Here is a 144,179-nt window from a genome sequence, read left to right on the forward strand (position 1 = left end):
TTACTAGTTGAAAAAGTTATAATATATGTTTAAATTCCTCGTATCTAATAATTTTGTGCCAAATACTATTCGGAGAATTGTGAACAATGCAACTTGTTTGTTATGCGACTGCGCGTAGTTCACACAATTGGTGCAGTTGGGCTTAAGCGAATTGAAACGTTGGAATACGACACAAAACGCAAACTAGTATGAAAATACACAATTCTTTCATTTATAGTAATTTTCATAACACCGTTTATTTCAGCTGTGGATCATGTATAATTATTATATTAATAACGGTCGCCAAAATAGCGAACTGACCTGATAGACAAGGTTTGGATGGATTGATGTTTGTTTGAAGGTATCTCGACAACGGCTAAACGGATTTCGATGAATTTTGGCATACATATAGAACATAGTCTTGAAGAATACATGGGATTCTAATAAGATTTTTTTTTTAATTTAGCGTGGACGGAGTCGAGAGCGATAGTTAGTTCAAAATGAAACATTAAATTATGGGGTCAACTCTTAGCAACTGGTTAAATAAAGTGCAGTAAGCAAATGAGGTGCCCGGGCTTAAAGAAAGTGGGGTGAAAAAATAATGTTTTACCGAGAAAAAATATTTCAAAGGCTTTTTAAGTGAACTAACTCGCATCGAAGCAACTTCTAATGAAAGCCTGCGCTCAACATTGACGCTAACTTTAATTTATTTAAAAAAAACGTTTTAAGCACAATTTAATACCACCGACCACAATAAGACTTGCCGTACAGTAGGAATAACATCGTACTTAGTAAAATTATAACACGCACAAGTACAGTCCCTCGTAGTTCAGACACGATTCATGACGATAAAGGTCATCTTGGAGTCTTCCAAACCCTTAGTTATAAGACTCCAAGTTAGGGTTAACTATAGTTCGCCTTAATTAACAATGCTGACTCAGTACGTCATTGATTTCATAGACATCTTTGCAGATATGTTCAGGTTACATTACGTTGTTCAGCTTAAAAAAAAAATGGATTAATTTACATATAAATTCTAAAATCATAAAACCAATTATTGGAGTTCGAATCCGAAGTTAACAAGACCACTTCTTAATTACCGAGCCACCATCGTTCTATACAATAATACCACTTCTATATATTTTGTAACAAGCAACTGTAGTATACAAGCTGGACGCTGAGTGGAAAATCAAATTATGAAATTTCATGCCCGCACTCGCTAAAATGTATCTTGCAAAATACCAAAATACTAGTCGAATTCTGGTACTTGATAACAAAATGGACAAATTAAATTGAAATAATATTGAGGCCAAGATAGAACTGAAAATAGAAAATAATTACTTTCAATTTTATCGTAATTGGGTTAACCTGTTAATTATATATCTGTTACAAATATTTAGAGTAACAAATGACTATCAAAGTGATGGTCTCTGACATGACTATAGTCTACCCAAGTATTTAATTTTTCTTATTTAAAAATAGAATGTATTATATATAAAATATAAAAAAGTCACATATCGCCAACATGAGTATGTATTTGCGATTTTACAAACAAAATGATTTTATTTCATCTTCATTTTTGTCTGTATGTGTAAAATTTCATGTTAACTCATTTACGGAAAATAACAGTATTTAAAGAGGGAACAGGTAAGTTTCCCTTTGTTCTAAATTACGAAAGTTTTGTACAAAATCAGTGTTTAATTTAAAGTGCTTAAATTTGCAAAGAAGTATTTGCATTTGTAACGAGTCGAGTAAACTTGTTAAAAGTGTGTTTAGCGAGGTGAATTAAAAACATGGAAACAAAAGAATTTCTAATTAAAAATGTTGTCATAAAATTAATTATTTTTTAGCCAATATATTACTTGTAATAAACATTTATATCCAAATTGAAAGAATATATGTTTAAAATTTCTAACCGTAGAATTTGACTAACGCGACATTTGCATGAGAGCTTCAGTGGCTCAGGGATTAAGCGCTTGACCTTATCTTGACTTATAAGGCCTTGGTTTGATCTTCGCCATAAACCAATGTGTTTTTCGATAATTCAATGCACATTTATTCGACGTTCTTATAGTTAAGGATAACATCGTGATGCAAACTGCACATATCGATAAAGAACTTGGGACTCCAAACTCCTTGGTGAATTGGCTACGACACTTGCTTGGATATGGTTTTCTTTGTTTTATCAAAGAGAATGAAAGACAATATGTTTCGATTAATGTGTCACGGCAGTGGAATTCTACGGTAAATCTTCGACTTTCTGGAAGTTAACAGTGGTAGAGCCCGCTTTAACACGATAATATTTTCTTTCTGAGCATCCTCTCCTCCGTCGATTAAAGGTAGGCAATGCATATGCAATTGCGTATGTCAATGGGTAACGGTCACTTTGCTATTTCAGCGATTTCAGGTGGCCGCTCGCTCGCTTGCCACCATATTATATAAAAAAACACAATCAATTTACGTTAAGAATATATTTTAAACAGTTTTATTTATTGAATAATGTATTTAGTAGAGCGATGGGAGTGCGCCGAGCCATTATCTTTATTAAGTCGGGATGAGCTCCTCTAAAACAATTTCCGTCAGCTGACGCCGATTTAAACCACTCGCAGCTAAGCTCATTCCACTTATCTTACAAAAACGAAACTAATTAAAAATAAAACAAGCCCTTAAAGTGATTTAACATTGAATTTGTATAAATACTCTTTGATTAGCGTATTTTTTTTATCTGACAACTTTAATGGTTTTCTATTTTAGACAATAATATTAAAATGGTTGGAGTGAATGACGCTTTTTATACAAAAATCAGGTGTCAAATGTAGTTTGGGGACTTAGCATCGATATGTTAGTAGGTCTAGTGTTGCCCGATACACCGGCCCGTGTCAGTTTTCTTCTTAACACTATAAAAAACCAATTTGCTAAAAACAAAGAAGATTTCTAATAATATTTTATAGAAATAAGTATATAATGCTTGTATGATTAACCTTTAAAATTATACGAACGCTTGTTATATTTTTAATTTTCAAAGGGCAAAGTTTATATCAAAATGATATTTAGCGCGTGAACAAGTTTCGTAGTAATGTGCGATATAAAGTGAGAATAACGGACACACGTTAGATTAGAATGGGAGCGCCAATTAAACTTTACAGAATTGCTTGCCCAAAAGTTTTAACAATACAAATTTCAGATATCACGTTGCTGAATCTACGTGACTAGTCGAAAGCAATCACTTTAATTACAAATGTTATTCAATTGCTACGAATATTACTATCTACTGAAAACTATTTAATTTAAACTAACAGTAAGTTCAATGTATGAATCTAGAAGAAGCGAAAGAGGTGTGTCGGGACCGCGCCAAATGGAGGTCCGCGGTATCTGTCTACCTCTTTGGGTTACTGGCGTGAGTTATGTTGTTGATGCAGTTAATTCACGACCTTCCCATGAAGTTTAAATATTACAATAATACATTTTTGCATAATATGTATATTGTTAAATGTTATAAAACTTTGAAGCATATTTATTTTTGTATTAAGAGTAGTTAGAAATTAAATAAGAAAGGGAACAATTTTAAGCAGAATATTTTCGCTATGTATGGAGTAGAGTTTTAATAAGAAACAAAATAGTGCGTTGAACTTCAAAGGTCTCACCTAAATTTTGTATATTATTAATGATACGATCGTATCAATTTTCAAACAGATTAATCCTCATCAAAAGTGAAACATTCTAAGACGATAGAGAGGATTTATTTGTTATCTTTCTTAATAAATACGTAAGAAAGTTGACGTCAAATATGACGCGGTAACAAATCCCAATCGTAACAAAACTGACATTTAATTGATGTAAGCAAGTTTAAAATGTCTGAAAATTTATCCCAGCAAAGTTCAAAGTTTGCAACGATATCAAATTAGACGTTGAATAAAGTTTTTGAAGCTTTTAGTTCGCGAACGTTCGAAACATAAATTTTAAGGTATTCCATGACAGCACAAGTTTAAAACGTAGATACAACATTCAAACTTTTTGTAGCAAGCATTAATTTATAGCTTGTACTAGCTATCGTACGCGGCTCTGTCCGCGCGGAATTAAAATAAAATTTAACACGTCTACGCCTTCCAGATTGCGTTCTACAATCTCTGCCAAAATACATCGAGATGCATGCAGCCGGTCTGGAGATACCTTTTAACAAACATCCAATTCAAATCCAAACATTACCATATAAGTAAGATTTATACTAATAAAAATGGGAAAATTATTTATATTATAATCATATTATAAAAAATCATAGTTTTCGCTAATCAGTTTAATTAACTTCTACTTATCAGAATTTCGGCAAAATTATTTTTTTAACGGAAAAAATCAAACGTATTTTATTACCTTTTCATCTTTAATTCATATGAGTGTAGTGCTTTATTCTTCTGTTATTTTCTGCAAATAATCTGAAACAAGATAATAAATATTAATTACTCAAATCATAAAATATTTACATAACATGACATGAAGTATGGCAATTACTCTAAACGGGTTGAGTCATCTATTGCAGTTTTATTGAGATAGGTTCGCAACTGGGGCCATTTGGATTATAACAAATAGCTCTATTCATCAACGAGCGGCGTAGAACTGGCATGTGGATATAAGCTGTTCAAATTGCAATTTAACTATATCTGATCCGATCGTACAAATTAATAGATAACTACCACACTTGTAATAATCGCCTCCATATGTATACAAGATTGACTCAATGCAACTTTACAGTATAAATTGGAACAATGACAAATGCTCTATAACCGTGGCACAAGCCACCTGAATACAACTTCTGCGTGCAGTTTGTGAAACTAACTCTGTGCAAAATACCTACAACCTACAACTTGTAAAACAAGGCAGCTTCATAGTAGAATAACGTCTAAAAGTTTTTGAGGTTAGGATGCATTATTTATATATAGGATTATTTAATGCATATATAAAGATAGTTATTGTGCACGGCAGTGTCCTTTTTATTATCTTCATATGACTTACCTTTCGTTTCTGAGAATAAAATCTTTGTTAAAACAGTTCGTCATCCCGGTCATTATCTTTGACAAAATAGATATAGCAATATGTTTTAAACGAGGATTTTGGTCTTAGAAACCCACGGTTAATGGTTCATAGTGATCTAACAAGTCAATCTAACAAGAACTAACAAGCAATATGTTAATATTGGATGCTACATGTTTTTCCCGACTAAAATTACTTTATGCTTTCTTGAATTGTGACTAAATGAATAACCATAATTACGATTTTTTACCCGAATGACGCAGGCTTTGTTATTCGTGTAAGTTTTTTTTTGTGAATTTTTACGTATGTAAATTCCAATTAGGCTTTAGCTCAGATTTAGGCTCTAGCCTAACAACAGAATCGATTTTGACTAAAGAAAAGTCATTCGATTCTTATGCTCACAGCGTCTCAGTCGGGTTTATTGATTTTTTTAATTTTGGACCAGTTTTTTGTTCATGTTCTGTCTCATCATCATCAGCTCACTATACGTCCCCACTGAGGGGCTCGGAGCCTACCGTAAGTTAAAGGTGATTAGGCCATAGTCAACCACGCTGGCGAACTGCGGGTTGGTTGACTTCACACATATCTTTTAATTTCTTCTCAAATATGTGCAGGTTGCATCACTATGTTTTCCTTCACTGTAAGAACGTCGGATAAATATACATATGTAAATCGGAAATCGAAAAACACATTGGTGCATGGAGGGATTCGAACCCAGGACCTGCATATTGCAAGTCAAGTGCTTGACCCCTGAGCCACCGACGCTCTCATGTTTTGCCTAAGTTTGTAATTATTCTAGATAAATTGCATTATAGTTGTAAACGTTTTATGCAGCGTAGTGCTTTAGGGAGCGCGGGAGTGTAGGCTGTGACAATACTAATTCAGTTGCCACTCCGCTGGGAAATTTAACATTTTTGTATTTAAAGTTCACTTCCACTGTCTTAAAAATAATTTAACATTCTATGTCACGTTTCTTATCGTTGGTGGTTTGCGGTGATGCTGACTTTTTTTAAAATATAATATAATGTTCATTGTTCCTACTGTTGATTTAATTAAGAACTATAAATATACTAACCAACATAGAAAATATATTAAAAAGAAACTCCACCGAAAAGGTTTAACAAAGACACTTAAGGCACCATACTGGAAACCTAGAAAATATATTAAAAAAAAAATCCACCGAAAAGGTTTAACAAAGACACTTAAGGCACCATACTGGAAACCTTATATACGTAGTTTTAACAACGATAAAACTTCTAGCAAACGTAAGTTGAGTCGCTTTTTAACCGCACTCTCAACTTAAAACACTCAAGGAAAGCAAACAAATGTATTATTATTATATTTGTATTGACAGGTCATAAAATATTAACTGTTTTTTGTCAATAAATCTTATTCTGATATCGTAAATTCTAACAATAAAAAAACTGAAGGTTGAAAAGAAAAATTTAACGTAGACAATATAAAAACCAAGATTAAAAAGATAATATTGTCTATTGATTTAGAAAAACATATTGTTCTTGTATCAAAGACATTTGAAAGCAAACAGTACTTGTATCATAACATCTTGTTTGTATAATGTAAACATGTACTACTACCAGCATATTAACTTAGTGCTAAGTGTGACGGTTCACTGAGAATTAGACAAAGGCTTTGTACTAAGGTGATAAGTTTGTTTTGATTAAATCTATTACATTGAATTGTTGTCATTTACCTCTTGATGAAATAAATCGATTTCGCATCGCAGCGATTTTTAAATAAATAAAAAAATGATTATTCTGAAAACATTAATAAATCGACGACACCCGAGTAATATTAAAATATATTAATTTTTATTTTACTTGTCACAAGTCTGATTTTTTTTTTATTTAAAAAAACTATGTTGTAAAAACAAGTGCAGGTATATTGTACTAGTTTGCATATTAAAACTAAACTTTTGTAATATACGCGCCTTGTGTTACACGTATAAATAATGCTGGATGTAGGTTAAAACTAACGTAAAGTTTTTGTTATTGTTATATTTTTTTTATAAATTTTTTTAAAATATGAGTAAAGTTAGATAAATAAACTAAACCCTCAAAAATTTCCATCAACTACTACACCGTAGCAAAATCTCGTAGCACCTCGTAGTACCTCGTCGACAAATAGTTTTGAGTTTTACGTTAATTCATTGTTTTAAAATTTATTCACCTCCAATTGAGCACTTGTATTTTACTGTTTTGATTGACGACAACTTTAAGAAACTATTTCTTTGTAATACGCTAGTAGTAACGCTAAATACCAAAAGTAAATTAAAAAAAGTTTAATCTTGAATTTATGAATACAGATTGAATATTAATTGAGCATTATCTTCTCTTAAAACGTGTAATACATTTAAAAGACGTAAAATTTATGACGGGATTTTATCTAATAAAAGTGAAATTACGTCCCTCTTCATTGCTTATCAGATACTGAAACTGAAATTGGAAACCTATCGTTAAATTAATTTACATACAAATTAGAAATAGCAATTAATTTTCTTATTAAGATTGTGAGAGTAGATTAAAAGTATGATTACAAGATAGCTAATTTATTAACTCTAAAATTCATCTTAAAAGTACGCAAGACAAAGAAGGTTGTTTTATTCTTCATGGATGTGTGATGTTTTTAGCTGTTATGTATACTTCTTACTTCTTACTAATATTATAAACAGGAATGTTGGAGAATTGGAAGTGGACTTTCCGGATGAAAGGATGCATGGAAAGGGAAAATATTTTCTTTCTACGCATCCTCTCCTCCATCGATTAAAGGTAGGCAACGCATATGCAATTGCGTATGTCTATGGGCAACGGTCACTTTTAGCAAAGTGACCGTGCGTACGATGACGCGTGACGGCAAAAGACCGAGCGGCCACCTGAAATAGCTTTCACTGATTTCAGGTGGCTGATCGGTCGTTTGTCACCTTATGATATAAAAAATGAATGAATGAAAGGAGATCGTGCTGAAATTTGGCATAGATATAGAAAATAGTCTGAAAGAAAACATTAGACTACTTATTATTTTTTTTAGTTCCGCGCGGACGAAGGCCCGGGTAATAGCTAGTATATAAATAAGGTAACTACGCATACTACAACTGGCAACAAACATAATTAAATTGCCTCATTAAAGTTAACGAAATGGCAATTAGTTTTCAACGATATCAACCGTAAAACTAATAGTTAATTTATAATTTTAACATGATAATAAACTGTGCAGTTATTTCAAATGAAAGCTATTTAGTGAATTTAATGTTTTATATTAATTTCGCGACAAATTAAGCGAGGAAATAGTAAAAAAGAAAAGACTTTATTAATCTCTATTGTTATTATACATATTTTGTAATAACTTAATAATTAGTTCTATAATCCTGAGATTTATATTTTACTTACATTGATTTGAAATTCATCAAAAAATTCATATTATTTAATACTATTTTGAATTTTTAAGAATGTTCTTAAAATTTATAAAATGTAAGATTTCCCAAAGGAGTTGCGACCGGATTAGCATTGTCAGAGTCTACGAATTTGTGGCTTTGCTTCTCCCTAAAGCTTAGTTGAATATAAAATTCGAGTAACTTAAATATATGAGTGAAATTTTAATACATAAACTGCTACACTTAAAGTCTCTTAGTGGTTATTATAAAAGTGTCTTTGTATGGATTTTATATGAGAAATCTACACTAGTTATATTTTATCACTCCGACTCTATGACGACTCTGAGACCGGAAGAATATTTACTTTAATAACTGAAAAAATTACATTTCATAGTATCATTGATAAGATAAACATATACTGATATTACCTTAAATTTTTTTTTTTATCTTTTAATAAATAATCCTACTAATATTATAATTTTTTTTTATAACAGAAGGGGGCAAACGAGCAGCGGGAACACCGAGGTGTTCAACGACGCCCATGGACATCAGCAATACCAGAGGAACCGCAGATGCGTTGCCGGCCTTTGAGGTAGTGATAAGCTCACTTCTTGAAGGACCCCAAGTCGGAGCGGTTTGGAAATACCGCCGATAAATGCGAATTTTTAGATGGATGGTGGTTGTATGAAGCTCGAAGGTATATTTTTTTATTTTTTTATATATCGGGCGGACGGAGTCGCGGTCGACAGCTAGTAATTTTATAATATTGAATTTACTAAACAAAAATAAAAATGTTTTACATACGGTTAAAAATTAGGAATTGTAGAGTAATATCTTTTATACGATCCATTTAACTTTACGCTTCTTTATTTTATGAGTTCCATTTTCTCTGGTTGTTAGAAATTTAGGTTGGAGTTGAAAATTATTTTATATTTTGCCTTATTTATTTTATTTTACATAAAATATGTAATTATAAATTATTACTGTATAAATTTTTCGAAATAAAAAGTGCTGATAATTTTCGATAATAAATAATTAAATGTTTGTGATTTTATAGTCTTTTATATTATAATATTATCTGTACAAACTAATGTCATTTTAACTTTCAAATTATAATTTTTGATATATATGTCAATAGCATAGACGTTTGTTTGACGTTTCTATTAGAAATGAAATCGGAAACGTATTCACAAAACACGGAGGGAAAATTTAAATTCAAATGCTTCGACCTGTCGTCATTGTGTGGTCGACACCCTCGCAGAAGTGTGATGTTTGTCGGAATTACAGGGATGGTAAAATATGGTTCATAATAATCTTACCAATCATGCTAATATTATAAATGCAAATGTTTGTATGGATGGATATTTGTTTGAAGGTATCTCCAGAACGTCTGAACGGATCTCACTGAAATTTGGCATATTTATAAAACATAGTCTGGAAGAACACATAGGGTACTAATTATGTTTTTTTAACACGCGGGCGATAACTAGTACGTCATATATCTAAAGGTAGCCAAGGAAAAAGTAATTATTTTGTTCGAAGCGAGATAAACATATATACATGAAAGCTATAAGTTAGCAACAGACTGCCTCAAACTGTATAATTAAGCTCGTGAAGTTAAATCTTCTACAATTAAAATATAGCGCATAATTTCTTCCAGTCAATAGCAAGTTTCTTGCGTAAATATAGTCTAGATTTTTCCTTTTAATTGCAGGTAGTATCTTTAGTAATACTGCTATGTTCAGTGACGTATCTTCTCAACACGACGTACTTGGATGGCTTTAGCAAAAAGCCAATATCAGCTGTCAATTTAATATTCTCCCTGGTCTCCACAAGTTTATCAATCTATCAGATTGTTATATCTTTCTTGCTCTTTCTTCAAACTTTTTGGGTAAGCCGATTTTTTGGATATATTATTATATAATTTAGAAAGTATTCTTCTAAGATCGAAATATTACAAAAAGATCACACTTTTGGTACAAAAAAAAATCGAGGATCGCAGGATTTCGTAAGGCTTGTACAGATTAGAACTATGACAGTTTTGTGGGTTTTACAATCGAACCTAGGTACGCGAGAAACGTCTTTAAGTGAGAGACATTTCTTGGTCCCTACAGACGACCTATATAAGTGATAATTTGGGTTAGATAAAAATCTTTATAAGCGAAGAAAATATCGAGTTGCCTTGGACTCTTGTTTATCCTGGTTGACTGTAATTGTAATACATCATCATCAGCTCACTATACGTCCCCACCGAGGGGCTCGGTGCCTACCCTGAGTTAGGGGTGTTAGGCCATAGACAACCTCGCTGGCCCAGTGCGGGTTGGTTGACTTCACACATATCTTTTAAATTTCTACTCAGATATGTGCAGGTTGCATCACGATCTTTTCCTTCACCATAAGAACGTCGGATAAATGTACATATGTGGGATATGGGATTCGAACCCAGGACCTGTAGTATATTGTAATACATAGAGGCCAAATATAAACCTTCTATCGTTAGATCTTGTCAAGTAATCGTTTACGGAGACTCTAATTGCATGTATATCATAGTTTTTATATTTTGTAGGTTAACAACAGTATATTTTTATGTTCATTGTGGTACGTATCGCATCTCTCAATCCTGATAGTATATGGAATACTCTATATCGCAAGATCTGTTGTATGTTTCTTACAAAATATGTATGCTCCAGCAGTTGTTACCATTTTTGTTGGATTCGTTTATGAAGGTATGTATTGGATTATAGATTTAACATTTTTTTTTCAATTAATTTCATGACCTTTATATTATAATTTTTCAGCCGTGTTCATTTACTTTTGCGTTGTTGTGAACAATTACATGAATTCTTTAAACCAAGTCAGATATTTTTGAAAGTTTGTTATCAACATAATATTAGTATTAATTGTAAAATGACAATAAAAGAAAATATTTAGTATAGATAATAGTTTTTAATTTGTTACTTAAAAAAACAATAAACGTGTTTCGCGAACAAATTTAACTTTTTTTCCAATTGGTCGGAAGCTAGGTTTTACAAAGTTATGTGTCGTAGGTGTCGAAAAGGACCAATTGTTTTAATTCTACTAGTTTTGAATTAGTGAATTAATAAAAGCTTAGCTAAACAAATGACGGAGAGTAGAGACGAGTAACCTTACAATTAGACAGAGGCAACGTCCAAACTACGAGAAGTTAGTGCAACAGTAACTCCTGAGGCGTTCGTCTTTAAATAAACTTAATGTAACAATAGCCATTAAGTGGTGGAAGCCTTAATGGACTTCGTCTTGTGAAAACATTTACTCTCTTGTGTTAGAAGTAAATTAATTAGTTTAGTAGATATCGAATTATAATTGTGAGGATATTGAACATTGCAATATTATTTGTTTGTAAACAAATTACAAAAATAGTGTCTTACTGTGAGATAATTCTATTGAAGTAGTGAGAAACTGTTAAAATTAATTGTTAATTTTGCAAAAATATTAGGACTTTCTTTTGTAACTTCATAATCCTTTGTTTGAAATGAATATCTATTTGCCAATAAAAAACTCATTGTATCAATTATTGTATAATATTAATTATTGATTTGATATTAGAGGTTATTTGAAAGACTAACCCTGGGTTTCTGACATCAAAATCAATTTATAACATATTGTTTTGTTAAAGATAATGACAGGGATGACGATAAGTTTTTTTTTTTACAGAGATTTTGATCTCAAAAACTTTTGGTTAGTAAATTAAGTGAGTTACCTGTATCTGAAATAAGTAGAACCAGTAGTTTTCGCTTAAACAAGTTTCAAATCCAACAATGACAAATGTTCATTCTGAAAGCGAACACTGTAGCGTTACTATAACACGCCCAAACTTCACCAAACTAACCAACGGCCAACAACTGGCGGGTAGTTGTGAAACATGGCGCCTCTATTCCATTATTGTTTCTATTTCCATTCTAAAACTAAACAAAAAACTGTACGATAAAATTTGTGTTACTTATTTACGCATTTCGTAAATAAAAAATAATTGTGCCGTCTATGGACGCCTAAAGGAGATAAGGTATTTAGTACAAAGCGCAGAAACTTATCGTCAAATTAGTACAGATATCAAAACACCCTTTATATATTCATATTAAATAAATAACCTGATTTTTCGACATAGAAGAGACAAAATATATCAGATTTAAATCTGTTGCTTTTGAACTAGGAACGGAAAATATTTTCAATACAAGGCAAAAGACACGTTTAGTCAATAACGATTTTTTTCCCTGCGACGCTATTTTCCTCAATGACGAAGACAAACAAGGGAGAGTGCGAAATTTCCCTTGTTTATTTTTTGCTTCTTTGTGTCATAATCCTGAGTATTTTTTTCTGATTGCACAATACGTTAAATTTATAATGCAGTAACTGTAATAAAGTGGGATGGAATATGTAATTAAACATGAAATAAATTATAATTTTTTTTATCAAAAACAGTACTAAGCAAAAAAGAAATAGTGTGCATATGCGTATGTATTTATACATTTTAAAATCTTTGTACCATTTCAATTCAATAATATAAAAACCTACACACTACCTTTGGACACACCTCACCTACACTACACTACTCCTCACTACTCCTCCTACACCTCAAAATTTGGACGGAAGCAAATTGTTTCCCGAACCCGTCTGAACAGGTAGTTCACACGAGCGCAGTTGGGATTGCCCAAATTGGAACATCAGTACATGACAAAGATTTGAAGGGTCACGAATGATAATGATCGCTTAAACTATTAGGTTATTTTTAAAGCTGTTACAGTTACGATTATACTGACAAATGGATTGATGATTACGAAAGTACTTGTATATAAAATTATCGTGTTATAATATTACCGTACTCCTCCTAAACGCGGATTGACGATTTTTTTTCATTATTGATTTCAAAAAGCAGATTCCGGACACACCACTTATTTTAGGACATGTGGAGATAAAGTAATAAATGAACATCATGTTGAATTTTTCTGTAATTTCCCAACCTTAAGATGTATAGTAAAAAATTCAATAGGGTCGTACCGCTTGGCGTAAAATGGCACATCAGTCGCTTATTGAGTTCCTCTTATAGCTTAGCTAGGTTTATTAAATACGTGACAAATTCCAACTGTGGTGTAGCCATAAAATATCTTCCCGCCACTCATACAAAGAGCTGCTAACACCAAACTTGCATAGTAACGACATTCTGTCTTCAATATCATGCAAATGCTGTTGAAGTCGACGCAAAGCTCACGGGCCGTTCTCTTACTAAAATATTAAAGGTAATCTTCTTACCTTTGAACGTACTAATATTTTAAATCCACATCTAACACGGAAGCTGCTCACGAGATACGATATTAAATAGAATTTGTAATTTTAAGTCAAAACTGTGTACTTTACTGTTCCTTCCTAGGTATTGATTGGTCTGCAGTATATATTTATTGTGGTTAAAAAATTAAATAAAATCCTATTTACTTACCTGTGACGAGCCCTCGGTTTTATTCATAAATATTTATGTCAAATTGCGAGATCTAGCCTATCTTTTAAAATGAAGTATTTATGTGTAAGCAGTTACGTATCACCAAAATCGCTTTGGTAGTTTAGTAATTTGCCACGGATTTGTTTTATGTAGAAAGAGATTGTAGTACCAATTATTTTTTTTAGTACATCTATAAGCCGATGCAATCCATTAACAAATTGAGTGAGCACTCGGCACGCAGATTTAATTTCATGGCAATAATGGAAACAAATGTTTCATTCTCCCCCTTCGTATATCTATAGTTACTGGGGCCAGCCAGAAAGCTAAACTAATGATTAATTCCATCTTTAAAATTTATTATTCTTAAATAGTATTTTTGTCAGAAGTATAAAAATTATCAAACAATTAAGCATAACGTGCAATAATCGGATGCGATTCTAATGTGTTGGCAAGATTGGTCTGTTGTAGTGTACTTAATTAATAATTCATTTTTATGCTGGCTGTACCAAAATGTTCCGGTGTTCGTAAATGCAATATGGACTCTTCAATACTAGACTTTTAAGTATTTCTTTATTCACATTATTCGTGTTATTTCCAGGTAACGTGTAATCCAATTTATAATTTACATAGGGCCACGAAATAACCGGTCTTGGTAGCGTTACGTAAAAATGTAACTATTAATTTCGCCCCTACTTATACGTTAAGCTCGGGAGGTGTTAATCCCTACGGAAGAGTTTCACCGCTCATAAAATATGCATTGGATAAACATTGTAGCTGTGGCGGATTCGTGTTCACTTCGAATCGATTTAGTGTCGATAGAGCAGGGGTATAATGCACACATCCACATAATCTAATTCGTTTGCTGTTAAACTTTTCAATTCTATAGCGACTAAAATTACTTACGAAAAATAAAATTACAATTGGATTGTAATAATTAATTAATTAGCAAATAAATTGTATGGCCTTTATAGGTGCAAAAATTTGAATCCTAATTTTTGTCATATTTATCAACTGCAATAAATAAAAATAGACATATTTGTATTAATTTTACTGTAAAGCGCCTGTAATAAAATAATAGTCTTAAATTTATTTATTAAATTTGCTATTAAAAACTAACTGAAATTTTTATGAATTTTGGTAGGTCTGTCTTGCTAAATTTATGCTCTATTCTACGATACGGAAATCCATATTCCATTTTTGTCTTAAACAGGTCAATTCTTGACCCACATTCTTGCTAAACACAAGCATCGCAGGAATGTAGGCAAGTATTCTTATCGGTCCTTGAAGTTGACTTCATACTGGGAAAATGAGAAAACCAATTAGGGACGTGAGATCTTTCTACAAAGAAAAATTAAACAATTTTTCTATCTCCGCATTCCTATGGTCATATTTTAATAAAAAAATATTTAACATTGTAGTTATGGCTTTACTATACGTAAAGTATAATAAGTAATTAAATATAAGTAAATGCAACTAAGCTAAGAGAATCTTAAAGTACATGCAAGTAGCAAAGGGACGTCTCTTGCATTAAGTAACACAGACTAAGCTTTCTGAACCAATGCTCAGTGTACATACTGTAGCCTGAATAGAAATGCGCTAATTTTACATTTGATATGATAGGAGTAGGATATTTATTTAATTAACTTGTTAATTGCTCTATTGACTGACTTGATTGGAATTTGTTTTAACATGTATATTTGTATTTTCAATCAACTACAACCTCCGAATCCACAGATTTTGATAAGTTAAATATATCCGATTTATATTAAATTATTTCGTTAATAAGTCACTTCTTATCACACAAATCATAAATTAAACTGCAATTAACGTGTAATATAAGCACATAAACAGTGCTAGCATTAATAATTCCTGTCTTGACATTTATAACGAGAGTTTTAAACTAATTTGTCGAGTAGGAAGATATCGGCGCAGCGAAGGCAACTCCAACCGACTCTAGCTCATGAATATTCAGTGACAGACGAACTGGACTTGTGAGCTACGTAAACTTATATCGAATGCACAAACAGACACACGATGCATGCTAACAAATAACATCAAATCGAACTTACGAACTAGTAATGTCATTGCATCGTTACTAAAATTGTTACTCGTGTCTTGGTTGTTAACTAAATGGTATAAAAAGGCACTTAAAGTAAATCTTCCAGGACAATTTACATAGTTAAACATATATAATTTATTTACATTTTAGCATGGAGTAATATAATTAAACTTTATTCTCATGACTTTCTATAAATTAAAAGAAAAATAATAATCAATATATTAATTACTTTGTATTTGAAAAATAGTTTTTAATTCCAATAAATAATTGAAACCGCAAACAAGTAATTGATTTCCTATTAATTATCCTTCTAAAAATATCCTTATAAATAATAATTAAATTTGAAAAAAAAAAAAGCTGCAACGAATTTCCAGTTAAAACGCAAAACGAATCAAGAGGAGTGACACTAACGAGTATTCAACAATATTTCAATATTTCACGCTACAGTAAAACTTGATGCGATTAATTTTTATTTTTTACGCCATCGGATATTTCGCCCTAATAGCGACAGATACAGGGTGTGCCAAGGGCTGTCAACTTTTTATAAACCTAGACGCGAAAACTGACGTCAAATATACAAACGACAATCAATGTCTTGACGACGACACCTCTACTAATGAATTAAAAAACAATAGGCTAGTTACACACTATCGACTCAAAAACTATGATGTAAAACCCGTAGCACCATTATGCACTAGCCGGATATTTTGGCAACCCTGGGCGTGCCATTCGTTACGCACATTGCACATACGTCTATCTATTGTGTCCCCCTTTCCTGATCTCTTGTCATACTATTATATTATTTCGAGTCTCGTTGCTAGCAATGTCACGACGTTTGACACGTGTTTAGCATCCGATTTAAACTGCTATTGTACCGAATCGATTAGGGGAAACTATTCAATTCGGGTCAAATGAAATCCTTTTCAATACTAGTACAACATTTAAAGGTGTATCAGTAGGTTTGGAGAAAGTCAAAATCAGACCAAAAGGAATATGTGTTAAAATGTTAAGTAAAAATAAAAAAAAAAGTCTTCTTATTTTAAAAGGAAAAGTTGGAGATTGGTCTACTAAGGTTTTAGAACTAGAAATATGTCTTCTTAACGATATACTAACACAGTAAAAATAATTGTGTTCTGTGTCCTTAAATAATGCCTTAAGTCTTTGTGAAATATAAATCTTCATAGGCTTACGATATATCAAGTTACAATTAAAAGAACATCCTTTATATTTGCAGTCAATAGCCGGAGGAAAAAGTAGAAGTAAATACACATAATCTCATCATTGACTTTCCAGATTAGACGTCGACTTTTTTTCAATTGTAGCTTATGTCGCGAATCCGCGCCACGTGGCCCCGTCGGCGCTTGTCAGATAAATAGATATGTGAATGACAACATGTGTCATGTCAGAATGACAACAGGACGACAGGATTTACGCAAGGGAAAGAGATTTAGCTGTAAGAATAGTAATAAAACTCAGATTGGTATGATACAAACAGATGAAAGCAACTGATTAGAAAAAGAGTCAAACCATTCAAAAATTACTTAAGTAATTCTATAGTTTATTGTTCCCGCGAAAAAAATAAATTGCTATGGGAACCCAACATTATTCTGGTATAAAAAAGACAATGCGCCCTTACAGACTATGTTTTATTTCGGTACCAAATATACTAAACTATTTAACTGTTTCAGTGTTAGGTAGTTGTTAGTTAGTTTATATTTTGTTACAAACCAAAAATTGTAAACCTAAACTTCCGTATATACGAAACAATTACTGTTAAATATTATCTTCATGTTAAACATTACTGTTTTATGGGAAAATGCAGAACATAGAACTCTATTTACTTAATGTAAATGATCCAGGCCACCTTTATATCAACATCGATTGAAGAGTCCGGGGCGAGCAGACGACCTATTTAATTGCAAAGCTATCGTCGCTGAGGCGTTCACGTGTGCCACATTCAACTAACCCACTTCATTTCAATCGCCTTCCGACCCGCAAACCACTCTCATATCTGCAGAATAGAAATTAATCTCCGCTATCTCCTTTTGTTTTCAAGCTCATCTCCAAAACCTCGTTTAAACGTGGAACGTTTGATGTTACCAAGCTTTGACACTTATGCTAGCAGACTGCTTTCTACTTCAGACAATCTTTAAGTATCTGAGAATTTTTTTGACTTATATTTTGAGCAAAAATGATTTAATACCGCTTAGTGCTCTAAGTCGTCATGTTCCTCCTATTTCTCGGGAGTAAAAATTCGATCAGTTTTTCTATTAAAAAATATATATACAGACGAAATGAACTCCTTGTTAAAGTTGTTTAAAAACAAAAGAATAAAAACATTTCAATTAATTTGATCGGAGCTTTATTAATGTCAAGTATTTAATCCACATATGTAGTTGTATGTGCGATATGCATACTTCCGATCGTTAGGTTTTAATCCGGCCGTGACCCAATTATTTAGCTCTTATCTACATTTTACGGTAGGTCTTGGTATTTCGTGCCAAGACTCGCGTGACAACAACCATAAAAAATTCATTAACTTTTTCACACTACTTTATTTGTTACTGTTTAACATAGTTTAAACGAGAAAAGTAAGGTTAATTTATTGTAAGGCTTGTGTGAAAATGAAATATGGTTGTTTTATTTTCATAATAAACTTTCCTATTACAGTTCCTGCTATAAAATATTAGCAATTAAGCACGTAAGGATATTGCTTATTTAATAGTAATAAAAACAAATGTTTTGTTTATTAAGAGCAAATTATTTCACCGTCTTGTTTCATTTTGTACTGTACAGATAAAATGCTACAGTTGTAAGACAGCAATGAAAACGCTGCGGGAGCATTAAGATGTTAGGGCAGTAGTCGCCAGTGTGTAATTCAAATGATTTACGCAACGTAGCTGTTCCCGCAGTAGCTTTCAATGTTGTCACGCAAGAATGAAATGTGAATAATGGACTGCGAACACACGAGGAATTGTAAATCGCCATCTAATGATAGTTACTTTAGTTACTAACAACTTTACCTTTCTTCACATTAAACCGTATATGTTTCTTTACGTCGAATAAATTAAGCAAAGGTGACTATGATTTGAATTTACCTACCTTAGCGTAATTCGTTAAATTTCGTCGATAGTAGGAAGTAAATGATAGAAAATATTTTTGTCATATATAGTAGAATTTTAGACAAATTTTATCGCATTACAGTAAGGTATTCGACGCAAGTAAAGTTGGATACCCAGTGTCATCCTCCGATTGTCTCAAGATTCCGGGGTGCGACGCCCTCATCAACACAAAGAAACAACAAAACGTACTCGAGGGCTGTTGAGCAATAAATCAAATGTACGTCATAAATACAGTACTCCCTTTTAGGGTACGGTGTGTCGCATTTTCCAAGTCATAACGTGGATCTCACTAATGCAGTCTCTGAATGTCCCGCGCCCTCAAGCTTGTGGCTTTCATGGGGAACGTCTGAAGCGTGAATTCCTTTCCGTACTCAATTAAGTTTGGAAGTCATATAACGCGGCATATTAAAACAGATTAGTTCAGATTAAAATATATTTGTTTAGGCGAGGATTATTGCCGATTTATTTGATTAGTTTATAATTTATTTTATTTCAGGATACAAAGAAAATAATTACTTCAGGTTTTAACATATCTTTTTAAGCTGTGATAGTAATTTCAAAATATCATATGCCATAATTTAAATAGGAAATTAAAACGTTATTTTTGGCATACTACTATACTATTGTTGATTCTACTAATCAGAAACAAAATATCCTTGATGCAAGTCATCCCATATTCACGTACCACTCGGGCACTAACCTATCATTGTTTCTATGACATGAATTTAAATTTACTTGCATTGACATTATAAATGATCTTTGATATCGTTATCGGTAACCAGGGAAGCTTATAATTTAGCTTTTCGCAAATATCACGCACGACTAGCGCCGCATATTGCTATATTTAGAATTTTGTAATATCCTGGCCGCCTCACCTTAACGATATTGGTGATTTCAGAGGGCAGTGTGCCGTCACTAATCCGCCGGGACATCAGATGGGGCTGAGCCCATCCCTCGCTAACGTCGGCTCGGGCTAAACGAGGTCGCTTGTATAAATTACGTGCTAATGTGTGTGTAAAATTGCTATCGATACCAATTCGATGTGATATATCGATACTTTTTAGGTTATTCTAAACTAGTGATGTTCCTCTGAATGTCAATCGTTCTGAAGATACATGTACCGATTAACCGTGAAATTCCACTGCTGTAACTCTCATTTACATAATTAGACGTAAACAAATGACGACAATAGATATATTTGTTAGGTTTCACATAACTATGTGTTATTTTCTATTACATGATGATAAAAATACAGATGGGATATCTCTAGTTACGCCGCACTAAAGGCCTTTATACGACATTGTGGCCTATTGTTATAAGTTTAACTAATACTGTTAATCCACTGAAATATTTATCGACTTTTTTCGACCTTCATATTTCGCGACGGACTTACACAAAGGTTTTTTATATCATAAGGTGGCAGACGTGCGAGCGGCCACCTGAAATCGCTGAAATAGCGAGGTGACCGTTGACCACAGACATACGCAATTACATATGCTTTGCCTATCTTTAATCGACGGAGGAGAGGATGCACAGAAAGAAAATATTTACCCTTCTCATGCATCCTCTCATCCGGATAGTCCACTTCGACTTCCCATCCTTGCCTTATAAGACAAAAGGGTGGGAAGGGAAAGAGGAATAAATTAGGCCTCCGGGACGCACACTCTTCAGACGAAACACGGAATTGCTTCCACTTCCCGTCTGTCTTGTGTGTGGTAGTGGTATTTCACCAGGCGACCCGGACCAATTCGTGCGAAGATGTTAAAGCGGGCTCTACCACCGGTAACATGACACATGTTGTGATATCTTTATTCCCAAAATTATAAATGAAGTCTTATGTAAATACTTTTGGCGGTACAAACTCACAGTTGAATCAACATAAATTAAACTCCTTCACACATTATTTTCATAAAAAACAAGCAATTATAAGTACTATAATACAAATATTTATTAAAGTCCATACTAGCATTTTTATATACATATAGCATTTTTCCGCTGAAACATGCTTTTGTTTTATTTGAAAAACAAATGCTCATGTAATATTCAAGTTTATCTACGTCCACGTTTCAAAGAAGCAGAAAATACGTCCATATAGAGCATAGAGGATCCTCTATTAGATAGGTGGATTGTATTTCCCGGACAGTATGAAATTTCTAACAAAGAGAAATAGTCGTTTGTTTGTGCCTTTGATTTGTGTTTTATAATTTATGCAACGCAGATCCACTGAGAATACGAAAGCTCTTCAAAACTAAATCGTAGTTAGAACATTCGTATGTGTTAAATTAAATGGAAGCAACTGCATGCTATATTTTTTTTAAATTTGAGGTCATTCAGGCTATGCTGAAACTTTCGTATTTATAATAATGACATAAACCCACGGGGCCATTGCAAATTTACTAGCTATGATTTTCCTGTGTTAGTTTTTAGTAATATTTTCTTTCTTTTAATGACGAAATCACAACACTCCATTTTTAAATATACTCAATAAAAAAATCTGTTATAATATCACACAAATTAAAACGGCTTTATACGCAAGTCATCGACTGGCTGGAAAATAACCACAAGCACAGCGAGAAAGGTTTTATTTCACGACTTGACGATAAGTGAAGCTGTCGACGGAAGCCGCGAGCAAACGAAGCCTACGCCGACACTTTGTTTGGAGTTCGGTTAATGCAAATCGCTAACAGATTGAAATGTTGGATATTTACACAGTTACGTTTATTCGCTAACCGACTGTTAAGTTGATAATACCTTTACTTTGACTTTTTTTAATTACATACGATTATTATTCTAATCATATATATTAACGATATTTTCATTTTATTGAATTTAACACGACATTATGTATAATAAGCTTACTTATTGCCATTTTTGAATCAAGAATAGTATGTTTTTTCGAACTTGTTCGGATATAATTAAATTATTTTATGATTCTATTTATCTTGCCTGTGTACTCTTTTTCTGCTATAATAAGAAACACAATAACGCCTTTTATTTTGATTTTAGGAAATTGGAAACGAAATAAAGAAGTGACGTAGTGGGTTACTCGGATAAATTAATTGAAAGGGGATGAGGACTGGCCCTTGTTTTGACTGGGCAAATAGAATTAAAAACGTACACCCCATATTCCAATAACCGCTCTATTAGGCAATTGCAGCCCTGAGTCCTGACTACTAGACTGTGCAAAGTTGACAATGGATGACCAAATTAAATTATTTTTCGAATTTATGTTTCATCAAATGAATAGCCTTTGACGCGGTTGCTACATTATTATTACCTAATAAGTTGGTTTATTTTTATGTATTTTTATGCATTTCGTTTAAAAAAACCTTTTTTAAATAAATTAAAAGTATGTTTTTCGGTTTGCGTTTTTTTTTATTTTTAAACCTATGCACCATATTTTATATATCTCCGAATATACTTGATTATATGATTGATTATATCTATATAAATAAATTTTCATTGCAAGCATATTAAAATGTTAAAAAACGGATTAGAACACTGGCTAGTTATAATTACTATTTAGGTTAATCTAAGTGAGTTTCATATCGTGTCGGTCGGCGACAGACTTTTTTGACAGATTTATGTTAGCTACAGTAAACTTACTTTAGGTTTTGTATAATAAATTACAGAGCTGAATGTTTTTTGTAAGTAAGCAACAAATAACTTGCTTATTTTCTATTTAATGATGTTGAAACATAGTATAATCTACAATTATTATTTTAATACTTAGCCTTACCTAACGAAGGATAACGATGAAAATTATTATCGTATGTATAATATTGGTCATAAAGAATGATGATCTCAGAAACTTGCAATAAATCATTTTCGGAGGATTCTGTGAGTCTAGTTTTAGTAGGTACATGTTACGGAGTGCGAGAACTTATCAAGTCAAAGTAAATTCTCAAATCCCAAAAAATTGCATTTCGTCACGTGGCTACCGAGTAGTATATAAGTTGAACATTTTAAAGTTTTGTCTTTAAATTATTTTTTTTTCTTCAAGACTCTATTGATAATTACGGTTTAAGAAGCACTTAAAATATTAATCAATTGTTAAACTGATAACTTACAATAGAATGTTCAATAAATAAGCCGTGCAGATTCAACCTAACTTGTTTTAATTTATTACTCTCTGTTTTTGAAGAATATAATTTGAAATTAACGTTCCAACTTGCAATAAATTTTGTATTCCATACAAGTTGCATAGCCAACGGCGGCGGCGCCTATAGTTCCTCATTCGTTCGTCACAGCGGCATGTCGCTCGTGTAGCAACAGTTCGGCTTCGCGCTCGAGTAGGACGGACGTACGCAGCTCTGTCGTTACACAGAAACTGCGATACGAAACAAGTTTGAGATTCTTTCCACCTTCGAATCTTTAAACACAGTAAAGCATCACGATGAACTTGAGTGAACAATTGAGAAAAACATTATTTTCGACAATTTGGAAAAGTTAAGAACATTTGTTGTGTAATTTTGTGGATTACCTTTTATCTACTTGATCTCAAATAAACAATATACTCCGCGTAGGTGTAACAAATCGCAAGTGTAATAATTTAATTATTTTTATACGAAGGACAAGGGCAGTTGAAGACTCTGGTTTAAATTACTTTTGTTTTTCTTGTTTATGAGAACGTAAACTAGTATCGTGTTGAAAAGAGACAAAATGAGGGCCACGCGAGTAAGAGCGACAGGTGTGGCGGCTTTAGCGGTCTTCTTGGCAGTTATAACAGGTAACTTATTGTTTTAAATACTTCATTGAAGATTTATATTTAATATCAAAATACGCTACTTGATTGTGGAGATAACTACGAATGAGAAGTATAAAATAAGTAAATTTTGAACGTTGCAAATTAAATTACATGGAAATATATGATTCATACATGTTCTTTTGAGGTTAGAATGTATAGTAAAACCCACCTAGTCTATAAAATAATAAAATTTTGCGAGTGATAAATTGAAAAAAAAACTTTTTGGGAGTATTTTTATTAAGTCCATTTAATATGTAAATAATAATAATTGTGTTATTAATCTTTTGTGCTTAAAATTAAGTAAAGATTAAGGTACACTTAAGTCGGATAAGGTTCACGATAATTTTTTTTATCAGCGAATAAATAGATGTACTTCTTCATTAAAATATTTCTCTTATATTACAAAAATCATGTAATACTGCTATCAGCGCTTCTGAAAAACCGCAATATCAAATAATTAAATACAAGCTACTACAGAATTAAAACCATAGACAAGATTAATCTACAACAGTTTAGAGACTTGTGCAAAAACCGTTGCCGTCCGTTAGGCGTTCAACAGGGCAGTAACGCGGCACGGCCACAGAACAAGGTTTCCTGGAACAATTGAGAATTCTGCCACATTCGTTCTGGACGCGTCCATGCGTTACTTTCTCACCCGAACGCCAGCGAATCGATCGAATGGAAATATCGCATCCGCTCTTTTGTTCAACAGCAATTTGAATAATGGACTAATGATTGCTCCGCGTATGATAACGCTTTGTAATTTTACATGCAAATTTTGTGAACAGATAAATGCTCGAAAATATTTTATCCATTTTATGATTTACAATCATGATTGTATTCATTAGTCTCCGAAAGTACAGACACTTGGATAATTAGAAACACCTGTGTACCTATTTAGTTCTTTATTTACGGCGGGACAGCGTCTGGATTGAGTCCTTGGAAGAACTGAATAATAACAGTCACGCTTATAGTAAATCCCTACAAAATGAATTGTGTTATATTTTATGTGCAATGTGAAGTGAAGAACCTTGCACTTCATTGTCTTGTGACCTCGGATATCTAGTCATTATGTAATGTCAAACTTGAGTTCAAGGGGACTAAAGTTTTCTAACTGCATTTCACTAAAATATTCTAAAAAATAGATAAAACAAAGAATAAAGGTCGTAATAATTTATATTGTATTCCAATCAAGCATGTTGCTACTGCGTGAATCCAGCTCTAATGCGGTATACATGCAAATTGAACGCATCAGTGGTGTCGTTACCCTTAGCTGTTTGCAGTTAACGCGCACACAAGCTGTCATAATGACTGTGCTAGCTATTTATGTAGACATCATCGTTCCTCAAGAGATATCTGAATGTATAAAACTTGCCAAGTCCAATGTTAACAGTTGAAGAGATCTCGTAAGATTTGCTTAAAGAATTTCTATTACGATAGTATACAGTGCTTTACAGGATATTAACTTCTAAAAACTGACGTCGAAAGATTAAGAAATTGATTAAATCTTCGTAATATATCAACTCTAATTTAGCATGTCATTGAGAACAAAGATGCAAGAGGTTCATGGTTATCGCTGGCTAGCTGCAGGCCGTATTACATGCAGTGACTAAAAAGCCTAAAAGAACTTAAAAGGACAAACTGGTATTAGTAAGGAGTTTTATATCTAGCAGATATTTGGTACATTTGGTAAGGTATTCCAAGTTTGTGCTACGTTTCCAAGAATGCAACCGTAAGTGCGTCGCTGGCTTTAATTAAAAAAAAGGTCGGAGTGCGCCTCGTTAAAATGGCAAAGTATACTTTTATAGTAACGGTGTAGTTGTGATGTGGGTCACCGTGATGAATCACACGAACACACATCACACTCATCACGTACCGGGCCACTTACGTGACAACATAACTACCGCACACGTGGTATGATGCCCTGGTACATAGCATAGTAAAACTACAAGCAGAATGCAGTAAATCAAACGTAAAACAAAATCATAAATTATATACCGCAGTTTCATATAGTGTTCCACTATAAAATAATCCGACGTTTGCTTTCTAAATTAATTAACTAAAGCATTTTATTTTATGAAAAAAAGATTACCTAACTTTACAATTATTTACACAATACACGTTTAAATAAAAAATAGCAACACCTCTCAGAGGAATTGTAAAAAGAGGTTGTGATTCCTATTCGGTTGTTAGGTGAATGTGACAGGGGTCAGTGTACCAGGGGAGCAGAACTCTTGGCATGTTACATTTTATATTACAAGAATTCCAAACACGACTCTTGGTACAGAGTTACAAGACTTGATTGAGATAAATGGCAAACCATAATTTACTGAGGTTATTGTAGGTCGTAAATTTTTACTTTATAAGCATGCTTTATTTTTTAGACATTGAGTGAAGTTAAATTAAATCAAAATCGATAATAAGAGAATGTCGTGCATTACTATTTATGTTGGTGACTGATATCCAGAGATATGTTATCTTGTGAAGCAGGTAGTCCCTACGTATGCTGTTCGATTTATCGGAGGTGAAATATGTTATCTGTGCGAAACTATGTTATATGCACACGTTTTTATACTATAGAACTAGAACAATATTGTACACTTTGAGGTTATATCTTTAGTGTAAATAGCGTTGATAAAAGAAAAACATTTTACATTCGGAGCTAAGAACGGTTGCTCCAATGTTTCACTTCTGAATTGCATGTATCAAAACACCTTACGTAAAAAAAATATCCTAACCATGTAGTTTTGCAAACGAGGTAGAAAAAATACAAAAACCAATGTCATAACCACGATAAATGAAAATCAGTATCAGTCTTAGCTACATATTGGGACTGCAGGCCTGAGTGCTTGTTTGTGGATTGGTTGATATTTATTGGGTCGCCAAAATACGATTCGTCCGTATGTAAATTGATAAATAACTGTTTCCTTGCGCGCTAATAACATGCGCGACATGACTCATATATTTCAAGGCTGTGGTAAGATGAGCACAAATATTTATGCAACATGAATTTATATAAATACAGCTCCTTATAAAAATATAAGATAAAAATCCTAATTTTATCTAATACTCTTATTATATTTTCTTTTGCTATTTCTATGAGATCAAATGATATGACTTTTAATATCTTTTAATATAATAGCTCTACTGCTTTTTACTGAACAAGAAAATGGCTGTAACTACTAACAGTGAGTCTTCAGGTAATTTGGCCACGATGTCCGAAGAGAAACAGAAAATATATTTCTGAATTTCACAATATGGTACTAGTAGAGATGTTTATTGAATAAGATCACGGGGCCGATCACTAACCCTCTGGACTTATTCCAATAATACTTGTACTAGACAGTACGATCGCCATGAGATAAGCCAAGGACAGAGCGGTGAAGAAGAAGACTACTATATAACCGGTTAAAATGTAGGTTTACCTAGCAGATAACCATGTTGTTCATCATCATGTAGTATTAGGAAATGCGGCAAAATAAATAAAAAGACATCACATGATCAAATAGTCTTTAATTATTTCGCTTGAGGTTGCTCGAGGTCTGTAGGTTGAATGTATTTAATAAAAGCAAACTCAAAGCGAAGATGATAAATTACAATGATCAACAATGTTCTCTATTAATACTGACATTAAAAAGGCAAAAGGGAAATAAACATCTTAGCAAATTGGAGAAATCAATTTAATAAATGATGTAATTTATTTCGACATGCTAATATTTGAATGACATTGCTTGGTTTATAGCTATTATTAATATAATAGAATGTAGAAAAATCTTAGGAAAATGTTTAAAATCCAGAATTCGCTTACTTTTAACGATATGAGATTAGGTAATATTCTTGCGCAAAGCGGTCGCTTGCATCCCAACTGCATTACCGCAACCAATGAAAATATTCTACTGAATAAATCCAAGTTTATCTTGAAGTTTTTCGATTTAAAAATTCTTATTATCTGTTTGTTTATGCGCTGAATTTCTGTATATATGGTAATGTGGAATATGATCTCATTACACTAGAGTTTATATTTCTTTCTGAGGGTAATGTTTTTCGTGTCAACATCGTAGTTCTCTTTATTCTCTTGTTTTTATTGCAGATGCAGTATCTAATGAAAGTAGTAAATTTCTAAACATTTTCATATTATGAGATATTAGTCATTATTTACACAATTTTATCATATCTCATTGCCAGTATGGCTTGTTTTGTATTTATTACGTCGTGACGTCATTATGATTCATAAGACTACGTCGATACTACTACTACTACAACTTTTTTCTTATTTCCACTCGCACGAAGTCGTCGACAAAAGCTAGTATTAAAACAACAGAGAGAATCGGGGGTTTTTAATTTATTCTTGCTAGATCTTTGTACTAAGTGGTCTGAAAATACAAATATAATGTCATTGGCCAAAAATACCGTTAAATTTACAACGCGGTCAGAATTTTTAGTAAAAGACTACTTTCACTGAAACCAGACGATAAAATTAATTTGGCTCGTGCTGATTCCATTTATAGTTGAATTATGACACATTAAGCCAATAAGCCAGCTCTAGCCAGTTTTCAATAATGTAAATTTCCGTCTGCAGAGTGCATCTCGGAGTAATATCGCTTTCGTACAGCTTCTGAATTCTTGATAACCGGCTTTATCGTGTCCCAACCGGTTTGCAGCGGACGGGAAGCGCGGACATTGCGAATATTTTCCCGACAATTTCACTCAGGTGTCGAGTTTTTGTTGTTAGAATCGGACCCAGAGCTCCCCGGTTTGTTCTTTGCTTTTGTTAACTTGTTTTTCTCTTGCTTGTGTAGTTTTAATTGTAAAATAGGGTTTCCTGCTCCGTTTTCTATGTTACGTTAAATCATTAATTTTATTTGATATTATCGTTGGTTAGATATTTATATGTATTGTTATAGTTTATTTTATTAACCTCACAACGATAGTTATGAATTGCGCCCACATAGCGTGCAATTTAGTAAGTGAGCGCAGTAATAAACTGAAGTTAGTTTTATTACTATGATATTATACTCGTGCCAGTCGTTAGAAAGACTACTAAGCTATTATTTATAAGTGCTTAGATTGTTTTATGATCTTAAGATGTCTCATCAATTTCTTTCGTTTAGGAATCATTGATAAGTACACCGGGTTAACAACTAGTCCGTATTGCTATGAATTGAATGTTGCTGCTTATGAGGTTTAATAAAGTAATTCTAAAAAGAAAAAGAAGTTATTGGTTCACTGGTACAAGGACGTTATACATCCCTTTCTTTTCAAGTTTCTTTCCACCTTCACCCATCGTTTACTGTGCCTTAATTAAAATATTTATATTTTTAATGAATCGTTTGAAAAGTAGTGAGAAAATTTTCAAGTTTTACATAAGTTCTTGAAAAACCATTGACACATTTACTAGTTAAACGGTCAAAAAATTCCCTGCATAAGGTAGGAGGCAAATATTAAGCTTATCCTGAATCTTATTTAGTTCATTATTTCTAGTAATTTCTTAATGCCCAGAAAGACTTAATTTAAGTTTGTACGTACTAGATGCTGTTAATTTAAACAGGATCTGTGACTCAGAATAAAAGTATGCAAGTTCTCTGAGAGGTCGATGGTGTAGCAATAACAATATGGGACTCCAGCGACGTAATATTGTATTAATTGATACAATGCCAGGATTATTTCTTTTGGTTTATTTTACTAGAGAAATATTAATTAACTTTCCATCTCAGAGGAAAATATTGTTAAATGAAATATTTAATTGAGGTACGAGGAAAAATATACGTAATTTAACATTGTTGTAAGTCATAGAACAGTAGCTATTATTTATTTAAGTTTCATAAAACTCGTTGCAGTTAAAGACAGGTTTCGCAGCGCGTTGGCATCGCGTCGGAAACAGACTGTGTCGAACCAACCGGACTGACGACCGACTGGCCGTCACTGGCCGCGGACCCGCGGACCTTGACGTTTCGTTTTTTGACGTTGTACATAAGTATATAAGGGTTGCCACATTTTATGATGAAAATTTAACACAAAAATGAACAAATACGTATTCTAGTTGCGTCATAAATTGGCGTGATTTATACGACAATAAACGAGACTTTTGGAAGTAACTGCAATAAGCAGGCCAAAGTTGGTTTTTTATCCTTTCCAGCTGTTTTATTGATGTGCCAGCTCTTGTTGTGGACCTCTTCCATTATTAAAACTGTATTAAAATGTTTACTTATAGGTATATCTTTACATAGTAAATTAGTCGAGAGCAAACAATACTTAAAGGAGAAATGTGATAATTTGCTTTGTTTTCCCACAGATGGAATATATTTAAGCCTCTACTATTTCTCACCATTGTTTCGGACGTTGTAATTGCTCGTGCTTGCGATTTCTTGCGATGTTCCGTCGCCGGGGCTGCACCGTTGCATTTCGCTTTGCGGTCATTGTTCTCGCCTTTAACAATACGCGAACATCTGAGACTTAAACGATCATATATCGACTATGATGCCATTAAATATTTTCTTTTCAAAACGTATTGTTTTGTTAATTATCGACGGAAATGTAATAAGTAAAAATTATTTTTTATCCAAGTATTATATTTAAAGAGTGTAAAATAAAAACTATTATAACAACGTAGATAATTGAAGAACTTTAGAAAGAAAGATCTTTGCATATTAAACCACTTAGCTTAATTTTAAATCTTTGAAAAATTAATTATAGTTAAATTCATAATTAATAAATCAAAAGTTTACATTACATCAATCCATTAGACCGAATAATTTAGGACTACAAATTTTTAACCAATCTCTCTCGACTTATTTTACAAGAATAACATTTTATGATTCATTAGCGTTCCGGGCTGCGGTTATTTTGGCCCACAAGTGGTCCGATAAATGCAACGGACAACATAATTTAAACTGCACCATCACTTTAATTGAGTTAGAACATTACCCGAACAGGGATGGCACGTAATATATATAAAAAAATATCATGTTAATATGAATGTTCGCAATAAACTCCGAAAGAGGACATTAAATTCATTGATAATAGAATTACAATAATTGTAGAGAATATATTCATCGAAATTCCAATACAAAAAATCACCGACTCTCTCATGTTTTCCGAGTATTTTTATTGATAGTTGTTATTGAATTCGAACGCAACAAAATAGTGTGGCGAATGGATATAAGAACAAAGGGGATTTTTCAAGCTAACTGTATTAATCCACTAACATGCAGTAGGAATTTTGTTTATTTTGTTAATGGAAATATTTTTATTTCATGTTTTGTTCTATATTCATTCAGTGAACATTGTTTAATCTCTGGTTTTGGATTAGTTATTGAAATACAGGTCAGCGTGGTTGTCTATGGCCTAATCACCCTTAACTTAGGGAAGGCTCCGAGCCCCTCGGTGGGGACGCATAGTGAGCTGATGATGAATACAATGCTCTTATCTGTTCTAGATTGTGTAAATTTGTAATTCAACATCTGAAGTAAAAAATCCTTCAATATACTTCGTTACATTGATATGTTTTAATGAATTGTTGATGATATTAAACTACTTAATATATTGGAAGTATATTTTTTATCGCCTATTCTACAAAAGCGTTTTGTTATTTCTTCCGCATAAAAGTAACAATTGTTATTAAAATTTAGTGCAAGTTGCATGATTGTTCTATCATCATTGAATAAACGCGTTGGCAATGCGCCAGCGTGTACTCAACCTAAATTCACCCTCAAAACAAGGTTCACGAACTTTCGATGTTTCCGCATATTACCAGATATCTCGTAAGTGTTTCCATGTTACTCAAATTGATTCGCATCTTAGTACTTGAAACAATGTGGTGTTAATAGAAATAATTCAATATAATATGGTTTTAAGATACGAATAAACTACGACAGAAATTTCTACATTAATTTCTACTATTTATAATTGTACGGATGAATTAAGAGACACATGACACTGATACTTTGATGAGTACACTGAGTGTACCATGTATGGTGTCTTAGTCTTAATCTACAATTAATTTTAGACGTTATAAGTAAGGAATCCTTAGGCGCGAATGGCGCGCTTTCGTTACCAAGTGTCAGATTGATTAGTGAGGGGAAGAAAATGCGACACTTTGCCGACTCACCGGCACAGTGTCGCATCTTCCTAACATTAGTTATTTAGTTTTAACTTGAAATATTTTATTAAATTGCATCAACGTATTGTTCTTTCGATATTACTCCCTCTACTCTATTCGCTTTTATTTTGTTTCCTGCGCCTTTACTATTCAAAGTTTACAGTAAAGTTTCTTCGTCATAACACCCGTATTATTTACGGTGGTACATGTAATGGAAAGTCACTGTAATATTTTCCACAACATTTATCATTGGGGCACTTAAATTTATAACTATTGTCATAGCATATATAACAATACTAGGCGATAGTTATTCGTTTGTAAATACAAAGCGGGTTTATAAAATATTCCTTTGGCATAGTGACTTGAATTTCTTTTGTGTAAGTAACCCTTTAGCGAGATATAACAAAAGGCCACCGTCCTTGTGTAAACATGTGGAGCACAGTCTGAACCTTTCAAAGAACATACAAATTCAAACATATAGCCTGTATAAACATTTGTTTTGGCTTCAAGCCTAGTGAATTGTAAATAATTGCGCCTATCATTAGATAGGTCATATCATATTTGTTATTCCTGAAAAATATTTAATTACTTTTAACAGTCGTTATCAATGGGCTAGATTAGATTTTAAACTCATCACACTCAAAGGTCTGAATTATTTGTTACTTAGTAGTCAGAGACCTCTGGATATTTTACAAAGGAGTGAAAAGTCCAGACTAAACCGTATTATTATTCTATATTTCAGTCTATCTTGAAAAGTTCCGTATTTATTTTCAACAAAAATATAGTTAATATTCACAATAATAAAAATTACCGAAGCAGTTGTTGACGAAAGCAAACTATTGGAATAAACTTCAATTCGTTTATTTCTCTTTATAAACAAAAACGCTAAGCAGATTCAGTCATTTAAATAGTAAAATACTCGGAACTTCATTTTCAATTAATTGCAATCTGTTCAAATTAAACTTGATGCAGTTTGCACACTACTTACTACGGCAAAATAATTTATTTTTATTTTTCCTATGCTAACGTTTCCTAGCTAAGAATATAACAATGTACTCGTAGTAACAAAACACAACATTAACTATAATACTTTTGAACCAATGCTAGAATGATTTTTCACGTCCATTGATAACGAATTTACTATTTTGTCAAATGGGCCAAATCAAGCGCTAGTACCTGACTATGTTCCATTTCAGAGATTCATTATATAACGAAATATAAAATTAAATTTAATTATGTATAACTCCTTAAGATTCAGTAGATCTACTAGATCTAGTAGAGAGACTAATCGCACCCTAATTTCTATTTTCATAAACTTTCATTGGGCTTGTTAATTTAACATTTCACTTTAGTATGAGTCAACTGTAACACGTTCAATGTTACTATTACTTGTTAAAGTGAACTCTACTGAGTCGGTGGCAGTGAATGTGTTAATAAGTGTCGTCTGCTTTGGGTTACGTTATTGACATTAATGAGGAGTACGTCCGGTGGTTGGTGGTTGGTGTGGATGACGTATCATGTTACTCAGCAAATAAAGGGGACAACAAGGGCCCGCTGGTCACATGAACTCGAAATTTTGATTAGGCCTAATGGATATGCGCTGATATAATTTGAAATACAATATAGTCGTTTCATTTATGATATTTGTATTGGATTCAGAGAAATGGGCTAGTAAGGAATTATAAGTCCTGAAATTACTTTAAATAAATACGTACTTTTCTTACAGTGTTTTAACGTATTAGAAAAAAATTCGACTAAATACAGAAATATTTAGATTACTATTTTATTTAATGAAGCATAATAGGTATGTAACGGTAAGCTATAGTGCATTGAAGACCGCGACTGCCGCTTAAAATGACTAAAACAATTAATTTAATTAGTGGAACAAAGGGAGTTCGTGCAATACAGATATGTATAAGGAAATGGGAGACATGTGTGATACAGAAGAGAATCTCGCAGTAACACTGTGTATGATACAAATCCTACTGTTTCCAACGTTTCGTGGGTTCATCGTCACTTGTAAATTAAAGGAGACATTTTCTTAATTGCCACAATTACAGATGCGCCACGGCCGCATTCACGTCCCGGCTTTGTGACTAAATGAGGCATAAATCGTCTCGTATTCTAAATTCACTAGTTACGTATCAACCCGACAGATGGTCTTTTGTTACGAACGGATGGTTAGAAAAAAAAGATGTCAATGTAGACACGTGTTACGAACCGCTCTATTGTTTTTGACGGCTCTTTCAAAATGTTGAAAATTAATTCATATTTTTCCTTGTATTTCATGAGAAACAATGTTAAAGTATGCCGTAAGACCTCAAGCCGTTGTACAATAATGATTTTGTTATTATTAATTAAAATATTAATTAGACATTTAAGATGATTTTTAAGGTTTACATAAAACCATTTATAAAATAAATACAGTTGCATGGTACTATTACCATTAAAACAAAATTTGTTGCCTGTACTCAGAATTAATATTATAAGAATCTTCAATAGCATTAAAATTTATTAATCTTAGCGTTTAAAAAAGTGTAGCAAAGCATTCTTAAGCGGACTATACAATATACCTGCGTCGGGATTCGACGCGTGTCTCAGTTTTTATGAAGGACAAGAGGAAGCAACATTCCGAGCTATTTAATACTTTTTATTGTGACCTCAAACGTGATTTGAGCTTTCCACCACGCTTCATGCGGTTAGGGGAGAGTTGGAGGATCTTATAATTTTTTTTTGTTCCATGTTTGAAGTTTCTTTCGCGTTCAATAAGATTCTAAAGTATTTACATTGTTAAGAATAGCTATTCATAAAATTCTTTGTCAGTTTGACACTTTATGAAAGATTCTGTATAAGAACTTAAAAAAAAAAAAATTGCCATTCGAATATCAATTAACTGTTAGATTAAAATTATTTTGTAGTAATGTCATTACGATTCAAATAAGAGTCACGCAGACTCTTTAACATAGTAATAAATAAACCTTAAAACTGAATAATTCATCAATAACTTCCGTAATTAACCGTGGGCTTCTGATACTAAAATTCCCGGTAAAAATATATTGTTATCTGTTTTGTCAAATGTGATAAGGTTGAGAATTATAAATTTTAGTCTTAGAAACGAACTTTTACTAAATAACAGATATAAGATTATTAACATCATTTAATGTAATATGATATTTCCGTACTATAGTTATGCGTTATCAGGTTTTATCTTACCTATCAACCGCACGACCACTAACAAGACAAAGAGAAAAAACAAAGGAAGTAAACAAAGGCGCTCGTGATATAGAGGGTGTTCCATAGAAGATCATTCAAGAGCCATTGTGCTGTCCCGTAAGACTTAGTTACGAAGGGGATTTTGACCGGACTGCCTCATAAATGTAACGTTATTTCACTTTTACTACCACCATTACGTTATGGGCATCAAAATGAATTATGTGCATTGTTTTACTTCGATTCCCTTTGTGATAAAAAGATGGATACAAGATGGATATTGAATAAATTATATCCATTTATATAAAAAAAACTAACCAATATAAAACATATTTCTTACCAGAGTTAAATATAATAATGTAATACCTAATATGTTTATCTCCATGTAAATGGCAAATTAATAGTCCATAACGATTATTCTTTTAAAAGTAATTTTTATTTTATTTTATTATACAAAAACTTTACATAACAAATTTAATATCGGTTAGACAGCAGTACTAAAAACCCACAGGGTTTAAGCGTACTTACTTGTCGCTAATTAATTTATAAGATCAGCAACAACACAAAACAAATACCGACGACATTAGAAATTTCACATTTCTATTAATCAAAAAGAAAAGAGATTAAATGGCTTTTCAGACCATAATAGAAAGAAAAAAAAGCAAGAGACAAAAAATAAATAAGTAAATAAATTGATAAAAGTTGATTGTGAAGTTGTAATAAACATAAATTATTTATTTAAAATTAACATAAGGTTATGGCTACTTTAATTACTTTAAGAACTCCAACTATACATGCTACATTTTATGTTTTAAAATATTGTCCTACTACGTCATAGTAAGACAAAAGACGAAAGAATATAAAGGCATCGTTACAAAGAAACTGTTATGATCCAGGGTAATAGGGAATCTGTAACAAAGCAAAGAAACTGCAAGAAAGCTTAAATTCATCTTTTATAGCGTTGCATCTAAAAAAGTTACATCGTTCATCCAAAGAAACATCAGAGATGAAAGTATAAACCACTCAGCTATCGTGGAATAATTAAAAATTAATAATAATTAATCATTGGATCATATTCCAAGTGGTCTTGAGCTTCAGTCGGTAACTTGATATTTTATAACAAGACGCAATGTTTCTTCTCACTCGGAATCATGCTAATGAAAGACGCGATTGTGTATTCTTGAGTTCGAGCGGTTAAGAGCACAATTAGCAAAATAATACGGTCAGAGAATGAAATTCGACCTCAAAATTCTACCAGCATTTATGCGAATGTGTGGAAAAAGCGGTCCGCGGCGCTCTCTCGTATTCTAAACAATAAAACGACAATGTTAAAGTGGGCTATGAAATGTAGAGCTCTTTATTCTGAGTGGTATTATTCTATTTTTAGTGCAGGTATCTCGCCGGACCAGCGCGGCCAATCTCGACAACCACCGCCCGTACAAGTAGGGTTTTTAATAAAATTAAAAACTTTGTGAATGCCCCGCGTAAATCTTCCCTTTCGGAATTAATCTAACGCGGACGTTTACAATGCGGATGAAATTTAAACCCTCTATTTTTTGACGGTGAAAAAGTTGTTTCGCTTAAATGATGATAAGCAATTAAAATATGTTTATTCTGACCACTTTCTAGGTTTTATTTTTAGTGATTAGCTCTCATAAACCACAATATAAATAAAAACCAAGATGGCGGATCTGGTTAAATATTCGATTGCGATTGTATATTATATTTAAGTAAAATTCATCTTTAGTTACTTACGATGTAATTGATTTAATAGTCCTAATATGCTTAACTAATAAACCCACTCAGTGGAAAAGGTGTAGAGATGCTTTGTTTATAAAATGTAATTTTGATGTCTTGAATATAAAAAAGTTCCTTGATTTCATTTAACTTTTAGACGGCAGTTATGAGGTTATTCGCAATGCGGAACGCTATAAAAGCGTGTATAATATTGTTTATTACAGTAAGCTCTTATTTTTACAACGTCTCTCAAATTAATAATTTTACTAACACTTCATACAGAAGAGTTTTAGTACCTTACCGAATGACCGTGATGATGTCTTTAAGCGGATTACTATGCATTGTGTAGCTGAAATAACCCTTATAGTTATTTGATTCCATTGAAAATAATGAAAGATTTCAAATATCCCTTTTATTTGACTTTATGTTATTAAAGCAAAAATATTTGCTATTGGCGCTGAAGAGGTTGAAAAACGGATATTAATTAACCAATGTTTATCTGAGCGTCTTTCATCTCCAGAGAAAAAGGCAGGGTAATGTAAACGAACCTTTTAATAAAGACTTATTTAGATATTTTCGTTACTCGAAACGGATTCAAGTGCCGTTTCAAGTTTAAAATGGTTCTTTCAATGAGGTTGAGTCAGAAGTGGTGGCTGGCTTGAGTCCAAAGTGTTTTGTTTTTTATGGCCACAGGACGAGTCTTTGCAACACTGGAGTCAGCCAAGGCGGTCAAGTGCCTTGAGGGAAATTTGTGTTTGTCTACGCGTGTACAAGTTGAAAGTTCTGCTTTGTGTCTTATAAGGGATTTTGCTTATTTAGTTTGTAAATTATGTATTTGTTTTTCTATTTTGGTTTATGTCTTTCGTTACTTATTACTTGAGATTATGCATTCTGTATTTAAAATTTAAAAAAAAATGTGAAGTCTATTACAGAAGAATTTCGGTAACCACTTATTAGCTCTGAGAGCCTAGTACCTATATTTGCGTCACGTGCCATCGTAACGTTATCGACAAAATATGTCAAATTTTGTACGAGATTTGCTGGTTTACGCCGCGTGTATAGTGGCCCTACACAAATTTTAATATTAACTTGTATATGACATTGCATTTTCCAGCTAAGTTGCATTCAAATTTAAATAATAAGCTTAATTTAATAACAACTCGGTATAATTTGTCCAATATTTTATTATAGGAAACTCGATAATTGATATTTTAATTTACGATCCTTCATCGAAGTTCCAAAACTTGTTTAATTCCGGCAATTCGAAGCACTTTACGAAGCAATTGCCTAAGACACCCACTGCGGACGTAAATTAATCTAATTAACGAGCATCTTTAACGCTTATAATAAAATCCTAATTTGTCCGTAGAACATAAAGTGGAATTAATTTTAAAGATCCTCAGTCGACTGTCTTGTTATTGTTTAACGAGAACTGTCTATTTTCCCGAGTAAATTCTTTGTGGTGGAAATTGATATTACAATATTAATAAATGCTTTAATTTAGATTAAACGGGTAGAATATATCTTTTTTTTTATGCCACCGACTAGTTCCCACATGTTTTTAGGACAGGGACCATCGGTGCAGGAGAATTCTTTAATTCTCTATTAAAAATTATAAAACTTTAAAACTTACGAATATCTTACATCTAATATCGGATTAAGTATCAATATAATATTATCATATTCTAAGTAAAAACAATAAAAATACAAAAAGAAGAATACAATTAAATGAGAAATATATTTTACTATTTATATTACGGCACTTAAAACGTATGTGTGTTCCCATAGAAATTGTTTTCACAGTAAATTACAGTTCATAGAAATAAATATTACCAAATATCGAAAACTAAAATATCAAACACCATGCAACCATACGTTACGGCAGGTGGCGTTGACGTTTCAATTAAGCTTTCAATTTGTAAGAGAACCGAAAACATGTCGTGTAATAATTTTATATAACTTTGTTTCAGGTACATTTCATCACAACAAGAAAATTCAACCATTTTCAAAGTATTTACTATGAAAGTCGATGGTTTAGTCATCTTCGGCTGAATTTTGTCTTCCTTCAATTTTACACGTTTTTCAGTCAAACGGAATAACTGTCGAACCCATTAATCGATCCGAAGATAACTAATGGTTTGAGAAAAATAGATAGTTCGTCTTCCAGAAGATAGATCGGGTTTGTCAATTGCTATTGTGGTCCTTGGATCGGTCAAATCTACTAAGGGGTAAAAATGCGTCATAGATAAGCAAAGATTTGTCTCTAAGGTTGAGATCGAATTTTTAGCTCCACCGTTGCTCAGTTTACATTTTTCTGTGAGCAGTTTAATTTCTTTAATTACCATGCATAGCCTAGTAGTTCGTCTTACTAATAATATAAATGCGAATGTCTGGATGGATGCATGCTTGTTAGAAGGTATCTGCAGAACCGCTTAACGGATCTCGATTAATTTAGCTTAGATGTAGAACATAGTCTAGAAGAACATATAGGCTACTAATTATTTTTTTTTAAATTCCCCGCAGACGTAGTCCCGAGCGACAGCTATAATTATACAGTGTTGTCAAAATGTTGTAACCCTTTAAACAGCGCACACCCATCGAACAATAAACCCGCATTCAACGTTTTGTGTTTACGCTCCAATGTGGACAAACACATATCATTTGTCATAATCAACTTAATGTAAAACAATTGAGTGCACATTAAAATAAATATTGGACCCGTGGTTAAAATATGTCAACTAACGCTGTTAAAGTACGTATATTAATGCCGATGTAATTACTAGAAAGGGGACAGACTTATTTTTACGACTAATATTTAACAATTATCTTTGTAGTGATGAAGATTTGTCGTAAATTCGAATTATAAAGAAAAACTTATTAAATTTTTTGGTCACAGTTTTTGTTGGGCATAGTACGAATATTTGTGACAATCGACTTTATATCCTCATTGTCAATTATGTCAAAATTAGTACGAGATTTTTGGTGTACTTTACGCACGCTGCACAGATTTTTACGATGACGATACGTTGGAGATGGTCACAAATATTCGTGCTGGGCCCACTGTATTACGGCAGTATGTAATCGTCAAATGACTTTAGTAGAATGATTATTATTAAACATACATTTTAAACGATTACGACAAGTACCTCCATCACTACACTATGATATCATTGGATACAAAATATAAATGAGCTAAAAACTGAAACACAAAGTTTCTGATAAGTTGTTCGTTTGTTAGTTCTTTGCAACTTTGTACATAATTAATGATGTAAAATTAGTTTTATAGCGGGTTTGTTTATAAGGAAGTTCATTTGATACTTTCCTGTGAAATAAAAACTTTAGCTTTATTAAAAAGTTACGAGCTATATCAAGTCTGAGTGGTGTGAGGTATGGTTAGATAGTAAAGTACTTCTTCTATTATTTAATATTCTTTTAATAAGAGGTTAAATAACGTAATTACATTTTAGATATGGATTTGAAATACCTAAGACTCTACCTAAAAATTTGAACAATAATTAAAAATAAATCTTAAATACTAAAACACGTAAGAATTTCCAACATCAATTTTTTAAATGAATCTTAGTGGCTCTAAACAGTGTTACAACTGCATTCCCCGTTGATAAATAAAAAATCATATAGCAAGCTAGAACTAAGACGACGCTATGAGTTATGCACATAATTCATTTTAAGGGTTATTACTCCCTCGACACTAAGACATAAATATTTAAGAAACTGGCCATTCAGTAGAGTCAGCTACTTGCATTTGGTTCAAGTTTATGTATAACTAGCTTCCAAACTTCTAAGCGAAATAGGGGTAGACTGTAAAAAGGACAAGATATAGTGTTAAGCGACAATCAATGTTGTATGTTTTTTTTATAATTCTAGCATCAAACCAAGACAAATTTAAAACAAGACACGCAAATAATTATCTAACATATACCATTAAATAAATTAAGGCAAAATAACGCAAATTTTCTCTCGAGTCGTATTAAAAGGATTTGTACAAATTTGAGAGTAATTTATTCGGCCCCCGAGTACTTTCCCAATTTACGTTAGTGTTCCGCAAAACGAAACACCCGATCCTTTTAGCATCTCGCGCCAAAACCATTCAACAGTTCCCTATTCTAACTGACCACGTCATTAATTCTCACAATATCGCAGTCCGAAATGCATCGAATTGGCTTCAGCGAGAACTATTTATATTTCCAACAAAGGCGAGGGTTATAAATAAAGGTTACCCTCGGGGATGCCTTACCGCCTTTGATACGGTCCCTTTCTTATTTTCATGCGGTCCGACTTTACTGCGGTATCTTAGCTGGTAGTTCATAAATCATGCGCTAGGTTCGCTGGTGTTGCAAAGTATACGCGACAGTTGACGTTATCTTATAACAGGTGCTCGTGGCGGGAGCGTAATTGTGCTTGTTCGTGGTTAATACCGCGTCTCTAATGTACACGGCAAATGATTGATTTGAAAAGTTTGTGCAAATTAATAGTCGATTATTTTAATGCACTAGGCGCTGATATTATGTAATGGCAACATGGTGTATTATAATCGAGCATTAAAGTTACTAATTTAGATTAGGTTATGTCCACTGAACTTCCCATAACAGAGGAAAATATGTGTTTCAAAGCGCCTTAATATCTCGTGACATATAAATATGCTTGATTTAATCTCATATACTTTGTTTTCGTATAAAGTGTAATGATAGCAGATCTTATTTCCTTCTGAGGCAACACTCCGTATAAGGCTATTGCGGGTAAAATCTGCTGAAAACATCCGTTAGTACATTCGTTCGAACGGAGTTGGCAGCCTGCATGCACTAGTATCCTAAATTATGCAGAACACGTATACGAGTTTCCCCTTGATATTTTCTTAGACTGCAGAGCTCTTGATAATCTGTATTTGAATTTGCGAATCGAATATTTACTGGGAAATTTAATGTTGGAAACTGGAAATTTTAAACCTTTAAAGTAATAACGTTACAAAATTTATTCAGTACCAACATTGAGGTAACAGCCAACAGTAAGTTCTTTTTAGTTTTAAAACTTTTTATCACACATCAACACAACAATCTAGCTAAATTCATATAAATATATTTGCATGAAAGCGATAAAGATTAGTTGAGAAATAACACGCCTGAATTAAAACAACTAAAATACTAATTTCTTGCATGTGATAACAGTCATAGGTCACGAAAGTTGATCCTTTTAACATGTATGTAAATCAATGATAAGCAAATATAACGACTTGTAAGTCATTAATCGCTATTAATACATTGTTACATTAATTAATACTATATTAAGCTCAGCGCAACTTAGTATGTAGTCATTGTGAGCACGATTCCATGTAACGTCGACGATTTATGTTAATACAAATGTGATTTGAGACGAAGACCATGTAATTTACTAACAATGGCAATATACTTGATAAATCATTTTTTTAAATGTTGGCAAACGAGCATGCAGCCAGCTGAATTTGCCGAATTAGCGAAGTGACCGGTGCCCATAGACATCGGCAATTACAGATGCGTTGCCTAACTTTAATCGAAAGAAGAGAGCACAGAACTAGACCTTCCATGCGACCCTTCCAAATCCAAGATCCCTTCCCGTCCTACAGCACGCAAATTAATGAGAAACGCGGACTTGCTCCTTATTTACGCCTGTCTTCTGTGTGCTCGTGATATCCACCGGGCGAGCTGGCCCATTCGTGTATCACTTGTGGTTGTTGCTGGCATCTACCACTGTTATTATTCTTGATAACAAAACAAGAAGAACAAAAAGTTTGTCTTCATATGAATGAACAAAATGAACTAGATAGAAATACAATTGAGTTGATACAATATAAATCAATAAACGACTTCCAAAATTGGATCCACTCGTAAATAATGCACTCTCTAGATTCAAAACAATAGTTTAGTATAATTTCTATCTAGCAATTAATGTTAGTGTGAAGCTCGAAGTGCATGTTAGTCTGGAGACAGTTCCGCAAGCGTCGCAGCTTCGGAAGACTAATTTAACTGCAATTTGCCGAGCCAGCGGAGTCACACGGACGCATGTCTCATGTTTGTGATTAGGCTTTGATTGCATGTCGATTCCGAGCGTTTCTCGCCCGAGTTTCATCGCTTAAGGTTTTTTTAATTCGTATTCTACTTTAATGGTATCAACACATCTGGCGAAAAGAGGTGTGTCTACTTTCATCGGATTATTGCATTCCTACATGTGTCATGCTAACTGTTTAAAACTTACTGACTCAATGTTTCTATGATAAAAACATCTATGCTAATATTATGAAGAGGAAATATTTGTATGTAACGTACAACATAAAAATCTACTGGATCGATTTAATAAATTATTTTGCCCTTAGAAAGTTACATTATCACTGAGTAATATAGGCTTTATTTACTTAAGTTTTTTGGTTCCGCACGGACGAAGTCGCGGGCAACAGTTAATTAAAACTCTATATATTCGACTTCATTTTAATACATTGCTTGTGGTAGATACAATCGCACATTATTTGTAGACAACGATTTCAATTGAACCTGATTGTATGGTCTTTGTACAAAGTTTCATCTCAAAAGTAATAAATAAAATTTCTTGTAAGAAACAGTACACCATTATATGGAATAAACTTGTACGTAAATACACACGGCATGCGCCCGTTATCCCTGTTATCAGGCCACTTGTAAGAAGGAAGATAAGCTTGTTTAAAAATATCTTTGACTTAAGACGCTACAAGTGCTTTGGGGTCGTTATTTGTGCTACTTGAAGTTTGGAAGTTACACTTTTTTTCTTTATGTGTACTGCTTGAGGATTTGAAGTTTGAAATAATTACGATCATATTATTTGAGTTCGAAAAAATCTTAAATTTAACACAACTCAAAAGTTCTGAAACTGACTGAAGTTACATTTTGAAATGTTAAATACGTTCGTATTAAAACAGAATTCGTTAAAATCCGTGACACAAAATGAATGAGTTTCAACTCGCTCCAGCGAGGCGCTTACGTCAATCATCTTTAGTCGGCAACAATGAACAAGCGATACCCATCTCTTGTCGGATACTTTTAAAATATCGATAAATCTGAACAGCGTAAGGAACTAGGTCATTACATCACTTTTAATAGAATGCTTAGTGTTGTGTTGAAATTCGGACAATGCTCCTACAATGAGATGCTAAGTTAACGAAATCGATACTCTGCACTTCACTAACGTTCTCGTATATTAGTTAATAATGTTTTTGTTTAAAGCTAATTTTTCTATGATAGTCAAGTTATAGTCGAGGGATGTCTTTAAATTAAAGATTAAAAAGGAGCAAACGAGATCAGTTGGTATCTCCAACAGTGTTAAAGACATACGAATATTTCTATGTAGAGTGTGCTCATTCATCATCATAATCAGCTCACTGTAGGTCCTCACCGAGGGGCTCGGAGCCTACCCTAAGTTAAGGGTGATTAGGCCATAGTCAACCACGCTGGCCAAGTACGGGTTGGTTGACTTCACACATATCTTTGAATATCTTCTCAGATATGTGCAGGATGCATCACGATGTTTTCCTTCACCGTAAGAACGTCGGATAAATTTACATATGTAAATCGTAAATCGAAAAACATATTGGTATATGGCGGGATACGAACCCAGGACCTGCAGATTGCAAGTCAAATGCTTGACCCCTGAGCCACCGACGCTCATGGTAAATTCATCAGTGTGCTCATTATAAATTCCTTAAATATATTAAATAACTGCATATATAAGTCGCGTCTCAATGAACAATGTAGCGTCCCGCGGAGTCCATAAGAGGCAATATATTCCGTCGCGTTGTCAGCGTAAGCGGTGTATCGCTTAACTTTACCCCGCCTAATGTTCCAAGTACTTATTTATTGAAACCGTTTTGAAGAAGTTTCTCAATAAATTCTCGTAGCGAAGTGTAAAGTACGCACGTAGTGCCCTGTTCGTTAAAAGTTCTTTTTGTTTTGTTTAACTTAGAAGATGTTACATGAGTATTTCAAATCCTTTATCATTGGTTAATCGTAACGATATGCATTTACGTGTATGTGACCTAAAAGCCTTTTAAAAAATATTAAAATATTAGCCTGAAGTAATTACTCGAAACCCAATAAAGAGAGCCTTCATATCCGAGAAAATATTTTTTGTCATTTTAATTTAATTAATCATGTATAACACTTAATATTTTATGCTAAATATGATTCAGGCATATTTACACGAGTTTATTACCTATTCATCAAACAACAGCAAACAACACATCAACTGAATACTTGCTAATTTCGTGCGGGATAATTACTAACCCTAATTGTGTAACAAAGGTTTGCGTAATCAGATCAAACATTGTAATTCGGCGGAGTTTTGCTCAGTTGCGGTTGATGGAGGTATATCATTTAGGTTAAAATTAACTGCTAATAACTCGAGTGTTCGGGCGGTTAATTAGAAATTTCAGTGCTGCACGAGATTTGATTTGCGTCTTGAAATTTCTCCAGTAAACTTCGTGTTAATGTAATTTCAGTGTATCTTGGTGTGGGGATTAGTTTCTCGAGTGTTAAATGTTACCTGGTTAATTTTATTTACCGGCGAATGCCCGGGCTTATGTACCGTCTAAGTACATGGCCGATTTAATCAATCAGTAGTATTTTGTTGCCAAAGTTAAATGTAAGGTAGTGATTGAAATCTGTAAGTGTGAAGGATCATGTTTGATGATAAAAAAAATTCAATTACTAACCTATAGTTTACAATATGGAAATCATATCTACAAATAAAAGAAAAAAACTGTTCTGTTAGTACTTAGATGTTCGGTAAATATAATACATAATTTTTATTCTCATCCTCCCATTATGAATGTCAGTTCTCGTTTCACAATAAGTTTTTAAAATGCCTTTGTTAGTATATTGCATTAGCCATTTGTTTCAACGAGAAATATTTCATACAATTAAAAATATTTTCTTGTGAATCATGTAACTGTTATAGAGCGGTTCGTTTGAAACGTTCTCAACGAACCGAAACATGCTTTTAAGGCGTAAACATGTCGTAATATGAAATACTGAAATATTATCTCGCCAATCCTTATATTCGGATACGAGTGGAGCTTTGAATTGATAGGTCAATTTGTACCGAAAGAGCTTTCTGGCAAAGCAAAGCGAAGTCGGAAATTTCTAACAAGTAAACTTTTAAAGCGGCGCCGCGAGGGGGCGGTGATAGCGGTTTCTGAACGAAATTTATCGAAGGCTTCTTGCTTAGACCTTACTTACGAGTATTTCGGTTCCAATTTATTTCGCCAATCGTACGTTGCCAGGTAAGTATTACATTGGGATTACGTTTCGCCGCTTCCGACAAATTTAATACTGAATTTTGTTAACCTTTGAATTTTTAGTAATACGAAATATCTTTTTATATACATTATTCTAATTTACAGTCACGTCAAATAATTATTTGTAAATTGTGCTATTTGAAGAGTCCTATTAATTAATGAAGTATTTTATTTAAGTAAATGATTAAGTTGTTAATTTGCCGACTTACTGCTTTTAAAAAAGTTCTTTACACGCCATACTTATGATATATAAGCGTCAACAATTACTTGAAATAGATCGCTGAATAAAAAATCTATCGTTCAATGAAATTACACTGTCGTTGACTTTTGTATTATGAATAAATAAATAGATAGTTACAAACGTCGTCGGCGGTAAGAACATAGACACGTGTAGTGATGTAATTACAAGAACGTTTGCTTGTTATTGCCGACGCCGGCAGGACCACCCAGTGTGTCGCCACTGTCATCACAATTTATACTCGACAGGGCAATTACGTGATACATCGACATATTTTATTAGTTTTATATTACTTTGATCCACTCTACATTTTACAAACTTACTTCGATAGACGATTACTTATTTGATGTGAAATTAATTAACATTACACCTCGCTTATATCCAGGGCAGAGATTGGGTTAGATGGAGGTTAGATAGAGATTCATATTTGGATAAAGGGATTTCCCTTTAACAAAATCCAAACAAGTCAGCTTTCAGGTAGATTTTACTATTATAATTATTTAACTTTTTCATTATCCTTCTTTTAAATAGACCTGAACCGATGACAAATACTTACTCAATTGTATTTGTAGCTAACATATAAGTTATTCGAAGGTTTATGATGAGTATAATTTACCATTATAAGTGGAATTTTTCTTTTTCTGATTAATGGACAATATTATTTTTAAATCGTAGTACAAAAGGTCGTTACAAAATGTCTCAATCGAGTACAGCAGTTCAGGTAAGGTTTTTTGCCGGGCAATTTGCAACATGTGGTAATAATTTTTCGGGCAAGTTGTGCTGGTTCAGATAAAACACGTGCGCCTTTGTTGCTGGCTGCTCCCACGCGTTGCCAAATCGTTTTTTTTAAACCATTAATTTTAAACCTGTCTCTCTAAAGTGTACATTGCTTTTATCCATGGATCCGCTAGAGTAACGGTGATAAAACCAATATTTGATAAATTATGTAAGGTAATGTCTAACACAAAAATTTTAATGTCAGAAATATTTCGATCTGACGAAAAACTAATAGTATATAGTATGAAGACAAAAAACAATCTTACAAAACCCAATTAAACTAAACAATACTTAATTATATAGGATACGAGATCCATGTCCCAAAGAATGTCTTGAATGCTTGCAAATTTTGAAAGACAAAGAGGTTCAAAAAGTTATTAGGTTATCTATGGTCAATGACTAAAGTATTAAAAAAAAAGATAGAACTCAAACTTCACTTAAAATCACAAAGAAAAATTAAACGTAAAAAATTTAACAATAAAAAATCAATCCCAAGCTTCCAAACTTGTATAAGATAGAAATTGGTTGGCATTTAAAGGAAACTATCAATGAGTATAAAGAAGTCTATGACACGAGAGTGTTGCTAATAAATATCCATAGTTCATTGCTCCCATTGCCTCGGCAACCTCAAATTGTGATACAATGAGTGGTAAACATTCTGCCAACATATGCCGGCTCGTAAATCAGAATAGTTTTATGTTAATCTCTAACAATTGCTGTATTACAATTGACCAGTTCTATTGTTTCAAAGACGAAAAGAACTTGCTAAAGTTAACACAGATGTTTTTGATTTAGAATTATTTTTTTTTTGAACAAATGAAAGTTAGTCCTTGCAAGTCAATTATTTTACGATATAATTTTACAAACAAACTTTTAACATTTGCTTACAATGTTAACCAAGTTTGTTCGAAGTTGAAACATGTTTCAAAAATGTAATCTTTACAACTGTTTGTTTTAAGACCAGCTACTAAAGAAAACAATTTATAAAATTTACATTTCGATTAGTCTTTTTGTTATAAATGAACGTGTACAATAAGATCACATAGTACTGAATAAATCAATCACCATCTTTGCTTTTCTCTATTTTAGTGAAACAAAGAAAAAATTAACACAAAAGTACGAGCTGATATTTATTTAAATTTGTATGCATTTATATTCAGAAACAAAATTTTAAAATTGATTGGTCTTTCATAACTGAAACCCGGAAACATAAATTCTTCAAACAACAGGTGAAAGTTTTCAATAACGTCTTTCCGCAGCATCACTTAGTTGCATATTTACAACGTTTTCGATTTCCTATGAATGGTAACAGTAAAGGAATATCGGTTACTGTTGTAAACAGTGTTCAGAGTTCAATTTCAGTTGAAGGCAATGTTCGTAAACAATCGTTGAGCGTTCTGCTTTGTTTGCACAATTAGCGTGTAACTCGCCTGCCTCGATGCCTCGTCAGCGAAATATCCTTTACCAATTGAACTCGGCCAAGGGATCCAATGCTTACTTTGTCTGCATGTCTAGACGCAATGTTATTTAATTAGTTATTAGCTGTAGCCAGTAAAGTAAAATTAATAAAAATAACAAGTTTTATTAGGAAATGTAGATTTTAACAGAACATTGCAGGAATTGTTAAGAACGATTTTTATATCCATTTATTTAAAGTAGATATAAATAAAAATCTTCGAAATATGTTGTATGTGAATCTGGATTCAAAATTTTCTAATATTCTTGAAAGCAAGTTCGCAAGAGTTATTGTTTAAATTGAAGATGTAACTGGACTTCGCATCGAAGTTTATTATTAGCACCGTGTGAGTGCGAGGAGCAATATCTTCAATATTCCATATTCTGCAGCCATAATTTGTTGCTCGTAAATATGCAGGAAGAAGCATTGCAGATTCAACTTTGTACGATATCTCATAGCGATTGTAGACCTTAATATATTCTAAGAGAGTTCAATACAGAGTATCAAAATCAATTGCTTATACGTAACTCAGATTGGATTGCTGCAAACACTTGAAATACTTGCTTCGTTTGATTCATATGAGGTTAACTTAGGCTATACATAACGACTTTGGAATTAAATTGCCTGCATAACTTTCCTGCGAGCAGTTGACCAATACTTGAATAATATTTCACACCGAAATGCAATTAAGGCGAAGAATTTTATTATTTCTCAGGTAAGGCGTTCGCAGTTAACAATGAGCGCTTAATCCTGAACGCCTTAAGCGTCGCACGTTTTGTAATGGAGAGAAAATATTTTCAATACCGTGCTTTGATTGAGCACGTTTTCGCTCATTCTTAACTGCTAACGTTTGTACAAACGTTTGTTATTGTAACAAACACCCGAACATGACTTTGTTTTGACTATTGAGAACAAAGACATTTCTTTCCCGCACGAAGAACTTTAGCTCCATTCAAGTTTTACGGTGTAAGCAGTCGCGAGCACGTTTTTTATTGCCGGCCTGTGTAGTTTGCATTTATGCGCTGACTTTAATTCGTTGCTGAGTTTGGAACGAGTTAGTAAAAACATGCAATAAGATTCTGAAATTGCTGAAATAAATTTTCGCCCAACTACAATATCGGGGGCCAGTTGAGATCGCAGTTCTGCTGAATGTGTTTAACTAAAGTGAAGTTGCATATAAAGTTTGAATATTATTTAAGATCTACGTAATGTATTTCCATTCATGTATAATATAATATTCGTTTGTTTCTTCAAGACATGCCAGGGTTCATGTAATATTATAGTTTGACGTCGTTTTAGCTGTTCTGGGACATCGTAAAATTGACAAATTGACTCCACGAGCAGCTGTGACCTTCGCCTTTATAAGACGAACATGCTGTATGCTAGCGCGTGTTGGCTTGTACCAAGCACGCTACGCTTAGTTTGTATTTTGTTTTTCAAATCCATTATTTTTGGTCAAAGGAGTATTACTAGAATGTAGTCCACAAATTATATGCATCTTTTACTTTCCAACAAAGTGGAAATGTCAACGAAGCACGATCCTAACCTTTACACCATGACGATGAATTAAAGTGGGATCTGACTGATTAATTGTTTTTGATATTTTCTGGTAAAATATCACGTACAAAATTGTTCCACAAACTTTGCACGCCGAGACTCACTACAAACTGGATTAACGACTACGAGCCATTTGGGAAATTGAAAAGTATATTTTTTAAAAGCATCGCCGATGAGCGCGAAAGTTTTGATTTATGCGCATTTAGATGGTCCCCTAAAAGTTGTGTGAGGGTAAACGTGCCGCTATTGTGGTGAACTTTCCAATTTGCTCCGGACAGAGACGTAGTTTTATTTTACAGTCCTATTCTTGTAGTTTTAGCGACACTAAATGGTATTGTTGTTTGAAAACGCTTTTCGTGAAAAGAATTTTCAAACACAAATTGGTGGATAACCAAAAATAAATTTAATATTCTAAATCCTAATGCAAACTCAACTCAGTTTGCCGTCAAACTTTTTTGGGACGACACAAGGTAGTCGGGACAGTAATTTTTACCGACATAAATATTCTCAAAGTGAAAGCTTTTACAAAGTTCGCTGATAATAATCGAACATTGAAAGTAAATGGATTGGAAACGGATTCAGTAGTTCAGTATGCGCAAGAATTTCTTCTAAACCATTTCTTTTGTTGCAGTCACCGAAAGGGTTTGGCATAGGAATTTGTCTCAGTAACATATACCTAGCGTTGTAAAACTAAGCGTTGCTTTCCGCATAGCATCATTTATACGTTCCAGTAGTTGTAATAAATCATTTATAGATAGTGACTATAGAAGCCCTAGCAATTCCCAGTCCTTTGTGAATTCGTGCGTTCCTATGGATTCAGAGTCGGGATTGCTTTTTATTTTTAATGTGGTTTTACAAACAAGCCTAGCTACCTAAAAACTTTATTTTTACTACTTTAAATGAGTCACGATGATTTGTAGACTTCTAATAAGTTACATGTCCGTTTTTACAATTGTCTTGTCTTTTAGCTTTAAGCTTTATTAAAGCGTTTAACTATAAAATAAATACTATCTTGGAAGGTAAGAAAGTTTTCATTTACTACACTCTCTAAAAAATCAATTTGTCGCGATCATTGTGCGCGAGGGAGCTATGAAAACGTGGCTTTAGCTGGGCGACTCTGTTCCGCAGCTTAACATCGACAATCTTGATAAGTGAATTCTAAGTCCCGTTAAAAATGTAGCTTTTGTTCGTTTCTCGGATGAAATCTATTTATTCACTCTGTTGTCAAGATTTCAAAGACACCAGAAATCGTTAATTCTGTATATAAATAGTACAAGAACCTAGCTTAATTCAAAACTTAATTAAGAAGACTTATTCAAATAGAAAATTTTAACATAATATGTCTTTCAAAGTCAGTGAAGCACTATCAAATGAAAAGATTATCCAGTACATTTCGTGTCAAAGCAATAAGTAAACTTAATCACAATAGAAAGCAGGTTAATTTATTTATATTCAGCATCACTGTTTATTATAAATAGCGAAGTTTAATTAACCGGCAGTCAAATAGAACGGATTTTCATTACGATAGAAACGACTCAATAATTGACTCGGCATAGACTGGCTTCATGAAAACGAACAAATTCATCAACCCAAAATGAATAGTAAATTAATTCTTTTATTTATAACTTAAATTAATTTCGCGTAAGAAAGGCGATGGTGAGAAACAATAGAGTGAATTTTTCGACGTGGTATTTACTGAGAAACCGGCTGACGGTCTTTATTTGAAGATATAAAGTTTAATCAACATCTGTAATTTAGATCTGAGATTACTTTCCATCTCATCTTTAAAAGTATTTGTTACGTGAGCTTTCAAATTTTCTTTAATCCATTAATGTTATGCCAATTACAGCAAAAAGCATTGAGGAACTTATAACTACAGATTTTAATTTTTTAGCTTAATAGATGCACAAATGTTATTATTACAATAGCAATAGTGTGAAATAGTTGTACAAATACTCCCACATTTTCTATTTCTATTTATTCAAGCAATCACTAAGTTCACATGTAAAATGTGCACCGTGAATAAAGTTAGCTGGAAATCGACTGACGGAATAAAGATTTAGCGATGCGGTAAAGTAAACCCCACAAATGTGCGCACCGTTCACCTCTTCCATCAAAATAACGGGGAATCTGTGATTCGTGTTACATCACATCACAAAGGCCGGCCTTTGTTGGGATTGAGGAAATTGCATCTCTCAAATCCTATTTCGACTGGCCAACGTCAAATTCACGTGCGATCGCCTCCTGCGAGTTCATTTAGCAAGTAAGCTAGTTGGCTGCGATCAATTTGTTTGTTACATCACTACTCGTATTTGCCTGACCTCTGCAATAGAATGCGATGGAATTTGAAAATTATATAGTTAATGGACGATCTTAAGTAATAAATCGTAAACAATATAGTTTTTAATTCCGCCTTCATCGAATATAATAATATAAAATAATCATCATAAGTTTTACACTTTATACGGAATAAGATAAATCTTTATTCAAAGATTGACTGGCAGTAACTAAGTTTAAATCCCCGTGCATTTCTAAAAATTCGGCTAAGGGAAAAGGTCAAGTATTTTTGGGAAACGAGCGAGCTGAATACAGATTTTGATAATTGATTTTGTATTTTATTTTAAGAGAAATCGTGAAAACTCTTTTTTTTACACTGAAAAACATATAAATATTTTATAAAACCAGAACACTTGGTACGCTTAGTTTAAAATCTATATATGTAATTTATACAATGTAGTACATTGAACCGAACTACCAATAAATGCAATTGTACCAACAAAAGCGGCACCGGTGGAGGGATCTGAATAAAATTATAATATATTACTCCACTTTGCACTTCTTGGGTGGCGGAATGAATGCAGAGCGGTTTTCCATAACAAGACGCGTGTTTCCTGTCCCACATGGATATACCCTCTCCGACTCACATCGACACACGCTGAATTTTGATCACTACAAATTGATGCTGTGCTAACGTCAACTGTTTTATAGAGATAAACAAGTTGTTTATTATATAATCTTGACCTACTAATATTATAAATGCGAATGTTTGGATGGATGGATGTTTGTTTAAAGGTATTTCCGGAACGGCCAATTAGAACACATAGGCTACTAATTAAGTTTTTTTTAATAGCGCGCGGACGAAGTTGCGGGCGACAGCTAGTAATGGCATAATATTAATTTTAATAAAGTTAATTTAATTTTTTTGAAACAAATAAGACACTTAAAAACATCTAACGAAACAGTGTACTCACTAGAGACTTCGACTTTTTGTTTGAGTAATGGATTTAATATATCTAAAAGATAAATCTCGTTTGACTTATATTTGCGCGTAAAATTATCATTTACATTGAAAATGACTGTGAAACAGAAACCTATAGAAATAGTATAAAATTTTAATGATAACTAAAGACTGCTTCTGCCTCCACCGCAGCTTCGGTATTACACTTCATTAAGATTTGTTCGACTTCGAGATCTTCCTTTGTTTTCGCAAGCTTTTCATAAGAAACTAAATTGAATATCTGAATCGAATGTCTGCAATTGTTCAGCACATTTTATATTTTCTGCTCTCTTTTTTAATCTCACTTTATCTTATGGTTTTCTTTGATATTTATTTGATACTTGTTGTCGCCCGCGACAACAAAAACAGAAACTATGGGTCGCAGCGTAATGTTATATAGCCTAAAGCCTTCCTCTATAAATGGACTATACAACAAAAAAAAATCAAAACATACCAGTAGTTCCTGAGATTAGCACTTTTAAACAAACAAACTCTTCTGCTTTATAATATTAGTATAGATCTGTTACATTAAAGTATAGCTTGAGGTGAATTTATTTTTGAAAATATTATAATATTTGTGTCTGAACTATGATCTTAAACAAACATATGTAAAAATTAATAGTTAATCTGAAAAATCTTATAACAATTAAAAAAATGATATACTCGTACAATACAATAATTTCATCCCCGTCTTTAGTTAGTGGTAGGATTTTCATCCCTTACACTTAATTACAATAGGCCTTCTATTCTATAAGTAATTTAATAAAACCTACAAGTCATAAAGGTCTGTTATCAAGTTTGTATCTTGAAATTTAATAAAATTATCCTGATTTCATAACATGTCAGTCTTCCATAAGTGAGACTTCTTTTCGCAAAATTGGACTTCATAATACTACGACACGGTGATTTATATGGTAATTTTATCATCCACATATTATGTTCATGCGGCTGAAGACAGAAAGCTGCCAAAATATGGCGCCAGTCGTGTCCTCTAAAATATTTACTTACGAAAATAAATCTTATGTTGATGACATAAGGTGAATGTTCGTCCGACAGTATCAGTTGATCGTGTATTATATTAAAAGCTTCATGTGTGAAGTACTTACGCAGTATTAACTTGTATCCATAAATCAGGAGCGCGTTTTGAAACTGTAATTATAATATATTTCACGTTTAGGCCGTTTAAATATAGTGCATTAACTCTCATATTAAATTATCGTGGGTTGCCTATTTAATGGATAAACAAGGATAGAATATTTCCTTATTTAGTGAGCAATTATGCTTCATTAGGTTGCACAATTTTTAAATACGTGTAATATAACTACATTGATTATGCTTGACTGGACAGAATCATTAAAAATAGTTGAGATTTCAACTTCTCGAAGAGTTGAAGTTAATCTATATAAGGCCATGATTTCGTGAAATAGATGTACTTTTTAAAAATAGTATAAGTAGGAAATTGTTAAAAGGTATATATACTCTGTATTATAATATCTAAAATCCGTGCGACTTTGAAAATTTCGGCTTTCAGAGCACGCAAAAGAAAATGTTTGAAAATTTGCTGAGAAAAACGCTTTCGAGCCTCTTTGTATTCTATAAAAATTGATGGACATCACGTGCTTACCTTCTGAATCGCTTCCAGCCGCGAGGAGATCATGTTCAGAATATATTTAATGCTGCGCATAAAGAAAATGATGCCTAAAGAAAAAAAGAAAATCATCGTCAGTTTGCTCACACAAATGCCATTCATAGCGATGCGAACGTAATGTTATACTAGATATTCTTACCATTTAATCAGTTATCCGTACAGCATAATAGTGGCTAGGTAATTTAAGGTATTTAATATGTCGGAAGGTATTTGGGAATCTAACTGAAATAACAGATATAAGCTCGAATCCGTTAAATTATTGAGGACTTATTACATATAGGTGGTGCATTTGAATGCAGTTTTATTGACGTTGATCAACTACTACTGTTTATGATTCTAATACTGAAACATCTAACCAAAATGCAAGTAATTGTTCACATTCTTTGTATAAATAACTACTTAGTATTTCAAATTGTATCTCTATTTAAAATCAGTTTTAAGACCAAAGTTCTAAATAAAAAGAAAGTAAATCTTAGACGATATTTGATGTAATTATGATTTCCCCTATCTATCCATCTATAAGCTTTACGTAACCATGAATTTAAGTGCGATTAAAATATGAGAAAAAAAACAAAATAATGACTTAGATGACTTAAATGATATTGCCTTCAAAGCGCAGTTAGTACAATAGGTGAAAGTAAATTACCGATTGGGACAAATGATTACTGAGCCGTCTATTCTCATTTTGTTTCTAGAAAGCGGTCGATCTTAACAAATTAATGTAGCCATGTCCGTTGTCCGTTGATTCACTTCGACTCGCTTCCGCCTTAGCCCTCGGTGTGGCGTCACCCTAATTTTTAGGGAATGCCCCTCCCGGAATTCCGTATTCATTTGTGGTATTACATTAGGTGTATTGTCCCAAAATGAGACGCTGGGTGATAATACAAATATAGGTTTCATTTTCTCAAGCATTGTGGACGTCAATGATTGGAATTGCAATTACTGAGATTATTAATAACTTGGAATCTGACTTATTTACTTGAAGAAGATGAATAGAATATTCGTGTCATAAAAATAACCTTCATTAAATCTGTTTTCTTATGCGATAGTCTATATCAATAATGGTTTCTAGGTTAATGTTTGACTATTGTTTGATTATTATTTTGTTGGCTGTTTGTAAAATTAGTATGCCTGTATTTAAATTACATCTTTGCCATTCCTAAGAAGTCTTATTAAAAATATAAAGGTGTATTTTAGTTGTAAAAATATAATATAAAGTTACAGTAGATAGGTTTGTAAAATTTGCTTCGTAAAAATGTTTGGGTAATGGAGAAGCCTTAGGAAATTTCAATAGTCTCGCGTTACCAAAAGATAAGCTAACGTTTTAATTGGATTTTAGCGGCCCTCGAAATGAGGGCTATTTGTTTACCAATATAAATTATACATCATTTTGAAGCAGCATTGCAAAAAATGGGGAAAACAAGAAGCAATAAAAGTTGGGTCGTTAAATGTTCCGATTTGACTAGGAAAAAAAAAACTTTCACATTTCTAATTCGATTAAATACATTTTTATCAGTTTATTTAAATATCTACCTGTTTAAATTAATATCAGATTGCGCCATACACAAATATCCCGACTACCCAAACCAACTTTCATTAACTCCACTTGAAATGTCGAAATGTTTGTTCGTTTGAAGCTGAAATTTATTGATGCTTTGAAGTTTTTCGATTCCATTAACCATTTGTTTGCTGCTTTTGTTCATTATGTAAAGTATTTTAATACCAGCGGTTGTATTGTTAAATGAAAATACTGATTATAAAAATAAATAAACGATATTTTATTTCCTTCCTTAAGAATGTTTTAGAATTTTTTACGTGACATATTTTTTTAAATTCTCATTTTCATTTTTCGAACGAAATAAAACTTGACAGTCATTTGTTAATATGTTATAACTTTAAATGAGCAATTCTTGTATATACGTATATAATTGGAATCTCGGAATCGGCTCCAACGATTTTCATAAAATTTAGTATATAGGCGGTTTCGGGGGCGATAAATCGATCTAGCTAGGAATCATTTTTAGAAAATGTCATTTTATTTGAGTTTTATCGATAATCAACTTTAACATAAACTTAACTTTTTCTATCGGTAAGATCGAAAAATATTATTAATATTTCATCATTTTATTAGTAATTCGTACTTAAATATAATTTCCAAAAAACACAATTAAAAATAAAATACCGAGCAAAGCTCGGTCATCCAGATACTTTTGAATAATGTATTGAAGTCATCATCAATCAAAGAAATGTCATCATCAAAAATATGAGAGGAAAATAAAATGTAAATTTTTTGTAGGCTCGGTCAGTACCCTATTAATGTTTCATTCAGTTTATTTCATTCATTTATTGTGATATAAAATTGTATACCAACATAGTTCATGAATCATAGATGTTATCGGTTTGAACGCGGGTTGATTTTGACTCCTTTAGATGAAATTTAGATAAGGTTTACTCGGGGCCTCTGTTACACTGGAAGTAATTGGGTAGGGCGTACGTGGGGTGGACTTATCGACAACCGTAAATCGCAATAAAACTTCGCAAATCTCTCTAGATTCAGTTGGATATCGAGAAGAGATTTCCTATGGTAACTATTGTAAGTGCTAATTGTAACTTAGTGGATTAAGCATAGCCAAATATAGAGATAAGAAATCACGCCCATCTATTAAATGCTATCAATTTTATTGTTTCGGGTAATAACAAAGTTTACTAGGATTATATTTATGTTAGCGCTAAAATAATTTTCTTTTGTTTCATTGCACTAGTAATATGCCCTTTCCCTACTCTACCATTAGGTAGGGAGTAGTTTTTTCTCTGGTTACGTTATTGATTTCTTACTTATCTTACTCATATTATAAATGCGAATGTTTGGCTGGGTGGATGGAAGGATGGATGTTTGTTTGACGGTATCTCCGGAACGGCTCAACTGGTTTTGATGAAATTTAGCATCGATGTAAAACATAGTCTGTAGTAATACATAGGCTATTAATTAAGTTTTTTTTAATTCGCACGGATGGAGTCACGAGCAACTGCTCGTAGTAACTAAACTACTGTATTTAACATTTTCCGCGCTAAAACCAATAAACAAAATAGGCGTAAATTTTATTGGTTTTTAACACGTCTATCAAGCGGTCGGCCCTTTTACAACCTAAATATAAACAAGTAGTAATAAATATGTCATTACATGTATACAAATGGGTGATATGCACAGGATATTGCCGGTTTCGGTTGGATGTTAAGTATTTTTATATTACAAATTGAGTACTCAACCCTAATTAGTATTTCCTTGTATATGTTACACGTGTTTTATGTCTTTAGGACCGGATAAGGAAGAGTCATTACTGATTCTATTTGAACCTAACATCTGTAAATGATTAAGTAAGAAATTTGCTTTTATAAATGTTTCTTCGTTAACTAATATTAAATTATGGTAATAGTACTATTATAGGCAATATTGATTAATAGAGAAATTGAGTTTACCACGTTTTTCATATTGTTTTAGCCTTAATCACATATAGTAAAATCGAATTAAGAACGCAATTTTAATAAAAAAATCGCATCGAAAATTTCCTGGCATAGTAAACATAATAACAGAGAACAATACTCATTATTGTAAAACTCATAAAATGTAGAGTCGTAAACAAAGGACGGCTTTTTGTGACTAGCAATAAACGTAATTAAATCGTCCCCTAAAATTATAGCCCGTAAACCTACTTATTTTGACGGCTGTCAATACTGGCAGTGTTGACTTGTGTTAAAATAAAGAAGCACGCCATGTTTTTCAATGAACAAAAGGCTATTAGTTCTATTTTTGAAATTCACCTCGGATTACGTCATTGGAACACAAAGAGTTGGTGTTCGCAGGAAGAGGAACGGGAGCGGAGAAATGCGTAATCGTTACGCACATGTAACGAATTATGTAAATGATTGAAGAGAGTATTCATCGCTCGAGTTTCAAGAATGAATTATGCAATGTTTACGAAATGTTACTGACCGACGAAATGGAGCAACTGTTGTTTTATTTACTTTGTTTACAATGTTCCGGACAGGCGAGTCTTAACAAATCTGTATAATGAATAATTATTATCGTGTAAAATTTTATAGATTTCGATAAATAATATTGGATTACTTAATTAAATTGGTCAAATAGGCTTATGTCAATAAGTTAAATCTGTTACACTTCGATCTAGTTTAATACAGCAATAATTTTATGATTTAGTTCTTAGTGAAGATTAATGGAAGACATAATAAGAATACGATTTTGATCAGATTGCGGATAAAATTATGGCGAGAATATAACTTGAAAATAATTTATTATCAAATTAAAATAACATCCTATTATATTTCATATGATTCCTACGTTTAAAAAGATTTAAAACATTACCTTGTCACATTTAAATAGTTCAAGAGCCACAATTTGATGTTTGTAACAACATTTGTAGTTTCAATCCGTCGGAATCCGGCTGGTAATTGTCTTAAACCGATCAAACATAAATCCGCTGCCACAATACTGAAGCTTCGTACACGTGTACCCAGTGGCGCAATACGTCACAAATTTAGGATTATGTAAGACAAACTAAAGATTTTACGGTGGTTCCGTTACAGTAAACAGATCCAATGGCTACTGAAAATATGTTACAATTGACATAGTACATATACACGACAGACTATCACTATTTTTATATTACAAGGTGGCAAGCGAGCAAACGGTCACCTGAATTCGAAATATCGACGCAACCGCTGCTGTACGTCTGCAGTTACTGATCCGTTGCCTACCGTTAATCAACGGAGAAGCGGACGCACAGAAAGAGGATTTGTCCTCTCCTCCGCTAAATCTACTTCCCGTTTCCATCATATCCTTATAAGAAAGCGTAGGAAGGGAACGTGGACGAATATTAGGCTTCCTACACGCACCTATTTCAGTATCTTTTTCTTATATATCAATCATCCTGTTACGGATATATCTAATATTACTTATTTAAGACGTTTATTGACATGCTAAACTCATCTTTATTGTTTAGTAAATATTTATTAAATGTTCATTATAAAACATCTTTATGTTCATAAGGTTTGATTTCCTTTGCAGTAGTTAATCAAGCGTTGTCAGCGACGTGCGAGTGAGGATTATCCTAAGCCAATTAGAATTGATTGGTACACAATTAGGAGACTGGTGATACAACTCCTTTGTTTTACAAATCATCACATTGTTACAGTATTGTTTCGTTTACAATCCGATCCTTTACTTATCCTCTCTCAATATACGTTGTTAATTTTGTTATTTATTACATTTCTGGAATACGATACCTATTCCATTACTTGACAGCTCTATTATACTAGATAGAAGTCTAACAAATTAAACTTATTAACATACTAGCTGTCGCCCGCGACTCCGTCCGCCCGGAATTAAATACAAAATTAGTAGCTTATGTGTTCTTCCAGACTATGTTCTACATCTATGCCAAATTTTTGCGAAACCCATACAGCCGTTCTCGAGATACCTTTACACAAACATCCATCCATCCATCCAAACATTCGCATTTACAATATTAGTACTCGTAAGACAGTAAGAAGTACCGCAACCTTAGTGTTCTTACATGTGTTTTTACATATGTGTTAAAAAGTATCTTTGGTTATACTAGCCATGATTTTTTAACACAAACTTCGCTAAAAAGCCCTCTCAATATAATATTTCAACGTTGTCAATACTTGCAAGGATGTTAAAAAATTTCGTATTTTGCTTTGATATTTTTCTTATTCTCTTCCACATGTTATGGGACCGCCTTTAGATGTCTTACATTGAATTTGAATACAAATGTATGATAATGGATTTATAGAGGGAAGTTTTTTGGTAAGATATATTACCATGCGTTGATTCTTTTTATTTGTTATGTGTACTATGTGATTTGTCCTTTTTGAAAATTCCTAAAGCTATTATTCTTAGCCTAATAAATTCTGCCTGTAGCCACTTACATTATCTTAGGTAGTTTGCAGGGAATTCCACATTACGGTTACCTTGTTTTACTTAAATAGAATGCAATAATTACGGTATACTAAGATATATAGGAGCAATCTGTTATAATTTTTTAAACGGTTCTTACGAATTTTTTCTTACTAAATTACTATTGAACAATATGTCGTATTTCTGTCTGTTGGGAAACATTTGAGAGAGGCGTATCTGCACCAAAATCAGAACCTTTTCAAAACGTGCTTATTTCCATACGTTGTCGTGTTATTGAAGAGTGGCTCTTTGAATTGCTAATGCGCCGGTCCTTGGCGTGCTCCATTCAAATGTCAATTTGTTTTCTATCGCGCTCTCTTGTTCGGTTATCGCCCCGACATAAGGCTTTAGTGTTTGTTTTCGGGACAACCTTTAACTTTCTATGAATAAACTTACAGTTTTGTTGCTATGTATTGAAGTCAGTTTTGTCTTTTTCATTCACATTATATCATTAGGGACTATGTATCTTAGTTACCGGGACTTAATCTTACTGATATTATAAATGCGAATGTTTGGATGGATGGATGGATGTTTGTTTGAAGGTATCTCCAGAACAGCTGAACGGATGTCGATGAAATTTGGCATAAATATGTTTTTTTCTTAATTCAGCGCGAACGGAGTCGCTGGCGACCGCTAGTATGCAATAGTTTTAACCCTCGTCGATCTTATTTCGTCAATCTTTTTGTGTTCAAACTATGCTATGTGATATATACGTGCAGTAACCACGTTATATACGTAAAAATCAATGATATTAAAAAACTATTAGGGGTTAAAAGATTTTTTGACAGCATGCGGTTATAAAGGGGATTCGTTTTTTGTAAAACGCCTTTGTTATAAGGGCTGTTCGAAGTTTGCGGTGATTGTATCCGTATTCGAGCATATCCGGTTTTTATTAGAAGCCGGGTATCGAGTGGCTTCCGAGAGCTTTTGTGCGTCAATTTCGGATTTAGTGCAGACCGCCCATTGTTGGTGGGATGTCGCACGACGTGAAAGTACTTCAAGTATTTTATAATACTTTTAAGTATAGGTCCAGGTTTTTTTTTAAGGAGGTGACGCAATTTAACCTGTACAGCCACTGCTAGGCAACAACATATGTAGTTCACTTGATAAATTACTGATTCGTAGTCATAGTAGAAGTAGGAAGTTGACTACAAAGAAAGTATTTAAGACTTAGGGGCTAAGTAAGACTAAATAAATATGATTGGCTTAAATTTCAAAACCGACTCAGTTCTTTGGGTACATTACAAAATAAGGTGGCAAACAAGCGAGCAGCCAACTAAAATCGCTGAAATAGCGAAGTGACCGTTGCCCATAGACATATACAATTGCATATGCGTTGCCTACTTTTAATCGACGGAGGAGAGAATGCACAGAGAGAAAATATCTTGCATACTCTCATCCGGAAAGTCCACTTCCACTTCCCACATCCTTTCCTTATAAGAAAAAGGGTGGGAAGGGAAAGAGGACTAAATTAGGCCTCCGGGACGCACAGTCATCAGATGAAACGCGGAATTGCTTCCACTTGACGCCTGTCTTCTGTGTGGTCGTGGTACTTCACCGGGCGAGCCGGGCCAATTCGTGCGAAGATATTAAAGCGGGCTCAACACTGTTACAACATAAAACGACGTGTTGTATGTTGCCTAGCGAAGACAATGAACAGGTTTTGGTATTAAAACAAACACGCAACAATGTTACAAAAATAGTATATATTTATGGGTAAATCAAATGTTTAAAACATGATTGTTTTTGTCTGTAAGTGATTGCTTCTGTTAACTTATACGAGAAACTGATTTAAAATTAAGATTCCTCTGCGCACCGCGAGAGTTGTTTTTGCTGTTGCAGCGATCGACTTGTTCAGTCCGGATGTATTGTTTACTAAAGAGAATTAAAAATTCCAAACTTTAAATGATATTAAAAGTATTTAGTTATAATCATTGAAAACTCATTGGTTATTTAGGAAGGATTAAAAATTATTATAGATAATAATTTATATTTAAAAAGTTGCCGATTTAATTTACTTTGTGTAGAAGATTATCGTAGAAATAAAATTACTTAATCTTTTGATTTTAATGAAGACCCACAAAGAGATATGGTAGAATCATAACAAAATAAATCTAACGTGAAGTAAATTGGAATGTACCTAGTTACTTGACTTTAACTTTAAAAGTCTTTATAAGACAAAACTTAATTATTTTCCGTGCAATTTACTTTGGATTTCTATCACGAGGCCTCTCACGAACCGTTAACGAAAAGTGTATTACGGAAATCGATTCACAACAACGGGATCGCTCGAGATCGTATCGCGTGATTGTGTTATGGACCGGCGAATAGTTTCACTCTAAGTGAAACTAACTAAAGGTAATAAATTGTTTCGCGACCAACGTAATAGGAGGCTCAAACTTTATATACAATCTATTTTGGAATATTGTGAAAAAATCACACTCTGTATTGTGTAAAAATAATTACCAATAATATCTTAAAACCCTTAACTTATGGTAGGCTCCGAGCCCCTCGGTGGGGACCTATAGTGAGCTGGTGATGATGATGATGATCATCTTAAAACGCATTCCAACCTTATAATTTATGTAGCATGTATGTGACATTAGAATTTTCCAAAAAAAGGTTAGCATGGAAAATAAATTCTTTTGATTAACCCTTATTGTGGCAAGATTTCTTTTTTGAAAAAAAAAGCAAAGAACAAAGTTAAAAAAAACTACGTAAAAAATTATTTTATAGTGATCGTATATTTTTGTAAAGTTGTATGTATGTTATATTATACAAAATGAAAATAAGGGTTAATTTTGATGCAATAAATTGTTTTAAATGAAATAAATGAAATTTGTAAAATTAGACGATTTACTTTTTGTTTAATCTAAACAAAGAAGCAAATACATTCATGTCAACAGAGGGGTTGGTGTAATGACTAACATTATTCGCGATCCTTACATACCATTCCAATAATCAATTGCCTTTGAAGTTTTCCATTCCACAAGAATTATCCCCCGATAAATAACAAACGAAATTTCATTCACAAACAACCAATTCAGATTCAATATTGTTTGTTTGATCGTAAATAATTTTATTTAATTTATCATTTATCAATTTGTACAAATAAAAATAAAAAAATGAAATCCGTATGATATAATAAATGGCATCGGAGATGCGTGTCCAGTACAAAGTAGCGACATCTGTTGGAGGATAAAAATTGCAATAGTGTTCATTTTACGAGTCGCTTTAACAAAACGTCGCATCGAATTTTTATTTCCACTTTTGATGTCCCCGAACGGCTTATTGCATGAATTTGTTAGCTTTGACGAGTATATGTGAACTTTTTGTTTAACAGCTACTCATTACATTCAAAATGGCTGTTACTTTTATTTGAGTTCTCATATTGGCCAGTAATTAATAGTTGGTTGTGTTTTAATTATATTCCAGTGTTTGAAGATTTATGTTGTTAAGAGGTAATCGGAATGACTTTCTCATTAAACTTTAACCAACATAAAGTAAAATTTGTTCAAAAATGTTGGACTATATTAAATCGTAGTTGTCAAATAGAATAGTAGAGTCGTTAAAACATACTTTTAAATAATAATAATAATTTTTAAATTGAATCTCTAAGTAAAAGAAATTATGCATTTTTATATAATTCTGTAAATTTTTGCTATTGTGGATGGCTAGAGGTCATTGACCAGAAGACACTTATTTGAAACGTACATTCAAGTGGATCTGAGTTATAGATTGAACTTTATTCAACCATTATTTTGATGATGTCCAATTTGACGATATTGCGAATACTTGGCAAAGAAATTAAAATAATTACCACTAAATTATTACGAAGTATAATTGTATATTTCCTTCAACTTTCCGTTCATTGACAACGTATTAGAAGTTTTAATTGCTTTATGAAGCAATCATACAAATTGTCTAAATGTCTTATTTTGTATTTATTAATCTTTCTATTTAATATTGCTTTAATTTGGAAGTTATTGCGTACAAATGCTGGCCGCCTATATTGATATTTAATCTTTAGAAAACTTTAAGAAAAAAGAAAAAAATCCTCATAAATATGTGACTTAATTCTCCACAAGCACATTTTAGTTCACACAAAATTACTTTTATGTTTAGATTCGTAGCTCTTTAAAATCAGAGTACATTAGAGATTTTAGAGCGCCAATAGCGTAATGGTTTAGGGTACGGATTTCCAATAAGAAGGGGATTCGAATCCCGCCATTCGACTATTGTCGTAACCATATCCTATCACAAGCCCAGAGCTTACTTGAAATGGTACAATAAATATTAGTAAATTAATAAAAGTCTGCCAATATTTTAATTAAAAAAAAATAACCTTAAAATATTACTAATGATCCAATTATGTAATGCAAAATGAAACCTAATATATTTCCGTACTAAAGTTGCGAATATGTGGGCGTTTTGCGGGAAACCTGATGTGTTTACGTTCACACAGTGCACGTTTATTCGAGCTGTTTGTATAGCCGACCAGACTCCGCGCTGTTTGACTTTTTACTCTAATTCGCCACGTGTTTATCTAAGGTAAATAGTACTGCAGTTGCATTAGTAATCGCGTGTCCATATCCCATATCAAACTTACTCGTTACTTACTACTATAAAATTCAATTGATCGATGGACATTCAAATTCCAAACTGTTTATTTCAAATATCGGTATTTTTATTTACAAATCAAGTGTTAATATTTCTTATTGGAGTACTTAATAGAATTAGAGTAAAGTCGCTAATAAGATAAACCGTTTAACTTCCTTAATTTGAGAAAGCCCCTCGATACTCGACTAATTAACCGCGGCTTCCTCTAAGCTTACGGAAGTGGTTTTTATTACTCGCACGTTCTTAAGCCCAACCTTCATAGCAGAAAATGTTTCTAGAGTTTAATATATTAGTATACAAAAACCTTTTATTTTAATACGATTTAATTTTATACGAAAAATGAAGCTTGTAATACACATTCTTTGTTCGCGTTTTGTTTTCTACAAGGTTCATCACCGGAGTGTCTATATGAACTGTAACTTTGTACTAACATCTGAAGTTAGCATACGTCACTACAAAACAATAGAACAAAGTATCAAATCACGCTAATGCATCTATTGGATAAATTAACGGACAGTGACTCACAAATTTTGCAAGCAGATTGAGGTTATGTCAAGTTTCTGTACATTGTACGTCAGCTGTCGGTTGTCTCCCGTCAGCAATTAATCTCACTAATCCTAGTGGCGACCACTAATGGACTAAGGTCGCGCCGGGCGTCGCATTCGGCAATCGAGGGGTTAATCCATCAATAAACGTCCCTTAACTAGATGTTTGTTTTAGTTACGAAGTTCGCGAACTTTCGTGCCTTTACAAATTATGCTTAAGGGAGCCATTTAGTTGTAGGTATACTAACAAAATTATTGGACGATAATTTAACATATGCCGTAACATCCACTTGCCTACGTGTGCAGTTTGATTCATGAAAATCGTAGTAGCATTGAAAGTGTTCAGTTTGGAACATTTTTAACTTTGGTATACAGTTGAAGCGGTCAGTTTTGTTTTTATTCAAAATATAAATTGATTACAAGTTAAGGTAAACGTGACACACAGAACCTTAAAAGCTTTCCGTGATCTTTTTAAATGTCTGTATTTGCAACCAATTTATTTAACTTCAAAATAGAACGGTTCTAAAGCTTTAGTCGGGACGCTTTATTGACTTTGCTTTTAAATGGTAAAAACATTTAAACGAAATGCTTGAAATGTGATTTTTTTAAATTTGAAATAATTATTTTGCTGGAAAGCATCAAAGCAAATGAACTAGACTTTATAGTTATAACGAACTACATAGTTTGATATATGTATTTGTATTTTGTATATAGTATATGTATAAAGTAAGGATTACATTATTATAAAGTCTTAATTATGTGAAGCGCGGGAACAGGAGATTGTTTTACGGCGCCAAATACGTTTTGCGTTTCCGGTTTGAGCGGAAGATGTTTTATATTCATACGCACCCCGCATCCCGCGCGCCCCCAAGTGTGTAATTACAGAAGCGCCTAACGGAATCAACGCAAGCGTGAGAACATTACTTATTCTATTTCTACTATGGGATGAACGCTGCAATCTTGGTTACTTGGAATCCTCGAGCTTTTACCGCGAACAATCAAAGGTATATTAATTGTAGTTGAGAAATCATTATACGCGTTAAGTTCATCTTTTTTTCACAACTTTTTAAATTTAATTTATATGAATATGCGTTTTATCAGCAACAAATGACTTTAAACATTATCATAATTAACGCAACATAAAATGCTCTGTTTTTCTCTACTATTGTTACTCTGTGGTTTATTTTATAAGCGTTGTACGAAATGGAATTGTTTTTCGTGGAAACAATTTCAATTATGAAATTATTCCAACAGTATTGTTGTTGACGGGAACGCCGGAAAGTGTTCTCCATCAACGTGAGCCGATACGAGCTCACAAAAGCGTCAACGAATTATATATCAGCACATGTCTGAAACATACAGCCGTTAATAGCCGCCGTGGTTTTGAACGTAGGCGTAAACTTATTTTAAATAAAGCCGGTCTCGCAAAATAAATCGTTCGCAAATGGGAACTTTGTTTTGCAAAATGGATCTCAAGCGGCTGACGTGGTGATTTATTTTACGTGCAAAAAATCGCAATAACAACGAATAGGCGCAGAATATTCGAGTATAGTAACAAATAGTTTATAATTATGAATGAAATAAAAAGAAAACGCAAAGAGTGTTATCAAAAGCGATTAGTAGCAAAATACATAAAAAAAAATATTACTCCACTCCACAAATTGTAATAGTGCGAATTGAACACCCATAATGTATAAATTAATTAAATTGTATTTAACTCAAATATACTATGCGTGTCTTCAATTACTTATTGATTCAATTACAAGCTATTATGGCTTCCTATAGCATGGTAAGCTTTGTTGTAAATCAAATGATGTCATTGACCGATTGTCAAGCTAACTCAAGCCAATATTTGAAGCTATTATAAGTGTGTAGAGACACACAAATCTACTTCAAAAGAGAGATAAATAGTCACGGTTTCATCTTTTTTAAAGGTTATATTCCTATGACGTCATGTAGCATACAAAATGTACCTGGAATTAGTCGCCACAATTTTAAGAAATTGTTTTCTTTCTATCGTTAGGTTAATAAACATTTTCATAAATCCTTTATCATATCTATCAGCCATCCATTGTTTTAAAAACAAATATGATTAGTGGTCTATGGCAAATTAAGTCTTAACTCAATGTATCAAAGTTCAAAGTGAATTATTATTTAAGAGTGCGGGCGGTCGGTGCTTCATATCGCTAACATTAGATGATGTATGACCGGAAGTTTCAATTGCTTCATTAAAGCTCTTTACATTGTTCAAATTAATTTGAATTTCTCGTAAGTTTGTCATCATCTTGCATGCATTAAACGTCTTGGTTATCTTTGAATTTCATTCAAGTCTTCTACTTCATTTTAGAATCGTATTTGGAAATTAAAAATTGTGTAGATATTTTCTTCATTCCGCGCAAATTAGTCACGGGCGGCCACTATTATGTTATACATTTCTTTTTAATTTTATTGTTTTATTTGTTTCAGGTACGACACTGGCTTAAATTGTGAAATATAAACAAGAAATACACGTTACATAGGTATAACAATTGACATTGCATTATCAAAAAAATAGAATAACCTTATTAAAAAATAAATCCTTTAACTTCGATCCCTCGGAACAAATTAGTAGTCTCCTGTCAAGCTTCTTCTAGCATTATTTTTATGTTTACGACTCATTTAATTCGGCTTGTTAAGTAAAGTGACAATGAACGTAATGTAGAGTCCACGCCCTATACATCTCGTAAATTGCATCGCTCATTGAGATCATGCAAAAGCTTTTTGTTCAATGTACAAAATCCCTCTTTATATTGGGAGGGAGCATGATTGATTTTATTCCGTAGATTATTTTGTATGGTTATTGTTTCGTTGTTTTATAGTTTTGTAACCATTTTATGTCTTTTGTAGTTAATCGTAAAACAATTAAATGATTTTAAGATATCTATTAAATAAAATTATTAACAAATAATAAAAGTCCGACCATTGAAAGGCATATTTAGTTAAAATATAAATAACTATTTGTCGCCCGCGACTTGTCCGCGCGGAATTAAAAAAAAAATAGTAGTCTATGTATTCTTCCATACTATGTTCTATATGTATTTCAAATTTCATCGAGATCAGTTCAGCCGTTCTGGAGATACCTTCGAACAAACACCCATCCAGCCACCTAAACATTCGCATTTATAATATTAGTAAGATAGAAATATCAAAATTTCTGTCACAACTCGGGAAGGTAAAGTATATGTCTCAAGAGAAAAATATTCAAGCATTTATTATCTTATAATCTACGTTACTGTGGAAATGGATTACATTTTTGAGTTTCCATTTCACTGCCTCGTTGTCTGGGGGAATGGAATAATTTGAATGATTACACCAATCCGATGCTGCCTTCTTTAGATTACACTCGTTGTTAGCATTCGAGTTTACGTGTAATTTTAAATTACTTTTATCAACACCAATAAAGTACTTTTGTGTTTGTTAAATTAATATATGTATGTATTTATACACATAATTAATGATGAAATAGTGGGGAGATTATACGATTAATGATTGTTATAACCCAACTTAATCTATATTGTCATTTAGCATAAGAAATATGTACAAGAGTGTACGGACCGAGAGTCTTTAGATGTCGTTTCTTGTGCATAAAAAAATCAACCTAATGTTTTTTTTTTAATATTAGCAATTTTTTTTGTAAATTTACTAATATTTCTTTTACCATTCTAACTAAACTCTTGGCTTGGGCTAGGGTATGGTTTACGACAATAGTCGAATGCCGGGATTCGAGCCCCCGACCCCGTGATCGGAAATCTGTACTCTTAACCATTAGGCTATTAACGCTTTTAATATAATCTAATAGAATACTTTTTTCAGACTTTAGTCATAATATATTTGCCGTGTATATGTATTTACTTTACGCGTATATATTAAGCATTTTATTATGTACTTTTACATAAAATTTTGCTACTAATACTGATACGATAATATTAAAGATTATGTATATTGTTCTTTTATGCACAAATTTCGATAATTTTCGAGTTAAGTCATTAAAAGATTGAAAGATTACATGTTCATTGACAGAGGGGTAGAAATAAATTCCTTTTACAAGATTTATCCCATTTGTTTAATGGTCCGTCGTGGAGGGTTGACTTGCAAAACTATAAAAGCATTTTTATTTTATTTAAAGCAAATGTATAGGCTCATGTTATTATTCTGACAATAATAGAAAATGTAGCGTCTATTTACTTTATTTTTATTTTTAAATAAATCATAATCCCAGCTTCTGTTAAGATGAACTGATTGAAAGTGCTCACTAGTTTTGCCTAAATAGCGTAACAAAAGTTTGTAAAAGTCTCTGCACATCTTACTTAATATTATAAATGCGAATGCTTGGATGGATGTTTGAAAGTATCTCCGTAACAGCTGAACAGATTTAGATGAATTTTTCCATAGATGTAGAACGCTATAACGCTAGAACGATATAAGTTACAAAATAAATCCCTACTTATTAAGTTTTTTTATTCCGCGCGGACGGAGTCGCGGGTGACCGTTAGTTGTACTATAAATTGAGTATTAAGTCAATAAGAAAGAACTGATATTTACATACCCCAAGCTATTAAGTTTTGACGAAGTAGGCTGTTCTCTCTCACTTATCACGGATTACTTGCGATCTTTTTTTCGCTTTCCGATGTAATTACTCGTCGTTGTAACGATGTCGTGGCATGACGGAATGCACGCTCGGGGGAAGCTTATTGGAAAAGTTTTAACTGGATTACATTTGATTAGGCGGGGAGTGTTCGCAGATAGACTTTGTGAAACGAAGACGGAAGGGAGGATGTATATGACCCGTTAATAACTTCTTATGTACGTACCAAAGATTTTTTACGTACATAAGAAGTTATTAAATTAAATTAATACATATTTATACACCATTAAATACATATTTATATTATCAAACTAGCGGCGCCCATACAGAATTAAATAAACTAGCATATTTTTTTTTATATCAGAAGGCGGCAAACGAACTAGCGGCCACCTAAAATCGCTGAAATAGCGAACTGACCGTTGCCCATAGACACACGCAATCGCATATGCGTTGCCTACCTTTAATCGACGGAGGAGAGGATGCACAGAAAGAAAATATTTCCCCTTTCCATGCATCCTCTCATCCGGAAAGTCCACTTCCACTTCCCATCCTTTCCTTATAAGAAAAGGGTGGGAAGGGAAAGAGGACTAAATTAGGCCTCCGGGACGCACACTCATTAGACGAAACGCGGAATTTCTTCCACTTCACGCCTGTTTTCTGTGTGGTGGTGGTATTTCACCGGGCGAACCTGGCCAATTCGTGCGAAGATGTTAAAGCGGGTTCTACCACTCTGAAAATATAATTATGCCCGCATGATACCTTCCCGTCAAAGTCCCATCAAAATGAGTCTAGGCCCTTACCGAGATTATCCGGTGCAGACGCAGTCTTGCTGACGGACAGGCAAACATTTAGATCACGTTCTCGATATATGATTTATGTTTTCGACTGCATATGAATAGTATCTGTAATACTATTCAGTCTGCTGTTAGGAGGTAAATGCGTATAATTAGTTTTAAAATTACATACGAATATGTCAGTAATGTCTACCGATTACAAAAAACAAATTAATCGTGATTTACTTTTTCTTTCGTTTATCACTTTTTATGGTTAAGTAAAAAACTAGAACATCGATGACAATCTCACTTTATTGCCGTTTACGGAATTTCAATATAGAAATGAAAGTGTGATATTTTTTTGTAATCCGTCCATCAATAGGACGTGATCTGTTTCATGTTTTTCTTACGTCTCTTCACTTTTATGTGAATTGCTTTTATCGACTGTGGGAAAAAGTGAAATCACAATAGTAAATGATTTTGTGTTGTCAAGAAATTACATTACAATTCAATAAGTAAAACGAATCTTTTTTTTTTAGACTAAACGATAATTGATTAACATCTATCTACATTGAAATGTGTACCTTTTAATGATTGTTTTTTGTTTCAAGATATTAAAATAACGAATAAAAATAATTGTAAATCTGTCTTGCCAATATGGTTGCCTATGGTTCTTCCTCAAATTGATTTAAGTGCTCTAATGTTTTGGTTTTATTAAAAAAGACAAATAAGATTTATTGTGAAGGTTTATTTTTATTAATAAAGCTTATCTTGTTATAGCATATCTATTTAGAAATGTTAAAGTAGTGTGGGAAAGAAAAGATAATTGAAATTCCGCCACGATAAGAAATTTTCTCAAATTATTTTTGTCTACGGTTTTTTTCCATATTCGTTTATTTTACGTACATTACATAGAAAAAGAATCCAATTACACGTATTTGCTGTGAAAATATCGAGCAGAAATTCCACGAACACGGATCCAATATTGAATAAAATAATTGGTATCGCTCTTTATTAATTCTACATAAAAATAAACATTTATAAATGTGTTTGGAAATCATTGTTATTTTAAATTGTGATGACATTCGAAAAAAAAAATCAACTGAGTAAAATATTCAAGAAAATCAAAGAAATCGTAGTCCTATTAACAGTTATTCAATTTACTCGTATATTGTTTTGTTTAAAATTATTCTCTCGTCTAATCGAACAGAACAAAGCGAATTTCCCAACTAGGTACTTAGAAATGTATTGAATATCGAAATTTAAATTAAATTTCAAAGCACTTAAAATTTAAAGTAAACAATGCCTTTAATTTGGAAGACGTTTTACAAAAGGAGGAGCAAATATTCTGAACGTGTCTTCTCTCCGTCTGCCTCAAGTGGCTTTGTTTGCCGCACCATTCTGAAGCTTAAAAAATTTAATGTAAAAAAGTGAAACTTTGACGTCGTGTTGTCTTAACTAAAGCCCGTTTCTGTTCCTTAATTAAAGGGATTTTCTGTTTTTGTACGAGCTTAAACGTAATGTTGGCAGACATTTTACCTTGTAGTAACTTCTTAATTACGTAGTATACTTACACTATGCTGTTGTTATTTTATATGGTAATTTCTAGAGAACTAGTCCTCAAAGTGACTGATGCGTAAAATTTCTCTTTTAAACATAATTTGTATGCATATCGGCAACTTTTAATTAGCAAATTTGTTTAGGTACGAGGGTAATGTTTTTGGAGAAATTTATAATTAAATTTGTATGCTTCTAATTCAGATTAATCAGTCAACATTGTTTCTAAAACGTCATCTATAATCAAGTTTTATATTTTAATTATTTAAAGAAAAAAAATGAAATCATTCTTATAGTATGTTCTTGTTAATTAAATCAACTAATAATTTAAAAATAAGACGAACTGATCGCCAAGACGATTCAAGCAAGGTAAAGTTTCTACGGTCACCTTTCAGCTCCCTCATTAGCACCATGTCATCATAATATTGCACTATGCGCGATTTACGCATGTATGTAAAATTTCCGCTCAATCAATAACCGGAAAGCGAATCAAATTTTATTTGCAAGATTTGATGACAAATACCGGGACAGGTTAAACAAAAACCTGTATTAAAATATTTTAACCAATTTTAATAAAAAAGTCAAATAATATTCTTATTGATAGCTTAGCAACGTGATGCGTCCTTGTTTTCTGCGTAGTGTTAGAGGTCAAGTATTTATAAAACAAGGGGTAAGACGAGCCAGTTAATGTGGTTACACCAGACACGCCGAGTCAGGTCCTACATTGTCATTGATACAACTGATACGATCGTATAAATTATAATACACTGATGTACGAACAAGAACTTAACACGTTCCTTGCCAATACAATTTGTATGAAAATAAATTAGCTGGCCTGCGGAACCGAGACTCAAATTCTTAACATTTAATTTCACTGCTGTATCCATAATTCAAAAAGTTTCTTGGAATGAGAAGAATTTCAATATGTTTATTTGTTGTTGTTTTGTCAGTGAAAACTCACAGCAAATTTACGATATAGCGATATAACGTTATAACATTTTCATGTTTCTCCCTTCTTAATTTAAACGCCCCGTTTCATCTTTCCGGACCATATTTTTCGACATGAATAACCGCGCAGGTGTGAAGGTTATCATTAATGGTGGATTTAGTTACTCTTGCAACCATCTCTTTTTCTCTTTAACTAATTTACTTTTACTTCCCACTCATCTGCGGATGGTTCCAAAAGGAACCGTTTGAGATTGTATTTTATTTCGTAGAAGCCTTATAAGAATCAGATTGAATTACCTCTAATAGTCAGTGGGAAATCGGAAATTCAATTTGGATGAACACTCGCGTGACTTATTTGGTTTTCTAGCAACAACACTCTTATCACATTCACCTATATCTTAAAATATAAAAGTATGTTTAGTTCTTGTTTTTAATAAAAAAAATATAAAAGTAACAAAATTTTATCCTACGCAATTATGTGATAAAGAAAATCTTATCTTATTTGACCTTCAACAGCGAAATAAACTCTTATAGTGTTCTAAGCGCTTTTAAATTAGGTCCCTTTTATTTTGTCTGTTTCGTTAACAATGGATTTTTTTCTAAATAATTTCGACGCCGCTTTAACTGTCACGTAGGCGGCCTTATCTCTTCTTTTGTTGACAGAATGGAAGCTCAAATCGTGGGGGTGGAGTTTTTTTTAATTTAAAAAGGTAAAATTCGGCAGAGATAATACCGTCCTACGGCTTAATTAACTTTATTAGAATTTATTCGGTGGTACGTGCTTGTTCCGTTAATATAGTTTATTTATTATTTTAAATTTAAATCCGTTTATTTTTGTGTAAAATTATTTAACTAAACAAATAAAACGATATGTTGTCTATACAAGTCTCACGTCAATGGAAATGTATGATAAATATATATCAGAACGACATAATAACTCTCTTTTTTCCAATATGTTTTAACCTTATATTTTATCTAAGAAACGAGTGGATTCATAAAGTACTACCGCTGACAAATCCTCTTATTAGACATACTTCTTATGAGCGATGAACCACTGCTGAGACAAAGCCGGTGATTTAATATGGGCATGTAGAGGCAGGGGTCCGCATTAGACGTAGCGGGCTCCGTACATTAGTCAGTGCTTCGCGCACCGACCCGACACTTTGTTACTCCTGACAACCGCATTATTTGACCACCATTCCGTATTCACGAGAATAACGTCTTGGCGTATGTGAACTACTCAAGAATTCTTTATCCGTTTCTTATAAAAATTACTCTAAAGATTTTTTCTAACAACAACACAACTCACGGCCGTAACCCAGAGTACTAGGCAGAGATAACGAACATTTGGCGCGCTGGTGCCATACCTGATTAACCTCTTCTGAATCCATACAACCATGTTTTTATTTTTTTAGATGTAGTCATTATTTTTAAAGGTACAAAGTTTTATTTTTCCTAAAATACATACACGAGATCAAGATCTACTAATAAAATTACAAAAGGGATCATTTATCCAAGACAGTATTAGTCATGTGCTCGTGTTAAAATTTTAGCAGAAATTCTCTTAAAATGTCACGTTTATTCTCTTAAGTAAGTAAATATCCGAAATGAGTAGAATTTATATTATCATGTCAAACGACGACACAACGTTAGGGTAACTCAATCCTGGCTGATAAAACAAAGGGTTGATCGTTTGCTTAATCCTCAGCTGCTTCCTCTAGTCTCTCACTTGTTGAGATTTCAATCACAATATGTTTGAACTGTAAGCTTATGTAACGTTTAATTAAACCTGCGCTCTATATCTTTGTTGGGTAACCTGAATTATAGATTGTCTTTCTGGTTAAATTTCTTTAAGCTTACTAAAACCTTAGTAGGAATTACATATGTAATTCTTCATTGGTCTTAAATCGATATTTACAATATTATTAAGTACAAAATCTTACTAATTTTCCAAATGCCAATGTTTATATAGATGGATGGATGGATGGATGTTTGTTAGAAGGTATCTCCAGAACAGCTGAACGGATCTCGATGAAATTTGAAATAGATATATAACATTGTCTCGAAGAAAACATAGGCTAATAATTTTTTTTTTAATTCCGCGCGGACGGAGTTACAGGCGATCGCTAGTATTTTGATAAATTTTTCCGTCAACTATCGAACCAATAATATAGTATTGTCGATAACCATTAAGACAATCCAAAGTAACTGTATTACATTAGTTTTTTATGTATTTTAAACTGTAAATTCGTTTTCTTGGAAGCAACTCCTCAGAAAATAATCCTTGTGAATGTCGTTAACATTATTTGATTCTGTTTACATTCATAACGTCTTTGAAGCTCTCGAAGCATTAACAAAATTACAAAATCTGTCTCGACGTTTTTGCTTAACACGAATAATTCTAACATTTATGAATTTAATTTTACGGTAGACTAGCAGTCGTGTTCTAAAAATCTTGGTGCTTTCTTTCCAGACTGTCTTTCTTTATTTTCCATCCCGAATTTTTAGCTTTTGGATATATAAAATAAATTTATGTGTTTAGATGTCATGATAGTCGTTTTTAAGTATTTAGGCAGGTCTGAAATATAAAATAATGTTCTATTTTAATAGAAATTAAAAACCTTACGACATATCGCATTTATTGAAACTAAAGAATACATATCGTTGAAAAGCAATAAATACAGAAAAATAAACAATTATATCGTTCAACGTTCTACTTGAAAGTTTCATCTCTGTATTTGTCAACACTTGGCAGTTTGGAACGTCTCTATGAGTCGCAGCTTGTGGGATCCTGAGAGCGGAAGCGATGGTGACAAAAACTCGAGACGACCCAGATGAATTCCTGATTTCTTTAATTTCGGAACACTGAGAATTTCCTGTGGCTAAATTTACTTATTCCCCAATCATAAGTGATTTTTTTAATGGCAATTTTATTTTGATTTTAATTCGGCGGTACACAGACCTTAACAAATGAGATTTAAATGAGTTAAATTAATAAATGAAAACTTATAGTGAGTTTCAGAGAACAAAATCTCCGTTAAAATTATTTTGCTACCTCAGTTTTGTCAATAATGAGAGGGATAATTCATGGTTAGTCGTCCTTTGAGAGTTATAAAAACAAGAAATGTATCATTGTGGAAACTATCTTTTTTATTTATTTATTTACGTAAAGAAAATATGAATATTTGAGAACATATTGCGTTTGTAACAGCAAGCGTACATTTGGAAGCAGCCCTGCACAGGAAGTAATTACAGGAACTGAGCTCGACTGTCGGCTCATACCTCATTCATACGGACGTCGCAATGTTTGCTTTTGTACCGAAAATTCAATTTCATGTGTATGTCGATAATAGCAACTGGGAAAATATCAGCTAAGTAATTTATTAATTGATGCGAGCAAAATTTCTCTTTGTTATTTTTTCCAAAAAATATTTTTAAAGCAACTACTTGATAACCAAATTATTAATGAAAAAAAACATTGGAAAGTCATACGTGACGGGGCCATCTAAAGGCACACTAATTATCTCTATGTTCAAGTTACAAGGTTAAGAGATTTCAGTAGCGGACCGAGGTTGGCTTAGTAATTTTTTTGCAAAAGGTGGTCCTGTTCATTCCTAAACCATGGTTTTCTTCTCAAGCGTCAGAAGTTATTTGGACTAAAAAATATCAATATTATTAACTCACTAATATATTTTTACTTACAAGAAGTTAACTTTATACATTTAATCGATTAATTGATAATTTCAAAGATATCCTTATCAAAGGGTTTATTCTCAAGGGTTTAAGTGGTAGAGGCGGTCTCCTGTTACAAATGAGGAGCACTGGAGCGACACCTGAGCCGGGGCTGTCGCATACGGACAGACGGGAGATTCGGGACATATGTCACGCCAGCGCCACCTACCGCTCGTTACTGTATCGATTTAAGGGAGAACCGAATGAGAGATTACCTCATTTTATGCCAGACTGAGTTAATTTAACGAACGTATTTATATTCGACGATATGTTTGATGTTATTTACAGCTGTTTATTATGGTATTTGTATTTTTATTTGCATGTTTTTACGCTCTATATAAATATGTTACTAATTGATTTAATACTGATATAATTGTTCTTTGACATATAAAAAGAAATTTGAAATGTTTTAGAATGACCAAGGCAGTGAACTCAATGTATTTTTAGTTTTCGCTACAAGCAAATTATTTTACTTAACAATACTTCTTTTTTGTGTTTTATATTACTCTTTGATAGAAGCTAGTGTTTTACATAGTAGTTTTCTTTTGACTGTGCATAATAATAGAAATTTTTCCCTATGAAAAACTATGTTCACTTTTCCATTACATTTTCTATTATAAGACCTTATATAAATGCTTATTCTATTATCTACTCTATCTAAAATATGTATAAATGGTATAGAAGCGTTGAATGTAATATTCAAAAGTGTAGATATCCTCTTTGTTGGAGCTCGCGTCTTTTGTATGTGGGCTACCTGTGGCTTTTCCCATTTCCTCGGTGAATACAAGCTCAATGTTAGCGCGGGCTTTCACAATGCAATAGAATTTTATCTCGACATTACTCGGATGATTTGCATATCCCACAAAAAGAACGATATAACGTAAAATTTTAGCTACAGCTTTCGTGCCAATATCAATAACTTTAGATTTGTTTGAAGCGATGCAATGGATTTGTTTAGCCAACGCTATGCCTTTTTATGAGTCAATAGAATTACTTTACATTGTATTTCTTTTATTTTAAAAGCCATGAAATATCTTAATGTGAAATTTGAATGCTTCTATAGTTGAGATTCTTTGGAAAGTGAACCTACAAGACTTTGAGATGCATGTCAATTCTTTTTTAACAAGTACATACTAAATAGCGTTTATGTAGTTACGTAACTCTTATTTGCTACAGAAATAAATTGTCTACAAATGATTTCTAGTGACAATGAATGTTGAATAGTTTTAGTATTGAATGAATAATTGTCTTCCACAAATTGAAAGACGAGTTGTGTCTATTACACGACTCGTTCAATTGTTTCGCTCTTACGATGCCACCGCCGAGGTCATTTTAATACAGTATTGGATTACCAACTTGTTTACTTCTTGTACATTTTTACATAGATTCTTCTTCATGACGTCACTGTGTGATTGCAACCATTGTTTAACCCAAGAATACTGCAGTGAAAAGGTATAATTTAGGATAGTTCAATATTATACATACGAATATGCATGTTTAAATAAAACAGCTTATGCTCAATGAGAAAATAATCCCGTGTAACAGTAATTTTGCCTTACTGACCTCGACATTTATTGTTAAATATCCGAAAAATACAAAAGTTTAAAATTGTAACTTTCTATAAAAACTCAAGGTAGACTTCATGATATTCCTTTGATGAAGATTTACAATGCAGTAGTCGGGATGGCGGGGGTTTCTATAGAAATTCCCTCTTTATGTTCGTAGAGGTTTCTCCTGCATTATTACTTATAAGTGACGACGTGGCAGCACGTGCTGCGTCACTTAATTATCGAGTCGATACGTGATAACGTGACATGATCGGAAATACTAGAATAATCGTTTACACAAATGTATTCAATAAAATTAATAAATAGATTTATGTCATGATAAAGCTATTTGGTTATTTTAAGTTTCCCAAAAAAACTCGTACTCAGAGTCATTGGATTCTTAACTAGTAAGGTAATGTAGATTTCAATACTATACTGACGTTAAGTCCTGGAATTAGAGCGAATGTGCCGCCTTGCTTCCAGGCTTCAATGTAATAGGTTGTAGTAAAAATATTATCTTCTTTTATTTAAAACAATCTTGTATAGTCATGTTTGGTTTTTTTTACGAGGAAATTACAAAGCAAGTCGAACGTGCATTTGCGATTAACTTTATTAGAATTCATTCAAAAGAACGCCAGGGGATTGCTAATGAGGCTTTTTATCCTCTTGCCCTTTAGAGGTTTTCTTCAGATTTGTGGGATTTTATTTCGTAATTTTTCTTATGAATGTCTAGAATTTTTAAGAGAAAAATGTCTTTTATATCAAAAATAGCTTTGTTATAAGATTTCGTTTCTAAAATATATTTAATTATAAACTCGGAGGTGCTACATTTGAATAATCTAATCAGTAATTAATTAATATCATTTGTAATGCAAAATTATTCTGTTCTAAGGTTTAATTAACGTTTTTGAGGTAGCTTATATATCTCTTTTTAAAGGTTCATGTTACGTTAATATTACGTTGTTTATTATTAATATTATAATAGGTAAAGATTTGTTTGTGTGTCTGTATAGAATAGGCTCCGAAGCTACTAAATTGATTTAAAAAAACACTTTTGGGAGCTAAACTATCCCCGAATGACATAAGATATATTTACTACTAGGTTTTTGAAATTCCGAAAAAAGTCGCGGTCAAGTGCTAATTAACATATAATAATAATAGTCATCCATATGATGGTCGCTTACTCATCTCAGTTTAGTGTTTTAGTTGATCCAGATTGCAGTTATATTAGTAATATAATTTTTAAGTAGGAGCCATTATAATTCAACGAGTATGGGAATCGCAAATTCAATACACTAGAAGGAATAGTTAAAATCGGGAATACTTACAACTTTACAATCGGGCTTTAAGTTTCATATTCCGAGTGTCATATAAAATTTTTAGCAAGGCAAATTTGATTTTATGTTTCGTATTGAATAATTCACAATTCAGTGATGCTGCGGTTTAGTTATAGAGTGTAATTGTCGATTATTACGTCCATTATTGCTTTCATTTTATATCGACGGACATTTTTATTCGCGTCAATTAATTTTGATGATGTACTCCAGAAAATTATTGCAATCCGCGGCGAACAAAGGGAATTGCTGACATTAATATTCAGTAAATACACGACTCGAATGTTGTTTTATGGCGTTCACTGTTGTATTCATCAAAAATTACCAGCACTGTTGGTTTGAAATGCAATTGCAAGGCAATTTCTATATGGGATAAATAAAAATCCAAAGCTGTATTACCTACACTTAAATGACCAACCGTGGGTTCTGAGACCAAAATCCTATAACATATTGTTATCACTGTTTTGTCAAAGATAATGACAGGGATGACGATATGTTTTATACAGAGATTAGTCTCAGAAACCAACGGTCAGAGTAGTAGATTTAGTTCTATTAGTGATGTTCCACTTTAAAATGTAAAATATAAAAGAAAGAATTTTATGTCTCAAAAAACTATAATAAACTATAAGAAATTTTACTAATATTTGATATTTAAATGTAAATGTTAGATGGATGGATGTTTGTTTGAAGTTATCTCCGGAACGACTCAACGGATCTTGATAAAATTTTACACATATGCAGAACATAGTCTGTTTTTTAATTCCGCGTGGAGTCGCGTGCCAGTTAGTAAATAATAAAAGCCATTTTTGTGTTTTGTTTTCTTTATATAATTATCTCAATAAAATATCCGTAATTTAATTAATTAAAATTGTACCAATATATAGCGTTGTATTGTAAAAATTTATTGATGTTATAAAAATAAATTTCCATTGTCACTTTTATCTTGATGACTCTGTTCTCCCCTTTACCAATTTATTTCACTTGAGGCGCCTGCGGTCCTCCGCGCGCCCCCTTACCTCTCAATTTGTATTAAAACCATTTTCACGGTTATAGTGAAGCCTTGGGGGCACAAAATGGCCTACATAAACAAGCCATGAAGATTTAAAAGGTATTCACATAAGTCGTGGTAATTTAATAAAACTTCCATCAAAGTTATAGCACGAATTAATAGCAATTAAATAATAAATTGTATTGAATTAATATATATATATATATATATATTATTTACTCTTACTAGATGTGCTTGGATATGATCTACAATGACTAGATCGAATACCTGTATCCTTAACTACAAGCCTAATGGCGCTTCTATTATTTAATTTGTTACAAAGTTTGCTTAAAAAGCAATGATAATATTATTATTTGTCTTTTTATCGTGCTTCAAGAGGCAGGGTTATTTAACTGTTTTTGTTTTTCAACCCTCTAATAGGGTGGATATTACTTATGCAGTCAGCATTTGTAACATGTACCTCGGGCGATATTCCACATCAGACTGAGGTCTTAAGTATTCATAGAGGGTGACTGGTAAAGGATTAAGATGGCTTTGTTAAAAGCCTTGCGCCCAAGTATCATGTTTTTATATCGACCTATATAAACATACTATATGGAAAACTTGAAATATATTTATGATTTATTTCTAAATCTTAAAAATATGTCAACAAAAGTATTCTCTTTGTTAACAGTTAATAATGAAAATTTTGTTTGATTTAATAAATACGTAAGCGTGAAATTCAGAACCCACAATAATATATCTAAATCTGAATATAGTACAAATTGAGTTTTTTTTATAAAATATTAGCAGATTTTTTGTAAATTTACTAATATTTCTTTCACCATTCCAACTAAGCTGTATGCTTGTGCTAGGATATGGTTTACGACAATAGTCGAATGGCGGGATTCGAACCCCCGACCTCGTGATCGGAAATCCGTATCCTTATCCATTAGGCTATTGACGCTTAAAAATTGAATTGTAATTAAACATAAAGCTCGTATACAAAAGCTCGATAAAGCTCAGCGCTGTAAAGCCCAATCGGCAAATAAATGCTCATGAGCCTGTTGCTCATATGCTCACGGAATGTTAATCGTTGAGCACCTGACTTTTGCAGCGGCATATAACAAATAGATGTTATGTCGGGGGTTCCGTATCCATTATAACGCAGGGCTGCATTTGACGAGCGCCGCGGGCGACACCTTGGAAAATTGGACGGGAAATATAATTGGAAAATTATTCGGGTTCGCCACTTTCCAGTTAGCTAGCGCATTAGTGGGAGAGAGGGTCTGGTGTAAATATTTTTCATTCCATATTTTACGAGTATGCTTCAGAAATTTTAAAATACCCCTTTACAGTGTCTGCTTTATTTTCAAAAGTAAGAATTGCTTAGGTTTTCTGATATATATTCTTTAACGTTTCATGCAGTATATTTATATCAAACGAAAATAATATTTTCTTTGTGATATTAACACCGCCAAACATTTTCATTGAAATAAAATGCTTTAATAAAATACATTAGACCACACCTTAAAAGCAGTTAATATTTAAAGCATTTATAAGTGCTCATTTTAATTTTACGACTTCACATCTAAATTATTCAGTGCCTAAGCGTCAATAAAAAAAACACAAACAACCCTATTCGTAATTCTGCCGTTACATTCAACGGCTACACAACACGGCTCTTTTAAAGTATAATTTATTCAGCGACATTTATTTTGTACAATTGCTTTTCTCGCTCACGCATCCGAACACGATGACAACACATTTCAATATATATTTTTTCCTTGTTATGCTTTCCAATTTCCTCCCAAGTGTTATTGTCACGTCGCGACCAGAAATTTCGTTATAAAGTTGTCCGGAACTCCGTATGAGTTTTGACAGTAGCACACTGAGGAACGGTCACGTATGTACTAAGGAACGGACTGCGGTAAAATTTTGCTTTGAATATTATTGCCCGGAATAAACGCAGACGGGCAGACAAATTTAACAAATTGAATTTTTGTTACAAGCAACTCGATATTACATACAGATATAGCTTTAGAATTTATTTATTAACACACTCATTAGCATAATAGAAATTAAGATTTTCATTTCGTAACATACAGTCAATAAAACTTGTTTTTCATACGAGTTTCATCATTAAATACAAGTACAATTAAAGAAACGTACATCCAAAAATTTCACACGTCAACACTAGACGTTTCATTTGTTCCCAGACACGTCCTTACTTCGCCGTTATCCCCGGAGAGTTCACACACGCCTTCACATGTTGCCGTTAAATTACGACTTGACGTCCGCATCTCATAGGCGCTAGGCGCTTCGTCTGAGGATTTCGTACGCGCACGTCGTACACATCCGAGTGTATTCACCCTATTATTTGCAGCTCGTTATGTTTGGATAACTCAGAGAGGGATTTTACCTCTATAATACAAATTCCCGTTCACTAATCTTGCTTTGCGAATAAACAAATCTACAAATATTGCTACAACGTTTTGGCATTTGGTTGTAATAAGTTGCCATCGTTTTATATCACGTACAATGTCACCCCAGTTTGCCTGAGAGACGTTGGGCAAACAAAGCGTGATCAAAGCCCCCGCTATCGGCTTTCTGAACGCATCTTCCTATAAAAGTATCACACGAAACTTTGTTTGTTCAAATGAACAAACTGAATACGTTTCTCATAGGTGAGAAAATTGAGTATTGAACACTCTTAAAGATCTTAAAGATTAAGAGCACGTTTTATAAATATTTTAATTGCTTTATTATACGTATTTCGTGTTAAGTTAGGGAATGAAATTGATATCTTAAACTCACAGAATTGTTCCGAAACAATGTTATAATTTACGCGCTTTACATTGTTTTGTTAAGTAAAAATATAGACCAGTTGTTATATTTTTTTGGCTTAAGAACAAACTTAAACTTTGACCGAAATAAATTAAATCTTCACAGCGTTTTTTCAAGAATACGGTAGGCATTTATAAGGACATATTGCGCTATTGACCTGCTTCGAAATACTTATCGAAATTCCGTTCGTGTCGGGATCACGGGAGAGACAAGTTTAATATCAGGGATTTATGCTGAAAAGTCACGGGATTTTCCTTATTGGCAAACATGGGGGGACGCGACTGATAATTAATCTGGCCAGACGGATGGCGGAGCGAGAGGTGTGGAATACAAATCACAACGCCGCGCCTGTCGCCCGTGCTCGGCCGTCGTGATGTGCCCATACAATTACAATTGCAATTTTGAATATATTCAACACGATCGTGAATTAAATATTCAACTGATTAATTATGCCACTGACAAGTTTTAAATCTAACCAACCGTCAGCCGCGTGATTAAAGTTAACTTTTAAGTGTCACATCCAGTCAAGCGTCAAGTAGTAATGCTTATGCATTTTTTCTAACGAAAGAGGTCTGACTGAAATATTGCATATTTAAACTAAATACATACAAATATACTAACGGATATAACTACAAGCGCATACTCAAGTTGTTTTAAATTTTTAAGCTTTATTGGATAGTAGAATAAAATATCTTACAATTCACAATACAAATTTTACGCAGCTTTCGAAGTAAAAAAGGAAATATTGAAGAAGAAACTGCTTCATAAGCCGGAGTATTGTTTGAGAAGATTTTATAAAATGTAGCTCATACTTTACAGTTTAAGCACGTCTCACATAAAGTTCTCTTAAACTAGCATATCTTCTCAACGTTATAAATTGATGTGGCTTTAGTACTAAAATGTTTAATATCATTCAGGATGTACTGAGTTTAAATTTAAAATAAATCTCGTTACTACAGCTTGTTGTGGTAGTAAATAAATTTGAGATACTACGAGTGCGCTTTCTCTGAATATTACATTATATGAACATTTAAACAACTTCAATTTTACTATTCCACATTACTTTACATAAGTAACATTTATAGATTGAACAATGAAACAAAAGCCACACGAACTCAGCATACTCTGCATTTTCTACAGTATCTACCACGGGGAGTGCTCTGAAGCATTGTTTGGAACGATTCCTGTCGCCGAGTTCCGTCATCGGACTACACGACAGACCGCCAGGTTCCATCGACACCATATCGATGGCTGGCAATCCACAACCGTGCGGTTTGCGCGAAGCTTCCTGCCTCGCACAGCAGCGTTGTGGAATGGTCTGTCTTCGGCGGTATTTCCAAACCACTACGACTTAGGGTCAAGAAGCGAGCTTATCACCACCTCAAAGGTCGGCAACGCATCTGCGGTTCCTCTGGTATTGCTGATGTGTTCCCGCTGCTCGTTTGCCCCCTTCTATTATAAAAAAAAACTATGTCATTAAAATCGTAATTTCAATTGACAAGTCTTTAATTATCAAATTACAATTAAGCGTGTTCTTTGTGGCTCCGGAAGGTATTTGTTTTCAATCAAGCGTCGAGGTTGCACAAATTACTAAGTCATCATATCACCTATAAAGTCATTAATAGTGTACGATTGTTTACAATATGTGTAGGAAATGATTGCGCGTTCGCATTGTCCTTAAGTCACGTAGCCCATTGTAACTTTAACTGGAAGTGTCGCAGTTAAAAATGAACAATAACACTCAAAGTGCTATGTGACTTTATTAATACGCTGACAGAGTCGAGCTTTTGTTTTGTTATACTTTGTATTATAATACATTGTTATAATGACTTTCCTCGCTTTTTTTAAGTGTACATGAACTCATATCTGATTCAATTATTTATTATAATTTCGTCCAACACAGCTATAATTAGAATCATTGTGTGTTACTTCTTGAGGAGTCATAATTTGTTTTTAATTAATTAAATAGTCATATTTCGAACATAAGATAAGTATGGAGTATTTACAACGTTATATGGTTTCTGAGACCAAAACATATCGACGTCCAGAAACAGAAATTACAATATGTTCTCTGCAGATATTTTGGTGCCAGAAATCTAATCGTGTATAACACAGATTCTACGACCTTAATGGTTAAAAATTATATGTTATACATACATATGCTTATTGATTATTTTACAAGTAAGATAAGCTAATAGTATATCGTAAAATTACGTAGGTATATCATTAGAGTTGAATGGGTGCAAGACGAATCATCTCTAGTAGAGACATCCGGCGACACAGTGCGCATTGTCAACATTACAATCACTAATATTATTAGGATATTACGTAAGTATGTGTCAGCAATTTAATACACAAACAGACCTACTGAGAGTAGTAATCTTCGCCAAGAGTGACCATTAGTTTAGATTCCGATTCTTTAACTCCGACTAAGATGTAGTATTAAATTTGGTTTGAAAAAATTACACTAATGCAAGTCTTATACGTTAAGTTTTACATCCTAAACGGTGGGTTTTGCTTATGGGGTATTCATCTTAACACGTTGACGGACAATTGCGGCTATAGCCGTCAAAGCGAAGTTCACAATGTGGCATGACTGCTATAGCCGTCCAAAACGAAACGGTCGTTTTTAGACACGACGGCTATAGCAGCACAAATGTGCACTTACTGGCGTATACGTAGAAGCATAGTGTCGTGTTTTGAAAACATCTTTTTAGGTTGAAGTTCATATTTCACCTGTTATACGAGTTGCAGATTCAGTATGCACGTGGTTGTGAAGGGAGTAGTGCGATCGTGTTTTCTATTGAATTTATAGTTCTTATTGATACGTTTAACGATATTTATTATTATTTATATCTATAATATAAATAATACCTAATTAAAGGTACTAAATTAATCAAAATTAAGTTTATTTAAGCAGAAAGAGTAAAACTATACTTCTAACATTCTAAAAATCACAAAAACGTATAGTGTCAATTTTCGAACTTCGCTTGTTCCTACTGTCCGTCAACGTGTTAACAATATCCTTGTATTTTTTGTAAAACAACACCGTTAGCAACACCGTTTTGTGAAAACTTCCGATGCCTGCATAAGAAACTATTTTTTTTTGGTAATAGTAATTTTCCTGCCAATTGCGATTGTTTCTATTTTTAATTTAGTTTATTCAGTTATTTGTAGATGAAATTAACAATATTTAGCAATGCTTCCTTGTTTGAAAATTGCGCTAAAAGCTTTGTATAAACAGAGAAGTTGGCGAGGGAGTGCAATAAACAAAGACAGGGCGAAATGTCGGTTTGTTCGCGGGCTATAAACTGCGCGGCGGGTTTACTTGCTCCTAGTGGGCTCGGGTACGCATCACGCTGTAATTAATGGTCTGACGGGACAGTCGGGGGTGAAATTGGATCAATTTACAAACCATTTTTGGCTTTAGATAGAACAAAATTCGGAATCGATCCAAACAATGTATTATCCAGGTCACGAACGATATCCAACTCCGATAAAAGTAAAATAGTGTAAATGATAAAAATGTTATTATTTTTATTTAAAACCTATATTATTTTTCCAAAACTGCATAACGGAAATTGATGAAGTTCGACATGTGTGTGTAGAACACGTAGGCTATTAAGTTTTTTTTAATTCTGTGGGGTCGAAATCAAGTAAAGCTAGTAAGTTAAAATAAGTGAATGGAGAACGTTTCTAATTTGCTACAGTTTCATTTTTCCTTATAATGAAAATACCTTTCGGAAATATTATACAAACGACATCAATCACAATTTAATAAGAAAAGTCACTAAGCTGTAATGAAATGCCTCACCTGTAAAACAAAAAAAATCCCCACCTGTCCCACCATATTTTCAATCATAATGAGTTTGTTGACGGATAACGATCGCTTTGTTTAACCCCTTCGGAGTAAAAGGAGATGAGATTTTTGTTTGTATAGTGTCACCTTGTTATGAAGGGGTATAGTGTAGTCATTTACAATGCATAGACAACGTATAAGACTAGAATTGTTTTTAAATTTTCAAACGTTCACTGCTCCCACGAGACACCATAAATATCCTAAGCAATAAACCGTGCTAGAGAGTTCACCCATAAAAATTCTCGTATTCAGCGTGTATTAAGTGTTCTTTACTAAGCATTGGAAGTGCTGAAGACCGACCCTCGTATTTGGCTATTGTTTTAAGTGTTCACTTCGTTACGCCCCTGTACTTAGCTGAATTTTGGATAGAGTTTTTTCCTACTTTTTTTGCCTGGGGTTCCGTTAAACTGATAATGTAAGAAGGGGGGCTGTGGTACACGAAACGAAGTCCGCGAATGAAAATTTATCGTTACTCGTGTAATGGTTTTCATTACCTGTAATAGGTCCATTAATGGTTATCCTAAGAACTTAAACACCTGGTTACGAGAGAGCGAGTAATGTATTGTTACTGTTACGGTTAGGTCTTGTTTATTGCAACATCCACTTAGAAACTTCGAATGGATCGTTTGTTTTGATTGGCTTTTAGAAGTTTATGTTACGTTTACACCAATATTTGCTAAATGCATTTATAATATTTGTAAATTAAGTACTGAAGGAGAAAAGTTAATGAACTTTACATTTATGATAAATGCAATGAATTTTGTATTTTTACCGTAGAAAAGGCATAACATTCTAATATTAAAATTCCGTATGCTTTGGACGTGAATCATATAAAATAAATGCATTATACAGAGCCGCAGACATCCGCCCCTCTAATAAACAGACGGTGTAATTTATCTCATTTCCCTCAATTAGGAAATTTTCGTAACGTCTCGTGTCAAATGGGGTGAACTCTAGTAGTTTCTTTAAGGTTTTATATGATAACAACCAAAATAATTTCTTTCATGGTATAATGTTGTTTACGAAAGCACTTGTTTTGTTTACAATTTTATTTACAACTAGCTGTCGTCCACGACTCCGTTCGCGTGAAATGAAAAAAAAACTTAAATAGTTCCCGGCAATTATTCGAAATTTTCTGACCTTTTAAACCTTCCGTAGACCTCCACGAACATTTTAAGACCAAGATAAAATAAATCCGTTCAGCCGTTCTCGAGTTTTAGCGAGACTAACAAACAGCAGTTGGCTTTTATATTCTATATGTAGATGGAAAACACGTTTAGGTAGAAATTTCATCTCACTATAGAATATCCAAACATACTCCTAGCTCCTAAACGATAGCTGATAAAATTCTTATTTCTTCTCGTAAATCAGAATATACTCCGAAAATGTTTGTATTAATCCTACAGACGTCTCAAATTATCTATAACGCACACTCCTTGTGAGTTTATTGAACAGATTTTCGCATTTTCGTCTTCACTTGGTCTTGAACCTCCTATCTTTTCCCCAAAGACAAAAACGCCCCCGGGGAAGAACGCGGTAAGGGAGGCCTTAATTAGAAAATAATGTCTAAGCAATTAATCACAGTGGCAACCCTACACAGCACTATGTATAGTACTTGTTTTGTATGTTTGATCGCTCAGTGGACTGATTTCCAACGGGACGGGGCAAGGGACGTCTCCACTAGACCTGAAACTGTTCCGGTTCGTTTCACTCTACCGTATTACGATTTACTCATTGTTGTAAAAGTCAAAGGTGAGATTGAACGATGTAAGGGTAAAAATGTACTATAACTTTTAGGGTTTCATTAACTTACAAATTCGGATAAGCTGGAAAGGTTGTTTTATCTGAAAAACATAAAATATTTACTCATAATATCTATGCGTATAAAAATAAATTTATTCCTTTATGTTTAGAAATAGACTAAGCAAAAATTATTTAAGGTAAACCCACACTCTTATCGACTACGATCGTAAGACCTTAATCTCTATCATTTACTCTATTTCAACGAAGAAAGTACTAAAAAAACTGTATTTGTGAGCTCTATATTAAGAAACTCTACATCTTGATACAAGTAGTTAATTCCACTAACAAAAAACGGCTACGATTAAATTAAAAATAGCACGTTTCACAAATATTAATATTAAAGAACTGTTCGTCGTGCTATTAGTCTATTAAAAATTATAGTTAATTGTAACAATAAGCTTGTTTAGAAAACAATAGGTCTTTGTTTGTGACAAGTGTTCGTAAATCCTTCGGTTGTCCTTGTTAGAAACTAAATGAAAGTAATTGGTAATTCAAAACCGCATAGGGACGCGAACGTTATAAAGCGTACAAATTTTCACAAACCCTTTAATCCACCGCTCGCTTATTTCACTTGTCCCCTCAATGGTGAATTCATCCCCATTCTCTCCCCTTGTTCGTGCCGATGTAATATCGGTGGTTCCAAAGATACTTATAAATTTACTTTTGTTTCTCAAAGGCGTGCTTGGTTTGCCTTTTATTCATAACTGTTTACAATTTAATATGACATCCCTAACTTAAAAACTTATAGCAATTTAGATTTTTAAATACAAGACCTATTTTTATTTTCTATATCTATTCAGATATGTCTTGTAATGTTACATTTGTCCTTCACTATCGCTACAATTGTCTCTCCAGGGAAATTATTATTCATATTATCGTATTAACAATATAAAATACCATTCCATCTTTAAGATGTTTATCCAATGATACTGTTTGTTAATATTTCAATTTACAAGTATTTAAATAAGCAGAGTTGGCTTCTGTACGCTACAATAAATTTTAATAAAAGTACAAATTGCGTATCTGTCGGTTTATTATTTTCGTAGGTGTCTCGTAGAATGTATGGGGTTTACTTACTATATTTTAATAAAGATCCCCAACCAACATAAACAGGTCAAAAAGTCAATATTATGCGTCCATTCTCTGTTTAACTACAAAATATATGTTGTGAATAATAATTACGTATTTTCTCTCAACGGGAAAACATTTGGGATACATTTTTCTTAACTAACGGAACCAAACTTATAACTAAACAACTAGTTTGTCGAAACATTATTCTGCAACCATTTGATATATTATTACACTGAACGTGTACTTCACATTTTTTTACAAAACAAAGTAAAAAGATACAGACCATATTGTTATGTATAAAATGCAAGTGACGCCGATGTCGACGGAGGGTGGATAAGGGTGCGGTGACGCGGCCTGCATTCTTAAAACTTGGTAAAAAATGTACTCCGATCGTCTCACGAGTACAAGCGTCTTGATTATAAAAAAGGCAATGCAATAATAATAAAAATGTAAAGAAATATACACAATGAGATACAATGAATTATGTATTTATAGTTTGCCGATATTAATTGCCATTTTTGCCCATTACTTTCCAATTGCGAGCTTGATTTTTTATTCCTATTATGTGAAGATGTTATAAAAATGTTGATGAAAGTTTTATCATACGAAAGGATTTTTTCTTTCTAAATTTTCTAGGAAAAAAAATTGAATGCTTTAGTAAATAGCATTTTATAAAAAAAGGAAATAGTAATTTATGTTGTAATAAGATTCAAAAGAGCGATCCTTATTCAAGCAGCGGTCTGAAGCCTCAAAATCCCTGTAAAAAGAAATACGCGCGCGTGAATAGACTGGAGAGCTCGAGTTACCTTGCAGACGCGACACGAATACTTATTCTACCCACATAAATATACAATGTTGAAAACTGACCGTTTTAGTTATATTACAATTTTGAAATTTAAATCGTACATTTCAACTGGAGTTCCAGTTCAAACATAAATATCATAGTAATATTATTTGGCTTCTAGACCATGGCAACCAATAATATGTAATTATGAATATAATTTAAGATATTTTTATTATATACATGGTAACATCGAAACTTTTAAGATTACCATGTTACATTAGTCTAAGTAAGCACTGTTGAGAAATGAGTCCAGGAAGTTTCGTCGACTTCTAACAAACCCATTAGGGACGAACGGACGTGAGCTAGCTACTGTTGTTTGTCTACGAGTTGCAGTGGGGCTAGTTATGGTTGTCCTTTACTAACACTGAAGACATCTTAGTAAATTTTACGAACATCGCAAACAATATATTATACATACAATACAATATTTAGAAATGCACAAAAAGAAGTTCTTGATTACATTTTAGACACGATTAGTGTTCTTAGTAACTGGCCTTGGGACATATAGTCAACAGTGGAAATATTTTTGTGATTTAGTGAAATTACCAAACAAGCAAAATTTTCGAGTGTTTGTTTGAGATGAAAGTAATAGGAATCTTATTTTATGCGAACAACAGAAAAGTTAATTTTGATTAAATAACAGGATTTCAATGTAAAAATGCGACATAAATGCATTGCAGTTTAGTCACGTACGACTGAATAAATTGTGGTAAACTTAATTAAAGAGTTGCGTAGCGCCTGTGAACTGCGCTACCCAAAGCCTTTTGTTTAGCGTTTACAATGTTAATTTGTGTAGTGATAAAAGTTACGATTTGTATTCTCTAAATATTTAGAATATCGGAAAAAAGGCTGCCCATTCGATTATCAAGACATGTTCGTTTTTTTAACTCTCTCTTATCTCTGCAGGATGTTCGTCGCAAATCCTAAGGATATACCCGATGCAGAAACAGCAGACGGTCGCTGTTGGCAAGTCCGTGGTGCTGACCTGCCAGGCTGAGACGCAGGACCCGGCACTCGTCACGCAACCGCAGTGGAAAGACCCCAAAGGATTTGTAATCAATGAAGCTGCGTGAGTATAACTATTATGCAATGCATGATTATACCTAAAGAATATTTATGGCCGCAAATAAAAAGAAACCACTTACTTGATATCCCCCTTCATTCATCTGTTTTCGCAAAGAAAATATGATAAAACTAGAAAATTGTATATTATATTTTGACTTTATCAATTGTAACCAGGCCTGGTACCCGACCGGAAATCTACACAGAAGCGATGCCGGCTAAACAGTCGCAACTGCTCTACATCTCGTCTATCACTCAGGCCATGGCAGGCAATTACACTTGTGTTGCGACCTACACCAATATGCCGCTCAGCGCTAGCGTTGTCCTGGATACTTTCGGTACGGAAATATTGAATTTATTACCAATTCTTATCAGCCTTCTTGCTAATGAAGGAGTATAAAATTTAATTTTCATATTATTTTCAGTTGCAATCACCTGGGTAAATGCAAATGAAAATCAATTTGCAACCAAAGGAAAGGATTTCAAAATTATGTGCGAAGTCACTGCCGAACCTGCACCATCAGTGGATTGGTTTAAAGAAGGAACTACTGTGAGTTTATTTCTATACACTGGTCATAATAATGATGAAATATTATTTACAAACTCATTACACTCTGTTATTTCAGATTGTAACATCTGACAGGTATGTGATTCACGCTAACGGATTATTAATTAAAAACGTCGAAGAAAGTGATGACGGTACATACACTTGCCGTGCGGTTGTAATACAAACCGGAGAACTCGCTGAAAGGAATATCAAATTAGAGGTAAATGTTGTTATTTTTAAATTAGTCAAAATTTTTTTTAAAAGATAAGTTTTAAAAGAAAATATTTTTTAGGTCTATACTGCTCCGGAAATGGAAGAACGTGAACCAAGAGTAGAAATAAAAGAAGGTGAATCAGCAGCCATTACATGTAAGGCAAGGGGAAAACCTCCACCAACTTACAGTTGGATAAAAGCAAACACACGAGAGGTAGCGTAAAACTAATATATTTCGTACTAACTTAATTTTCATGAATATAAAATCTAATTAAATAATTTATTCCAGAACCTGGCAACGACTTCAAGATATAGCGTAAACGATAACACTGGTCTACTAACGATCGACAGAGTTGAAGCGGGCGATTACGGCAAATATATTTGTAGTGCAGTTAACCAAGCAGGACAAAATGAAACTGAAATTGAAGTCGAAGTGTTGGTACCACCGAAAATATTTGAACTATTCAATACAACGGCAGCTGAAAAGACTGATGGGAGATTAGAGTGCAAAGCCACGGGTAGACCCGCGCCCCGAATAAGTTTCCGCAAGCGTAGCAACAATGATCCATTCTTAAATGGACCTAATGAGGAAGGACGGTAAGAAACTAATGTGTTTTAGATAAATTGATGCTTAATACCTACTACTTAAAGTTATCACTTTTATCAAATTGGCAATTAAAATACCATTGAAATGGAAATAAATATTATTTATTCAGGATTATAATCGAGAGCAGCAGCCGACAAACTGGCGATCAGATGCAGTCCTCTGCGGTTATTTCAATCGCGAGATTAAACAGAACTGACGATGGCCTGTATGAATGCATTGCTGAAAACGAAGGTATTATTGTTGATTACTGTTAAGTTTATCAGGAAGTTATAACATCATACGTATTATATTTACTAAAGTGTGCATTGTATTGTGTAAAGGTGGAGAAGCAAGAAAGAATGGCCATCTGACTGTTCAGTTCAAACCAACATTTGAGCACATGTCTAACGTTCCTGTTTGGAGCTGGAATAGCCAACCAGTCAACATTAGCTGCATTGCAGAAAGTATCCCCAATGCTACCATCAAGTGGAAGTAAGTAAACAACGGCTCTTGTATGTCTTTTATCGGCAGTTTATTAATTATTTACATTTCATTAAAGGTTCCACGAATATGATTTAATCGAATCCCCACATGTCAAAATTTATGGCTCTGGACCTATAAGTTACGTGACGGTCGTCCCAGTGGATCGTAATTTATATGGCGTATACAAATGCATCGCAACTAACACACTCGGTGAAGCAGAACATATTATGCAGTTGAGGGAAGCATTCCCGCCTGGCCCAGTTTTACAGGTAAATTTTAACTGCTTTTAATTTAATTTTTAGTTAATACGGCAAATAGTGAATGAAATTCTTAAAACTTTAATTTTTATAATGTTAAATTTTATTATTAATACAGGTCAAACAAGACACAATAACAGCCACGTCAGTATCTTTCAACATTGTTGGTCCAGCAGAAGATATGGGACCACCTACATTGGCGTTTACAACACAGTATAAAGAAAATGGAAATTTTGACTGGAACTTATCCATGAACAGGACATGGTCCGTCAATTCTCCTTACATCGTAGAGAATTTAACGCCAATGTTCACATACGACTTTAGATTTGCTGCTGTTAATCAAGTAGGTGCCGGATCGTGGGGTGCTCCTATAACCGTAGTGATGCCAAGAAGGTATAACACATTGAGTATTTCGATATAAATCGTAATTGTAATTTTAACTGAACAACAATTTTCAATCGTATTTTATTTAGGTCCCCGCCCGAGCAACCGAAATGGCGTGAAGCTATCAGTTCGGAATCATTGATACATGGTAAATTCGCTGACAGATATGAACTTCAATGGAAAATACCAGCTCATAACGGCGAACCAATCGACATGTATGAAGTTAACTATTGCCCAGTAAGTATCTCTTTTTCTATGATGGTTTCAAGAAATTGATGATACGGAAGTACCTAATAATGTTTCTTGTACCAGGTATTAAAAGTGAGCGGAGAATGGCGAGTAGCCTCAGAAACACAATGTATGGTGGAAGAACTTAGATCTTATGAGGCAATCAGTTACGAAGTCAGGGGACTGCATCCCGACACCCGATATAGAATGCAAGTTCGCGCTCACAACGTGCTGGGTTACTCCCTGCCTGCTCAACTATATGTCCAGACTGCCCTCGGTGAGTACAGCACAGAGAATATCAAACCTCACAAGGCTGGCTTCTACAACGTCTATGCCTCAACCGACGCGAAGACTACGTCGAGCGCAACCACCTCATGTGTTTCAGTTCTGTTCATCTCCCACCTTTTGTTTGTTTGTTTATTTGATCTGATTTTGTGATTGTGTGTCAGTGTTCGTAGTTGCTATTAACGCTGTTCTAAATGCGATTGATTTCATAGTAAACTTTCTTTTATCTGTGTTTTTGTATTCTTTATAATTTTGTAAAAGTACAATTTTATCTTATTTTTAATTAAGTTTACCCAGTGTTAGTTTTTAATTTTGTAATTTTTATCATAAGAATTTGTTTTTTGTACAAATCACACAAAAACACCCATTTTGTACGTATCTTATTGTAAATGTTTTCGACTTCTTGCCGTTTCTCACTAATAACAAACATTATTTTCATTTACCATTTCGATACTAAATCCATGAAAATACCACGATTTATTCATATTACGTTGTAAGTTGAAAATATTTTAACTCGAGGAGCGTCATAACTTCTTTAGACATCACCTGCACGTTCAATATTTCTGAATTCAGATTATTTTAAATGTAATGAGTTATTTATTTTAAATGTGTTATGTTACTTTTTCAAAACTGGTAAGTTTCATTTTACTCTTCGTTCATTTTAATTTCATTGACATATAAGTTTGAATTATTTCAGACTAATACTATAAGATTTTTATCGTATCGTAATGTTTTTAGGTAACCCAAATGGAAGTACAAGCATTTTCCAATGGGCTCCATCTAAAATGGACATCTTAACTACGCTTCTGCTTTTATATTTCATAATATAAATAAATAGTTATAACAATATTCAACTTAAACTAATTAAGTCCAAAGACGACTGTTAATTAGGAATAATTTGTGATATAACGATTTGTTGATGTATAAATATAAGTATCGATATTGCTTGTGTTATGAACGAGAATTTATCATTTAATGATGCACCTTAAGCTCTAAACAAAATCAATAATTAATGATGAAGTGATTCAAATCATTAATTTCTATTAGGATCTTGTCAACTTTACAATGAACCCTGAGGACTATTATATAGATATGTTACATTTATAAGTAGATAATTGGTACGAATACACTGCCAAAATGTTTGATCGCGACTAGTATTTAATGTCAATCAATAAACAAAATGTATAGTCTTCTTAATGTAGGTAGCTACACTTGTGTACGAATTTTTGAGGACTATTTTATTCCTTTAATAAGACTTAGATTAAATTTTACTAGCTTATTTCGAAGAAAATCGTCCAGATGAATGATTTTACTTTTAAAGTCATTACTAAGCCTGATATAAAAGATAAACATCTAAAATAAGACAAGACGGAAATTTTGAAATTGTGAAATTGATCAGGAAAATGACCAATGTGAAAAATAAATGTTTCAAAAACGAATCCAGTTATTTAATGAGTAAACCAATAAAATGAATGAAGACAAAAATTTAAAAATTAATTTATGCCATTCGGTTTAACTAATGCTCTTCATTCATTTTAACCTATTAGACCCCTACGCCAATCCCGGAATCGTGTAAATTATTTTCTTACTAAAAATAGATAAATCTGTATGATATGTAAAAAGTCCAAAAAGAAAGCTGTCAAGATGCTTATCAAGAGACCAATCCAAAGTCCCTTTTGATTTGAAAAGTGTGTTTGTGTCGCCCTGACTGACATTAGGTAAATATATTTTATATTAATATGTTCCGTAGATTATAACCTGCTATTCGAATATCTTTCGGAATGAATTAATTAATACTGCATGACCCTCTTGCTGGTTTGTGTCCCCTCATATCACATCACAAAACAACCACAGTACCATCTAGCATGGTCAATGTTGCATTATAAAATGCATCATGTAACAAATCCTTGTATTCAATCTTTATTTGGTGTTTAGACATGTCATTATAGGTGACATCATTATTGTGTATTTATTATTATGTGTATTTTTTGGTTCCTTAGGTATATGTAGTCGAAAGCATCTATTATGAATGATATTTATATCATTATCGAAACTGCCAAATAAACATTTAAAAAATAGTTAACATTGACGGAGTTTCTTGTAAAATTTTAATTGGCGCAAATATTATTTTGACATAATTTGGTTGTTTCAATTAAGATATTTTTATAGATAATTGTAGATAATTTGTGATTTGGATTATAAAAGCTTAAATAGAAGTATATTTACCAATGTTTTCGATACGGCTATCGAATAATCCAGGTTGCATACATTTCCAATAGTCATATTATAGGCTAGAATATTAATAACTAAGGTGATGGTTTTAGGAACCAAATTTTTATTTTTATTGTTTATTTTTAAATTGTAATTGTATTGTAGATGTCCAGATACGCTTATTTATAAAAGGATATGATTTTGTCATGGGGTTTGAAATGTTTATTTTGCATTCAGTCAATTTACTTGGAATGTTCGCATCTTGACAACTTTTCTTTCCTCTGATTATTCTTACTTTAAGGCTCACATTCGTGCATCATAGACTTAATATACTTTTGCTATCATCATTCGTCATTATTTCAGTTTCATTCAAACCCCATTTCACAGCGACGGAGAGCTTTCTATACAAAGCAAATTCTTGTACTCCCCTTTATTTGCATTGTCTATTCTAATTCTCTATCGGTGATTGGGTGCACGTTTTATTGAATTGAAAGCACTCTCTATTCACCATAAAACTTATTTTTATGATTGTATGTAACGCTTAGTAAGGTACTGCAAATTTTCTATGAAACAATCACTCGCATAACACTAGCACTGGCGACATGGTTTTTTCGACAATCACTTCCATTAATCTAACTTCAGTAACAATGATGCATCAAACTAACAAATTAAAGAATAGTAAACATCAACATTTCTTGTTCTTTTAAACATTCTTGTTTCATCTTTTGGTTGTTTACTATTCTCGCTTAGATTGTCTTTATTAATACCTTATAGATTCTTACATGTTTTTAAATCAACAGGTGTGGAACGTTCTGGATTTGCCCCGCCTCAACTGCTATCAAGTGGAATGATTATTGGAGTGGCGTTAGCTGGTGTGTTCATCTGTCTGGTCATTGTGGATCTCTTGCTTTTCTGCTTTAGACGGCAAGGAGTCATCGCTACTATTTGTGGAAAACGTTCTAAGAAGCACAAAGAGGATGAAGCGAAATTAGGAAGGTCAGTATCATAAATCTATTTATATGTCATTATTGCTATCAAAAATCATTTTATTACCATCGACATTTTTGAATTGTTATGGTTCTTATACCTTCGAAATCAATAATGTTCCCTTTCTTGTTGGATTCCTTTCTTGTTTTGATATTTGTCCTGTTCCCCTGGTCCGTGTTCCTTTGTGTTAGTGTCGATGAGAGATGTTTCTGCCCGCTAGTCTGTACGGTTGGCGCTTCCCGCTCCCTTATTGCAGTACGAAGCCGCGCGCGCCGCCCTCCCCCGCGCCCCTGCCGCCGCCCCTCAAGCTCGTACCGACACCGACGTAAGGCATTACATCAAACAATTGCCTGCATGCTTTTTGTATACGATACGGCCTCTGTGTGAAAGTTCACTTTCTTAAAAATGTCCTCATTTCTATAAAAGTCACACGTATGTATATAAATTTTGTAAATATTTTTTACTATTATAAAACTTGATAACTAAAAATACATACAAAAAGACGTAAAACTTTAAAACCAAACAATGTAGTATTTTCATACCATGGTTTTAGACTTTTATTGTTTGAGTATGCATTGATCGTCTTATTAGTACTGCTTACCTTAATTGATATCAATGAACTTAAATCGTCTTTGATTTTATTATTCATAAAATTTCATACTAAGTACTTTATTTTTATATTGCAAATAATATTTTATTCCCCTGTACTCTGGTTACCTTTCAAAGGTACGTGACTTTTCGCGGAGGCCGATCGTTTGTAAATATTGAATTGAACGATTAAGCTTTATGCCACAGCCTCTGTAAATATTGCCGGTTTGTTATTTTGGTATCGTATGATAGCTGTTTAAATTGCCTAGTTTGTAAACGTATATAATGACCGTTTAAATCATGTTAAAATGTACCACAATCTGCCTCGTCCGTTATACAATTTCGTTTGTGAAACGTGTTAAATTGCCCGGAACATCTCTTACGGCAATGTAACATTTCTCCTATTTCATTGTTTTAATTAATTTATGTATGTATATTTATCACCTCCATGTTTATAGCACATTTCATACTAATATAAGGGTTTTTTTTCCTTCACGCGGCGTATTATAGCTATGTCCCGACCACACCAGTGTAAGATTCATTCATATTTAATTATCATTTTTTTGCGATTTTATGCATTATGCTGCTTCATTTATTTCGCATAAGATTTGCTTCAGTATGTGCATTTATAAAACTTTGTAATAGATTTTGCTTTTGTTCCGTATTTAACATTAGAAAAACTTTGCATAGTTTTCAGTTTTGTAGAATATCAGCAATCTTTTTTGCGAGAGCTGGAAACATCATTTTTTTGCATGTAACAATATTTTAGTGTATGCGTAATAAAAAAAATATTAATTTGTGAAATATTATTTTTTAAATGAATTGTATTTTATTGCGCGCATTATTCTGTATATATGTATATAACATTTTTACTACTCTAGTACAATTATAAGAGACTTAAGACTGATAACATTTTTGTGTTTCAATAACACGAACAAACAAAAAATGTAAAACAAATGATTCGTATCTGGCCGTACAAAGCAGGCGATGGTGTATGAATGGAAGATTCCTCAAGTCTCATGTTATTGTACTCTCGTAGTATAGTATTCTTTTGTTTTTAAACATGTTCATATAGTACGTTCTTTCCAAGATAAAAAAGTACACAAAACATATAAATGTAGAGTAACACTTTTTTAATATTTAAACCTGGTTTAGTGTCTTTTATTGTCTTGGAAAGAACGTCCCTTCGGCGCACAACTAATTGAACTATAAAATTGTTCAGAGACGAGAAGGAGCCACTAAAGGATACGGGCGATGAATCAATAAAAAGAAATTCTTCAGTTGAATTCGACGGCCGTCGCGTTTACGCTACAAGTGGAACAATCATTGGCAAGAATTCAGCCGTCTAAAGCAGGAATTCCTTACACTCGCTTCTCGACACATGCAGTTTTAATGATATTATTTCGGATGTTATTGGATGAGTAAAGCTTGTGTGATTGTGAGCGCAAAAAATATTCGATACTGCCAAAAGACGAATTATCATTTTTAAATACTTAAGTGTGTAACCAGCTTTACTGTCTCCTTAGTTTTACCCTAAGGCTATGTTCACACCAAACATCATCATCAGCTAACTATACGTCCCCAATGAGGAAGTCGGAGCTTACCCTAAATTAGGGATGACAAGGCCATTGCCAACCACGCTGGTCCAGTGCGGGTTGATCAATTATATCATCATGAGCACCAATGTTAACGTGAAATTGAATAACACATTTTGCTCGCAACATCAAAATGTCGTAATGTCGATTTGGTATAAGAACATTTAAAATTTTGTATACTTTAAACCGTATTACGGCGACACGTATCAATAAGTTTGGTTTGAATACGGTCTTAATTAGTTTGTAGGGTTTCTATAAAAGTCTAATACACCTCGCTTTATCAGGTACAAAGCGTGCCTTCTAGTGTATCCTGATACTACTAATGAGGGTATTTAATATAAGTAATGTAAATAGTATTTTAACGTATAGGTTTTTTAGAAATGTCACAAACAATATGTTTACATCCTCCCACTCTTATGATTGTTGTGTAGTTAGACACAAATCCTTTTTCTATGTCATAAGGTGGCAAACGAGCAAGCCACCACCTAAAATTGGGAAGCGACCGTTGCCAATAGACATACGCAATTGGATATGCGTTGCCTACCTTTAATCGACGAAGGAGAGGATGCATAGAAAGAAAATAATTTCCCTTCCCATGCATCCTCTCATCTGGAAAATTCACTACCCCTTCCCATCCTTTCCTTATAAGAAAAATGGTGGTATAGAATTAAAATTAGGCCACCGGGACGCAAATGATAACATTCTTTCTTTGATATTTGTATTAATGTTTTAGAATGCAGATAATTAAAATTATAGATGTTAGATTTTGTGTAATTTATTGTATTTCAAAAGGTAATTTCAAATCTAATTAATAACTAATATATGAAAGTTTAATAATACACAACACTAAACTAATACACGAAATCATCACAAGAAAATTATTTGGTAAAGCTGAAATATCACAATTGTCTGAGTGCGTATGAATCGTCAGAGCTTTTTACAGTTAAGCTTTTTTAAAGTTGAAATAAAAATCACAATTAATTAAGAATTAGTTTTGTAAATAAATATTTTTAGGTTTGTAAATAATTTATTTTTTAATTATAATCCATATTAATCGGAATAATGACAACAATTTATTTTATAATTTAATTATTTACTGGAATACAGATCTCCGCACTCTCATATAGGGTGTTACATTTATGTATTTTATATGATATCATAAATATCTGTTATTAACGAACAATATTCGTTATCACATTTAGTTATAAGTTAGTTTAGTTTGATGTTTTCTGATCTTATGTGTAAACTTAACGGGTTTTCCTTTAGTATTCTATAATATATAAGTAATATTTACTTTATATACAATGTTGATGGTTTACACAAATGACATTTTATGTTATTTATTTTAATTATACGCTGAATCAACAATTTATAATATAATACAAAAATCTAAAATTATTTTTAACGAATCCAAACATTTCTTTTACTTAAAAACGAAATTAATTAACACTTATTTTGTAGAATTGAATGTATGTTCCTTTTTATAATTTACACTTGTTCTAATATTTTTGTATAATAGACCGATTTTATTTGAATTTCTATGTCTTTTTTCGTATCGAGCTTTGACCTTGTATTATCTATTATATTTATAAAGCTTGATAGATTAAGACGCTAATGAGCCTCATGTATGTATGTCTCTTGTCTGTCAGCTTTCGGATGAATGTCTACGTTTTAATAATCTTTGTACCAACTGAAATGCGCATTTTTTATAAAAAAAATAAATGTCTTTATTACACTCATGTTTTTCATTATAACCATGAAGAAATACAGAATATCCCTAACTATTTTATCTATTTCTAAATTAAATAAAATTAAATTAAATTGTCTTTTCAGAGAATTTTGTTTTTTCTGAGAAATACAGTAAGACCACAGTATATTTATAATTCAACAATGAAAACCCATAGAAACTACTAACAACAATTGAACATCGCGCAAAGAAGACTTACAATTGGAATACCAAGTGATAAATATAAATACGATTTAATTTTTATGTTACAAAATGTCAAAACTAATTTACAAAACAGAAAAGCGGTACAAATGTATTATGTATTGCGTCACAGTTATTAATCGTTATTATTATAGTGTAATCCTCCAGTAGGCTAGTGAGGGGATGCGCCGGAGCACAATTGCGCCCGCAGTTCTCCGAACAATGTCGCAAATGTTGCACAACATCACTTACTGAACTAATAACTTTAGTGTTGTTCAAACATTATCGATATAACGTTATCTTACTAATATTATAAATGCAAAAGTTTAGATGGATGTTTGTTTGAAGGTATCTCCGGAACGGCGGTAGAACATAGTCCGGAAGAATACAAAGGCTACTTATTAGGCTTTTTTAGGCTTCTGTACCTCATAGGTAAAAAACGGAACCTTTATAGCATCACTTTGTTGTCCGTCCGTCTGTCTGTCAAGACCCATATTCTTAAAAACGCGCGAAGGTATCAAGCTGGAATATATTTGTAATTCCGCGCGGACGGAATCGCGTGCGAGACCTATTATTTTATCAAAAAGTAACATCAGTATGAACCCTTCGTTGTTGCTGCTGCATAAAATAACCAATGAGTTGAAATCACAGATTGGATATCAAATTAAGCAAGATAATAACGAATTAAAAATAAATATATCTAAAATGATATCTTGTTGTAAATATCACTCGTTTATTTCCCTAACTGAAAAAGATTTCAACGCTTGATCGATTTGTTGAGCATTTCCAATATTGTTTCGGACTATTAAATAATTCAGTCAGAGACTACAAACCAGGTTAAATGACGCATGAGATTAATTAATGTTTCTTTTTCAAAGAAGCTCAATTTTTAACACGGAATTTAGATTAGGATTGACATCAACTTTCTACGGTCAATCCATTGTTAAACGAATGTATAAGCTAAGATTATACTGCTTCTTGGCATAAGCAACCGAACATCTAACACATAGTACGGTATAATACTCTAGACCTTTTCAAAAATACTAACTCGACAAAACTATCGATACTGTTGACATAACTATAAAGTAAAAGTCGATAAAAGTAATGAGTCACGGCTGAGGTGCAGTCAATCGCTGTGGTTTGATACATTTTGAGGCAGAGGGCAGCAGTGACGCACCCCGCGCTTTATAATTTATGTTCCTATCCACAACTGCAGGGGCACATTACGTGCTATATCTCATAGGACTCGATGGTGACAAATTTTGGTGCCATGAAAAATCGTATTACATGAATTATGTTGAGTCAAGTGTGGAATATGCTTTACACAATTTTACATTTTAAGTTAAAAAGCAAAACATGTTAAGTAAAATTATAATACTTTGAATCTCCTGGTAATAAATCTAATAGATAGCTTCCTTGTTGTTAAAAAATTCAATATTTTGATCGATTAGGATTTATTTATTATTGTTTTGTATCGTCTCAACCTCAGCTGCGTTTTATTAGTCTTTTTTCTATAAAATATAAGAAATAAATGTGTAATTCATATATTAATTTTTAATAAATAAATTAATTTTAGTAAATTGACAAAGTTTCATTTTAGTAGTTTGTTCTAAATTCTAATTCGCAATGTTTATTATGGTCTGGTGTATTAAACGAGAATGAAATGTTCCCCCTTTATATATGCCCTTATTGGTTCCGAACGCAACAATTAGGGTCCGACACGCGCACAAGCTTACGTGCAGGCTCCCTTTTAAATAATTACCTCAGTAGCAGATGATACGGATTAGCTTCGGATAGTGTATGTGCCCTCTATTAAACTACAAAGATTGAAATGTGGGCGATCCACGTCGATACAGGGGGCTTAACAAAAAATACAAAAAAACTAATCACGTGCATTATTATAAAAAAAAAACGAAATGATATCCTGCGATAAAATTTGATAGCTATCTAAAATTATAGTATGGAAACAACAGTAAAATTATTAAAAACAATTGAAACACCGTAGACGTAAAAATATTTTTTTCAAATTGATTAAATACCAAGCTCTACGCGTGTAGAGTGTCTACGTCGTAGCCATACCATGAACTCTTGTACTTTTAATACATTATCAAAAAAAACATTAACAAATAAACCTGTTTGCTCCGTGTCATTTATCATACTCTACTCTATCGTTCGTAAACAACTACACGATGTTCCTAAACTACATAGGAGTATTGTCTACGGTCCACGCTGCGCCGAACTTCATCGATAATAACTTAACACAATACCGCCTTCATAACAACGTGCTCTATCAATTTAGTACCGTTATTGACATCTCGATAGCAATAAGTTATCCATCAAATTTGCAGGCAAACCCCATAGCGCGGCCGAGGGTGATAAAATGTGTCGACGCCTGTGCGAGGTAAAATGTCGGTAAATATTAAACCTTTTATTTACGATGCTGCTTTTGTAACATATCACGTTTTATTACATGAATATACTCATAAATAACTTAAAAATATACAAGCGTATGTTAAAACAAATGATGTAGATTGTAATCAGTATATGTTACGCTTTGTAATCATTAATTTGGAATATTGTTTCAAATAACTACTACTATTAATATGCTGTCTTTATAACCTTATACCTAGCTATATACCCATGCTTAGTGTTAATTTAAATGCGTTCATGAAACACTACTTGTTCGCTGTAAAAACAAACAAAATTGTTTATTATCAGCGCCAATATTTGCCGACCGCTTGACATGACAATATTGCAGCACAAGATTGGTTTTCGTTAAAATATTAAATAAAGTTCGGGATACAATGTCGTCAATGCCCAAAGGTAAGGGTTTCGATTATTCTAGTTCTAATTATATAATAGCTTCAATTGTACTATAGTAGGCTAGGTTAGAAGATGTTAGAAGTTTTCTAAATTTATCATGACATTCATAATTTCCTACCCGACTTCTGTGCATAGTATAATGAAGACTATTTTGACCTAGGTAAAGTCAAAGAATTAAATTCGCTACCCACTTAGAATCAGACATTGTTCGTCAAACTGTCACAATCAGAGCATATTTCTCATGTGGTCCTACAACTAGTATTCGATCTAATGAATTGTGACCATCAAATAACATTTCATTAAAATGAATAGGAAATAAACGTCCTTGACTGCAAATATTTTTATTTTTATCTTTTGGTAACAAACAGGTTCTTACGTTTACTTAAGTTAGATGCACGTCATCGCGAAGTGTTACACTCATCACTCAAAGCAGATTAAACTTGTGCAAGCAGCTGCGACTGTGAGACTTCGATAACTTAATTGGCCATAAGGGACTCGCTGCCGCCCGTCAGCAGACTTGCAGAACACTAACTGAATAATGCTAGAAAATTTGACTTGATGTTACAAAAGTTTATAAAATCTTTGTTACAAAAATCCATTAAAAAAGTCTGACATACCCTTTACGTAAATGAAATATGTTACATAAGAAAATTGTTACGAAAGAATTATTTTCGGAAATATATACGAAAACATAATATTTATTCACGTAAGTACATTGTGGTCGAAGAAAACCAATTACAACGGTCTCGGAGAAACAAAGAACAGTTTGATCAATACAAATACAATTCTGATAAATGTTGCAAGAACACATAACATATTTTCTTGATAAGAAAAATATTTTTTCGATACAAATACCACGATACAGGCCAAGAGCCGGTCACGCTTTTATAAAAATGATGTCGGTTTGTTATAGAGAACAAATGATACGCAATATTTAGAAATGAGATAAAGTTTTTTTTTACCTTGTGGATTATAAAATTAGAAGTGTAATCTTTAAAACAAAGAACTCAGTTAAAATTAAAAGAAAGTAGGATTAACGAGTTACAAATTAATAAGACATTTTTATATTATATAATAGTTCACCGACTTCGAATTAAATTCAATTGAGAGAGTGCAAAATTATTACAGATTGAAACGCTCCGATCTCGTTTTACTAATTATTAGAACGAGTCATTAATACTGCCACGAATGGTCGCATCGATGCTCGTTTATCTAATGCCAAAGCAAACAGACTCAGTGAGAAATGAATTAAACAAATCCGATACCTAATCAAAATGCGTCATCGCGAAACAAGGGTGACGGGTTTTAGGTTTCCGCTAAAATATCTGTGACAATTAGAGGAACGTCATAATCCACCCCTGTTTACCCGTCGGTGACCCAGCAGGGCCGGACTAAGTAAACAAACGCTGTATAATTAGATTAATGTGTTCCAAGGTAATTTTTCTTTATTTATAATAAGGTTTTAAGCCTTTACGGCAATAAAATTCGGGTTCATCCACCACATGTTACTTAATTTAAATTGATTACTTTTATATTTCATGAGCTTTTCACTTTTGCAAATATACCTTTTTTATTATAATGCCATTTCTCCAAAGTCTATAAACTCAACGCACAAGTCAAAGAGAAGTAAGTATGTTTAAGTAATACAAAACCTACTTACAACTACCGCGGTAGCGATTGCCCAAGTCGAATGGTAATCACCAAACTTTGCAAGAAATATAAAAGTGAGAGCTGACGTACGACTCGATAGATACGTGAACGTGCAAATCTGTGTGACCAGTAACAAACGATTCGTAACCGCAATTCGTCGCAGATGGTCAAGCGATTGACCGTATCGCTCGCACTGAGGCACGGACAAATCTCTAATGCTCCGATATTGCCCGCGGCAGATGTTGTTTGTGGAACAGTTCCGAAGCCGAGCCGTGCACTTCTTTGTTTCATTTCACTTGTGATGCAGAGAGATATACATAAAATAATATTGACAATACAATTTGCTAATATGATACTTTATATTGAACCATAACTTGATTATCGTTCAAATTTAGCTATTAGAAATTTTAATAAACATGATTTGGCATTACAAACAATCCTAAAAGAAAGTCTTCAATATTTTCTTGAATAATAAAAAAAAACATTTGACGATCGTTATACAATTCAAGTAACGCAAAGTTATTGTTTAATTATTATAGTTTCATTACATTCCCAAGAAATCAGAAATACTATTAACTTAAAATAAAGTAATAAATCTCCTACAGTAAGATATTACCTTTGAATAATGCGAGCAATAAAAGTGGAGACATCGCGGCGGAATAAAAGGTGAAAATAAACGAAGAAAGATAGAAACCTTTGGGACGGCACTTGACGGGGTCACGTAAAGAAACATTCATGACTGTTTAGCTAGAGGCAAGGTTGAAAAATCCGGGTACAATTGAATCATTTTATTCATGACTTTAAGTACATCTCTGTTCGACATTTAAAGTTTAAAAATGGTGACATTCTGTACACTAATACATATTTAATAAAATGGATATATGAATGGAATGGTAGCAATTGAAATCCTCTAACAACTACTATAAGGAATCAGATTTTTTTCTATTAAAGTAATTTTCCAACAAATTCTTCCAATCTGATATAAACACCGGTCCGGTGGCGGCACCGACCCATCGGGGGCCCTGAGGCCGGGGAGGGGGAGGGGGCTCGAAACTAGTCGGTGCCGCCACCGGACGAATATACGTCAGTGTTTAGCCGTGTTTATATATCAGTTTAGTATAATCTCTCTACTCTCTTAGTTTAGTATAGTGTCACGAAAGTTTGAATAAACTCTTTTAATGCTTGTTAACAGCATAGAATCATCTTAATATTTTCAATTGCTATATCTTCGTCTAGGCAATTGTCAATTTATATTCATACAACTATTTGTATTGGCCGCTTACGTATTTCAAAATGAATTCAACCTTGATTTTAATCGCTAGAATTGGCTGTCCCATGTTTGTTATTGATATTTGCTATAAAAACTGACAACTATTACAAAAATGAAACAGTACAAAAATACGAGTATGCTCTGTATTTGAATTGTTTGTTTACTTTTTTCAGAGTAAAGTTTTAGATCAAATAAATGATTTTCAAACCTGTTATTTATTTACTTACGATACACCAACGGGTAAATTATAAGACATGCGAAAAAAAAACTTATAACAGAAACAGAAAACACATAATAACTTATCACAATTAAAGGTGTACACATCATGCAAGACTAATGAAGAAACAAACAAACGACAACAAAAAATTCTAATACATAAACAAAAAATACTGATTATTAGGGTGTAGTATCCACTTATATGTTTACCTAACGACTAACAATGTCCTGAAATAAAAAAAACCGTAGAATTAGGTAGCAAATTATTGTTTGGTGTTATTGCTATTCGCACATACGAAGCTCTCTTTGTGTAAATTATGTGGTGGTACCAAACATATGTTTCTTCGTTTCCCGCAATCTAGATACTAAGTCACAAATAAAATGCTAAACAAACATTATCTCTGGAAGTAAACAATATTATAAATTCTATTTAAAGGTCGTAAAGTTACAATATACAATATTTAACAATCACACAGCGTTGTGAACAAAAATGTTAAACTTTACAACCCTTTTATTTGGCACGTAATAAAGTTTTACGACACGGCATTTACTTAGAATAGGAGTTGACCCTCTCTCCCGCTAGAGGACTCCGGAGGTACACAAAAGTTTATAATTTAATTACAACACCCTTTGGACTCGTTATCTAATGTACTACGGGACAATACTACCTTTATGAATAAACAACTATTTAACTAGCTATGAAGTTGTTTTGTGTCTCTTTTTTGCTGCGTTAATTTTACGGTAATTTCTTATTCTATAAAATTGTTTTTAAAGACTGCAAAAATACATCATTGTTTAAACGTCAAACCAGACTATAAAAAGAGCGATTTATTTCCATCTTTACTGCAATAATTGTACAAAACAAAACTTTATCTATACATTAAATGTAGGATATATTCCATACTCGTCTCGGATATTTCCCAATTATCGTCTTAAGTTTATAAATCAATATATCACGTTCTAAATGTAACATATTGCCTTCCAATAATCATATATTAACAAAAGCTTAATAGTTGCTCCCAAAGTCCCTTAATTCTGGTATAATACTAGTTTGAAGCATTCACCAATACGTAGAGAATGTACGAGGCTATTGGCAACTGTTAGGGCTCCACGTAAATAGCGACATCTACTTTCAACTCGCCCATGCAGCTGGGTCCGGGGGAGGTACACTTTATTACACTCACCATATTCCAACTCATTGTGTATGTTAGTCGAGTATGCACACGCATTACTGAAGTATACTAAATTTACAAAGTAATGTAACACAGTTATCCGGTGCTCGCAGTTGGAAACCGACTTTATGTGCACGTTGCCATGACTACTGGAAAGGTGTATTTCAGTCTGACTTTGCCTTAAGGAAAGGAATACCATTGTTTTTCAAGTTTACCTTTCTTTGCTTTTATAAAACATACAGGCGCTTAAGTGTTCTATTTTTGTTTTCAGGATTTGTTTGTTTTTTTAAATTTTAGAAATGAAGTGCTTAACATTGTAACAAATCTGATTAATTGTGTCGCAAAAATATTGAAAAAATTTTATTTGATATTCAAATTAAAAATAAAACACCCTGTATTTAGTCAAGGTACCAAATTGAGTTTTGTCTTCAAGTAGAAATGGATGATGTTTTGGTACTTAACATTCATCTTCCTGTAGCAATGTTTAATTTTATGGAGTGGAAAAATCTCTCCGCACAGAGAGGGTCTCGCGGAGGACAATGGCATGATTTGTTACGCGGACAGATATCGTCTCCGTAGAAAATTTCCATCTAAGAAAACCAAAAGGAAAATATTCTTTGTGCGCTGTTCATTTCTTTGTAGAACATCATTTTATTAGCTTTATTTATTACTTACCGTTATCATTTAAGATTATTCGCTTTATTTATACTGTTTTCGTAAATAAACGTGCTATGTGATAAAATATGAGATTGTTAAGACAAAATTATGTTTTTGTTTATTTGTATTTCAGGTAATTTATTTGCCTAACCAGTTGTTTATCTCAGTAATTGAATTTTTATTTTTATATAGTACTTTGTTTTTCTAGTATGCGTCTGATATAACTACGTTATACATTATTTTGGCAATCTAACTAATATGATAAATGCGAATGTTTAGATTGATGCATGGATGGATGTTTGTAAGAAGTTATGAAACGCTGCACGGATCATGCTGCAATTTGACATATATGTAGATCATAGATGGGAGAACACATAGGTTACTTTTATTTAATTCTGCGCGGACGGAGTCGCGGGCGACAGCTCGTAAATTATAAATAATTATTGTGACAATATTCCAGCTGTGTAATAAATAATAATATGTAATGCCTGTATGTTTTTGCACTACATAATCGCTATTATGTAATTATTTTAATAAGCACGAACTCTGTTTATTGTATCCAAGCACAGGTTTGCTGCATTTTGTGAATAAATAAATGTAATTACGCAATGGCGTACACGTAATAAATAAGTTAAAAATGATGATAATAGCCAAAATAATAGATTTTAAATTCTGTGTATTAATAGGTTTAAATGTTTTGTTTTATAGCAATATTTCTAATATATATTAAATAACAAAGTTACATATTTTATGCACATACTTTTAATTTTACTAATATTATAAAGATTAAATTGATGGACGTTTGTCAGAAAGTATATCCAGAACGGGTTAACGGATCTTGATGAAAGGCATAGGATCTAGAACATAATCTGGTAGAACACATGGGCTACTAGTAAGGTTTTTTTTATATTCCGTACGGACGGAGTCACGGACGATAGCTAGTTTGGTACAAAGTACAATAAATAATTGGATTTACTTCTCAGATAATGTTATAGTAGTCAAGTACTAGGCTAACATAGCTTTGAATGTAAATAAAATACATTCCAAATATTGTATTGTTAGCAAATATATATTGAATAAACATTGGTACTTTAATATCGCAATGGCCCCCGTCTCATGTCCCCAATCGTGCCGTGGGTCGGACCTTCCTATTGTTATCACTTAATTAATTATATAAAGGATTTTTGTGACAAAGCCAAAATTCATTAATGGAAATGACGATAGGGTTCAATCGCAATTTCTTTTAGAGACAATCAAATTAATATTAAGTAAGGTTTTATAGACATTATATTTATTTAACAGACACTAAAAGACACTTAGTGCAGACTTAGGATACTTCACAGTAAGGAACTGCTTAAGTAACTGTCAAATGACTGCGGCAGTAAGACTCTGAATTTAAATAAAGGTTTTGAGTTAATGTTAAAGCTACGATTTCTTACAACTTAAACGACCATAAAATTTGATAGAAAAACTGGCCAGTAATTTATATATCATCAAGTCTGATCATCTGACCTACATGCTAATCATTCTTTAACAAAAGACACTCTTAAACTTTCCTGTCTCCATTATTGTTAATTCGGTTCTCCCATCTAATTTCATCCCAACAAAATTATTACTACTAAAATCAAATAAATCACAACATTATCAAACTATACGGTAAGTTTCATAGTTCCGCCTTTGAGGGCAGTTGAAAGCTGCACTTTAATTTGTCTTACTTTATAACTTAGACACTTTAATTTGCCTTACTCTTTGATTGCATAAGATATAAGTAAACGAGTCATATTGCGATGTACTCTCTAATTATCTTGTAGTTCAAGTTGTTAACTGAACGTAGTTTGATATTAAAGGCGGACATATTAAAGCAATGCTGGAAATGCCGCAATTTAGAAACATACGCCATGTTGACGCCTCGTTAATGTTTAGGACGTAAACGAATCGATATTGTTTGTTTAGTATAGTAAAACTTAATTGAATATACAAGTTTTATGAATTTAAACCTTATAAAAATAGAATACGTCGCTTCTTGGTTTCTAAATCAATAGATTTCGAAGTCATATTGTTTAAATAATATTTCACGCCAAATATTAAGAGGACTAGTCCGAATCTCTTTGACATGTAATTGTTTATTGTTAAAATGACTAAATAATGATGTATGTTGAAAGAAATGCGGCATAAAACATTATTCCATAAAAAGTACATTACAAAGCTGCTCCATATTACGTTGGTATCAAATATTTATGAAACTTCCTTGGCCCGGTCAGTCCACAAATTCCCTTCCTCTCCTGAGGGACGTCAGCTTTCTACTACCTTTTATGGTTTCGCATATATCCATTATTTTCAATGGCATTGTTTTTACTGTTTTTCCTTCAATCATATCTGTGTATTAAATAAAATATAAAAAAAGTAACGTATACTCTAGAAGCGCCCGTTTTTTTTGTTAAGAACAAATTAATCTCTTCTTTACTAATCAATTCCCTCAGCTTATAAAAGGTTTTTGACTTAAATTGTTTTAACTTTACTTACCTCGTTCTGATAATCGTGTTTGGTGAACGAATGTAACCTTATTGGATTGCTATATCTTCATAGGTTCAAAAATAGCAAATTGCGGTTTTTTTAATTCATTAAAAATATCTCAATCTCCTTAAAAACATAGTCTAACCATAAGCTCATTATTAGCCATAGAAGAACATAATATTTTCATCTTAACAGGTAGAAATGAATTATTTTGCAGACCTTTATAGCTATGACCCGGAACAGAAAATGTTATTACTTAACAACATGCCCGTTACCCTTAACCACAACGTAATAAAGCACTAAATACAAGCCTTGTGTTGGGGTGAATGAACCCATGTCCCTAAGGACACCTGCTGATGTTATTGACAACAAACCGTGTCGTTTCTTTTATTCCCTCCAAGCAGATGAAAGGGGACGTGCACAAGATTGTTACTTTGTGTACGAGCCTTTATTGCCGTGAACGTTGGAGGACGCGACGACAAGACTTTTCAAAATTGTTGTTTTTTGCGGTATACCTCGCAATTTTGAATACATGATAATCAGGTGACGTTTATCACAGAACATGAACATTATATTTAAAAAATATTTATAACGTAATAAGCTACAATTAACAAGTCTTAGTTAGGCTAAACAATATAGACATTAAATAAGATACTCAGTTAAAATTATTAGAAACTGTGAAATTATATTTTTAAATATTAACAAGAATAATACAATAGTCGTAGAGTGTTGTAACACCGCGTTCCGTTTGGTTGTATTTCAATTTTATTTTATGTTGATCCTAAGCTCAGTGAAATGGCTGGTAAGGGAACTGAAAAGCCGAGGCGTTCGCCGCCGCAACGCGACCGATCTGGCTTTGCCACATAAAGTATTCATAGCTAACTCTCGGAGTCACCATATTTGTTCTTTACAACCATCTTTTTCTTTGAAGGGATTTATATATTGACTGAATCCGACAGTTGCTATGTCAGTTAAAATAACGTCAACAGTAAATAACAAATCTTACTAATATTAGCGAAAGTTTAGATGAATGCATGTATGTTTGTTTGAAGGTATCACCTTCTGGTGTCGTTCTCGACTGCATGGATCTCGCTGAAATTTGGCATGCACGTAGAACATAGTCTGGAAGAACACATAGGCTACTAAGTTTTTTTTAAATTTCGCGCGGACGTAGTCGCGGGCGGCAGCTTATATGTAAAATAATTTCATAATGAAAAAGTTTCATTGAAGTATGTTTACCTACATATAGATGGAATTCGTTTAGCATTATTTAACATACGTACGTAGATATAATAGAAATGTTTACAAGAGTTTTGCATAGTTCTCTTTATTGTTGGAAAAACGGTATAAATCTTGAGTCTTTGTCAAACGATGCGTTAAATCGGAAATAGCGGACATCGTACGACCGCCCCTAAATCGTTTGCCACCAGCTCTCACAATAAAACTCCCGTTCACCATTAAATAATAAATATTCCTTATTCGTTTTATTGTACTTTTTTTTTGCTTTGTAACATTCACAAATCTTATGTATGACATTATTGCGCATGGAAGTTTTTAAAATAGACATTTATTGCATACAGTTCCATATTGTCGCCACTAACAGTGGGGGATGTCTTAGACTATAATTTTATTCCATTTCACCTCTTACTTCTAATATTATAAATGCGAAAGTTTGGGTGGATGGATGTTTGTTTAAAGGTATCTCCAGAACGGCTGCATGGACCTCGCTGAAATATGGCAGGGATGTATAACATAGTCATGAAGCACACATAGGCCACTTATTAAGTTTTTTTTTTAATTCCACGCGAACGGAGTCGCGGACAACAGCTAGTTACTGATAATTTAAAGTGATACAATATTAGGAGCATCCAATGTTATTGGATAAATGTAATACATACGACTTTGTCTGTTTTGTAACAAAACTTTTATATTAGTTACATTTTAGTGCAAAACAGTATCTTAGCTTAGTTTTTGTTTTTGTAGACGATAAAAATTGCTAAATTGGACTTGCACAATAAATGTATAGTAATTTTTCTAAACTCGAGCGGACAGAGCGTGTCATAAATAATTTCAGCGGCGGCGAGCGAAATATCGAGGATGAAACAATATCCTACTGCAGGAGAGTTTAATTACAGATAAGGGAGCAGATGAGAAATTTTCGAAGCCCGTTTCGATTTAAACATTGGGATTTCTGAAATTTATAGTCGATTCCTTGCTGCCAATTAATTTTGGACGTTTCTAAAACGTTTAATTGCAGAGAAGCAGCTCGTTAACTAATTCGGCGTCTGAATTAATAATAACTTTAACATTTAATTCATTTCGTTTTATTCGATCCTTCAAAGTAATTATTAAGTGTTAATTTTGATGGTGTAGTCTTTATATAATACAATTTGTAGCAGACATTTCAAATTATTTAGCTGAAAATAGGTAAGTAATCAATATCTAGCGCTGTTATAATTTGATTTTAATACTATAACATTTATATACTTAATAAAATTACGTACGAAATGTATACGTCATTGGGATTAAGTCGTTACTTGTGCAGCTGGATTTAACAGGATAGATTTTACTTTTTAAGAAAAAAAGTAGTAAAAACTACTAAAAAACTGCTGCCGAAAACAATGTAACATAATTTCCTGATTGTGTAAAAAGTATGGATTTTTTGTTGACAACGACATAGCCACCCCAGAAAGACGCATCGCCGAATCCAGCGGTATCAGTATTCCGCAGGCGTACCATGGGGGGGAGGACACAGCACCAGCATTTCATTACAGCCTTCCATAGACCTACGTACAGATACATTACAGACTGACATGACAGGAATATAATTCCTTGTATTGTGTTTACGTCATGTCACACTTTTCATTTTTGCTGGTTGAAAATAAATTACTTTTTGTTGTTGAAGTTTATGAAGAATATAATAGACATACATATAATACTTTAAGTGATACTATGAAGTATGAGAATGTATGACTAATTCATAAGATTGGTTAAATTCTTTAGCCATACGTTGTTTTGGCATAAAGGCATCGCATCTGCTAGTCTTTGAAGTTCCAGACGAACGGCCTAAAGGAGACCAACTGAAATAAGTATTGTTTAAACATAAAATAAAGTTTCTCCTGCCTTAAAATCATTATTCGCTGCACGTACTATTGGGTTTAAGCTATCCTGTACCCTTTACATGTCTCGACGTTTTGCCGGTATTATAGAGGCTTACGTATCTCCAAAGAGCGCAAACAAAACCACCACAATTGTATAAAATAGGTATAGATACGGATGTGTTATGTAGGTTTCTCGTTTAAATCCTGCTAATGTTTGCGTAAAAGGCTTTGTCAGGAGGATTTACCACATATATGTAAATCCCATTAAGCTCAGCTTCGACACTGCTATTTATCACGGCGTGAAAAAGGGTAAACAGTAAAATTTTAAAGCCGCATCCGTAGCAAAAAGTAATAAATAAATCGGAGAAGCATTTTTTTAATTAAATCAATCAATTGAGACTGTGTGTTCTATAATTCCTATAAAATTTCTCTCGTGCAATAAATTGGAACGTATTTTTTAAATATTTAGCATTCGAATGGTATTGTTGACGCCTGTCAAATTTTATTAGCAATTCCGCTTATGCATAATATAGTGGCGAAGTACATATATTTAAAAAATAAGACATAGTTTGAACAAATAATCTTTTGGTGTCCAGAAAAAAAACCTTTATTAATCTATAAAGATTTTTTTTATAATATTAACCTAGTTGTTTCGTACATACTGTGCCGACCCTCGATAGGGATTAGGGCAGTTGTTTCTTACATAAATATGACACAAATAATAATATGCATTTTACCTATATATTTGAAGTATACTAATAAATTTCATAACATATATTTGTTATTATTATACATTTTATCTTTTATATTGGCCTATTCCTGTAATAAATACGAAAGCAATGGGCAATCTGCTGAGGAGCCATAAAATTCGTAGCACTCGTAAACTATTGGGGATTTTTATGATTCATCTGTAGTGTTTGCAGTACCCTCATGGAAGTCGCGTGAAGTACAGTCGCCGACTAAATCTTTCATGAAAACGAATCCATTTATATCGATCACTATTATATAATTGATTGCATTAGTCTGAATATAAGATGTAAAGTTAACAAAAAATATTTGATTTTATTTCAAATAGTAAACAGTTAATTTTAGTAGAAATGTTTTCAGTCATGTTACTAGGAGAACTGTTTTAAGAGCTTTTTTAGTGTAAGTTTCGTAGGAGTCATGTATCCCAGGCTACCTAGTTAAATCTAGAAATGTCTCAGTGGATATAAAATATGTACCTGACTGTACCTAAGTGCGAAACTCGTATAGTTTTCGTGTCTAAGTAAATTTGGTCATCTCACACGAACTCTGTTTGTGAGGGGTGCTGACCCTTATGCGATAGGTATCAAGATTTGAGGGCACTAACAATGATTCATAGGCACGGACGAGTCTTTATTTAATTTAGTTTCCTCTGTTTTATTTTTCACTACGGGCCTTATTAAAATAAATGTATATTTGCCTTATATAGATAGCTTTGTTTTTTTTTGGGAAAATCGAAAGTGTGTGCATGGTTTTTGGGCAATAACTTTCCAATAAGTCTCACAACTAAAAGAAATAAAGTTTATGAGAACTTAATATTATTTTGAACTTAAATATAAAAAATCGGTCAAGTTACGTAGGAGTTTGGTTGGTAAAAAAGAGACGAGCTGAATAGCGAAAAATATAAATATTCTTATCTCTGCCAAACCCTTTTGAGTGCGGATTTGAGTTAGACCTTTCAAACTGAAAAAATAAAATGAAAAACGATCCCTCCCTTTTTCAAAATAAAGTTAAAATTTTGTCCTAAGCAAATTTTAAGTTACTTCAAAACTTTTAGTTATAAACCACAAGTTATCGGCGCGGAAACTGAAAAGAGCAACTTTGTCAGCAACTATTTACAAAGCTGATACAAAATGACTACTTAAATAAATTGTATAGGGGTAAAATGGTTCCGTAGTCACGTACAAGCCGCGTCGCTGAGATCCTCAATATTCAGAGATCACTTCACTTCGCACGTGTCAAATATAATTTGTCGATACCATGCAACTTTGTTGCGGATGTATTGCCCTATGTGCCCCATCCTACCCCACTGGATAAGGCACTTCATACTTTAGGCACTTAATTACTTCGCTAATCCTTCGAAAAATTCTTTATAATTTCTTATCTGTACAAAAGATCGAAAATATACACTCAGAGACGTTTAACGGTTACGTAAAGAGTCCCTCAGTGTAGATTTCTTAAACTAAATCATTAACAATTAATTTACTTTGAAAGCGTTGTTAGCTATGTTCGATATTCAAATCAACCAAACGGTTTTAACTACATATGTTTATTGTTTTTTTTTTGGAAGCAAATGCCAACGTATAAAGTTAGTACAGTGAACAAAAACAAACGAAAACACTTTGATGTACCGAAGTCTAAAATAAATAACTGGCCTTTGAATTTAAATGACCATTTTTAATCTAAAAAAAATTTCCGTGAAAATGTGATTTTAGAGTAAACTAACATAGCTCGGTTATGATGGCTTTATATCATTTAATTGAAACGTTTTGTAGACCTCAAAGGCTCTGCAAGCGAAGAGGTTGAGTGCTTTTGATTGAACTGATGTTTGAGATTGTACTTCCATACAAAGATGCACTTACATGATAACTGTCGACTAAGATTTCTATAAGCACAAATCTGCCCTTAACCATTGTGTGGATGTTTTTTTAACTTAAACGTTTTCACTATTCTACAATAAGATCTTAATCTTATTGCATTAATTAATGACAAAATTAATGACAAAACCTTCACATCGTGAAATCTAACAAGACTAGAGAACAACATCGTGCTTCGTAAAGCTTCCTCTCGGTTTGCGCCTCGCCCTTATGTTTGCTACGAACAGTCACAATTACCAATAACGTGCCAAAAACCCATCACAAAAACTAATACAAACCGACATACTCAGATCTAACTTTTTTTTTAATAATGAAAACTAACAATAGAAATAAATATTACTAACTTCCTAGTTTATTCCGTATTATAAAATTTAATTTCCCTTGATTTGTGTAGAAAAACCGAACTGACAACCAACATGCAACACCTATCCACAAGTTTGAGGTTTGGTATTCGCTGTTCACCGTTGTTTGCCAAACGTGTGGAACCGACGTATGTTCGCTTAGTATGTAGTAGTTAGAACCTATACGTACATAAAACCTTTTTCCACTAACTTAGCCTGATGTCTTATATAGTTATGTATGAATTAAAAAGTATTATTAGCTTATAAATAAAGGACACGAAAAAAGGCCTTGACAAATTCGTGAATAAATCACACAAACATTAGGAAAAGTTATTAAAGTGAACATTTTTATTTACAAGCCACAAACTCCGCTTCCTATGCAAATTGTTCGTATTCTGCATACATTAGTACAAAACCGAAAACATTTCTAAATAAATGATGTAAAATAATAAACAGAAAAAAAAATAAACTACTCCGAATGTAAAATGGAACAGCAAACAGCGTAACCGAAATGATGCATTAGCATTTATGGTAATTTTTGTGAGATTGCTTTATATTTTTCGTATGACGGACATATTCTGTGCGACTGTGTGTAGAATTGGAACATTTTTTGCACGATTTGGTAAACATATTCTTCGTTATTTTATTTCACTGACTTTAAATAATCTATTTTTTGTGAACAAAATTTTTTTTTTAATTTTTTACACAAAATGTGGGATTTCACATGACTTAATTCAGTTATATCACTTTATGTTAGGAAGTCGATTTTATGACATACTAGCTGTCCCCCGCGACTTCATCCGCCCGGAATTAAAAAAAGTTGTTAGTAGCCTATGTGTTCCTCCAGGCTATGTCCTACATCTTTGTCCAATTTCAGCGAAATCCATGCAGCCGTTCTGAACTTACCTTTAAACAAACATCCATCCATCCATAATATTAGCATTTATAATTTTAGTAAGATTAATGAAATACATATACTAAAATATCTATAACGTAGTATTGAATGATATGTTATATATTTAAAACGAAATTGAAATTCAGCTAACGATCGACACGAGTGTGATTGACGTCGCGAGGGTTGATTCATCCCTTCCAAACCCCCACTGCCACCCGCGACCCCCTTCCCCGACGGTCAGTTGTCATAATTAATCAGAAATTCAACTGCGACATAACAAACGACAAACGGGGTGTCTATTAACAATGGATCACTGCACAAGTACCGGTATTACGCATAGCTTTTAATGCACCTTTTAATTGCTTTTCGATTGTTTTTCTTTGTCTTTATTACTACCATTAAGTAAATATTTATATAACGCAACTCTTAGAATAAATTAATTTATTATATATATTTGTGACTCAAGTTTTTAAATAAGGTTATCTTAAGTCTATCACAAGAAAACAAAACACTAAAGTACGGATATGCTTTGACTAAATTCGATGTAGGCGGCATGGATGATGGTCGCAGCGCTATGTACTCGTAAAATCATGCAAACCAAACTGTATTTCGTTGCAGACCGTGCGTGCGGTGCGTCCGGTGCGAGCCACTGGACGCGTACCTTAAATATAGCTAAGGAAGCGATAAACTATTCTGTATTCCATTTATGTTATGTTTATATTATTTCTTTTATTATTCCTACTCAAAAGTCATTGTTGTTTTATTGCCTTCACATTAGGGTGGAAATAAAATGACAATGTTAGGTAAGAAATGAAGTGAACGTGGAAGGGTTGAGACAGACGGGACTGGAATTTGAAACGAGCGGAATGCCGATGTTGATTTGTTAAGCAATCAACTTGCATACCAATCACCCCTGATTGTTACCAATATATTGTTTTCAAACTATTTTAAATTTTGTTTTAAACACGAGCGTCAGAACTTCGTCAGTGCAGGATTTTAAGTAGCCTATAATATACCGGCGTGCATCAGCTATACATTCTCGTCAAAGACCCGTCTAAATCGGTCTAGATCTTCCGGAGATAATCCGACAGACAAAATATTGGTTTTCGTAATCAGCAAGGCACCATATCAGTCAGAAAATACTAAAATACTTTAATTAAGTCAAACAAAGCTTAGTAATTTTAGTGCAGCAAACAATTTTTTTCCCCAATCTTTTATAGTTATAAAAGCTTTTAAACGTGTTTGTTGAGCGAGGTGAATTAAAAATATTACAGTTTCGCGCTGACAATGGCACGCGCCGCAAAAACATTGCGAAACAAATTGAAACCACCACTGTATCAGTGATCAGTTCAAAATAGGTACCTGTTATGTGCTGGTAATACTGTGGTAATCTATTATACAAAGTTAAATACAATTTTACTACATACACTTTTTACTTTTAATAATATATTTTTGTAAATTATTTGTTTTTAATATTTTTTTATATCACAGATTTAAGACTATTCATTAGATTCTTTGTTAGTGTATTGTTAAATAGAACGTAATTATACATATTATTTTTATTCATTTTACTACATAAATGACATAGAATTACTTCTATTAGGTTTCAGTCACTGTTAAAACTAGTCTAAAAAGTTCTTGAAGATTTTCCTTACGAAGCGTACATTGAAAGACATCCCAATCCAAATTGCATTTATTTCTCCTTAAAAATATATGATAAGAGGCATGCGTTCAGAAACATACAATTAAAGGGCCGAAGCTCGGCGGGGGCTGACAAGAACCCCCGCGGGACAATCACGGAATGCTTTTATTTTCCTGCCCGCGCCACATTTATTGCCTCATCAGTGTTGGTTATGGCTCCGGACGCTAACTTTTTGTACATTACTTGCAAAATATAGGTACAGTAGGTACAGTATTTATAAATGTTTGTAACCTTATAACAATGTATTATAATACAGTTTGCAATTATTATTATATTATTATTATTATTATTTCATATACATTTATTTATCATATTTCTAATATAATACATTTCATATCCAAAAAAAATAAAAATATACAAAACATATTATATTAAAAACAGAACGCCACCGGCTGCGGAATGCCATGACTCAAATAACCAGTGGCCAGGGCTGCAGAGACAGGAACCTTCTCACGATGCGCGCGGTTTCTAGGATAACTGCCTTTTGTATCGGGTTCTTAATCCAACTGTGTAGCGAGAGCTTCTTGAGATGTTGGTCGAAGCTCTTCGCTATCAGTCGATTTACCGATACGACTATCGGAATAATGGTAGTCGATTTCATACGCCACATGGCGGTAACCTCGTGAGCCAAATCTAGGTATTTTAACACTTTTTCCTTTTCAGCTTTCACGAGATTCTCGTCATGTGGAATAGTGACATCGACTAACATTGCACAACTCTCAGACCGGTCTATTATTACTATATCGGGCCTATTGGCAGCAATAGTCCTATCCGGAATAATAGATCGTTAGGTTCCACCCTCTGTCGCCCCGAAGTAGGCCCGCATGACATTTTCATTTAACAAATGCCCGCATCGCCCGCATCCTCCAAGCAAGCCGGTGATGGGCGGCCACTTCTCGTAGGTGTTGTAGACGGAGCGGCAGGTAAAGGCGACCCCGCAATGACTGCGCCACTGGATGTTTCTGGGGTCGGGGGAGTGACACCGTTCACATCCCCCGTCATGACGCAGGCAAGTGCAGGCCGCGAAGGTGGTGGGCATGCGTATTCAGGATCGGCATCGCGACACTGTCTTCTCGGAGTTCTCCTGTCTTTCTGTCTCCTTCTTCTTCTTCTTCTTCTTCTTCTTCTTCTTCTTCTTCTTCTTCTTCTTCTTCTTCTTCTTCTTCTTCTTCTTCTTCTTCTTCTTCTTCTTCTTCTTTCTACTACCGCAGTGGAAATCTATTATTATTAAGTTTCATTACAAACAAAAGACTCTGGAATCATGTTTTGTGGTGTCATGTCTTTTTTTTTAACAAAATTATAATATATATATAAAATAAATATTAAAAAGTAATGGAATCGCGGTCAAACGTAAGCACTTTAAAATATTAACACGACGCTGGACCAAAATATTAATTCATATATTTCAAAATTAATGTTATTACTTACTTGCAATTTTACTTGTACTAATTTCACGTGGTTTTTGATTCATGATTAATTTGACATTTTTTATAAAGAGTATAAATAAAATATTAGCAGATGTTTTGGAAAATTTACTAATATTTCTTTAACCATTCCAACTAAGCTCTAGGCTTGTGCTAGGATATGGTTTACGAAAATAGTGGAATGGCGGGATTCGAACCCCCGACCTCGTGGTCGGAAATCCATACCCTTAACCATTAGGCTATTGACGCTTGCATTGACATTCAATCTCATTATCTTCTTATTTATGTGATTATAATTTTTTCGCATATATCCATACCACGTTACTATTTTGCTTCTATCGAGTTTCTTACTTCGGTACATAATTATACAAGTTCATACTTACAAGCAAGTTTTATCTTTCTATTCTATTGAATGTTTCCTCTCATCGATTATTCTCGAAGTTCTTATCGCGCTAGTGTTACATCGGATTGGAGCGGTGCTAAATTAATGCTTCTGTTTTTGCCTTTTGTGTTCGACACTTTACTAATAAAATAGTTTTTTTTTAATTGTATGAATCAAGCGTTATCGACAACAATTTATCTAAGAAAATAATCACACCGATTTATTACTTATGTACTATGGATTTTTTGGCACAATAACATTGAAGACCACCGAATATCTGGCCTGGCGAGTTCACTCTATACCTTATTTTAAAAATAAATACTGATAATGCAGCTTTAGGAGCGTCGGTGGCTCAGGGGTCAAGCACTTGACTTTCAATCTGCAGGTCGTGGGTTCCAATCCCGCCGTGTACCAATGTGTTTTTCGATTTCCGATTTCCATATGTACATTTATCCGACGGTCTTTCGGTGAAGAAAAATATCTTGATGCAACCTGCAGATATCTTAGAAGAAATTCAAAGATATGTGTGAAGTCAACCACCCGCACTAGGCCAGCGTGGTTAACTATAATATGATCATCCTTAACTTTGGGTAGGCTCCGAGCCCCTCGGTAGGGACGTATAGTGAGCTGATGATGAATGCAACTTTTATGTTTGTTCCATAACTCCAATTGAAACGCATTAATTGTTTGCCTTATGACAAAAAACAGTGTAAACGACTAACACATAATTAGTTTTTGATTTGAAATTCTCTATCGCAGTATACAATGTCGTTAATCGACGTCTAATCATTGCTTCAAAGCAATCGGATGTCAGCAGTCGAATTGGTTCGTTAATTGCGATAGCCGGATCGGTTGAATCGGCTCATCAGTGTTGCTAATTCGATGCCAAGATCATGCGCATAAATCACGATGTCATCGGTAATTAGGCTTACTAATAATTATTGTAGTTCTAATGACAATCTCGCCAAGATAGACGTTCAAAAATCTGTATTATTAATCGAATGTGCTGTAGTATTTTATGCTTCTGAACGAAATAAATCCGATGGTATTATAATTCGTAGCGATTACGAATCGCTACGCAATTCCGTTACGAAATGCTACGAAGTTCAACCTAAACCATTAAATTCCAAATCGCTACAACATAGATCTAACAGAATCACATAATTACTTTCAATTTAAACTATCGTTTTAAGGCATGAATTTAATATATACATATTAGTTTTCTAGTTCATCCGATAGCATAATGTAAACATAAATTTCTTAAAAAAAAATATTTTCCTTTACTCTTAAAAACATTAGCACTGTTTTAATATTTTTATATATTTAAGTATAAGATAAAAGTGTTTCGTTCGAAGCACGTTCTTAACAGTCTTGCATTAAAAAACGAAAACGAATGTCGTGTTTAATGCTATAAAAAGAAATTAAAACTATCCAACTGAATCTGTACGGAAGTAACTATCTCTATGCTAGCAGACGTTACGTGGAACTATTCCAAAATGCTCTGCTCTTAAGCCAACAATAATATTTTACATTCATTCCGTATTCACGGTCTGAATAGTTTGAAATCACCGTGGACTTTAACACACTTTTAAAATTACGAATGAATACTTAACAAAGCTTTCCTTTTAAGAAATAACATTTTTGAATGTAACTTTTTAGTGTCGAAGTTTTAAATTAGTTATTAAAGTTTAATTAAAAATTATCATTTCTTTAATTCGGTATTGTATTATATCTATGTAAATTTTATCGTTGGTTTACGATACCAAAATCCGTTAAAAAATATCATCCCTTTCATCATCAGGGTATTTGGTGTTAGAAACCAACGGTCAGTGAAGCATCTCTTTAAACACTTGTAAAACTAAAATTGTTCAAGAAATATTTACTACTAGTTTTCGCCAGGGACTCCTTCCGCGCGGAATTAAATTAAAATTTAATAAGTAGCCTATGTGTTTTTCCAGACTACGTTCGATATCTATGTCAAACCATTCGTTCTGGAGATACCTTATAACAAACATGTATCTATCCAATTATTCGCATTTATAATAATAAAGATTGGTCTTTTGATATTAGACTTTCAAAATTGTAAGTTATAGTATGATGTTAGAATACTAAGGTTACACGTAGAACGGTTTTCTTTTGTTTCTCGGCTTCAGCAAGATGGCGTCTGCTGTAAGAATTGTTCCTTTTCACTCTCAGAGTAGATAATTGTTTTGAATTTTCAAGCAAAAAATCTACCAGCTTATTAGGCATGTTGAACTGTTTTATGCGTAATGTTACTTCCACTCGTTTTACATTCATGTATCTATATAACTGCTATGTAATATTCTGCATAAACATATTACTAGGTATTACTTGGTATTACAGCTAGTAATACCTAGTAATACAGAAACTTAATTATTTTTAGACCTAGCTCTATAAGTTCCCAAAGCAAGATCCTTTTCTTTAAATTAATACGCTAGGGTTTAGATGATACATATTCATTTAAACCATTAAAAAGCTATATTTGGAGTTAACATAACAAGTTACAGATATCACTAAATAAAAGTCTTGAATTTGACTTATCTTATGTTAGTAATTTAAAACTTAGTTCATTAAGTAGATATTGTCGATTTGTCATTTGGAAAAATTGTAGCAAACTCCTTTCAATTTCATTCATGCACTTACGCATAGATGTTTTTTTTATTTCCATTTAACTGGAATCAAATGACTAGTCGTTTTGCGGATAAAGCCCCCGATGAGTCAACTTATGGAGGCTGCCAGCATTTCTCCTAACGTAGAGAGGTGTCGAATGCGTCACGTGTCGCGCCACGTCGTCGCGCCGTCGCGTCGCCGTCTCGTCGCCTCTCCCGTTGCATGGCGACCGCCCTGAGTTAACAACCCCCGTGGGTGGCCGACCTCTATGTGCATTACTAATCATTCACGTTCATTTCATCAAAGTACATTGACCTTTAAAGTAGTATACTATTGTATTAAATTATTTGTGAAATAACATATTTTAGTAAAAGGACTTCGACATATCGAGTACAAGAAAGTTTACTGATATACATTAAACATTTCCATATTAAATCTTTAAATCCGTGCAACCAGACTGGAAAACTCGCGTCAGCTGACATAGTCCTTAGCAACATTGTGAAGGACATAATGAAACGTTTCGTCTGACTGTAAAAGAACATACGAAACGAAAATATGAAGGTATACACGCCGTCTAGACAGTATGTTCTAGAGAACAACCTTTACAAATCTTGAAACAGCATTCATTGAATTAAAAATTTTTAATATCTACTTCTCAATTCAGTGTGAAATCAATATTTAAGTGTTTGATAGAAATATTGAAATTTTATAATGAAAAATGCATACTAAAAGATATATCATGGCATAAATTATTTCTTCGTTTTTACAGACTTTAAAACTTTAATATTTAAAAAAGTCACAATACAGATTTGTTTTGACATTCGTTAGCTTAACATGCAACAAAAAAAACGTAAAAAAATATAAAAATAGAACAAGTCAAAAGGTAGCGGGCGAATAAAAGAGAGATTTAACGTTTCACATTTCTGGAAGCTGCGCCATTTTCCGTCGCCGCGCACAATAATGATTTAGAGCACGTTCTCTGTTTAATTAACACGTCGTGATAAATACGTGTGACTGCGCTCCCGTGAGCCTCTTAACTATAAGGCTTAATGTTACTCTTGTTACAACTCCGCCGAAAAAAATACTTAAATATATATAACTACATTCAGCACAGCACCAAACATTGCAAGATTTAATGCCAACTAAATGCTTTTATCTTTTTTGAGTGTACTTCTTTCTTAAAGGTCAGTGACATTCCTCTGTTGTTGCGAATGTCCATCGGTGTTTGTGACATTGTTTCATTAAGGGTCTCACTGCTTGCATTTCATTTATATAATTTTATTTCTAAAATAAAACATAAGTTCACTTAATTATTTCAAGTTAACCTACGTTTTTGTAAACGAAACGAAATTCAAATCGGTTAGTTTTCAATCAGGTTATTTATGGCTCTAATTTGATTGTCGAGCTTTTTGAGTGTAAGACAATTTATATATTTTTATAGTTTATGCTATTATTAGGATTAATAATAATAATAATAATATATCTAATATATTCGAGATTTATATTTATTCGTTAGCCGTATAATTTAAATAAAATAGTATTTTATCTAAAATTTGCTAATAGAAACTTTATAGTTTTAAATTTACTTACGTACGCTTTGTATACAAAGTTTAAGTTTATTTAGCACACCTTTGTGAGGCAAAACAAATTTTGTTTTACTAACACTGAAAACTCAATATAACTTTTATTTGAAACATACGATATCTTTATTTGATTTAAAAACAGAAACAAAATGATTACAGTACAAACTATTCGTCACATTATTTTATAAGTTTGTTATAGTTTCTGTAAATATTTTTTTTAATAGTTGCTATAAAAATCCAAAATAGTACGTAGATGTGTATAGCCAGTGCTAAATATCAGTCAAGCATATTTATGGCAAGCTTTGTAAGTAAAAAGACTGACTGAATAATTTCCGCGGTCTTCCGAGAAAATGAAAGAGCTCTTATAAATTGTTAACAATAAATCCTATACTTTACATACGTGGCGCTTTTTTAAATATAAAAAGACTTTCTGAACTGTAACAGAGACAAGAAAAATCTAATACCAGTATTTTAATTAAAGCTCATTATGTAAAATAATATAACGTTATACGATTTTCGAGTTTCCTAGATATGTTATACGTTCTGTTTTTCTTATAATGAATTTTTTTATTTTTCTAATAATAATCTGCAGGTCCTGGGTTCGAATTCCGCCTTGTACCAATGTGTCTTGATATTATGTAAATTTATCCGACGTTCTTACGATGAAGGAAAACATCGTAATGCAGCCTACAAATCGGTGAAGAAATTCAAATATATGTGTGAAGTCAACCAACCCGCTCTGAGTCAGCGTGGTTGACTATGGCCTAGTCACCCCTAATTTAGGGTAGGCTCCGAGCCCCTTAGTGGGAATGTATAGTGAGCTAATGATGATCACAATTTTGTTTTTTAAGCAATGAAAAGTTTTAATTATATGTATCAATTTCGACACAACCGAGCTATTTGTTACAGTGAAGGAAACTGTTTCGGGCTATTTGCCAATCTCTAATGAATTGGGAAATGCGGTTCCAGCATTGTTGAATACTATTTCAAACTCCGTTGCTTCCCACGATCTGTGGTATGATGAATAATCATTAAACATTTTCAATCATGAATTTCAATCATTTGAAATCAATTACACGTTATTACATATTTACACTTTTGTTTTACATAAATGTGGTAGAATAAATGTTAATTTATTTAGTTTTATTTGAAACGGATAAACTATGATTTTTGTGGTTTTTCAATAGCTATGTTATAGCTTACGAATTAATTTATTTGTGTGGAAATTTCAATTTCAGTTGTGTAATTTTTTTCCAATCTTCATATTAAGAGAATTTGTTTACAAAGCTTTTTATTTTCTTTTGTGTTCAATTCAGTTTTTAAATGGAAAGCAAAAAAGATTTTCTTTTAATACAATAGTATTAGAGGTTCAAAAGATCACATCTTTATGGGTTCAAAGAGAAATAATCTTTTCCTAATCACAAAGTTGTTTTTAAGGTAGGTTTGTTTTCCTCTTATATATACATAGTTAAATAAGGTAAAAGTTCCTTACGTATATTTAATAATTTTTTGATTATGAATGTAATGTATTTAACCTTTTTTGACATTCAATACTCTGCATTCTCTGTTAGGATCCTACGGTAATTGCATATTCGAATAAGTAATGAATAATTAAAAAAATAATTTTGAATTTATTCTAGAAATAACTGATACCAAAACAAATTTGTTTTATAATATAACCTATTAATAAAAAATAAAATAAATACATTAATTAGACATATTTTATAGCCAAAGTCTTCGCAATGACTTCGCATATATGTAAGCATAGTAAATGCGAGTGAATTAATAAACAATAAAAGTCCCTGATCCATCAAACGATCACAAAAGGGAAATCAGTTCTGGTAAATTGTACACAAGATAAATAGTTTCGATCAGAGAAGATTTATCGTCGCCATCCTTGATGACTCGACGCGATAGTGGAATACGCGACGTATAACACTGATAACTGATAACGTAAGAGGGTATCGGATATTGAAGAGGGTGAGATAGTAGTGGATAGAGAATTTAAAGTGTTCTTTTGTATGTTATGATTTTTGTCTAGTAGGTAAACATTTTTTGAAAGGAAATCTGGTGAAAAAGACGCACGATGTCGTCGATCGTTTTATATTTCTTTACGTAGATATGACACAGAATATACTTTAAAATCTCAATATTTACCTATGTATTTATTTTTTTATATTTTAAGGTGGCATCGCTGAAATAGCGAAGCGACCGTTGTCCATAGACATACGCAATTGCATATGTGTTTTGCCTACCTTTAATCGACGGAGGAGGGGGTGCACAGAAAGAGAATGTTTTCCTTTCCCATGCATGCCCTCATTCGGAAAGTCGAGTTTCACTCCCTTTCCTTTTCTTATAAGAAAGAAGATGGGAAGAGAAAGAGGACTTAAATTAGGCCTCCGGGAGGCCCACTCATCTAACCAAAACGCAAAATTTACTCCACATCACGCCTCTCTTCTGTGTGGTTGTGTTATAGCACCGGGCGAACCGGCAAATTCGTGCGAAGATGTTAATGCGAGCTCTACCACTGTCAATGGTATAAAGAAACAAATGTGCATAAAGAAAAGGTTCTTTATATGATAAGCTTGCTTACGTATAAGTAATGGTATAAGCCTTCTTAAAGGTACTTAACAATTGACGACATAATTCTACTCAGAGAGCCTAAAACTTAATTAACTGTTCGGCGCCGAGAAAATAAAAAGAGTGATTTATTGGTAAACGGAGAGGCAAAGCCCTCATCCGTTTACGTTCTAATACTTTTTTGTTTCACTGAAATAAATGATCGAATGAGACGATTATTCGCGCTCGTTTTTTTCACGTACGAGTTAGCGCTTCTAAATGGAATTTAATCATGTAAATGGTATCATTTTTAACTAGATATAAACAGTTTTATATCTACAGAGTATTCCTTACTTTAGGCGTTCTCTCTAAAAACTATTATAATTTTCTTTTACCTTCTTAATTAGTATGATAGGACAGTAAGTCTTTTTTTGAGAGTTCTATGTTCCTTTTTACCAGACAATCAAAGACAATTCAATCGGTTGCTATCAATCTTACTAATATTATAAATGCGAATGTTTGGATACATGGGTGGAAGGATGGATAAATGGATGGATGTTTGTTTTAAGGTATCTCCGAAATAGCTCAACGGATCTTGATGAAATTTGGCCCACATGTAGAACATAGTGTGCAAGAACACGTAGACTACTAATTAAGTTTTTTTACCGCACAGACGTAGTCGCGGGCGACAGCTAGTGAATAATAAAATAAGTTTTAATTTAGATTAATAACTTAATACGATGGTCTTTGTAAGTACATTAAATGGGACATGACCTCTGTGGTTTGGTTTTTGCTAATCGAGGCGTGTCTAGAGACAGATATAAATCGTTGTTAAAATGTTCAACGCAGCTGTGCACTGAACTTTACACAACTCTGATCCGTTAACGTAAATTGTGATCCACGAATTTATTAGAAAACTGAATTTTACTGGCTAATTGGTGAAATTGTAATTAAACCTAACCAAAAATGTGGGGTAAAATAATCATACAACGTTAGGAGCGTTTCGGTGCAAATGCATTGTTACTAATTATGACCGATTTTGAAGTAAAAATAAGATCCTATTTCTCGTGATAAGATATACCTTTTACGGTTTCTAAGCTACTACTTGTTTATAAGAACATTTGCATATCTAAAGATAAATTCTTATATTAAATTTTCTTTGACTCACATTCAATGACGCGATTTTCTTTTATTCTCCGTTACTCATTGTAATAACAAACAAAACTCGACAAGAGTTCGGATTGGAAATAATGCAGACTTTCCGATGTTTCCCTTGAAAAGTTTTAAATAAGAAATATTGCGAAAGTTTTACACTGAGCACGGATTTAGGTATTGAGCGAGTGTTGAAATCTTTTCGATATTTCCTCAAACTTACTGATTACTTCAACAGATTCGTAAGATAAAATGTAAAATTGTTCTACCTTTTATCTTTTGCTATATGACATTCAAAAGAATTCTAAATCTTTAGTAATTTTCCTCGAAATTTTATAAATTACTAGCTATCGCTTACGACTCCATCCGCGCGGGATTAAAAAATCGATAGTAGCCGATTTTTCGACCTACTGAATATGCCTATAATTTTTCATAAAATTCAGCCAAGCTGCTTCGGAAGAGGACGACAACTAACATTGTGATTTTACAAATAAGATTGTCTATTTTGTCGTTCAATATTTGAAAATAATACAAATAAATCCAGGTATATAAAATAAGTAATTCCTTACGCCTACACTGAATATACTAAAATAGACCTGATGTTACACTAGTCAGATGACCATATATTTAATGCATCTATAATAGGATGTGTCAGAACATAATAGCATAAATCATAATCTTAGTCATCAAGTAAAACAAGTCATAGATTTACAAAGACCTAGATTTATTGCGAAAGGCCAGGTGTAAAAATATTATGTTTCAATTATTACTACATGTCGAAATGTTACTTTATACTTCTAGATTTGTCTTGACATAATCTTATAACAGTGGTAGAGCCCGCTTTTACATCTTCGCACGAATTGGCCCGGCTCTCCTGGTGAAATACCACGACCACACAGAAGACAGGCGTCAAGTGGAAGCAATTCCGCGTTTCGTCTGATGAGTGTGCGTCCCGGAGGCTTAATTTAGTCCTATTGACCTTCCCACCCTTTTTCTTATAAGAAAAGGCTGGGAAGTGGAAGTGGACTTTCCGGGTGAGAGGATGCATGGAAAGGGAAAATATTTTCTTTCTGTGCATTCTCTCCTCCGTTGATTAAAGGTAGGCAACGCATATGCAATTTAGTATGTCTATGGGCAACAGTCACTTCGCTATTTCAGCGATTTTAGGCGGCCGCTCGCTCGTTTGCTACCTTATGATATATAAAAAAATAATAAAAACTGAATTGATATGTTAAATTTTGTTTATAATATTATTTTGTAACGTACTTGTAGTTCGCTTCGCCATTTTGGCGAAATCAGGTGGTTTACTTGTTTTCCACCTTGTAATATAAAAAAGCTACTAGTCTACACGCGTACCATTGTTCACAGGTGTTCTCTAGAGATAGTTAGGAAATAGTTCGCCGTGTGTCTAAAGTGTAAACTTCACATAACTTTAAATTATTTCTACTAAGTTTTGTTTGAAAACCGCTATACGTTATTTTTTTCCATTTTCTCTCAAATTACATCGAATCGAATTCATTACAGGTGAACAAATTCAACTAATAATCTTAAATTTAAACAAGAAATAAGAAATACTTCTTAACTTGTAAATCTTATAGAAGCCAAGAATTATTCCGCCCTCTCATTGCATAAAAGTTTGGTATGCAACCATATGTCTTGCTAATATTATAAATGTGAATGTTTGCATGGATGGATGGATGTTTGTTTGAAGCTCGAGAACGGCTTATCAGATCTCAGTGAAATTTGGCAATAATATAGAACATAATCTGCAAGAAGCGGAAGGAGTCACCGGTGTACAATAAAAATGAATATAATATGAATTAAATAAATAACACATTAAGCAAAGATCACGTTCGTAAAACAGCCGCCTTAAATAATTTCTCAGACGCCTTAAGTTAATAAAAAGACGTGCACGTCTCAGACAAGTCTCGTAGCAGATATTGATTACCGTTTTACGTTTCTCCTAAACTTCCCCAGCTGTAAGCTGAAGGTGGCAATAACTGCGGACCATCTGTGCCCTTTCTCCCCTCTTTAACGCGATTCTACTTCGGCAACATTGTTCGCTTGTTGCTAATGCGATTAATTCCTTATCGATAACAAGAATATTATAACAATAAAATATTACAACCGTAAAAAATTTAAAACGCACATTTAAAATCAATATCATCGTAATATACCTATGTAACTGGAAAACCAAAAAGACCGTGTGATGCTGCAAAACATAACTTAAACTTTAAGATGTTACTTATTTTACTATACTTTGATTGATAAATCTAACTGGACTTTAGTCTTTAAAGTCTAACAGTTTAAACTTTTAGTTATAGACCTAATTAAAACAAAGAAAATCTTGTATTCGACAATTATATTATTCAAATTCAGAGACAACATGAAATTTTCAGTTGATTGGTAAATAATTTAACTCTAATAAATCGCTCGCAAATGTTACTGTATCGCGTAAGTTTTTGTTCCACAAGGGAATACAATGTCGGCCATTAGGGACTTGCCGTCACTCGGTCATGTCGTACGGCTTTTAATGTAAAAGCCATTCGATGTAAACTCGGACGTGTTATAAGCCTGTCATAATCTTATGGATAACAGGTTTTTTTAATTGAATCATATTGATGATTGACGAGAGTGTAACCACAAGGGAAGCTCAGGGAGCTAACACTTTTGACTGTCAAACCTAGGGTCTATTATTGTAATTTCTATTTCATTTTTCAATTAAAATCTTAGACTTACTTAGAAGAAAAACTACTATTTAAAATAATATCAATGTAATACCGTTGAAATTTTTAAGTAATCTTAGTTGAATTCTTTGTCTGATAAACGCTTCTACGAATAAGTTTTTATCAGGCGTCTGGAGACATTCGCTCCATTGAATTCTCAACGGTGATGTATCATTTCACGAAATGAATCAATCAACGTCTTTTCTTTTAACGCCAATGCTATTTGGGATTTGTTCTGCTAAATGAGAACATTTTATTTTTAACACATTCAGAGTGTTTAGTTTAATAATACTATTGTTTATCATATCATTCATATATGATCCAAGCAAAAGGTAAAGGGTAAAGGGGCAACCTATTATAGGTTGTATGGGTTTTTTTGAATGTTAAACGGATACCCATGAACGTAATATCACTACGAGTATGTTGACTGCGTTGATATCAGCAACAATAATAAAACGAAATCTTAATAAGCACGAAATATATTAAATGAAAAGGACACACAATTATTACAATTAATTCAATCTCGTCAGTCTTTTTATATTTGACAAATTGTGTTCGCGCCCTAGGTGTGTCGCGAGAAAACGCGGGAGCCAATACCTGTGCGAGATTTAGCTCCCAGGCTTTTGCACCACAGGTAACATAAACTAAACTGTATTAATACATAAATATTATAGTTATCGAAAATAATCAAATGTTGCAATAAATATAAAATATATATATTTTGGCAAAGTTCTATGATTCTATGTATTTTTTGATATATTTTAGTAGGAACTTTGAGAAAAGACTTCTTTCTCAATTCCGACATGTAAAATGTGTAAGGTATCGGGAAAGAGGAAAATTCCTATGAAATATGTTGTGTCCCCGCCTCGGGCGAATTTCATAAATCACGTCTCAAGGTGATATCGAAAATATTCGATACCTTAAAGTGATTTTTATTCATTGAATATTTATACCAAGATACAGCAATAGTTATATAATACACGTAATAAAAGCTAAAGCATATTTGCATGCACCGAGGCCAATAACTATTATAGAAATCAAACCAAACAAATATTATATATTTGTCAAATTGGTTTGATCAAAATATTCATCAAACATGATAATGATTAACTGTTGGTTTCTAAGACCAAAATCTCTGTATAGTATCGTCATCCTTGTCGTGTGTTCACTTTGACCATACAGATAACAATATGTTTAAAAATTTTAAATAAAAAGAAAAAATGTTTTAAACGGTGATTTTTGTCTAAGAAACCGATGTATTGCCGATACAAACCGATCTTATTAGACTTTTTTTTACTTATTATTTCTATATTTTTAAATTTAGAATGATTTATGTTTTATTCTTCTTATTTATAATGCTAAAATGTTCAGTGGCTAATATCTCTTGCCATAGTGTGTGCTAATCTTTTCTTTTCCTCTGTTTATTTTCATTAACATTTTTAACTTTTAATATTTTCTTTTCCTAAATTTTCTCAAAATTTACCGCTCGAGTCCTTCGTTTACAATTTTACTTTCCTTCGTCTTTACCATGGTTAGAAGTACATGTGTTTACCTCGTCTGAGAAATGAACCTAGTCGTCGTTATAATCGTATGTTCTTTTATGTAGACGTAAATACACTTTATATGAACTAGAAACGAACATAACCCAATTCATTTATAGAATGTGCATGTTTATTGCAGTGCTTTTACAACATAATACATTCGCACTAAGAAATTAGCTAATTTAGAGTAAGTAGGAAATTCTTTTACCTTTAAATTTTGCAAGAGAGAACAGAATGCAGTAGTTAGGGTTAAATGAATTAGATGTAGGAAAACGGGCAGGTTTTGTACTAATAGACTTAATGTAAAACAACATTCTAAGAGCAAAATAAAAACACACAACTAAAAGAAAAAATAAGCAAATATTTGATATTAGAGGTGCTTGCAATTTCGTATTTTTATCAGCTACTAATTTGAATTTTAAAATTTTAAATTTAATTTTCATTCGGACGATATATTGGGTATTCAATAAACGTCTTAGAAAATAGTTTTAAATTAATAAATGTTTAGTTATGTATTTCCGGAAGTACTTATATATCTTATATGCAACGATACGTTGCATATGAAATAAGATAGGTTACGAGGAAGTATCAAGTACATGGATGGTTAAACAGTAACAATTTTTTTTGTATTTCTGCATCACAACGTATGACTTCAACACTCGCTTATGATTATAATTCATACCAACTATAGCAGGTTATTTTTAATTCATATAAAATGTTATATCATTGTCCTCAAAGCCGACTTTCATGTCATATTAATGAAATGCTAATTCAAATAATACAATGTAAATTTTGTAGCTATAATTCGTCTGTGCGATGTCAATGAATATTGCATGAGCAACGTCTTCATAACTGTAATAAGATTTTAGCCTGCGCTTTACCTTTGCACTCAAAGCTGCATCTTCATCCATTCATTCATTTGCGGTCAGACACTAAATTTCTATTTATAATATCTTTTCATAATATTTTCTCCATTTACTATGAAGTAAATTTGTGATAAAAGTACGGTAAAGGAAAGTACTTTTGTGCTGTAATTTTTCAGTCCAAGTTATTCTTAATAATTTTTTTAGTTCAACAAAATATTGAAAGTGTGATGTGTGAGGAATCTAAATATGGAAATCCATGAACTCTTATGTTTTTCTATAGCTAAGTAAGGGATTGATCAACTTTGCATATTGCCACGTGTATTATGATTCGTGAAAATATCCACAAAACAACAAAAACAAGTAAGCTCTCACAACAAGCAGCATAACAAAAGGGCTTTATACGTAGCTATAGTATAGTACAAAATAACAACGCAAATGGAAGTAACAATGGGACTTAGTCGAACTACCCACTAAAGCGTTTACTCATCGCTTGGAGCGTTTACGAGAGAGAGGTGACCGAAACAAGCCTACAGAGAGAAAATTGTTTTCCTCCCCGAAAGGCTTGAAGGCCAGTACCAAAGGATATTATCAGCTTTTCCGTTCAATTTGGAATGCTGTGAGCAATTTGACTTAAGAGGATTATGCCTTGTTTCCCTGTTGTATTGTGGCAGGCCGACCAATGTTTCTAATTGTACATTTAATCTCTTTGGAAGTTATTATGTCGGTTTTTGATACTTGACGTAATTCTATTACTGTGTTTCGTATTATTATTTTCTCTATATATAATACTGAATATAATATTCACTGTTGTCTTATGTCGTACGTAATTGTTTATTCCATTTAAACATTACCACCAATGTATCTTGTTTTAAATAAATTAATTTACGAAGAGTATTCCTTGAAATAATTAACCGTTAGAGAGTTAAAGCTAATCCCTTAATGGAGAGCTAATTGTACTTTGTAGATTGGCTTACAAAAAAAAAATAAGTTTAACAGAAAAAGAGTAATAATTACTTATTTAAACAACAATTTTCTGACATTTATGAAGACAACATAAATTATTTCCGTAATTAATATTCGTGGTACTTTATTCTAATAAAAATAAAGACATAGGGAATTTAATCGACTAACAAGAGACTGCGTTAAATCAATAAGGGAGAAAATAACGTTAATAGAACAATGCCCTTTCTATTTTAGTAAAGGCTAAGTTATATACATTAAACTTGTGCAATATTAATAACATTGGGATCAGTAGGGTATGATTTTCATTACGTCCATTTGAAGCCGACAAGAGCTTGGCCTCGGCGCCGCAGATGTTGAATATAGATATTAGTTTCTAAAGGAGAAGTAGAAATGTTTGAAAATTTAATTAATAACAGATAGAAGATAAACATCGGCAACAGTCTTCCAATTTCCGAATCGCACTTGCATTTTTATAAAAAAAAATACTTAATTTTTGTATCAACCCTATTTAACTCTCTTCCTTCTCTTTTTTCTTTAAGCAATATGAAAGGGACAACATATTTTTGTAATAATGTTTTGGAAGTGAAAACCCACGGTTATATCTTAAACTTAATACTATACTATTTTTGCATTTATTATTTGTAGCGTAACTAAACTCCAAATGGGAACATTATAATGCAATTTTGAACATCCAAATTTGACGAAATATTGCAGGGATGCCGCAATAAGTGCTAATTAATTGAAACAGATTGCTTCAGAGGAGAAGAATTGTATTTTACCCCTTCTTATTACACGTCATCTTGCCTTGAATGTTCATTTTTTGTAACGAAAAGCTTTAGGAGGGGAACTGCTTTTCTTGTCCATTGCCCCCAGTATAACGTTGCAAAAGGTTTTTTGAAAATGAGGCTATATAGAAGATTCCTATGCATTAGTTGAACAATAACGCTTTTAGTGGTAGTAGAAAAACACCCCAGGAATTTTCATTCAACTTTTCTTTACCGACTAATATTAGCTTAAAATATATTTAACAGAACGGTTATTTGTTTTAAAAATAAATTTTATAACGTCATGACACACGGGAGCAATATTAATTTCCTGGTACTATAATAAATAATATTGGACCTTTTTATACAGAATAAATTTGACAACATTCCATTTCTTACAAATGAAAAAACGTTTATTAAGTCAAAATGGAAAAGAAATTATTTTTAAAATTATTAACCAACGTATATTTTATAGTTCATTGTTCTTCTATATTAAGCATCGCAGCAAAAAATCGTATCTACATACTTTCGATCTGTTTTAATGGCGACGTAACGACATTCCTGTTTGACTATCGGCTGCATTGTTACGGGCTCTAAAAATAATCGTGATGTTTATGCTCTTATACGTCCCGTTTGTGAGCGCTTATACTTCGTCAGTCGCTTATGTAACCCGCGACAGTAGCCATGCGTGCGTAAATCGACTATATTAAAGTTTAGTTAAAAAAAAAGTTGACTTTTTTTTATTTAATCGATCTTAAGATGGGTTATCTAAGTTGTTTTTCTGTTGTATTGCTTTTATCCAGCTTAAGGGGTAAGTTTTTTCTGTTATTATTAACATTTTTTTTATTTCTAAATTAAGTTTTCTTTTTCGTGTTTTTACTATGGCTATACTTTTAATAGTTGTAGTGTGTTCAGACATGCATTATTTAGTAAATAAATATAAATTGCATTCTTTGATTATTTTTTCTTTTAGTTTTATTTTATTTAAATTCTCAATACTGTACAGAATATAATTTAAAACAAATTAATATTCGAATTCAAAATGCATGTTTAGACATTATTTATTACTTGAATAACTAAGTCAAAAGGAAGATAAAATACTGGCCATGAGAGTTTGTTTCTGTAGTTTAATGGGTTTTAATTATTTTACGTAATACCATGTATACTTTTTAGTACTTTGTACATTATCTTTGTCTTTTTAAAACAATATTCTGAAGCAGTAATAGATTATGTTTGAGATTTTTAGATGATTTAAAAGTCGCATGTTTGTAAGATAAAGTGCATTTGGTACCTTAAAGAACCATAACATTAGGTTATGATTATGTTTTAAAAACTGGTAGTTTATTAAAAACGATCTATTGTTATTCATATTTGAATGTCATTGTCACATTTATTTAGATAATTATCTGTGGTAGGTATGACAGGAAATTGCGCGCGAACCAAATATGTCTCACATTTCCCTAAAGGCTTACGTCAAACGTTATTGTATGTGTTTTAAACGAGTAACTATTGTTACGTTAATCGAGTTCATCGGCTATCTGAAGCCTGTTTTACCATGAGTTTCTGAGACCAAAATCACCGTTTAAAATATTGTTATCTCAGTTTTGTACAGAGATTTTAGTGACAGAAACCTAAGGTTAATGGGTAGTAATAGTTATAGTTCAACAAAACTGTTATGAAATAATAAAAAAAAAACAATTCTATAAGTAGCTAGTATTTCACAAGGATAGTTTAATTGTTAATGTAAATGTTAGGTAAACAATCAATTGATAAATTCAAAAGTACTAGCTATCGCCCGCGACTCCGTCCGCGCGAAATTAAAAACTTAATTAGTAATCTATGTGTTCTTCCACACTATGTTCTACATCAATGCCAAATTTCAGCGACATCCATTAAACCGTTCTGGAGTTACCTCTAAACAAACATCCATTCATCTAAACATTCGCATTTGTAATATTAGTAAGATTAAATTTAAAGCTTAGTTTTTACTTATTACAGTAGACATAATCACACAAAGGTATCCACTAATATATGTATTTTTAATCTGTGCTGCCATTAGTTAAGAACAGTTTCTTTGTTCGAAGCATAGAAGTCAACTATTATGCACCTCTCAATTGTGTCATGATCATTTCTTAACTTAGATGAAGCTGTTTTATATTATTGACTTTCATTGCACTTTGTTAGTACCCTTCTTGACTTATAAACAACGATCGATTGCATATTTACAAAAACAAATGGGATAAGAAGATACTAAAACACGTGTTCGACATAGATGTAGAACATAGTGTGGAAGAACACATAGATTACTAATTAAGTTTTTTTTTAATTTCGCGCGGACGGAGTCGCGGGCAATAGCTAGTACTTATATATTTCTCAATTGATTGTATACACGTAACATTTACATAAACAATGAAATAAACTATCCTTGTGAAATACTAATTACTTACTATAGAATTGTTTTTTTTTAATTCGGCGCGAACGGTGTCGCGGGCGCCGTCTAGTTTTAATTAATTATAGCTTCTTTTAATAACATCATCATAGGTAGATTAATGGCACATAATTAATGTGTAAACTTACTTAATCTTTTTGATATAAAAATAGTTAATTTTATGTGTTAATAACAGAGCATATACGATACAAAATATTCCTAACCGCGAACGACGTCTATTAAAACGTGCATAACACAATACAAAGCGCGTCTACCGAACGGCAATTTGATGCGTTCGGTCACCATCTAGTTGAGCTCGTTAAACGCAACGCGATGTTACCAATTCCTAAAATTATGTCCGCCATATTGGTGTCATGGTGGTAACGAATTAATATAAAGGGTTCCATACACTACGCCCAATTGTATTTAGGGCGATAAGCAATTAGGGGGAAAGGAAATCTGTTTGAAGGTCAGATTGATGATTAATAAATATCTTCTCTTAATTCCCTTCCTTGTTATTAGGTATACTGAAATTAAATACGTGGCGATAATTTCTAAGTATCAAGTAGCTTCAAAATATTAGTAAAACACTAAACGCTAACCACGATACATCTTGTAAATTAAGTAACTCTAAACATTGCCTATAACAGTGAACGGAAAGAAGTTACTTCTAAATCAATACATAAAAATATAGCAATAAATATTGATAGAATTAATTTTTTTACCTTCATTTTTTTTATATCATAAGGTGGCAAACGAGCGAGCGGCCATCTGAAATCGCTGGCAAAGCGAAGTGACCGTTGCCCATAGATATATGCAATTGATTTAATCGACGGAGGAGAGTATGCACAGAAAGATAATATATTCTCTTTCCATGCATCCTTTTATCCGGAAAGGCCACTTCCAGTTCCCATCCTTCCCTTATAAGAAAAAAGGTGGGAAGGGAAAGAAAAATTAGGCCTGTGTGACGCACACTCATCAGACGAAACGCGGAATTGCTTCCACTTCACGCCTGTCTTCTGCGTGGTCGTGGTATTTCACCGGAAGAACCGGGCCAATTCATGCGAAGATGTTAAAGCGGGCTCTACCACTGTTATATATACTCACTAACACTGTTATATCATTTGCGATAGAAGTTTTTTTTTCTGTCTACAGAACTTTAGAGGGTTTTAAAATTAAAAGTGACATCAATAAAGTTATATTTATAACCTAAAAATTTAATATTTAACATTGAATGGGATTACAGTTGTCATTTTGTATGCAACTGCAGGTTAATCAGTGTCCATCTAAATAAAACGAGAATAGCCGCGCTCTCGTCACGGATCAGTCTAATTGAATGTGCACAAAACAAGTGCCGCTATGTTCTCTTAATTAATACTGCCAGTTATATTTTGTTAACGAAAACTGCTCTTTTTAACACGCTTTACACATTTGACCTATTTCAATGGAAGTTTTTGAAATATTTTTATAGATTTAAAGACGACTAATTAATACAGCATACTTAAAGCGTCGGTGGCTCTGGGATGAAGTACTTGCAATCTGCAGGTCCTGGGTTCGAATCCCGCCATGTACCAATGTGTTTTTCGATTTCCAATTTACATATGGACATTTATCCGACGTTCTTACGGTGAAGGAAAACATCGTGATGCAACCTGCACATATCTGAGAAGAAATTCAAAAGATATGTGTGAAATCAACCAACCCGCATTGGGTCAGCGTGGTTGACTATGGCCTAGTTACCCTTGATTTGAGGGTAGGCTTCGAGCCCCTCGGCGGGGACGTATAGTGAGCTGATGATGACTTAGAAAAGGACCTATGACTAAAAATAATGTGCGAACTTTTTGTGACGCGCTCGATAAACGATGAATTTTTCGTCAAATGTTGATCGAGGTGTCCATTAAACATACAATTACAAAAGCGTCAAATAAAGCCAAAATCACATTAATTTGGCCAAAATTTAGATTTTTTTTTAACCGGGCGTTAATAGTTTGAAGTCATTTCCCTATATTTTTCTATCAGCCGTCAAATATGACTTCACCTTCGAAGGTGTGTTTAAAGAGAAGATATTAGTATACACAATGTAGGTATATAGTGGATACAATTTTATCTACTGCTGTGAAAGTGGACCTTTAAATATGTTTGTAACGAGTGTCGATCTTCCCACCAAAATAACATCATTACGGGCGGGACGTTTCTTGTCATCGCCTTATAAATTGACCGCACTCACCACAGCTTCAAATACACTTGACTTTGACTTTAATAATACTGGAGTACATGGACATGATCTTTCAATAAAGCGAGTTGAATTTCTCTTGTCTCGTGTCATATGAGGAAGTAATGTATCACTGTTCAAGGCTATTATTCTCATTTAATTATGACGGAATGATATCTGGTCAATTGAGGGAAGTTGTACAAAAGTCACTTAATTAAAACGAAGACCAAATCAGGTCAACAGTAATTGGTAAAGATATAATTTGGATGGATATGGTTATCAGTGAAACTGTAACAATTATGTTCGTGCAGATTTTTACAATACCAATATTATTGCCAATTTTTTGTGAAACGAATTAATCTTTCATAAGTATTAATTTGTCCTTTAAAAGTAAAAGGTTTAAAAAAAATACGCAAAGCAATGTTTACTATATTCCTAGTATAAT

General features: G+C 32.9%; 3 protein-coding genes across 6 annotated transcripts in view; all 3 read left to right on the forward strand.

Moving 5' to 3' along the window:
- Positions 1 to 9,493: 9,493 nt before the first annotated feature.
- On the forward strand, positions 9,494 to 11,288 carry LOC106121648 (uncharacterized). The gene is made up of 4 exons (XM_013317365.1): positions 9,494 to 9,684; positions 10,107 to 10,283; positions 10,959 to 11,118; positions 11,191 to 11,288. Exons 1-4 carry the CDS (start codon positions 9,562 to 9,564, stop codon positions 11,259 to 11,261), a joined length of 531 nt encoding a protein of 176 aa, XP_013172819.1. The 5' UTR covers positions 9,494 to 9,561; the 3' UTR covers positions 11,262 to 11,288.
- Positions 11,289 to 23,306: 12,018 nt separating this feature from the next.
- Positions 23,307 to 102,145, forward strand: Fas2 (neural cell adhesion molecule fasciclin 2). 4 transcript variants are annotated; one of them, XM_013317526.1, is made up of 16 exons: positions 23,307 to 23,772; positions 93,095 to 93,257; positions 93,428 to 93,588; positions 93,676 to 93,800; positions 93,877 to 94,017; positions 94,090 to 94,224; positions 94,300 to 94,607; positions 94,727 to 94,848; positions 94,938 to 95,088; positions 95,156 to 95,348; positions 95,455 to 95,729; positions 95,810 to 95,957; positions 96,033 to 96,225; positions 99,245 to 99,440; positions 99,652 to 99,756; positions 101,242 to 102,145. In XM_013317526.1, exons 1-16 carry the CDS (start codon positions 23,706 to 23,708, stop codon positions 101,366 to 101,368), a joined length of 2,610 nt encoding a protein of 869 aa, XP_013172980.1. In that variant the 5' UTR covers positions 23,307 to 23,705; the 3' UTR covers positions 101,369 to 102,145. The 4 variants fall into 4 exon arrangements, with proteins under 4 accessions (XP_013172980.1, XP_013172981.1, XP_013172982.1 ...); XM_013317527.1 differs by having other exon boundaries at positions 99,688 to 99,756; XM_013317528.1 differs by lacking the exon at positions 99,652 to 99,756.
- Positions 102,146 to 139,564: 37,419 nt separating this feature from the next.
- The window catches only part of LOC106121822 (fasciclin-2), a 14,465-nt gene continuing 9,850 nt past the window's right edge, over positions 139,565 to 144,179 (forward strand). The window contains exon 1 of the mRNA XM_013317647.1: positions 139,565 to 139,905. Within this exon, the coding sequence (XP_013173101.1) occupies positions 139,854 to 139,905 (52 nt within the window). The 5' untranslated portion in view covers positions 139,565 to 139,853. The remainder of the gene's footprint in view (positions 139,906 to 144,179) is intronic.

The sequence above is a fragment of the Papilio xuthus genome, unplaced genomic scaffold (assembly GCF_000836235.2).
Source record: "Papilio xuthus unplaced genomic scaffold, Pxut_1.1 DF826938.1, whole genome shotgun sequence".
Taxonomy (NCBI): domain Eukaryota; kingdom Metazoa; phylum Arthropoda; class Insecta; order Lepidoptera; family Papilionidae; genus Papilio; species Papilio xuthus.

Excerpts from the sequence above, each read along its gene's own strand:
- LOC106121648 (XM_013317365.1), top strand. The coding sequence starts at position 9,562 with ATGAAATCGGAAACGTATTCACAAAACACGGAGGGAAAATTTAAATTC. Across the intron at positions 10,284-10,958 it reads TCTTTCTTCAAACTTTTTGG|GTTAACAACAGTATATTTTT; the intron begins GTAAGCCGATTT and ends TATATTTTGTAG. Across the intron at positions 11,119-11,190 it reads TGTTGGATTCGTTTATGAAG|CCGTGTTCATTTACTTTTGC; the intron begins GTATGTATTGGA and ends ATAATTTTTCAG.
- Fas2 (XM_013317526.1), top strand. The coding sequence starts at position 23,706 with ATGAGGGCCACGCGAGTAAGAGCGACAGGTGTGGCGGCTTTAGCGGTC. Across the intron at positions 93,589-93,675 it reads CGTTGTCCTGGATACTTTCG|TTGCAATCACCTGGGTAAAT; the intron begins GTACGGAAATAT and ends TATTATTTTCAG. Across the intron at positions 93,801-93,876 it reads GGTTTAAAGAAGGAACTACT|ATTGTAACATCTGACAGGTA; the intron begins GTGAGTTTATTT and ends CTGTTATTTCAG.